General features: G+C 41.8%; 4 protein-coding genes and 2 long non-coding RNA genes across 13 annotated transcripts in view; 3 read left to right on the top strand and 3 right to left on the bottom strand.

Annotated features, from left to right (window-relative positions):
* Positions 1 to 2,260, bottom strand: part of cxcl12b (chemokine (C-X-C motif) ligand 12b (stromal cell-derived factor 1)) — a 15,569-nt gene extending 13,309 nt beyond the window's left edge. The window contains exon 1 of the mRNA XM_037115498.1: positions 2,093 to 2,260. Within this exon, the coding sequence (XP_036971393.1) occupies positions 2,093 to 2,159 (67 nt within the window). The 5' untranslated portion in view covers positions 2,160 to 2,260. The remainder of the gene's footprint in view (positions 1 to 2,092) is intronic.
* Positions 2,261 to 18,065: 15,805 nt separating this feature from the next.
* On the top strand, positions 18,066 to 19,384 carry LOC119025085. Its single transcript, XR_005076693.1, has 3 exons — positions 18,066 to 18,310; positions 18,560 to 18,690; positions 19,329 to 19,384. It is a non-coding gene; the product is annotated as an uncharacterized LOC119025085 (long non-coding RNA).
* A 47,085-nt stretch (positions 19,385 to 66,469) lies between these two features.
* On the top strand, positions 66,470 to 71,464 carry si:dkey-246e1.3. Of its 4 annotated transcripts, none has more exons than XM_037104630.1 (4): positions 66,470 to 66,667; positions 67,433 to 67,596; positions 67,726 to 67,822; positions 69,062 to 71,464. In XM_037104630.1, exons 2-4 carry the CDS (start codon positions 67,470 to 67,472, stop codon positions 69,399 to 69,401), a joined length of 564 nt encoding a protein of 187 aa, XP_036960525.1. In that variant the 5' UTR covers positions 66,470 to 66,667; positions 67,433 to 67,469; the 3' UTR covers positions 69,402 to 71,464. The 4 variants fall into 4 exon arrangements, with proteins under 4 accessions (XP_036960525.1, XP_036960504.1, XP_036960514.1 ...); XM_037104609.1 differs by having other exon boundaries at positions 67,380 to 67,596; XM_037104619.1 differs by having other exon boundaries at positions 66,535 to 66,546; positions 67,380 to 67,596.
* Positions 71,465 to 71,605: 141 nt separating this feature from the next.
* xpnpep1 (X-prolyl aminopeptidase (aminopeptidase P) 1, soluble) lies at positions 71,606 to 83,302 on the bottom strand. Of its 3 annotated transcripts, none has more exons than XM_037104571.1 (20): positions 83,146 to 83,302; positions 81,925 to 82,049; positions 81,550 to 81,613; positions 81,046 to 81,150; positions 80,591 to 80,683; positions 79,543 to 79,686; positions 79,162 to 79,257; positions 77,800 to 77,881; positions 77,218 to 77,428; positions 76,505 to 76,594; positions 76,329 to 76,379; positions 76,032 to 76,090; positions 75,587 to 75,664; positions 75,413 to 75,484; positions 74,933 to 74,993; positions 74,650 to 74,719; positions 73,600 to 73,773; positions 72,419 to 72,495; positions 72,205 to 72,303; positions 71,606 to 71,894 (listed from the first exon to the last, which is right to left on the bottom strand). In XM_037104571.1, the coding sequence occupies exons 2-20, from the start codon at positions 82,039 to 82,041 to the stop codon at positions 71,775 to 71,777; spliced, it is 1,863 nt and encodes a 620-aa protein (XP_036960466.1). In that variant the 5' UTR covers positions 82,042 to 82,049; positions 83,146 to 83,302; the 3' UTR covers positions 71,606 to 71,774. The 3 variants fall into 3 exon arrangements, with proteins under 3 accessions (XP_036960466.1, XP_036960483.1, XP_036960473.1); XM_037104588.1 differs by lacking the exon at positions 83,146 to 83,302 and adding an exon at positions 82,347 to 83,067; XM_037104578.1 differs by lacking the exon at positions 83,146 to 83,302 and adding an exon at positions 82,281 to 83,066.
* Positions 83,303 to 84,348: 1,046 nt separating this feature from the next.
* On the bottom strand, positions 84,349 to 102,520 carry cusr (Copper-only SOD repeat protein). The gene is made up of 12 exons (XM_037098080.1): positions 102,171 to 102,520; positions 97,254 to 97,383; positions 96,260 to 96,701; positions 93,018 to 95,100; positions 92,232 to 92,331; positions 90,697 to 90,774; positions 89,350 to 89,448; positions 88,975 to 89,107; positions 88,658 to 88,772; positions 87,326 to 87,450; positions 86,095 to 86,175; positions 84,349 to 85,209 (listed from the first exon to the last, which is right to left on the bottom strand). The coding sequence occupies exons 3-12, from the start codon at positions 96,297 to 96,299 to the stop codon at positions 85,103 to 85,105; spliced, it is 2,961 nt and encodes a 986-aa protein (XP_036953975.1). The 5' UTR covers positions 96,300 to 96,701; positions 97,254 to 97,383; positions 102,171 to 102,520; the 3' UTR covers positions 84,349 to 85,102.
* Positions 102,403 to 138,808, top strand: LOC119019484. Of its 3 annotated transcripts, XR_005075064.1 has the most exons (5): positions 102,462 to 102,539; positions 116,249 to 116,301; positions 116,685 to 116,775; positions 122,101 to 122,138; positions 138,410 to 138,808. It is a non-coding gene; the product is annotated as an uncharacterized LOC119019484 (long non-coding RNA). The 3 variants fall into 3 exon arrangements; XR_005075063.1 differs by lacking the exons at positions 116,249 to 116,301; positions 116,685 to 116,775 and having other exon boundaries at positions 102,403 to 102,539; positions 138,410 to 138,520; positions 138,633 to 138,808; XR_005075062.1 differs by lacking the exons at positions 116,249 to 116,301; positions 116,685 to 116,775 and having other exon boundaries at positions 102,403 to 102,539.
* The last annotated feature ends 5,371 nt before the right edge of the window (positions 138,809 to 144,179 follow it).

Raw genomic sequence — 144,179 nt, 5'->3', positions numbered from 1 at the left:
GAAGGAGCACTCAGCGGCTCAGACGGCCTCTGTGGAAATCACCTCAAGTACATTCTTAAAATGATTACAAATCACCCCTGTGCCTCCATGGAGGCCTGTTAGGGCCCAGAGAGGACCACAGATGTGCACTAATAACTCTGAGTACATGTAATTACAAACTGATCGTAGGTTTGGAAAATCTACAATTTACAATTTCTTGAAAGAATTGTTGTTGGCTGTAAAAATGTCAGTGAAACAATGAAGAGAAACACCCCGGCAATAAAACTTTAAATGACAAAATAAAAAAAATGAGGCTTCAGTGAGGCTACAGAGTGTCCTAATAAATCATGAAAGCTCACAGAGCAGAAGCTGATTTTCCAGATATTTCGCAAGTTGCAACAACTCCTCCATTGTATCAGCCACTTCCTGCCCAGATAAACACAGAAAATGACCTAAATCAAGTGCATCTCGTGTAGCTAACAGACCTTTTGTCCTGCACTTCAACATATTTCTATTGATATGCATGTTTGCCATGTAAGACCAAATGTCCTGCCACAAATGGCTAAATCCTCACTAATATCAGCCTAATGATTCACACCCATTCAGGCTCCTTTCTCATGCAAACTAAGGGATCATTATGCAGCACGCAGCACCGGGGCCAGAGGCGAGCATCCACTGCTATCACCACCGCATTGTTTATCCCTAATTAGAAACTAATTAAAAGAAAGCAAAGGGAAAGGACAAATACACACATTTAGACCAAACTCTTTAATATGCAACCCGGGGTCTCACTGGGGCCGAAACAACAAGCTTAGCATAACGCAGGCCAGGCGAGTCAACACCCTGGCATGTCTCCCTACCAAGGTTAACATGTGGCAGATAAATGTGGGGTCACAGCACGCTCTTTTAGTGAAACATTTTATCCCAAAACACTTCAACATTATAATTGCTGACATTTGCAACCTCATTTATTTCTCACTTAAAAAAAAAAAAGCTGCCCAAGATCATTATGTTCTGATTTAACCTGTAGGCAACCTAGGGCAGAAAAACAAAACAAAACTTTTTTATGACTGATTAAGCGGCTGATTATTTTCTCAACAGTTCATTTTTTGGATACAAAATTCACAATTCAGAATTTCCCAGAGGCCCAGCTAACATCCTCAAGCTGCTATGTTTTTGCAACCAAATCCAAGTATATTAAAGTTGCTGTCAGGGATGTAAGACTACCAGTAAAAAAATGATTTTTGAAAAGGCAGAACCAGTGAATTTCAGCACTCTTTATTACAAACATTGATACATATTTTAAAAAGTGGCAGCCTTAGTTTCTGTGGATCACCAGATCAGTTAATCAATTAATCACCTCAGCCTCAGCAGTCATGTAGTCACCACAGATCGATGGTGGATGAATCATAAACAAAAGTCAACTCTCTGCTAACTATTTTTCCGTGTCTGAAACACAGAGGAGCTAGCAAAAGAAAATCAAAAATCAAAATATGAAAAATAAATCCAAGTATTAAAGTGCTGGGCTAAACAGCCACAAGTGCAATAAGGGATTCGTGATAAAGGGATTTTTCTCTTTCTAGTTTAAGGGGGCACAATGTAGTTTTGGAAAACAAATATTGTAATTGTTACAATATTGGTGAGGTAATAAAACTTATTGTGTGTATTACATATGCATTTTTTCCATAACTGAATAAAGAAGCTGCTCTCCTAGAACACTGTTTGAAGCTAGAAAGGTGGCAGGGTCCGCCACATATCAATCAGCCAATGAAGATCTTTCATATCTGATTAAAATGTATTCCTAAAAACTACATTGTGCACTTGCAAGCCTTAATCATGAAAAAGAGGTTAAAACATGAAGCCAAAAGGAATTTTCCTTCAGATACAAGCCTCTCGCCTAATTTACTTACAGAAATACAGTAATGTTAGTCTTTACAGAGCATGTACTGAAACAAAGTGATAGAAGCAACAGGATCGCTTCTCCATCTTTAAAACTACAAAGTCTCATGTAGCTAAAATTTCTTCAACCATAAATCCAACAACAAAAAAAAAACCCCTAAAAAACAGTCTCCATGAAACACTCAAACAAGTTCATCTCCTCTCCTGGACTCACCGGTGGAGGTTGGTACTTGTGTGGCCACGGCCAGCAGAGCCGTCAGCGCGAGCAGTTTGACATCCATGGCGGTGGGGCTGTAACAGGCTGCAGGAGGGCTGCTCTCTCTCTCTGTGTGAGTCTCTGCTACAATCCAAGGCTCGACTGTGACCGCCAGCTCTGCTCCGAGCTGTGTTAAATCTTCAGATGGGAGAGAGAGAGAGAGAGAGAGGGAGGGAGGAGGGAGGGAGTCCCACTTTCTCAGGAAGGAGGTGTGTGTGTGTGTGTGTGTGTGTGTGTGTGTGTATGGGGAGGGGGGGTCCCAGCATGAAGAGGAGAGGAGGTGAGAGGAGGAGGGAGCAGCAGCAGCAGCGGCGAGTCAGTGGAGACTTCCTCGATTGTAAATGTGTTGGCTGGGAATCAAGGAGAATGTCTGAGGGGAATTCTTTCACTTATTCACTGATTCTTCTCCATTTTCCACTTATTCTCATATCTCTTCCCCACTTTCTCTGTTGGTGCTGTCCTTTTGTTTCATTCATCTCGATGTCATCCTGTTAGTCCTTCTTTTTCATTCACTCCCCATTTCCTTTTTCTAAAAATTCCTCCACCTGCCACACACACATCCAACCAGTCACTCCCGGGCTGTTTTCAGAGGCAGAACTCCCTGCTGTTGGACTAATATTGTTGTGTTATTGTTTACAGGGACACCGACTGCTCTCTCCCCCCCCCGCCCCGTCTCTCTCATCATCTGGCCCTGGTCCCATCCACAAGGCCTGCTCCATGTCTTTATTTTGGGCTCCCTCTGGATTTCACCTCAGTTTCGCTGTCTGCTCTCTGATGAAACTATTACCAGGCTGTTTAAATCCAGAGCAATTATAGTGATTGAGAGGAAAAGACGTGTTGAATACAAATGAGTATAATTGTGAATTTATTACATGGTTTAATTGTGAACAAACGGCTCAGATGCCCCAGCCCCTTCTGTCGGACAAACATGATTAAGCTTAAGCAGATTTTTTTGGGAGAGCAAGCCTCTGAGATAGGATGCTGCCGTTTGCCAAACGACGAATAAAAATGAGGACCGAACACTATTAAGTTTCTCCTCAGCTTCAAATGACACATTGCAAATGAAATTCAAAAAGACAATTCAAAAAATGCTCATATTCCTTATATACCTGATGTTGGATAGTTTTCACGCCATCTTCATTTAGATTTATGAGTTGTCAAACCAGATTACTCATTACTAATTGCTGATTTTTAATTTTTAAGTAAAACCATCACCTTTTCTGCCAGTTTTACCTTCACACTTCCACAGAGGACATGGCTTGTTTAATTACAGAAGTATCATAAAGTGATTTTCAGTGATGGAGCTGGTTAAACCTTTACACGCAGCTCATGTTCAAAACTACGGACAGCGTTGGTGGCTATTTAATCCCTCTGTGTTACATCGACACCGATGATATTTCTGTGCATGAATATCTGATTGTGGACGATTTATTTTGGAGATGTGACAAACACACAAAAAAGAAAAGAAAAGAGGAAAAGAGAGCGGCTACATCAGTTGGGCAGTAACTCGAGGCCTTCAGGGACAGATGTAAGTTCTCACATGTGTCTCATCACTGATGATCTGATGGAGAACATCCAACTACATCTGGAGGAAAACGGACTGAAACAGTGAGCAACAGTGTAACTGGACACAGATGTGTTTGAGTATAGATGTTGCTGTGCGGTTAGTTTAGTTTATGCATGTGTGTACATGTCTTCGCTTGTTTGTGTGTGTGTGTTCGAACATGCATACAATTATGCATGTCTGTTTTCGCTCCGTTCTGCTGCTGTGACTCCGGCAGCTGGTAAACTGAAACTGATCTTCATGCCAGAACTTGACGCCTGTTCTGTCGGAACTGTTGGGGGGGGATTCAACCTCGCCCCCCCCCTCCACCCCAGTCCTCATCTGCAGCCCTCTACCACCACCAACACCAGTAATAAAACCATACACTGCTAAAGAGCCTGTCAGTTCATACACTGAAACTCCTCCCCTGCAGTTTACAGGTCCATACCATGGCAGCATGCTGAGAGAGCACTCGCAGGCCTGTAAACTGTAAACCTGAGAGGGTGTTTACTATTAGCCAGAGAGTCATCCAGTATAACAGCCATTAACAGAAGGGGATGAAACTGAGCCGTGAAGAGACAAACACTACATTACCTTGGAGGAGTCGTAGTGCGACATAAATCACGCAAATGATAAAATCTGTACTTTAACTCAAGAGGTGACCAGCCATGTTGATTCTGTTTGCCAAGATTTCGAGCTGACTGCTTCAGAGATTTCTGCTACCACCCAAAAATACAACACAGTCAGTCAAAAAGTAAATTTCATCAAAAATCAGTGTTAAGTAAAACCTGTTAAAGCTCTTCTTATGTCAAAACTTTGCTTTTCTTTAGGTTCAATTTAAACATTTTCTCTTGTCACATTACTGTGCTTATGCCCATGCTAAGTTTGGGCACAAAAATCACTTAGTTAGGGTGAGGGAAATGTTTTTGTTTTGGCCTAAAATACAGGTTTCCGTCACCAAAAACACAGCCTAAAATTGTCCCGAGGTCTCCTTATAAACACCAAGTGGTGTCAGGCTGACTGATGTTGAATATCCACTGGTTTCACACTTAAAACGCAGACTCGACACTGCTGGTGTGTGTTCAGAATTGTGAAAGAGTCTATTAAATGAGATTTAAATTGATTAAATGAAATGAGCATGTATCATCCAGAGTAACTTGTACATTATTTGCATTGTATTTGATTTGCACTTAATTATTTTACCGCAGCAAGTCCTATTAAACACATTCCATTTACCCTTAAGTTGTGATGGAGACAGAAATCTCAAAACCTTGACAAATCAAACCAAAACTGTCTGCCTGCCTCGATTCACTAAGTTTTAATAAGTGTTTGGATGAGCCGACCCTCTCATGTAATTGTTTGATTATAATCTTCAAACCTGACCTCTGTATTGTTTCTTTTTAAGCAGGGCTGGGAAACAGATGTGGGTTTATAACTTTATGCTCCACACCTTCAGCATCCTACAATCCTTGGATGTCCTCCATGAATGTAATGTTCCTATGATGGGGTGTTTGGCAGCGTAAAACGGGTCTGTATTATATTAACAGTTAGTTAAACCCCAAACTCCCAAACTACCTAAAGCTGTGTCAATCTTATCATCACGTTGCTGGGAGTTGTATTTACCGAGACACAAAAACAAATGTCACAAGCGTTTTAGCCGCTGCGGCTCTAACACGCCACAGGGCCGCGGCTGCTGCGGAGGCCCGGAATGTGTTTGGCACGTTTTACCGCTGACCTGTGGGACAACACTGCCACTTGTATCACACGTGGGGTCGAAGGTCAGCGTTTCATGTCCCTGTATAGGGTTACAGGCAATGGGGCTGCCAGGTCTTTGTTCTGGACCAGTCCTGATAGACGAGCCTGCACAAATGGCTGCCATGATGAGGGACGTGATGGAGAGCAGACGGGTGTTCTGGTCCGGCTGGATGGTCCGCACATGCAGCACCGTCCTTTTTTTATTTTTTTTTAGGTAATTGCACAGTAAAGATTATTAGGTGCAATAAACTTTTTCTTTTTCCCTGTAAATGCGATTGTCTCCTGTAAAGCAGAACCTTGATCACAACAGGATGTATGAGGATGTGGTTAAATGGGAACTAATGGGGTTCTTAATGAGAGGAGAAAAACATTCAAATGTCTTTTTCCTTTTGACAAAATCTGCTGCCGTCCAGCTGTGATTTCGGCTCACGGCTTGGAGTGAATTTGCACAGGAAAATAGTCTGAGGTGAAGTAGCACGCAAGTTAAAATCTCTCTGTAATAAACTGAAAGTAATACACATAAACACTCAATAATCATTTCATCAGCATGGTGTGTCACGGCACTCAAGCCAGCACAAAAACACATTATTATCGTCTTTTGTGGCCTTCCATGTAAAAATGAACCCAAATAAACACAGGCTAATCTTGTCAGTAATCTCCCACTTGACGGCAGATCCCGACTTTCCTGTGCGGAGATCGCTTTGTGATCCTGAGTTTATTGTGTTTGTCCAGCAGTTCGAGTCTGGTACTGGGTTGTATTTTATGGTGGCAGGGCAGATGAAAGGTTTCCCCCCTCGCTGGGCTTGAATAAACAGTAGTTCACCATCACAGCCGAGGCTGCATGAGAGGCTCAAAATGTGACGTGTAAACACACATTAATCAACATGTGGAAAAATTCTCAAGAGCACCAAACTGTATCGGCCGCTAGATCATAAAAAGGGAAAGTGTTGAGTTAAAACTATGCCTGTCACATCTACTTTGCAGTATATACAAGATTTACAGTTGAATGAGTGCAGCGGATTTGGATTTTATGTTGAGTGAGTTTAAAATTGACTGGAGATGTGTGTGTGTGTGTGTGTGTGTGTGTGTGTGTGTGCGTGTGTGTGTGTGTGAGCGTGTGTGTGTGTGTGTGTTTATGGTGGTGATTTGAAGTTGGGCTCTGTAAACAGGATAAACAGGAGGTTCTGGGGGGTTGGTTTAAGGTGTGTGTGTCGGGGGGACGGGTGTGTGATGTGTGTGTGATGTGTTTTTTTTTGGGGGGGGGTCCCTGTTATTAGTTTTTTTTTCTTTTTTCCCTAAGCATCAACAGCTGGCTTCTCACACACACACACACACACACACACACACACACACACACACACACACACACACACACGTACACACGCACAGACACACACACACACACACACACACACACACACGCACAGACACACACACACACACACACACACACACACACACACACACACACACACACACACACACACGCACACACTATAGAACACGTAATATTACATGTAACATTCTGTGTAATGCTGCATTGTTGTCATGGTCAGTCTTTGTTGTGCGTGTGTGTCTCTGATCTTTGCCCCGGGATCAAAGACACACTTAACATTCCATGTTAACATTCTAGTCAGAAAGTTTATAGGTGATACACACAGACACCACAGCATCAGAATCAGGTACACTGTGTTACAGCATACACCTATTTCTTCTATCAGTATCACCATTTACTGACACTGATTACTTTACTTGACGCAGTGACTGCAGTCGAATACGGGTACAATCGAAACTGAGTCTCACTTTTCAAAAATGAGTTCAAATTCTGAAAAGTACCAGTGCTGGAAGCGAAGCCAAGCAGTGGAACAACATAAGAAAGACAGAGAGGAGTGGTTAGAATCTTGTGTTCGTAGCAACCTGCAAATACAGAATCTGAAAGAGCAGGTCTCCACACTGCAGCTTCAGCTGAAAACCCCAACGAAGAGAGAGAAAGAGCTAGAGGAGGAATTAAGGTCCACTAAGAAAGAGGCTGACAATGGCAAACTGTTAAAAAGCATCTATAGCAGAGATATCTCTGTACTCAAAGAGGAGCTGGAGAGATGTCACGAAGGTCACAAGAAAACATTGATGGAAATGAAAAAGCAGCTTGAAGACCTTAAAGCAGAAAAAGTCTGCATGGAGGCAGACCTTCGTGGCAGGCTGGAGCAGCAATGCAAAGCACTGAAAGAGCAGGAACACCAACATCAGTGCCAGGTTGGATTAAAGGATAGACAGTATCATGAGTTGGAGCAGGAGAAGAAGAAGGCCTTAGAGGAAGTCATTGCAGAAAGAGACGAAGCAAAACAGATGATAGAAACACTGCAGGCACAAGAAATACAAACAAAAGAGGCCACTGTCTTTGACAAAGGCATTGCCCGCCAGAATTTCATACATAGGACAGAGAAATTGCGTGAGGAGATTACAGAGCTTGAGAATGACGCCAAAAAAGCTCAGAAAAAGATTTCTTGTCTAGAGGAAGCTATCACAGACAAACACAAAGCAATAGCAAACGAACATAAGGAGTATGCAATTGTAGCGAGGGAAAAGTCTGATGTGAGGAAGCTTTTGTCTAGAGAACAGGAATGCAATGCCCTGCTGAGGATTCAATTAGGTCGGATGACCAACAGCAATAAGCTTCTAAATGACAAATTTCTACAGGCAAATTCTGAATGCATGCATGCACTGCACCTGCTGCAGGAGGCTGAAATGAAAGAAGAGAAACAAGAGAAAACAATAACTACCCTTAAAAATAAAATTGAGGGTATGGGGCCAGGATTAAAGGAACTGCAGGACAGAGTCCATTATTTGGAAACCTTTCAGAAAAGATTTCTCGAGGACCTTCAGACATGCATGCCTCTGATCTCCGACCACAAGGAATTAAAAAGCAGAATCATTGCACTCAAAGAACTTTACATAGACAAGAAGCATCTCAATCTGATGAATGACACCACTGAGAGGGGGTATAAGCACAAAATTGCCAACCTCAGGAGAAGGCTGAGTCATAGTGTAAGGACAGTACAGGATCAATCCAGAACAGTGAAGCATACGAAGCTGAAGCATGAGGAAACTGTTCGTGGATTTTGTAAAGACAAAAACTTCTACATCGACGCTTTGAATGCTAAGATAAAAGAGGTGGCACAGTTAAAAGAGGAGCACAAAGAAACCAAAGTACAGCCACAATGTCAGAGGTCCAGCTATCGGCTGAAGAACAAAGTCGTCCCAGTTTCCCCCGATGTCGCTGCAGTGCCAGATAACAGTCAGTCACCCAGTCTCCCAGAAGACGATATCCTATCGTCACCATCACCATCACCATCATCATCATCCAGCGAGCCACATCCTTGTCTGGATGATGACACGATCATACTTGTGAGGCCTTATGCTGCTGATTGTATCCCACAGGCTGAAGTCTAAAGCTTCACTTCCTTTGCAAACCACCTTCACTCAACACACTTGTCACTCCTCCACCACAGGACAGCATCATCATGCCACGGCTCAGTGTAGTAATGCTTGAGCCAAGTCGGAGTGGTACTATGTTGACTTTATGCATCTTAATTACATATAAATTTTCCATCTAATTTTATTACATAAGTTTAGTGTTGCGTTAAATGCAAGTTTTTTTTTTTTATCACATTGAGTTAATGAATGAATTGAATTAAATCAATATAAATGTACAGATAAACCTTATGTGTTTATTCAGTTAATGTAAAGGGGAACTTCTGCATAAAAGTAATGTATTCCAAATCAGTTATTCTAAACACACAATAAAAGTAGTAAGGCTTTCCACAATACAGTAACTTAAAATGGATTTGTATTGTTATCTGAGAAATATTTTAACAATGAAAAATGCAAATCTATAACATAAAAAACACCCTACAATTTTTAGGAACATTAATAATAAATAAACTATTGGGAAATGTTCAAAAGGGTTTCCAGTACAACTTACCTGATCATACCTAAAAAGGCACAAGTCTCAGTTGTGTACTCTAGCATCATACATAATGACAAGGCTTCCCAGGGTATCAATACCACAGATGAGAATGTGTGGAGCGTGTGGTTTTCTCCGAGTGCTTTGGTTCCCTCTCCAAATAGTACCTTTAAAAAAAACTTTAAAAAAGGAAAAAAATTCCAAAAGGAATTGATACTAATTACGATACAGTAATAGTAAATAATAATGAGTAACAATACATTGAAAATAAAAATTGATGGATTAGAATAAAACAAAAATGAATGAGCTTCAACTTGAATTTATTAAGTTTTTACATATACTTGTTTGTGTACAATTCAAAGAGATGCACACACCTCCTGAAGACCCAGCACCAAACCTTCGGCTGACGCAGGTAGAGAGAAGCGTGTGTTTTAAATTCATGGGTGTGATGAGGCTTGATGAATAACACATGGCTCTGCACCGCTAGCAGAGTATGGACCACTTTGTGACAAAATATTGCTTATCTTCAGCTTCATAGTTTTATTTTGGGTTATTACTAAAACTCTATTCCTCTTTTTATATATAATACTTGAAAAATACCATTAACTTAATTTCAGCAAACCAAGTTACTTCATTTATTCACATCAACCCAATGTGATGGAAATACTTTACATTAAATTATATATTTTATGCAGAATTTGTGTAATTGATTTCACATTACATGGAAATCCGATATGTAATTTACATAATTGAACTATATGAAGTCAGTGTTCCAGGGAATGTTAGAAATTAAAACAACTAAAACTTTGATCAATTCTCATTTGAATCATGTTGGTCAATTCATTTCTTTGGTACAAACGAGAAAAAGACTCTTGGCTGAGATTTGAATGTAATTATGACTTTCAAGCATTACACTGAGTTCATACATTGATAGTGTACATAATAAAACAAAGAAACAAACTGGTTGTACAATTGAAGCTGAAAGTCAGACACTCGATAAAACACCACCATGACAAGAAATGTCGCGGGCACACACCACACAACAGTTTAAATGAGCTAAACACAAATAGCAGCTGGTTATATGAGCACTCAGAGGCAGCAGGCTAAAGGAAACGATGATTAAACACCAAAGAGGTCTTGGCTCAACAAAACCGGGAGAGAGCTCCTCACTGAGTCCGCCTCTTGACCATTATAATCCCGCATTCCCCATTCACATGTACAGCACATACAGTCAGAAAGCTCAGAGTGATGATAAAGGCTTTTCCATGTGAATGAGCGTCTGGTCTTTAGGTAGAAACGTCCTGAATGTGTTTGAAGTCTTCAGCTCTCCTTGGCTGTCAGTTAGAGGAGAAAGGCCTCTCGGTGACTAATCCAGTTTACTTTGTGGCCGTCTGTGGAGGAGAGAATCTGGCATGACACCAAATGCCACTCAATAGATGCTTTTTTGCAAACAAAGGCGAAAAAAAAAGAAAAAAAAGAAAAGAAAATGGCCGCCTCCTACTCTACTCTTCTCCTCCTCGCTCCTCATTTCCTGCTTGACAAGCACATTGAGTCTGTCTCGTCTTTCATACGTTTGTCAAGAGCATGGTTTGCATCTGACCCTGTCGCCATGGTTTCAGCTCCTGCATGGAGCTGGACATGTGTTTACTGTATATATTATGGGATGCTGAGAAAAGAGAGAGCGGACTTGAGTGCTGGTGCCCTTTGGGTGCCACATTCAAGTGTGTGAGACGTTGTGTGTGTTTTTTTTTTATGCAAGGCAATTGTCTGCTCTTCTCAGAGAAATGCTGAGAGCAGGAGGCCATATGAAGGGACGGTCATCACAACTCCAACTCTAATTGGATGGGATGTACCGCGAGTGCACAGTGAGCGCAGGCGTGTGGTCAAATCACACGAGCGTGTCTGTTGTATGTTATACCCATGAAGATGTGATTATGGAGGTGGAACATTAACCATGATCAGTTGGGAATTCATCGTATTCATATTCCTGTAATCAAGTTTATCACATGGTCCAGTAGACAGAGGTTTGTGCTCAGGAAACATTTGAGTAAACAGCAGGAAAAGTCGAAGAAAAGTTTGGCCAGTAGTCTGAGAAAATATTGACCCCAGACAATATCTGCATCGATGGAAAATAACACAATCAACAACTAAAAAAAACGACTGAAGATTTGGATGCTGGGGAACAGAAAATTGTGAAACAGTTTCCAGGAAATTTAAAGAAGCATGAAAGGTGCTTGTCAGGACAATCGTAGACAAAGAAAGATTCTGATTCAATTACCTGTTTTCTAGATCCTATCTTTGAGTTGTTGGTTAACTCTTAAACTGATCACAGATATGTGTTTCAGCTCCTATGATCCCAGACGGCTGGCAGAAATTACATACTGTGTTTCAGTCATTTTCAGTAATGTTAGTTGCATCAATGGAATAATACGCTGCTGGTTTGCGTTGCATTTGCATTCCACGGATCAATAAGTAAATTGTCTGCAGATGTCCGAGCATGCACTGAGCAGGGTGACACATTGCAAAGTTTTGGGTGTTCTCATTTCGCGCCACTGACAGCACACACCGACTTCATCTGGATGTGACAGTTTTCATGATGTCACCTCGGAGATTCTTGGTAGGAGAGGCTCACTAACGGCGGCCGCAGTTTGCCCCTCCTCCTCCAGCGGTCCCATGGCGATGGCGTGATTGAGGGGTCCATTTCAAATCGACAAGCTTAATTTCACTGAGTTTGTCTTCAGCCAAAGCCGACGGAGGCCAAGAGGATTCAGAGAGAGTAGGAGATAAATTGAAAACACCAGGTTGCATGGCAGAGACTTAAAGAACATATTCTTCTGTTGAGCTTTTCAGCCTTGGCAGATAAAAGTCGATTTGGCTCACACACATCCTCCAGCTAGTGCTTTGATAGTAACAACTCTGCAAACAGCAGCATTTTGCTGAGCTCACTCTTTGTTAAAAATGTAGTTTGTTCTGCTCGGAGGCAATTCACCGTGTAAAAACCTGTGCAGTCAAATGAGAAAGGATGCTGTCTTTGTGATGTTAATTTCTTATGGGCTCTGAAGGCTTAATGGGATGTGTGTCTGGCACATCAGGAACAAATCTGTTGGCTTTGGCGCCCACACACATTACTTTTATTTAAACGCCACACACAGACGCCGCACACACCCGTGATTTTTCCAGCGCTGGCTTCTTGCGATCGACTCACAAACAGCGGTGTGGAACGAGGCCAGAGCTGAGGCAGGGCTGGGATGAGATCCTCTGAGTACTGGGACAGAGCTGAGGTCATGACCCCGGGCAGACTGCGCAGCCTGAATCAGCATGAGTCCTCCTCGCTGATCCCAGTCTGGCCAGAACTCACACCCTTGCAGGTGGCAGCACTTTCTCTTTAGTGTTTGGGTTTCGACAGCCAACATAATCCTGTGTTAAACAGAGATCGGCTGTTTCTGGATAGGTGTTTCAGTCCAATCCTCCCGCCAAACAGGACTTGGTGGTTACGCTGCTCTGGCGTCACACTGTTGCCATGGTTAAACAAAACAAAAGGCAACAGTGACTCTGTTGTTGAAGCCGAGGATGCTTTCCTATCCTCCACATGCTAATTTTAACCATGCTATATAAACATCTCATAGTTCTCACTTGGCACCAGACACTTGGCGCAGGATGTACCTGTTCATGGACAGATAGTCCGACGTGACCACATTTCTCCAGTTCCGACAGGACCATTCGTTCCATCTGCACTTTTAAACTGAGATGGAACATTTGAATAATAAACAAAAACAATCTCTTAATCAGTGTTGTGTTACTTGCAAAAGTAAATTAATCAGTCCTCACATCTGTCGAGAAAGGACATTGATCACATTACTTTAATTCCTTAACATCAAAGGTAATTTGTTTCGTGGCTAGTAACATGCTAACTTGTTTCTCAGCACAGTTCAAAAAGCCAAAACATTCTCCAAAGCCTCAACTACCACACTTGCATGTTTGGTATATGGTGGTTGGATTGCTGATCAGGATAGAGATGGATAACTTCCTTTAGCAGCACTTTGCTGTTCTCCATACTCCACACACAATCAGCGTCACAACAGCAACACATACTCGACTGACTCATGTGTGACTGAACTAACCAATCAGGAGCTAGAAGGACTGTAAACATCTGTTTGCAGTAGGCCTCCATGATTTTGTGAACAAACGCACTGGGACGAATTTAAACTAGAAATTGGGAATACCGACCCTATAGTATCAACTTCCTACTTTTTAACTGATTTGACTGATTATAGTAACAGTTTGACTATAGAAACTGTTTGAAATTAACTTCTGTACCTTGCAACAATAAAAAAATCCATTGTATTTTAATAAGCAGCCAGCCCATAAACGTTAAACTACATGATTTCTGAATGGTGGCTTACCTGTTGTTAATATTAGCAAGCCAGCCCCGAACACACAACATATAGATAAGGCAGAGGGCATGGGCTACTCCTCCTGTTTTGGTGTAAGCTAAGCGCTAGCTCCTAGATCTCCACCACCTCCCTGTGGCAAACCAACAAGTCCTGTCTACACTGATCACATTGCTTTCATAGGATTGGTGCGACAATTTTTTCACATGAGAGTACATAAATATATCAAGATCCACTGTGAGTACATTTGTGTTTAATGTCTCACTCACACAGATGTCAGCTGGATGAGACCGATTATCACATGGTGCACTCCGGACATTGTGAACGATCTCGTCTTATCGTTGCCGTTTCATGACAAGCTGTTTCACCTCTCACTTTCCCTCAATTCAGTCATTTTCCTTGTCTTCGCTCTCACTCCTCATCTTGCCGAATGTTTTTATTTTCTCCTCTACACAGCTCCTTGCCTCTTCTAATGTTACCAGTCATTTACTCTGTCCATCTACAGACCACAGCAGGCTTGTTTTCAGAGCATTACAGCCTGTTCCTCCTGTCAGCCGAGAAACCCCAGCAGGGAGAGTCGATAGGATCTATGGTAACTCAGCAGCCGTCCTGCCAACATATTCTGAAGTGCACCCAGTCAGCGCACAGACAAACACACACACACACACACACACACACACATACATACAGATACAGAAACAGCGCAGATGTTAGGGTTACAAATCCCGCAGCTCCCTCCACCTCTGAAATGACGCTCCGATATTTATCCTTCTTTTCTCTCTGGCTCGGTCCAATTCTTTGTTTTTACACTGCTATTCTTCGTCAGTCTTCTTATTTCTTCTCTTTGACGTGGGCAATGGTGGGGCATTTTTCTGCTCTGTTTTTGTCGTCCGTTCTCCGTCAGTGTTTAGAGTTTTGACTTGAATGTATCTGACCAGGTAAGAGCAGGCACAGCAGGGGAGGGGCACTGCATAGTATGCTGTGTGAGGTAGGAGGGCTGCCAGCAGCATATGCATGAGAATGATTGACACTTCTCAGACACTCCCATTGACTCTGATTGGTTGTATTCTACCAGGAGAGGTGGATTCTTGCAAATCAAATTACAGCCACAGGGTGGAGCCACTGACAGTACACAGCTGACATGTATCTCATTCTACTGTCAGATCATGATGACAATTTTAGCAAATACAGTTACAGACTATAGCTTTAAATCATAAAAACAAACAAAAATAATGCAAAATGCATAAAAACAAGTTGATCGAATGCACCGTTCACACTCATTTATTAGCTCACATAGATCTCCTCCTCTTTTAATTAAGGGATATTTAATGTTTGTATATTTGAGGGGGGCTACATGTAGTTCTCCCAGCAAAATCCGTGCTGATGCTTGGATTCTTTGAGAGCTCCCTCAGAGAGCAGTACAGTTTTAACCAAATCTAATTGTATGACCATTTGCAATAAATTCCTTAATAATGGTGTCTCAAAGTGAATTAAAGACCATGTGAAAACCCATGACTTCTCTTTTGGAACACAGCGGCCATTGTTTTCACAACAATTAGAACTTTTGGCATGTCCTGGAGGAGTAGAGATATTTGAAAATGATTGTTCAATACAGGGATAATGGGACTTAATGAAGTGTGGTTGCTGCTTGCTTGTTTCACCTGAATGCCAAACAGATCTCCAGGTGTAAACCCAAGAATTATAGGCTTCAGTGTCCCTTTAGAAACCAGACACACAATGAGATTGCTTGTTCATTCCTGACCTTGGAAACAGTTGATAATCTCACTACAAGGTTCATTTAGTCGTGTTCTGGAGCTTTCACACAATGTTCCTCGGCAGACAAGAGTTTGGAGTTGGGTTTAAGTTCATGAAGGTTCTTTAAAGGTCATACAAATAAGACCCCTACAGAGCTTGTAGAAAAGTTGTAGAATGAAATTATCTTTTTGTTTAAAAATATTATTTTGATGATTGTCATGTCATGTCATTGTCCATAACCACTTATCCCTGGCATATATCTGGTAGCCACTTTAGGGGGCTGATGATTGGAACAACAGTGATGTTGTGAAGTGAACGCACTGGGGGGAAAATAGAGTACCCGATTTAGGGGCTGAATGTTGTCAGTCACACCTTTAAGAACAAACACTGTCCATCCCTTGCACTCTTGCTCTTATGTTTTTGGTTCTGAAAAGGCAAAAAATGACTTCATCTTTCACACCCTTTCCTCCAGGCCTCTCATTTTTCATTAACAGCATCTGCATTACGTGACTAACTGAATACAATGTTGTATGCCTTCACATGTTTAGAATGAACAAATGTCCACCTCCCGAGGAGAAATGAGGAGCAAACAACAGATGTTGCTCCATTTATTGCTCAATTTCGGACTCTGACTGCTGACATTTCATCTGAAACAAGCAGTGCTTCTCCTCCGGGATGCTCTGTTACATGATGGGCTCTTTCTTTATTAACTGCTGTAAAAAGAATACAGACATAATAGAATTTAATATTTTTGCAATGACCAACCATTAATCAGCAGATGTTTTGAATGTAGGCCATGTATATTTAGACTGTAGAAACCAGGAAGAATAATGTGACGAAAGCAGTTCCATTAAAGCTGAGAGGTCCTGAACTTCAAAAATAAGCCTTGAAGACTTCATCGCCTGCGTTTTTGATATAAACATCCCCCTTTTAATCCTACTCTTTATCTCACTCACATGATCTACTACAATAAATATTTTCATGGTGCTCATTGAGTTGGGTTTCGTTTTGAAACTAAAGTGTGGCTGCTCCTCAAACATTTTTTCAGCCACTCAGCTTTTTACTGGGGATCCATTAAATGGTATTATGAGTCCCCTCCTCTCAGTATTGCCAATTTATGACCCGTCTGCGAAAACATGACAGGACTCTCTCCTCCTCCTCCTCCTCCTCCTCCTCCTCGTCCCTAGACAGAGGGATAACTAGAAGAGAACTCTACCCGCCCATTGAAGTTTCCGTAAGATGGTTCCCAGATGGAGGAGAGTTGTAAATCCTCACGCTAAATGTGACGTGACGGATCAAAGTCCACAAGTCGCTTTCCTCTGAAACAGTGGCACAGGTTGGTTTCTTCTTTTTTTGCGCTGAATGAAAACAATTCTCTTATACCCTCAGGAAGTGAAATAAAGGGTTCTTACAGCGGTTATTGTCATAGATGTGGATAAGGTGGATCTGACGCCTGGGAGCACGAGTCCAAACAGGCTCTATGTGTTCACTTTTAACACAAACTGACAACTCCCATCAGGTAATGTACATCACAAACATAATTTCTTTTCTTTTCTTTTCATTTTTTTAAATTACATTTGATCATATCTGTTTTTTAAATTCGACACTAAATTCAGCATTTCCCCTAAGAATGACACATCTTCCAGGAGTAAATGTTGTAAACTTATATGGTTCACGTAACAAGATACCTTCAGATTTTAGTATTGACAGTTTGAATCTTTTATTGCTCATCTTCATATCATATGGATGCTAACTCATATAGGGTGCATGGAATGAAACATGACCAAAGCTTGTGTTTCGGCCCTTCAAAGCTTTATCTCCGGCAACGCTAGATTGCTCCACTATTGAGCCATGACGGGAAAAGTGTTTTACAGCTCAGCCACCCATAATGATCCTTCCTTGAGAAATCAATGAGAGTAGAGGCTAGAATTACTCTCAGGAGACGAGCAGACGTTAACACTTCTGGACTGTTTGTATCGATCAGTCTGTGTTGCTTTCAAGGACCTGATGCTCCTGTGTATGAAAAAAATAAGGGCTATGTGGATGTGAGTGGACAAAGCTCACAGAGACACACACACACTCTTAACATACACTCAAACACACATAAATTCCATCCCCCTCTCACCTCTGCGTGCACCTAACACCCATCTTGAAAGATGCCGACGGACTGGTCGCGGTATAAGGTCTCAGTGAGATGTGTTTGAAGTGTGTGTTGGGGGGTTGTACAGCTGGGTCATTGTCCACTCTCACACACACACACACACACACACACACACACACACACACACACATTTATATACTCTCTGACCTCCGGTGCCAGGCCCGGGGCCGAAGATGTTGCTGAATAGAGGAGCAGATGGTTGAGAGGTGGCTTCAATGGAAACTGAGAAAGAAAAGAAAAACAAAGTGCAAAGGAAGAGGAGAAAAGATTAAAGATGCCTAAAGAGACGGGCAGGTGTGTGTGTGTGTGTGTGCTTGTGTGTTTGTTTGTTCCAAGTTTGCGTGTTTCGTATGTGTCTGCTTTCACCCGTGCCTCTCTGCCTCATAGTCTACTCAGTATCACTGCATCTGAGTGTTTCTGCATCTTCATGTCCAGCAATAAAAGCTGAGCAAATGAAACTTAATACAACAGTTTTTTTTATGCAGCAGGCATGAATTCCCAGAGATGCTCCTGCTGCAGGCCACACACAAGCCTCAACCAGATCTGGTTGTGTGTGTGCCACTGAACTCCCTGCAGGGGAATACTGTGGAAGACATCTGCCGCTATGGTTAGCATTACTAGTGAATTCTGGGCATAAGACTTGACTCAGTATCTACACTCAGAGCAGACGCACATTTTTATTATAATCCACTGATCATCTGCAGCTGTTTCAACCTCTAAAATGTGTGTTTTTTCTTGTGCATGATTATGTTTAGCATCAGATTCTGCCCACAGATTTAGTAGCTGGCATGCTGATTAAAATCGGTGCTGTGCCCCTTTTGTAAGAAAAATGTAACTTTGACACTGTGCTTTTTAGAAATTGATCAGAGTCGGCTATGTGTAAACATACAAGGAATTTGACCTCTTCTACTCAGGAGTGCACATGTGGCCACGAACGAGGACGACGAAAGCTGAACTAATAAAGTTAAAGAACTTTCATGCACACAGGTATGTGAAAAAATAGGTGTATATATAATTATACAGCAGATTCTGTGTTATTATGTATAAATTAAGCACTAATAAGCAAAAACGTACCGTACATTAAATGTTTGTTTACAAGTCAAGCCTTGTTTCCCTGTAATGACGGTCAATTGATGGCAACTTAACAGAAAAATGTAAGCCAACGGGGAGGTATTTTCAAACTTTCGGAGTGGTTTCCGTAATAATGTTGCATGTCAGAAGGGACGTGATGACCATTCCCTTGTCCCATCTTTATTCCTGAACTCAGCGGCTTCTATAAACAGATCCCAAACTCAGTTTCCATTAGATTTGGAAATTTTAAGCCCCAGAGTGCAGAGCTGTGCCTCGGATGATAAAATGAGCCTAAAATAGTGGCCACCGCTGACCTTGGATCTGCCTGTTGGTACAAATTTTCCATTGCTTGGGCAATACTCAGAGGGAGTCTTAGTTCCCAGATGATTAAGTTAAAAAGCACAAGTATAGCAAGTTTGTGAGATAATGATGTACTTGAATAATGAGATATTGGGCTTATTATTACTTAGTGATGAAATAAATAAAGACACAATTTCCCCCACAGGGATCATTAATGTTTTGTCTGATTCTGATTAAGATTCTGTAACCAACAGAGATTAGAAAGAGAAGAGAAGAGAAGAGAAGAGAAGAGAAGAGAAGAGAAGAGAGGAAGAGGAGAGGTAGACACCTGGTTTGTTTTCACTTCTTTGAGTAAATCAACACTCACCGTGTGGGATCGGCCTTCTGTTGACAGCTCAAGTCACCATGATGGAGGCTGAGGTTACTGGGGTGGGAGGGGGAGGACGGGTAAAGCGGCTGATGTGGAATTGGTCACCTATAGGTGCATGCGTGAGCATGTGCAATGTAAATCTGTGTGTTTGATGTGGTAGAATCGATACATGCTTGGCATTCGTACAAGACCTCATCCTCCATCAGGTCCTTTAATCACTGTAAAATAATTTAATTAAATGTCTAAATGAAGGAGAGCAGGACGTCACCAGAGACGTTTGCCAGGATACCAAGGCAAAGTGGAGTTTCAGGGCAGTAATGCAAGCACTTACCAAGAGTCCAGCTAATTTGGAGGGAGAGCTTTTTCTCCGCGTATCCTCCAACACAAACACACCAAAAAGCACTCGACGTGTTTCAACATCTTTTTGTCAACATGTCGGCCGCGCGTTGACGAGGCTTCCTCCGCCATCTGAAAACATTCGGAAGCATCAGTGAATCACTAAAGTGTTTACTGTTGGGATCGAGTGCTCTGTGTGCAGAGTTGTGTGTGTTTGCCGAAATGCGCGTACGTGCTGCTGCATGTACACAAAGTGTGTGTGACAGGGGGGAGAATCTGGTAGACATTATCACCACTCAGCTCTGTCCACAATCAGGAGGCACTTAACCGTGTGAGACAATCACTGCAGGGTTCGCGAGGTCACCACATCAACCGTGCAGCCGCAAACAAAGGGAGAACACGGCCGAGGTTCACACAGGAGCCGGTAGCAATGCAGACTCCACTTACACAGATGCCCCGTGAATTGAAAAGAAAATAGCTGCCTGGATTACACGGTCCGGCTGAGAGTTTGTTTGTATTGTGGGCCTCAGACTACTTTTCATTGTTTCAGGATCCATAAGTGCCTGTTGTTAAACGCACACCAGTCGACACTGACGGGGTGAGAATCAAACTTTTAAAACATACGAAAACATCTTCCATTGTTTGGAAGCCGTGAATTTATCAAAAACAGGTCATTGTTTTCCACTGAGAGGGCAGTTCAACAAACTTCCTGTTTGAACAGAATCATGCAGAGTACACTGACCAACAAGGGACGGTGGTTGCTTTGTTATGCCAAGACAACTGCAACTATCTGTCCAGAATGACATTCATGAACTACGTTGCTTTTCCTGTTAAGCTTTAAGGAAAAAGTGATTGCAGTCAGTATTATGTATGAAAGTGATACTCTTTTACTGCACTGAAGTTGTTGAGAGGTGGTTGCGATGGATGGTGAGAGTTCAAAGCACCAAACTGTGACACCTGAGAGCAGAGTTTAAACTCTTTCCATCATTCAGCCAAGACCACAATCTTTCCATGAGCTCAACCAAGTGCGATGACTTTCCTCAACAGAAAGCTTTAAAGGTGCAATATCTACAAAATCTGTCAAATTCATGGGCAAAATATATATGAGGCAGCATATCACCAGAGTAACCACTAACTGCTGTCAATGTTTGCTGCAATTAGCTAATTAGCTTAGTTAGCTGTGCAACTAGCAATACAGAATCAGAGTCTGGAGTAACAGGGAACTGTTTTGGAGTGGGACAAGCCAAGGATAGCTGGCTAGCATGCTTACTTCAGTAGATATATTAAATAGTAAATCACAATAAATAGACATAATCAATTCTTACAAGACAGGCTTTAATCACTCTGTATTAGATATTGTAGGAAAACAAATATGTTGAACATACTGAACATTTGGCAGAAACATTCAATATTTTATCGACTAGGCAGACTCTAGAGTCCACAGACATGCTAGCAGCTCTGTTGATTTTATTAGCTTAGTACTAACATTAGCCTGCTAGCTAGCTCACTAATGAGCATGCCAACATTTGGTACCTTCACCACAAAGATGGAGGCTGATAGTAATGTCATAGCTTTTACAGGTATTGGTTAAATGAGTATTGGATACATTGACCCGATGGTTCGCTCTAGGTGAAAGTCAGATGATCACCGAAGTGTGATCACCTAATTTTGTGTTAGTCGATCCAACAGTAGATATTTCAATCAAATCCACAAACCTCAAGGTGGCGCTAGAAGCACATACTGAGGATCACACATGCCTGTAGGATTTACCCTCTGGGGATTATTAATGTCTGTACCAAATGTCATGGCAACTCATCTGGTATTTGTTGGGATATGTCCAATGTACAAAGACCAACAGCGTCGGGTTAGACAGTAGCATAGTTAATATGAATCAAAGCACCATTATGTTTCCATTAACAACGTATTTCGTATTGTAATTAGGAGTCTATTAACATAACTGTTGTGAGACAGGGTTGTAGAAAGTAATGATCCATCTGCACTGCTGAAGTGTCCCTGAGCAGGACCCTGAACCCCCGTCCAGTTCCAGGATTGCTGCTCCTCAGCCGACCTTGTGGACCCTGTGGTCTGACCTCGCTGAACAGCAAGTGAAAAGAATATGCCTTCGGGGATCAATAAAGTAACACCACGATCTGAGCAGCAGGAGAACCATTGAATTCAGCAGATGGAAAGAACATAACAGTATCATGGTCTTTTTCAGCTAAAGCATACATTTATCTTCATGTTGCTCTTTTGTATTTAATTCAACTAGTGGTCTGCCCAGGGCTGACTCACTACGAGTAAAACTGTAAAAGTATTGTAAATTTCAAGTGAACCAAAACTAAGTAAAGTAGTCAGGGCCAGAAGACAACAACTGTAACAAAATATTCCTGTGACCTCCTGTGGGATCATGTAGAGAAATGCTTGGAAATGGAATCGGAGAAAGAAAGAAAGAACTGAAGGGAAAAGGTTGTTCTGTTAACACGAAGTGTATTAAAGCATGTGGAGGATGAAGATATGGGAGAATGAAGTGTGACTCAGGAGGGAAGGGGGGTATGAAGTGAAACATATCTTAACACCACAATGACTTAGCAAAGTTTATGTTGAATTCCAACACAGTGATCGTCATTATTGGTTCAGAAAATGCTTCATAAAAGTGCTAAACCTTTTCTCAGTTTAGTGGCCAAGATGATCATGACGAAGTTGGCGAATCTTGTGGTGACTTTGCTGTCAAGCAACATTTAGGGTTCCAGTTTTGGTCTCAGTAGTGAGATCATGGTCCACAGATCAACCTGGACTTAGATCTCCCCTCCAATTTCTCACTGTCACTCTACTGTATCTGTGCAGATGCTCCGTTTGATAAATGTGACTCTACACAGTGTGTCTGAGGGCACAATGTGTGGAGTCACAGTGTGTGTTTCTTGTCTGGGTTTCAAAAGCTTTCATAGTAAGCACAACAGTTAAATAGTTGATGGTCAGTGTGTTTGGTCAATGTTTCTCTTAAGAATAATAATCAAATCATACACACTTCTTATGAGCTCAATATATCTTTTCTGTGCAAAGTATCTAAATTAGTACCTACGGGCACCAACTGAAATATACATTTTTGAATGCCTGGAAAAAAAACTTTAACATTACTACAAAACAGTTTATTTGTGCAAGCCTTTACCACACACACACACACACACACACACACACACACACACACACACACACACACACACACACACACACACACACACACACTCACTCATTCTGTCCAACTGGTCTGCTTTATGACCAAACCATCCGTGCATCATAAACTTTGACTCCTTCCAAACGACAAACCCCATAAAAGAAATCACCTCTGAGAAAACAACACATCCACAGGATTTTTCTCGTTAGCCTCCAATGAGCTGTTTCACGAGTTTACACGCAAACACCAACCTTCAGCAAATTTACTGTTTTTCGTCTGGCTCAGCCGAGCTGAACAGGTTAGTTCTGAGGGACCTGTTGCCCAGGTGGAGGGCTGAGCACATCCGTCCACAGCGGGTGGAGTCCAGACTGAGTTATGGAGGGAGAGGGAGCTCGGCGGGGCGCCAGGACTCGCTTTACTGTTTATTTACACTCCTGTTTAACGAGCTTTATGATTCATAAGCCGCCGCTAACGGCCTTTATGGGACCAAATATTTATGTAAGTAAGACCTCTGGTCACTGGTGAGGAAAGTCACAAACACACACACACACACACACACACACACACACACACACACACACACACACACACAGATCTGTTTTTCACTCTGCCCAGGAGCTATTTCTCATTATGAGCACGTGGCCCCAAAACACCTCAAAGTAGACAACTGAGATTAGCCACTGATGAATGACTAAAACACAAGTCTGTGTGTGTGTCTGTGTGCGTGTGTGTGTGTGTGTGTGAGAGAGAGAGAGAGAGAGAGAGAGAGAGAGAGAGCTTAAAGTAGGACCAACCAATGAATAAAGGGGCACAACAAAGAGAAGGAGAGCGACACGACAGTGCTGTAAAGGCAAAAGAAGGATGAACAGTGAGCGCGGTGGGGGCCAGCTGGGACGAAACACAACACAAGGAGAGGAAAGAGAGAGAGTGATGGAGTGATGCAGTGACAGAGCGATGGCTCTGCTGTCTTCACTGGTGGCTGCGTATGATTAGCCGAGGAAGCTCTGGTGCTCTGGTTCCCATTACCACCCAGCTCATTCCTCTGGTCCTGTCTGGTGCATGATAGGATGACGTGGGCAGGGGCAGGTTTAGGGAGGTGGGGCACACAGGCGAGCCCAGACTCGGAGCTTCCTCTCATGCCTCACTGTCAGACTTTCTCTAATGGAGAATAACGATGTCGGCAGTCGTTAAAGGTGCATTCAGATCTCTTATTTGAAGCTTCTGTAATCAATATTTTTATGATAACAATGTATGAAAAGACAATGTGACATTTTCCGCTAAATGGCTTGAGCTGACCAGACAGTGGCTGACAACTATACTCCTTTAAGGAATTTCACCAATTTTCCCTCTGAGTCACAAAAGGAAAGAAACCTTGAATTTGATAAGACAGAATCTGTGACTTCTCTAACCTAAACATATCTATCTGTGGCAGGAAAAGAAAGGATATATCAAGTGTTACTGTATCTGTCATCAGGCTATGGACCAAGACACATGTCAAAATCATATTAAATCTGAATATAATGGAAAACCATAATCCAATGAGTGATGATGGCTTCATGGCACAAGAACAATAGAAATCTAATAAAATGATGTGCAAAATGAAACGTTCTCCTGAATAGGCTAATTTCTTTACTCATATCTCAGACATTACTGAAAAAAACAAGGCAGCGTTAGGAAGTTATCTGCAAGTCAGGTAAACAGACTGCACATCTGCCTGCGAGGAAACTTGTGGTGAGGAATGTGGACCGGTGTTGATTTGAGCGGTGGTGGTGTTTAATCTTCTCCAGACCCGTCTGTTATAACCCTTCAGAGCCCTTCATAATCCTTTAATAACCTCAGACCAGAGCCTTCTCAATAGCCTTAATCATGATGGCAGGGGTCAATCCACTTAGCACCGCTCTCTCCTCCATCACTTCCTCTACATTTCCTCTTTCATCTGACCATCATAAAAGTCTCGCTTGGCTCCACTTATCAGGGATGTGATCACATTGTAAAGGCTTTACAGGCTGAGGACCTGTGATGATTACAATTGTTTAGCTTTTACAATTGAACAGTGGTATTTAAAGCTACTACCTGGCTGGTGAGAAATCTGAAATGATATTGAATTTGACCATAAACACCCAAGAGCACCCCGAAATGTCAAAATAGCCAAAGTTCCCCTGTTTTTCAAACAGTCTCACACTTTTATGTGGCCGGACGTCTGTTTAATATACCGACTCGGCTCAAGACGAATACGACCATTCCTACAGTGTAAACAGCAGATTTCTCGCTCTCCTCAGTGTTTGCTTTAATCAGCAGAGCGCTTCACTGATTAGCATCCAAACGCTGCTTTGGGATTATTACATTTACGCCGCAGCTGCACTGGACATGGATGCAGTAAATTACAAAGGAAACGCACAGTCAGTGTGGATTTTCATGTGTCCAAAGTGATTAATTTAATCCTCCAGCTGTGCCAAAATGATCTGTCTGTGATTAGCTTTCACCGAAAACACTCAGCTGCGTCTTGACCTGGTCCAAGTTAGTTTAAGGATCATTTGAAACATCAGCAAAAGAAGTTTCGCACCGTGCTAAGCATGAGACCACGCACGTCAAAAACAAGATGAAATAACAGATACCAAATGTTACGAGATAACATGTCAACATTTCAAAGATGAACATATCCTTGGTGGACAAATGGTAGCAGGTCGGACAGTCAAAGAAACAGCAAGCTCCAAAAAAGGAATTGAACTCTCTGAATACCTTCAGTCATAGAAAACACATGCACTTCCCACTTAAACACAGCATTTACACCCCAAACAGCTAATGCTCACCAGCCTGGAGCAAAAAACGTGCACCCAAACAAAAAACCCCTGAATCTAAATGTCTCAATCACCGTGTCAATCTGTTTGAGTTTAGACTCAGAGTGTTGGGAGTCTCCTCATGCCTCCATGTCTGAGGATTAAGGGGTTTGTTGGCATACAGACTCTGAACTCCTATAGTCGTCTATACGCTCCTTTTTTTACACCTAAATAAAGGCGGACTTGCTTGGAGCTGAAATCCCCCATCATGAGCCTCCTCGAACTTGCTCTCCAATATCCACGATGACCATTTTGCTGCCAGTGTACCTCTCTGATAACTCAATTGGCTCACCTGCCAGGAAAAACTGTAAGCGTGCTTCGGGCTAAAGTTCTGGAATTTTTTTTTTGGAATAGAAAGCATATCAGATATGTTGATCTGTGTTTAGAAAGGCGGTATGAAGCTGCTGCAGAGAAAGAAGGAAGCAGATTGATGTAGTGTGGCCAAGGCAAATGACAGAGGCGCTCCAGACAACTCACATCTTGTGAAATGAACTCAGTGGAAATTGGATTCTCCATTGAAGAGACATTAAGGAGAAATGTGTTTCCCCATCACAGATCACGAGTCGTGGAGTCACACATTTTAGGAGGCTAGACTGACCGCTACGATCAGAAATGCAGTACGAGAAGGGTGGAGACACAGCGGGTTGTTGTCATTGTTCAACAAATGAAACCAGGATTTGCAAGGCCTCATTTTCATATTTGTTTGTTTTTGCCAGACCAAGGTCACAGTAGGGAGTGAGATCGCCCACACATAGGGCTAGTCTGTCCATGTTTGTATCTGGCAAGCTAATAGCTGACATGCTAGCCAGCTAACATTTTGTGAGTTGCAAGATTTACTGTGGTAAAGTTTCGGTTTGGATATTCATTTGATATGTAGCTAACCATCCTGTTAAACACCCATTTGAGCTTACAATTTAATGTAATGTAATGAAAACAACCTTGTCCAACTGCCGGAGGGCTGCGTAGAACTCCGTGACAAACATAAGTCAGTCACATATCAACAGACTGTCTAGCTAATTTACCTGCCAATATCAGCCTAATACCAAAAATGTTGCACAGACGACAACCCCTTCAATAATTAGGCTTTGAATAAGAGAACTGATTTGCATGAAAGTTCAGAATCTTATTTGCTAACAGTAGCTTGGTTGCTAGAGGACAAAGCTGACATACTTTTTTAAAAAGATGTGTTTCTAAAGTTGTTTCATGTCTCTGCAATCAGTTTCAAGCCAGCACTAAAATAAAAGTAGGCCAATGTAGCATCACAGCTAATAAGCTACTGTATGGTAGCTCCACCATTTTCCTGAGTCTCTCAGCTCTCCATGCCATATCAGTATCAGCACTGTGGAGGCACGCACACACACACACACACACACACACACACACACGCTAATCAATTGATTGCGCTGATTCCACTGAAATCAATTAAAGTCAAATGCTGGTGTGACCAGGTTTAATTGGAAACTTTCTGGTTTCTTTTCTTAAGTTTCTGGTCAGGATATTGTCACACAGTTATTTCAGGCTGAAAGATTTAATATTCACTCACCATACCAACGTTTCGCTGTTGGTTGTTACTATTAAGGATCATGTTTCCTAATTCTTGCACAAATACAATTGAATACACATGTTGATTGACTGTCAAGACATCTAAACCAGCATGAGCCCACTAGGAAAATGCTTAAACACACACACACACACACACACACACACACACACACACACACACACACACACACACATACAGACACACAGAGTCAACAAGGACCACTTCACCACATAGAACAGCCAACTGGAACCAGGTTCTTCCAGAATAGCATTAACCCCACGACTTCCACAGACAAAAACATTGGCTTCTATAGAAACCACTCTATAGGATGTTAGTTTTGTGAAGTCTCCAGGAAAATCGCAAACAGAGTCCTCTTTTGCCCTCCTTTTCACTCCACATTTTTACTTCACACAAACGGACAGCCATCATTCAAAACCCATCTCGTTCCAGTGGCCGACCCACAAAGGCTGAGAAGCTGCCATTCAGCGAGAAAAAAACTGCAAAGAGGAGAGTTTTCATGTGTCTAAGTCCATGGTCAACCTTTGAGCACCGGACTGTGAATGAGCCTTTGGTGACGCTTGGGCTTTTAATGAATGGCATTAAGAACGTCTTGAGCTACACTGAGGTCCAAAGGCCAACGCAGGCCACCTCTATTCACTCTTTAATGATAAATCTTTATGCTTCACCTCTCATGTTTCTAAATCACCATCCTCTCTGTTTTGCACCCGAGAAATGCCAAAGGGAATCAAAGTAACTCATCCACACAGTCTGTCCAGCTGCAGCACATGCCTTGGCTTTGGAGAGTAACACTCGAACAACTGTGTCCTCGATGCACAGATGTCATTTTGTGACCTCTTTCCCGTAAAATGGCAAACATGAAAGATGGCGGTGAGCTTTGCACTCCAGTAAAAATCCACCAAGTGTGGATTCTGTTAAGGAAATGAGCTCTGTAACACATCTGCCGCAGTGTTTTAGGACAGCGTCGCCCTCGTAGCTTTGGAGCTGAGCAACTAAGAGGCACGGGGCATCTCAGTAAAACACCTTTAAGAGGTATGAAGCCCTGCTGTTTTTGCAAAGCGGTGGGATTTCACTGGGAGTGTTTCTCCTTCTAGTCTTTCGTTTACCTAGCGAGTGTGGAAACTGTTGTTTGGCTGGATTCACACAGAATCAAGAGAGGTGATGTTTTTACGCTCCAGGCACCTAACATCTATCCACCAGGATATTGCATTCCCCCAGTTTCAAAAGGACAAAACTTTATGCTTGCTTTCCAATGAAATAAAAGCAGATTCAGGTCCTTGTGAAAGAGGAAAATGAAGTGCTTGTGTCTGAACACCTTGTAAAGCCAAATTTACACTTTGGGTTTTGTACAGATTAAACAAACAAGATATATTGTGTTGATTTGTGAGCTTCAGAGGGTGAACTAGGCTCAACTAACCAGCTGCTGTTGTAACTTAATATTCACGGCACAGACATTATACTGCATTCAAATGGATCAGACAGACTGACAACACCTTCTGGGTGGAACAGTAAGAATTAGACTGGCACTCAGTAGAGTGCATACCTCCACCAAGGCCCAACAGTCTCCTTTTAAAGTCACTTATAGATAATAAGCACCTAAATACGCCTGATTAAAACGTTTACAATGTTAAAGAAAGTGATCAAAAGATTCCTGCATCCGTCCATTTATCTGGATCAGCAACACAACTTAATGGGGTCCATCCTCCATCCAAGTTTAGTGAAGATCCGAGTCTCAGAGTTTGCTGTAATGACACTTAACACTACTGACAGCTTCTATTGTTATGTCACATAATAAAATGTGAAAAATCTTTTCAGCTTGTGTTAACCACAGACCTTGTTTCAGACATTTAATCAAAATGAAGCTAAATAAATAAATAAATATGAAATGATAAAAAAAAAACAACCCACTGACTTTGAGATTAGGAAGCCGGAAACTTTCCATCAGCCTGAGTCCAAGTGAATGCAGCATCAGAGTGGCATCAATGTTTCTAATCTAACTCTCATCAAGAATGTTGCTCAGTCCAGCAAAAAAACACCTCCAGCGCTTAAACACACAGCAGAGTGTACTTTTGTTAGGCCTTTATCATCCAGTGTTGAAAGCCTGTGACTACATGTCTTCACCTTGGTATCGCCGAATTGACCACGTTAAATCTGTTTAGAGCTGCAGCATTCAACTCCAACTTCGCTGTAAAGTTTCCTCTTTGTGTTAACCTTGACAGTGCTTTCTGCAAATACTTAACCCGACTCAGACTGTGTGTTATCTTTGATAGCTGTAAAAAGTATTGAGATTATAAGACTAGATTGTCTATTTTGATATCGAATTGGACTTGGTTGTTCTGCTCTCAGTCTTAACTTGGTTCTCAACTTCCCTCCATCTGCTCTGGACTTAAACTCATCGATGTAATTCAAGTCTTTCTTGAGGGAAACATTTATAGACAGTTTAAACAAACCATGAGCTCCACTCGTCACCTCATGCTCCAAACACTCTGCTCAGGTTCTCGAACAGCTTTTCTCTCATTTTCTCAAGGTTGTCTATTTCGCTCCCTTTCCCCTGATCTATCTTTCAATTCCTTTTGATTCTCTCTCTCTAGAACCTTATTATCTCTCTCCATCAGCTCTCCACCCTGCACATGGATCAGTCCGTCTCTCAGGTCAACAGCTCCGTCTTATCCTATCGGCGAGTCCATCTGAGTGCCGTCTCAGATCGCTGTTACATCGCTGACAGGCTATGATCCCAGCGATCAGGAAAGGTAACACCTGCCTGGATCTGCTTTCATGTCTCCAGAAAGAAAAATGCTTCCTGAAGTTGAAGCCATGCCAGAAAACACACTGGACAGATTTGAAACATCTTCACCAATTACAGTTGTTCAACGCATGCCTTTTCACTCTGTGACCCCTCTCATCTGGCCACTAATCTGCGTAACTGATAAGTGTTACAGAGCAGCTCTGATTGGTGCAGATAGTGATCGAGTTAACGGTGCTCCATCTTCTGACCCCCTACAGCCTGTAAAGCAGACCAGATGACTTTTAGATGAGAGTTATGGTCCACTTAGGGGGAGCAAAGGGTCAGGCTCCGGGACACACACAAGCATTTAGAGAAAGTGTTAGTACGGGCTTGGCATGTGTTTATCATGGATTTACTTAATGGATGACTGGATTACGTTCTGACAGCCGAGGTGCTGTGGTACCAGAGGCAGCTGCGTTCCACATGCACGCTACAAATGTAGTTATTTCATCAGCAGCCCGGCATGTACAATTTTTAAAAATACCTATTGTGTTGAAAAGTAAAATAAAATGTCCTGAAGCAGACACACGGCGGTGTTGAAAACGACATGTCGTGTTGAAGACGGATGTCCTTTTCAAGTATGTAGCTCTGACTGCTGAGGTGCTGTGGTCACCACAGGCAGATGGTTTTCCAATTCTCCACTTCTGATGTACACATTTACAAGAGCTGGGTTATTTTACAAGCTTTTGTCAAGTGTGTGGCGTTGATTCGCATATTTGATGTGTAAAACATTTAGGGAGATTTCACATTTTTAGAGGACTGTTGATGTTTGCCTTTTAGGGTTAAAGCAACATGATGTAAACTTTTCCCTTAAAATAACAGCATCAGATCATTCTGATGGCACACTGGCTATTCATATTCAATACGCAGGCTGTGGACGCCTCAGACTCTGGTTAATAAGGTTTTATTTAAATATTGATTATGGCCTCGCTTACAGTAGTTGGCTCTAACCTCAGCCACCTGAACTGAAAGACTCTCTCCTTACTGTTTTGGTTTGAAACAGCTTCTTGATGTGTCTCTCACCTATTTAGTGTGCTTTATTCTACTTTTTTCAGTACACAGATGTGTTGTAAAGATGTTAACATAAAGACATCTGGAGGCTCGTCTGCTTCACAAATGTGCACATAAATTCAGCGTAATCACCAACTGCGAGGAGGAGCAGTCCCCTGACATCTGTCAGAGAGACAGTTAGAGATGAATCAGCGGGAGGATACGGGCCTGGAAACAGCATGATGCTGGTACTTTGATACTGAATTTACTTTGGACTTGGCTGCGCATGTGAATCCATCACTGTGTGTCACACATAGACGATAAAGATGCATGAATGTATGCATGCCTCATGTCAGCAGACATCTCATATCCAGGACAGATCTCACCTCTGTTTCTTGGGGAGAGCGAATATCATCTGAAACAAGTAGTGTGGAGATGTATTTATACAGCTGCACAGAGAGTGAAGGGAACATGTGTGAGTAAAACAATTTCACCGAAACGTTAAATCACTGCTCTGCTAAAAGCCCCCCAAAAAACAAGGTCTTGCGCTGTGAAGAATGAGGAGAATTGAGTTGTTCTGTAATCCAAAGAAAACGGGTGGAGTGACTTCCGATTTTAACAGCAGCTGGAGATCGTTCAGTCATCTCAGGCCCTCACACAGAGCCAGTGTACATCCACATACACTTACATACATTGACTCTGCACATTGACTATTTTATCAAAATTAGTGAGCAGCCCGTTATCGTGTCATTTTTAAACCATTCAAGATTCAAGTGTTTATCATCATTGTGCAAACAGCAGAAACAGTGAAGCAGCACCCTGAGCTTTGTATAAGAAGAGAAGAGATGAAATAGATCAGTGTTCTTCACTCCTGTTCCTGTGGCTCCACCTGCCCTCATGTTTCTCCAACACACCTGATTCAAAAGAATGCCTTGTTTAACACGTAAAACATGCAGGGCAGGGGGCCCACAGGAACAGGACTGAAAAACACTCAAAAAAAAAAAAAAAAAAAACCAGGAGAAAAAAATGCTCAATTAAACTGACATGAGGAGGAGGTGCACATGATGAGAGGAGGCTCAGTACAGATGAGGGGAATGATATGAAGAAACAAGAGAGCAGGAAAGGAGCCGATGGCCTGGAGAAACCACAGGGCCCAGGACAGGGCTTATGAAGGTAATGCAGATCAGGTGTGGAGGGAGAAGCAGGCCAGAGGTACACAGGAACACAAGAAAAGTAAATTGTGCTTCAGACCCAGGTATTCTTTTTCAATAATGATGCTTCAGTATGAAATCACTTGAGAATACAACTCTCTCATTAGATCATCAGAGTAGTTTCCCCAAACTTGTTTAGAGTTGACGACATGCTGCTAACCGTCAGTTAACTTAATCAACCTGAAATTATTCACGGTTGATGAAGTGGCTGTGTTAACAGGAAGTTATCATACATCATTTGTAAATAAAACATTGAGTTAAATAAGTTAAATATCATCTCAAAATGCAACAATAGAACATAACAAATCATATAATGGCTATTATAGAAGTAAAGTTAAACCATTACTAAACCTGCAACAAAAACATTGTTAAGTTCAATAGTCTACCTAACTTGGTAATTCTGAGATAATTAGTTTCCTGATAGAAGTAAAGTCTTTTAAAATGTAATGTATAATATATATATATATATATGTATATATATAATTTCACATCTATTTTCAGTGATGCTGAATAGCATCATGAATGCCCTTGAATCGAGGGTCTAGGGAACGATAGTGTTGTAGAGATTCTGAAGCCCTAATGTGAGTTGTGATTTTGAGCTATATAAAAAAATGTCCTGAACTTGCTAACATAATCACCACAATTCTTATAAATGCACGGTACAGTGTTTCTTAGGTGTATTTAAACTCGCTTGAATCAAAATGCTAGAATAAACGTTGAAGACGCTACTTTAAAAATACAATGTAAATGATATCTTGAATTGGAGTAAATGAGAATGTAAGTAAATCACACAACTGTGTTTCCAGATATCCAAACATACAAAGATAGGGACATACAGCATCTCCAAAGAGCAGGACAGATATGTCTGAGAGGACGGCTCCTCCCTGCCACGGTGTGTGTGTGTGTGTGTGAGACATGTTGATTTAGCCGTAACTGCACCATCTGTCATGTAAACCATAACCAGAGAACATCATGTAAACCTGCAGCACTGACCCCAGTCGCCCTGACCGCATTTAGCTGTCCCACCTAAAACTGTCACCTCCAATTTGTTGGTACGCAGGTAAGAAAACAGCGGAGGGTGTTTTCCTTGGCGGACATTATGAGCAAAGAAAGGTCAGCCGCCATAAAGTCTGACCATCGAAAGACGTAAAATGGAACATGAAAATGCATGAAATACCGTGTCGCCCTGTGGGAAGACGTTGGCGAGGGAAAAAAAAAAGACAAAAAGCCAGAGACAGAAGTCCAGTTAAATCCCTGAATCCTAAGCTCATATGCTAGATGTATATATTAGACTCTTTAACAAGCTGGACAGCCTTCTCCATTTGTCTCAGACTGAACAAACTGCACTCGAGTGCAACAACACACACCATCTTCACTCTCCGTGATAGATGTTCACTTGACATCGAGTCATTAATTAAAAACATGGCTGTGCATTTTTTTCCCAGCTGTTTCTCCGAGCACTACAGACCGGACATTGTTTAGATGTTATGCGACTTGTTCTCTCTGTGAATGTTTGGAGCTTCTGAATCTCTGTCATCGGCCAGGTCAACCATCTGATAAAACAGATGCTCAACTGTTAAATTTAACCTCTGGGAAATGTCTCAGTTTTCTATAGTCTTTTATTTGTGTGTTATATTTGGACTCCTGGATATTATGTCTACCATCAGTTAGAATTCTGTGAGAAAAACATACAGAGGGGAATAGAAACGGAGTTAAAGAAATACAACATTTATTCAGTAAAAAGAGCCATAAAAGGTCCTTTAAAAGACGTGTTTGACATTCTGAGAAATCCTCAGGCTCGCTCTTCAGCCAAGTAAAATGACTGTAAAGTCATCACGGGATTGAATGGAATCGACTACCTGTTTTTTTTTAAATTCACATCATGTAAATATACAAGTTTTATTTATCTTAAGTTCAATAAACTTAAAACCTCTTATTCTTTATTTTCAAACCACCTCAGAACTGTTAAACATGAGTTCTTCTGACTTGATGTCTTTTGCCTTGAAATGATGAGCTGGCTGAATGCACTGTTCTTCAGGATCAGAGTCAGAATCCTGTGAAAGCTGCTCAGTGGCTCTTTGAAAGCAAAAAGCTCGACTTCCCAGGTATGAAAACACCTGGATCTTGTTGAACGGCCCTTAGGGTGTGCGCACCGACCGATCCACTGGCCCAACCGGCTAACTTCCGGTTTTGCACTCGGATAACTTGAATGTGGATAAGATGATTTGTTCATGCTGTTCTTATAGACTTTCCAAATTATATTGGACTGAATGACTCAAATACATACAGATACAAATATTCATTTTGCAGGGTTGCGATGCTTAAAAAAATGTATCTATCATTTTACAGCCTCTCCTTTCACAATGAAAACTTACTAACCACTACAAACACTGGCTTCACGGCCTGACAGTCTTCCTGGGGGCTTGCTTCAAACTGTCACAATGTCAAAGGAGACATCAAATATTGTAAAAAGCTGGAATTAAGTCAGAACATTAACAGATTAAGACTTAACTGACAGTTTCTACTGTGGAAGTTTTGTGATGACAAAAACCAGAGTGACCACACTGTAAACTCTTACCTGGTATCAGATCATCAGGGGGGATGAATGCAGGAGACAAACGGAGGAGTTGTGGGGAAAAGGTGGTGACTTTATTGGGGTCCCTTCTAATCTTTGAAGACAGGAAGACGTGAACTGGGGGGTTGGGTTTGAGGATGAGTTAGGGAGCTTCCGAACCATGGCAGCGTTTTTATTGGTCACCCGTAAACCTCTGATGATCCCGGGGCTGACAGGTTACCCATAAACCGCCATTTAAGAGTGTCCCGGAATGCTCCGAGCGGAGACCGAGGCTGGGTAGGTAAAAGGACACCGTCGGGCCCGACAGCTTTACGAGACCCCCACCCCTCTTTAAGACAGACAGGCTTTTAGCTGTCTCGGAGGACAGAGAGGATACTTTTCCTGTTGATCCGAACAGGGAATTCCAGGCCTTAGTGAACCAGAACAAGTGGGATCAGCGCTTCTCTGGTGTCGACCCAGTGAGCTGGAGAGGATGGAGGCGAGGCCGGTGTATCTGCGTGTTTACCTCCACACATGGCTGCACGACATTGTCGGCTTGTCAGCTGGCTGAGAGCGGATGAGACGTCCTGCCAATTAGACACATCACAGTGTTCCCATAGCGCGCTGTTTGTTTGTGTACATAAACAAGTCTCGAGAGATTTATTCCCTGCAATCCAGCAAGATGATCCTTTTTTAATTGCTGTTAGAAATTGCAAATAAATGTAATCAGCCTGACTGGGTTCAGGGCAAATACGTGTAAAAATCCTGACTTCCTCTGTTATTTTATTGGCTTCTCACTGAATATTCAAACATCTCACGGGAAAAGAAGCCAAATCCATCCTCTGTGTTTACATTCGCAGGCCGTCAGCCCCGTCACCTCTCAGCGCCCAGATGTTGTCTGTTTTCCCTCTGTTGCACTCTGTTGTAAGCTCCTCTCTTTACCACAAATGAAAAGAGGAAATAATGTAATATCAAAGTGGTCTTAATGGATCTGTTATCTGGATGTTATCTGTTATCTGGATGATCCACGTGTGTGAAGGCAAGCGGCCATGACGAAGGTTTTTTTTAAAAAAAACGTTCGACTCAGAGTCATTTGGCGGACTAATCTACACAGCACTCATTCATCACAATCTCTTGCTCAGGCTAATGACAAACAGAGAAATCACATCTGTGGCTCAGACAGTGAACCTAATGGACAGCAGACATTTAAAGGTGCACTAGTAGTTTTGGGGAAGACATTCTGTTTTACTTTGTTAATATGTGGTGGACCCTCTAGCTCTGTTCTGGGACCTTATTTTCCTCTGAGAACAGCTTGTTTGTTCACTTATGGAAAAAAAAAAAATCTGAGTTTGTAGTATTACCTCATTTAAATGGAAAATATTACATAGTGCCCCTTTAAAGACGCACACTCTGAAAAATGATTATTTGCATGATTGAAACATGAGATATAAACATGAGTTATAAAAGTTGCAATTTTGAAATACTATATTTCAGATCATTCTCAAAGCGCAAATTTTCATTTGAGTGCAGCCAATGAGGACTAAAGTTGACTGAATCATAACAGAAAAGCAGCGTTTGCTTCTTTGCAAAAATGATTTATTTACCCCCTGCAAGACACCAAGTGTGGAAATTTGATACACAGAGTGAAAGGTGCACTTTGGCCACAAGGTCTTCTGTTATTCAAAAAAAGCACTTATACCATAACATTCCTGTTTCATTGATAGGAATCAGAAGTCACTCCTCAAACTGGCTGAGTGCAGGTCATTATAGGAGAAATGAGGATAAAGAAACAAAAACTGGAGGATTTCTGGATTTTGACTTCTGGACAACTTCCACACTCGTCTTCATTGAGTCTCAGTTTAGCCCTCAGGGTTCAGAAGTTGTTTAAGTACAAGCTAAATGAAGACATTATTAAAAATGATCCCAGAGCTAAAGAAGAAGAAGAAAAAAAAAACAACTCCAGAGAGAAAACGTCTCTGTCTGCACGCCCCCATTTTTATGTTACCAAAGTCACGCTTAAGTTGTTCATATGATGTGGTGAGTGATGGAGGTTGACCAGGGAGGCAGAAGTGTGTGTCAGGCACATGTGCTCATATCAGCAAATGAGTGTGTGTGTATGTATGTATGTGTGTTTGCACCCAGATGTTTAAGTTTGAGGAGTAACAGATAAGATAATAGATAATAAACAGTTCTGTGATAACAAAGAATGGCAGCTGTTATCTGCTGGGGTTACTGTAAAAAAACCCAAAAACAAGTCATTGTGACTGATAACTGTGAAAACACAGAACTTTGTTTCAGTGAAAAAGTAATTTACATCATGACTATATTTATATATGTGTATATAAATAAATATATACATATATACATATGCATATTCTACACGTTTTGTGTTGTGTGTTGTGTGTTTTTTAAGATTAGCTTCAGAGTCAGTGTTTAAAATAGAAAGTAATGATCAAAATAATTAACTGGACACAGCATGGAAACTCTCATCTCTCACATACAAAGTTGGAAGGGACTCAGAGCAGAGCGGCTCCTGAAGCTTCAAACTTCTGGCTGAGGGACAGTGTCTATAACCACTAAGTCTCTCCTAATACGTTACAGTCAGTGCAACAGACGGATGTTTTACCAGCTCTCATGTGGAGTTGATATGAGATGACGAAGTGGAGGTAGAGCCACAGGCTGTTTATTGTCCCGTTAAATCCACATGAACAAGTCAGCAGACAGCAGCGGGAACCAGATGGGCTGCTGTGAGAACACACATCACTGCCCGCTCAAGGTGACCTGATCTGATTCAAGCTGATCCTGGAAGATCAGACTGTTGCCCATGAAGAAACTTTTCAGAATTATAGAACTGTTTGATTTGTAACCTCAATACTATGTCACGTGACATTTGCTGAGTGCAACACCACTGGCGTAAATATAAATCCCAGTGCCCCACGCACTCCCATTGAAAATGGGTTTGAGCCGAAAATGAAAATACGGTAAATCTTAAAAGTGCCTCTTTTGTCGTAATTGTGCTTTTAGAGGAAGGTTTGACAAATATACATTCACAAAAAAAGCCTAGGTTGCATTTTGGCGAGAGTTTCACTTTAAGGTAAAAAGTTAAAGTTACATACTGTTAATAATGTCACATGTGAACTGGACATTTTCACATAAATTGACTCATGTAAATTATATACATTTACATGTGACTGGTTTTTCTTCATGTGTGGATCTGAATCTCCAGATGTGGTAGTGATGATGAAAGTCACGGAATTGGTCAGTTACACAACATGTAGAGGAAACACCATGTATGGCCCTGTAGGTCTCGGTCAATACCTCATTTCCTCCTACCTCTGACCTCTGACCCCCACAGTGTGGTCATTACTGACCGAGCTTTTAGCCCCATGGATAGTCAGAGCCAACAGGGATATTTGCAGTTCCTATGAGATCAGAGGTCAAGTTTGGCCTCCTTAATGGAAATTTTTTCTCCAAGCTGCCGATCAAAACTCTGTGGGCCTGAACCAATCACGATGTCTCGTTCCCCCCACTGGAACTCAAATTAATTTCAACTTAAAATGCGTTTGGGAGCAGCGAATGGAGCGAAGCTGCACTGGATGATGATGTCATGACTGAAGTGGAGAGAAGAGGTGCTCATGGGAACGTGTAGGATGTACGAGTGAGTTATTGTTGTAATGAAGACACACCAGACGAAGCACTTTAAGGTACATTTTTGGTTAACTAGCTCATATGAAGCAATCATAAAGTGTTTAGCTGCGAAATAACCTGCATGTCTTTATTGTGTTTTCATCCCACGTATTAACTATATGTTGCTTTAATGCTGCACTATGAGCTGCACGTCCAGTCTGTCCCTGTGTTGCCTACACTTAAGCCTCTTATACTGAGAACAATAAACATCTTATTGAAGCAATATTAAGTCCTTGTGGAAACTCCAGGGGGGTCTTCCTAAAAAAAGATTAGCCAGCTATGCATTCAGCGGCAGCCTAAAGCATGGGATTAAGTTTCGATATAGGCAAAAACAAGCGAATATCAGCCAAATACCTGACACACCAGCATGTGAATGTGTGTATGTGCATTTCATAATACAACAAATCTATCAGCTCACATTAAATCTATGATTCTCTGAGGAGAACAGATAAGAATACATTAATTTCTTAGTTGATCAAGAAGCCTGCCAGAACATGATTTAATAAAATTCATAGCCAAGATTCTTCCCCCCCGAGCTACGAGCTGCAATGTGGACTTAAAGCTGAATATAATTTAAACGAAGCAGAGACACATGCCAAAACCGTCTATATTTTGAGAGCTTGTGAGAGTTACTGCATTCAAAACAGCATCTTGGACAGATCGCTCTCTCTTTTTAGATGAAATGAGGCACACAGTGACAGGTTTGACTAAGACAGATGTCAGATGAACAGATGTCAGATTCCAACTCAGTGTGCTGCAAGCTGATGAATGGACGATGACTAAAAAGCAGCTCTATTCGACTCGAACAGAGACGTGGACATTTTGAAGAAGCATGTTTCGAATCCAGTGATGAACGATCCATCATCTGACAAAATCAAACGCCGCAGTCTGAACACCAGCCAGGTCTGAGCACACGCCACCCAGCATGCCATGTGTGTGTACCGGTGAGGCGGTGGTTTCGTTTTGAACCGAAGTGGATGTGTAGTACTCACTGTGCACCTATTCATGCATACACTTTGTGTGTGTGTGTGTGTGTGTGTGTGTGTGTGTGTGTGTGTGTGTGTGTGTGTGTGTGTGTGTGTGTATGTGTGAATTGCAGCCTGTATCTCATATGGAAACGATTGAGCCACAAGAACCTGTTTCTCTTTAGGAGCAACGGTTCTATTTATCGTGATTTATAGCCTCTGATGGATGTCAGATAAACCTTTCTGGGGTCTTTTCAAACAGACCTGGACAAAAAAAAAAAGAGTACAGGGATTTGTTGTGGATTTAAAGGGTATAGATGAGATTAAAGTCTAGTTGTGGTTGCTAAGTGAGCATAATGCTACCATTAAGTGATTAAGAGCCATGATTATCCTGCAGGTTTTGTTGGCTGAGAAATGTATAGAATTGAAAAACATTAAAGGAAATTTAGATTGAAATATCTTTGGTTATTGACCTTGACACATGAGATATAATCAAGAGATTACATTGTAAAACGCCAAGTAAAGAAAAAAATACAGATATTTGTCTGGATATCTTTGTAAAAATATCCCCTTCTTGAGAAAAAAATAAATAAAATCCTGTCCGTTATATCTCCCTGCACAGGAGAACGCAAAAATAATTGCCAAAGTCGACATCACCATCAGTTACCAGAGAAGACATTCAACAGGGCTCAGCTGTCAATCGTGTTTTATTCCAACTGCCTTTGTTACAAGACACACCCTACTGCCTGTGATTGGTTTCCTTTGTTGGTTGTTGGTGTATTATTCTTGTTATGACAACCAGCCAGCAGGAAACACACTGACCTCTTCAGCTGCTGCTGTAAAATCCCAGTGAACTTTTTCCCCTGTGGTGATAGGGAAATAAAAACACAAGAAGTAGTAACTAATTATTGATTTATTCACAGTCGTTTAACTCATATGAATTTTCCTTGCTTTGGGTGGATGATGAGAACTGATGTTTAAAATTGTCGTTTCCCCAAACGCTTCATTTTACATGTACAAATGGATACACAGACACCAAAGTTTACAAAAACACACTTTGGATAAAACATCTGTTTTTCATTGATTCATTCTTAAAACGCTGTTTGCATGTGGACTAGAGGCCAAAGTGTAAAGGAAACTGTCCATATTAGTGTAGAGAAGGCCTCATCTTAAGGAAAGTGACTCAAAATGTTTTACCTCCAAATGTACAGATGTTCCACCAAAGTAAAAAAAAAAAGTAATGAAAATGAGCAAAAATCTATTCCAGATCATCATATTAATCATATTTGGATCACTAGGGAAGTGAGATGCTGGTTAATATTTATTTGCTCAGGCTATTATAACTCCTAACACCCAGTCATGTCATCATCACCTCCAGCACAAAAATGCACTTCCTGAAGTGCAGTGCACTTACAATATAGTCCCTGCTCTTTGATAGAGCTGAAACCGATGAATGATCTGCGGGTCAGGTCCACATTAACCATACACCAACACAAGATCACAATCTGTGAGTTTTACATTAGCTGGAGTGGTGAATGTAAACCAAATAATTGAGAGCATTAAAAACCCACAGTGAAGTTCAGATTTGTCTATTTACTCTGGATAGATGGAGGCCTCCGCCTCAGCTGGATGTCGTCTGTTTTGTCTGATTTATGCTTTAGATCGGATCTTGTCTGCCACAGAGCGCTGTGTTGTGGTGAAGGCTACTCCCCTCTGTAATGCTTGCGGTTGAGTGTTTATGGGTTTTGGCACTCAGCTCTCTCACTCAACTGCAGATCTGATTCTTTTTAGTTTGTCGCAGCCTGGCTGCTTTTTTTTTCCCGCTGCAAAACAGGTGCGGAGGTTTTTCTGTAGCGCTGAATCAAATGTTAATGTTTTAACACGGTGCTGCTTGTTGTTATGACGACTTACCAAACCTCAAGTTACAATTTGGCAAATTAAACATGTGGTTGGATATTGTAGAAGTATAAGATCCTTATCCACATAATGGCATTATGTAAGCAAGTAAAAAAGAAACAAGTTGTTCCATCATTTTGTTTTGGATACAGTTTTGATTTATGGTCAAAAACATGTGGAGTTCAGGACAAACAAACATGAGCAGACATTTTCCAGAGTAGTCACACGTGGCTCAACATCGAATGGAATGAAACAGTTTGTAGCTGTTTAAGTATGAACACAAATCATCATCAGCTCGAGTGCCAGTTATAGTCTCTGAGGGTCAGTGTCACTTTTTACAAGGGGAGCAGCACGGAGCGGGATGACTCTAGTGATACTGTATCTTAAGACCACAAACACAGTGTCGACGGGGGTGAACTATATGAAGATGGATGATGTGTCTCCTCGTCCCCCACTATGTGATGTTGAGGCCAAAATATCTCGGATACAAGTGCTGGCATCTAGCACCTGTGATGTTATTTGGTGTCTGAGCAGTAGTGATTGTAACTGGGCCAAATTCCCTCTGAGCTCGGTTATCAAAAATGTTGTTATTGTGGGTCCCGCTGCTTTTATTGCATTATCCGCCCTGCTCTGCCTCTGATTGGTAGCCTTTGTCAGCTGTGTTCGTTGGGCATGTAGCTCTGGTTGTGTATTATTCTTGCAAATGTTTTTTTTTTTTGCGACAACCAGCCAGCAGCGGTGCTGATACAGGGGATTTTGGGAGCTGTAGTTTTCCTGGTAAACACACTGACCTCTTTAGGTGTCACATCCCTCCATAGGCCTGCTGCTGCTCCTCTCAGGCTCTCTGCTCCCCACCCTGTGTCTGGTGCCGGGAGGGCCACAACAGCTGATGAGGTCGGTCTGTTTATTGGGGAAACAGTTCACAATCTGCCATATTAGAACTGCAGTTGGCATATAATACAGCTTTTATGTTTGTCTACTGTTAACCTTTAGTCTTTAGTCTGAGAATATTAGCGTAAGCCAATGGCAGAGTAAGGCCTGTCTCATCAAGACAAAGCATCGGCATCCACAATCACATAGCAATCACGTCCCCTTTAAATAATCAAGGACAGAAACTATATGGGAAAGATACATTTGACGTGCAGTTTGAGTTCTTAGCTTGGCTGATGTCCTATGTGTTAGCATGGAAGGGTCAGAACTGCAACCAATCCACCTGTGCTTGGAAGGAGAAGAAAAGGGGAAAATTGGCAGAATAATTTTGGAAAAGAAACACTGTGGTATGTTTGAACACGAAGGGGATCAAGATTTGAGGACAAAGGGTCGAAATGGAATGCAATGAATGCAGGGCACAGAAAGTTGAGGGCGTACAAAAAACTGGTATGGCATCTAATCAGCCTGTAATATTGGCAGAGATGTGACAGTGAAGGCCAGTTCTAAGAGCTGTGCTGTAGGCAGCTGGACTTATTTCAGTTTCTTGAAGACTTTTTACCTCCCATCTCATCCCTCATTTCATTTCAAATATCTCTCGGCTGATATGGTGACATGTGGATATTATCAAGCATACCTATTATTAAAAGTTTTGTCTAAATGTTTTAAAACAGTCATCCAAACAAAGATGGTAGTTTTGCCTCTTGCCTTTCCTTTTTTCCTTAACAGAGACCAAAATGGGCTGGGGGCAGTGTTCCCTTACAGGGATCCAAATGATCAGACTCAGCAGAATGTTCTGGTGTCCTGTTCAATGAGACTGGTTCTTGTCTCGATGTTAATTGAGACGTTATTTGCGCACAAATATTTCTGCCAAGCCTCCCAGTAGGAGTGAGGATTGGCCAAACTGTTGAGATGAAAGTTTTTCATCATACTTTGGCAATAATTAACCACAGAGGAATTACATGAGCAGGATTTCTGTAAACCAGGACTGTTAACAGCCAGCTGCTGAGCATTTGGGCGGCAATCAAGAGGACAGACTGCAGAGAGGGAACCTGCTCCAGACACTCATTTATCAAAAGGGCTGAGACATCATGACATCGTATCCCGAGGTTGAAGAGGAGGTCTCTGGGTTTCGTTGCGCTTACAGAAGGACTGGTATTTGAAAGGAGCAACAAAAGAAAAGCAAGCAACCTCCACATCGAATCTTCGCTCACTAGGAGTTGGAACACAGCTAAATGTTCAATGCATCCGGAAAAAGAGTGAGATGGAAACCAACTGGCTCTCAAGTGCAGCGGTCCTCCAGAGAGGGGTCCGCTGGGTCCTCATTCACAACATAAAGCTGTTTATCAACTCAGTCAAATTAATACCTCTGGACCGCTGTGATCCGCTGATGTTTTATTTCTTTGCAGCAGTCACGCAGGCTCTTCTGGGTGTGTTTGCATTTGAATTAATGAGGGTCATGGTTTATATGTGCGTGCATGCGTTGATGTAAGTGACTCTATATGTGTCTGCATGTTAACATGACTGGATTTGCGTGTGTGTGTGTGTGCCTGGTGTGTGTGGCCTGTATTCAGTGGAGTGAGGTAGGTAGGACAAACACTGGGGCAAGTTTATCTAGTGTAGTTAACACTGCAGAAAATATAACCGTGGCAATAAGAGACGCCCAGTGGCTTGTTTCAATGTCTCAAACAATTTCTCTCCCTTTCATCTCAGCGTATTTTGATAATGTGTAAGTCTGTGATGCAAATTAAAAATGTCACTGCAACTTTATATACAGACCTCACATCTAAAGCTCCACCCTGACCCCTCTAACGGCAATCTGAGAGGACACCTACACATCCCATGGAGCCCTCCCTCTATAAATGCATCCATTGTCTGTCTGCACTGGTGTGACTGTTTTGCTTTGCTAATGATCTGCAGGCTGATATTAGGTAAATGGAAACTAATCTTCCCTCACACCCCCCATACTCCTGTCCCACAGCCTGCACGTATGACCAACCTGCATCACACTGCTTGGACTTTAACTGTCTGCACACCTCCATCACCTTAGATCAAGGTCACTTTATGACTAAATGTGTTATGGTGGTTATATAGGGGCAATGCCTTGGGTTTACACTTTGGGTCAAACAGTTGTGTTTGGCTATATATATATATATATATATATATATATATATATATATATATATATATATATATATATATATATATATATATATATATATATATATATTACAAGTTGGTATACCAAGTTAGTAACAGGTGATTGAAAGCTAAATGAATTAAATAATTACAGGCTCATCAGCAAACAGCTTTGAGTGAGCTATTAGATTAACAGTTTAAATAAGTTGGCATAAAAGTCATAGTTAATGATTCAAATATGCTAGTTAGTTTTAAGTAATGGGTGAATATTTGCTTTATAACTATTGGATAGGGGTCCACAATCAGTGACATCCATCTTCTGTCACTCCAAATGGTCACAGTAGCCTACAATGCAAAGTCAAATGAACCTGAATTAACAATCATGTTGAATATTTAAAAATCCATGTTAGTATGATAGTATTAATAAGGTAGGCTAGGCATAATATACATTTTTAAATGTAATGAAACTATCACATTCGTAAATTATGGGAAGGTGAGGGCTAGTCTACTTGAACTCTGTGACTGGGCCGTGGGTGTTCATCAGACAAACAGGCTGGTATAAACCATGATGTTTATGTTTATTCCTCATTCAGGTCTTTCCACTTTTCGATGCCCTTTCAAAGAAAGACTGTGTCCTTATTAAAGTGAATTTTAATACTCTTGACCTTAACCCAAGTTTCCAAGGTTCCAAAGTTTTCCAGCAGCCTTCAGGATGAGTTGCACTTCAATTAGCCCAAGTATTTATTCAGAGGCTGAAAAATCCCTTGTGGTTTCTTCAGTGTAATTAAAGCTTAATTTTAAGCTTTTATCGAGACTACAGCTCCAGTAATTGTTTTCCTTGAGGACCCTTGGATCACAATTACACATTGACAACAATCACTGCATCTCAATTTATGAGCGGCACCAAAATCTTTATGTGAGCTTTAAAAATGCCAACTGTGCAGGGAGCTCAGCTGGTTTCCATTTTTCTGTCATCATGGTTTTGTGTTTAAACACAAAAGACCGCAGAGCACGGCGAAATCAATACCTTACGGCCGAATACAGCGATAGTTAATGATCGTGTTGCTCTCTTCCAGCAACGAACACAAGATGTAAAAGGCCTGATGGGAAGTGGGGATGTTCAGGAGGGCTTCAAGATGTTCTCCACTTCCCCAACAGTTACGAGATTATTTTTGATGTTGTGATTCACTGATGTGCCTGTTGCTATGGAGACAGCATGCCTCTGCATCGACACACCTACTGGATGTATATTTAAATACTATTCTAATGCCATACCTAATTACTGTGATAATAATCGATGATTCGCTCTGCCCTCCACTGACTTCAGCACGTTTTTGTATTTAGGTGAGGAGCTAACAACCGGCCCTTCAGAGTATCAGATGGAGCTCTAATTGAGTAAAAATAATAAACTCTCCCCTGGTTCACAACATTGGCTGAGGGGGAGGTGTGGTTAAGCTAACACAGCGCCTGGTCTCCACGTTGACGAGCTGACGATGGCGCTCAGCGTGGCACTGAAAAAGTGTTTGGGGGTAACACTTCCCTCTTCTGAAGGTGTAGCGTGACCGGACTCTCTGAGAGCCTGTTACGAGAGTCCTCCTTCTCCCAGCGCGAGTGTGCTTCGAGCAGCGCGTTTGTGGCTGGAAGATGTGGTGGGAGTGGGGCCCTTAGAGGCAGAGGGTCACTTCTGTTTTATGTTCGCCCGAACCAGCCTGTGTAGGCCTCATTGTATTCAGGAGAGGTGAGGATCCGCGTGATCGCTCACTTGTCCAGAATTAATCATGTTTCGTCATCCCTTCCCTCTCATCCCGAGCCATTTGTAAACGGCGCAGACACATTTTGCAGACGCTCTACTCGTCTCCTTTGACAATATAGCGACACGGATTCATGCCCGATCTTTATTCTCTAATGTGACGTCTGGCCAGTGAAGAATGAACTCATGGAGGAATTTAGCCTTTACAACCCCGTGTCTGACCTTAGCTTTTTAAAACAAACCCCGTACGTGGAGTTAGTCATCATTCGGGCCTGGAGCAGCTCTGCACTTGTTGTTTCAGTGAAGTGTGAGAGGAGAGTAGTTATGACCAAACCAAACCCGCCGCAAATTTATGATCACATCGCCCACAGTAAATCTGTTTAATGTGCAGAAACCATTTAGTAATAACAAAAGCCAAGTGGTCCAACATACTGTACACTTAGTATTTCTCCCACCTAAACAATTACAGTCATAAAGCATTTCTGTAGCCACATTAAGCTTGTTGTTTAACATCTTGGCAACGTAAACTGGTTTTAGTATTTGACCTCCAGCAGTTTCCTCTCTGTGCTGGAGTACACACTGTTTACTCTCAACAATTATGTTCACAATATTAAAGTGGCTTTGGGCCAGATGGCAGAAGTGCTCAACTTATAACATGATACAGTAGGAACTGACACACTTTTGCCCCAGGTAAGAAGATGTTTTGTGAATCCAGTGTTTGCGTCTGGTTCCCAGTGGTGGAACGCAGCCAAGTGCATCTTCTTAAGTACTGTCCCTCAGTTTACTTTTGGTGCTGCAAGAGTGTTTTCATATAATGTTATATATCTACTTTATATGAAAGCCCAGAGAGGCATGAAAGAAGAACAGAAGTCTGGTAATGCTTTTTTTGCCTGTGAAAGTTTTGACGGGGGAAAAAGAAATGAGGTGAAATGAAGTGAGGTTACTTTGTAGATTCAGACTTAACACAAAAAAAACCCCTCTGACTAATTTATAGATTTACTTCTAGACTTTTACTTGTATTGGCATAATTTTCTTTTGAGGTAATTGTACTTTTACGTCAGTGTTGGATGTGAAAGCTTCTTTTGTTTTTAACACTACGTAAATGGTTTAGCAGCAGCACTCCAGCAACTTTTTAACCAAACGCTCAAACACAGGTGATGATGGAACGTGAACATGTTTATACTACTGTATAAAAAGAAATTGTAACACCAGCGTTCTGCAAACACTGGTTCATATAGCTGCTGCAGCCGTATACGATTCAGATTGGCGCTAAATCCTCCATGAAGACAAACGTTCTCAGGCAGCAGTAATTCATCATCGCTGATTGTGATCAGATGAAGCACTCAGAAAGCTGTATGATAACAATGACACTGATGTAGAAGTGGGGATTTAAAGGGCTTATCATGAGTGCCTTGTTGAAGCTCTGCGACGATTATAAACCTTCAATGCATGTTGATAAAAAAAAAAAAGCCACTACAGGAGTCACACTGTTAAAGCCCCTTATGATAAGAATACTGAATAATAACTGTGTTGATTTTAACTTTAATGATCCCCTGAAGTTATTTATTTTTCCAACTGCGAACAACATCCATAAATCATCAGGAGATAAAATGACATCTTCACCTACAACAGCTGACAGAATAATTTATCATTGCTGCCCAAATGTCACACTGTGACAATCTGCACCTGGGCCAGTAGGAACAGTAATATAATTGTACATTGTAACAAATCAACCATCAAGTTGCATGTGAGCATTCCCATGTCGAATCCCGTATCAGTGGGCTTGAACTACGGCCTCGGCCACTGTTAATATTGGAAACAACAATCCTATAAGCCTGAGAATGCAAATACAGTGTTTGTTTATGCAACATATTATTTACATCCAAGTCAACATTGCCACCAAAGGCATGGTTGCAGCCTCCATATAGGACATTTGTTGGGTGCATTTCAACCATCGGTTTCACACTATTTCAAATATATATTTTAAATGCACATCTGAATCTGAAAACTTAATCCATAAAAAGCCAGCAAAAATGTTTCACATGCAAGGAAATAGGCCTTATTCATATGACGGATATTTTCCACCAACGCTCAGTGTAGCAATTCGGTTAAACAAAGTCAATCTGAGGAATTGTTGTCATTTTACTGCTTCTGATGCTTCTGATCAGCAACTGAGGAGGTGATGCCAAGTGAAAATCTGGAGACATGTTTGGTCACATTTCAAGGTAGAAATAACTTAATTGATGTCACATTAGCTCTTCTTCGCATTAGACAATCTTTTAGCTAACATTAATTGTTTGGGTATATCATGTATGATTCACTTCCAGGTTTATACAAATGTCTCCAAAATGGATACTGATATTTCTGAATTAATTTATGCCTTTCCTAATCGGATAGCTTCAAAACAGTTTAGTATCAACAGCAGCGTTAGCTAGAATGCTAATGTTAGCTGTTGTCTAATGGGAGCTAATTAGTAATGAAACCTGTGGTTTTACCTTGAAAGATGATCCGGTGTCCTTCCTGATTTAACTGTATGTTGTCTATACATTTTCTAATCAATCAGGAGGCAGAGAAATGTAGGGAATTCGTCAGATTCCTTACGTTTATATGCCTTCACCCTAGAACACCGCAGTACGTTTGAGCTCCCCACCCTGAGCGGGAGGTCAGAGGAAAATGTCCACCTTGAGAAAAAATGGTCAACTGAGTCTGTAGAAATGGCTTTTGGCGACCAACATTACTACAGTTAAATGTAACATTTAAGACTTCTGAATGAAATAATAAAGGCTTACCTCATGCCTGACTCATCAAGTGCATTTATCTACAGAAAAACACTCATAAAAAATGTCTGTTTCAATACAACAACGAAAAATCCAGATGTGTGGACTGTGACATGGGAGGGGAGCGGCACAGACACGTGGTTATTTATTAAATTACTGTACATCTGGAGTTATATGGTGAATGACACATATAGAGATGCATTAGGACGTAGTAATTCATAACAGAATTACACAAGAAGTAGCAGCATATTGTTGCACCTTGTCTGAACTCTGTACTCAGCAAATAAGTGAGTACAGTGGACATTTAATTTTGGAATTGGATTAATTAAATTACACAGCGAACATAAGTGATCCTCTCTGCGCGAGCTGATTAGAATGAGCCGCCCCCCTCAGTGTTTCAGTTGTCAGCAGCAGTGGAGGAGCTCCGTTGCACCAGGCCTGTACAGCTGCTGGAGGCCTTACAAGCGCAGCGCCTCTGGTGTGTCTGATCTCTGGGGAAGTGAACCTAATACCTCCTTCCCTCCCCTCTCTCCACGCTTGGATGGGTGCGCTCACTGTACCATGAGCCGCAGAGTATGTGATTTCACTGTTTGGGTTGGCAGCCGGGACCGAAACTGTCTGTGACTTAGAGAGCGGCCTGCAGGACTGCGAGGGAAAAGGCCGGCTTCGCAGAGGAACTGTGTCCTGTGCATTGTGTGTTCGAGTACAATAGAGGCATAATTCATGACAATCGCTGTTGTGCTGAAGCATTTCAGTAATGTTGTGTCATGTTTTTGATGTTCACAGCTGAATTCAGTGAATGCAGCGCTGAGGTCATATCTGTAAATGGGGTTTTATACAATCTATGTTTGAGGTGTTGAGGCCAAACTCTTAAAACTCTGCGTGTTTGTGCATGTTTTAGCCTGCTTGCTACAAATTGTGTATACTTTACAATTCTGTTGACCATTTTTTCAAGGCAGACTGCTTTTTATGCTCATTGACCCAAATGACAGTTATGAGGCAGAATCAGTGCCATTTAAGTTTGAAAATCCTTAACTTAACAGTGTATTTAGTTTATTTAATGTTTATTTGTATAGGGACAAGCATGTAGTATTACAACTTAAATGGCAAAAACTGACTTCATGTATTTGAATTACAGGATTTCTACACAAGTTCTCAATAAAGCATATAATGTTAAGTTGATATAACTATATGTTTAAATTAAGTTAGTGCAAATAATCAAGTATTATGCTTAAACATAACGAAATACATATGAATTACAATAATGTAATATATAGTATACATGATGATATCCTAAAATGTCCTAAATGTAATACACTTAATAGAAATACGTAAAGTCAGTTATGTTTTAGGGATTTTTTTTTAAAGTATGCCTTTAAAATACATACAAGTGAACAATTCAACGATAATAGAAACAGTACAAACATGAAATCAGCAAATAATGTGTACGAGCAAACACAGAACAGTATAAAACACCAACTGTAATACAATAAGACACAGTCAAACAAGAAGCACAAGATCATTCATAACTCCATGACTGATCCCTCTTAACAAACTGTTTCCGTTTGAGTTTAAAATGATTCCAGTCAGGATCCAGTTTGAGTTCAGCAGGTGAGGCAGTGCACATGTTGACCCCCTGGACAGAAAACGCTGTTTGTCCAAATGAGGATTTACGTGAAGGCACCTTACGTGTCCTGTCGGATGCCTCACGCGTTACTGAGCCAGACACTCTGAGTGGAACCACAGTTGCACTCTCAACATGCAGCTCTACATTCTTCTCTTCATTTTGACATTTGGTTCAACTTTTCAGCATAAAGCCTGTTTGCTCATATCATTGTCTTTTTTGATTGATAAATGTATTTTGGGAAACAAAGCGTTTCAGTTTGATTGCTTGTGGCCAGAGGCGGAGAGTCTCTGACTCTCAGGGGGAATGAGGCTTGAAGAAAAAATTCCCAAATTTACCAAACTTAATATGAGTGATGAGGCTGAATGTGGTTTGTGCTCCGGCAGGATCCTTGCCTCTTTCCCGTGTCCTTCCTGTGAACACAAGTTGACGAGGGGGGGTCGGTTGCATTCCTCTGACTGTCTCCGTACAAGAGGTCTGGAGCTAAATTTGGGCACTGCTCCTGCATCCCACACATGCATGATTCCCCTGGAGTGTCTGGTGACATCTTTTTCCCAGAGATCTATGTATACATGCGTCCTGGGTCGTCTTTATTTGTCATGTAGGCACTCCCAGATCGTGTGCGTGGTTCCCAGAGATGAGATTGGCCTTGTGGAAGTGGGCAACACGGTGAGAAAACCGACAGGCACACAAAACTGCTTTCCAACGGCGTCATGAATCAGTGGGATTTAGCCTCGGGTATCAAGAATCAGTCAGCCTTACTAATAGATCAGAAGTCTATGGCAAATTGAGATTTTTACAAAGCATATCAAGGTTTACTGTGTTACACATTAAATCAGAATGAACTGTGGAAAAAGCACTAAAAAGATAACACAAAGTCTTGGCTCGTATTAGAGTTACACTGCAGTTCAAAATGTTGTATTGAATCATTTAGACTTGATATTCATCAGATGGTCGCTCACTGTGTCTCCTCTCCAGAGGATGTTGGTGGAAAGTCTCCCAGAGAGCAACAGAGAGGTCTGGATCTTCTCTCACATTCATGTTTTGTTGTTTTCCAAACACACTGACAAATTGTGGCAGATGCAGTAGCTCCGTTTTCTCTGCTGCAAATCAAAACGGGTCGCTGATGTCTGCAGTTTAGCATCTCTGTCTCAGCCAACTCAATAAAATGAAGGTGGATGAACGGCCCACAAGAAGAATCCTGGTTACTTTGATGAGACCCCAACTTTCTCTCCAGCTCCACAATGAGGTTAATGTTTGTGGTTTGTGGTAAAAATGTGTCTATTTTAACGAGCTGTATTGATGGTGTGGTGGAAGTGATATCACGTTTTGGTGTTGTTCCTAGAACATCATGATTATTGCTCTTCTAGGGCCATCGTTTCAACTTCAAATTCAGATTCAGTGAAAAGGGAAGGAAAACTGTATCTCAAACAAACCGCTGTGGTTGAGTGGACTCTTATATCCTGTCCACTTATTATTTTTACACTAAGTTCACTTATTCTTTTCTGTGTGTTTACAGTTTTTTCTCACTGTTTTGGTTTAGGGAAGTAAAATAGTTGGCTAGGTTTAGGAAAACACAAATTTTGATTGGTCATTTCAGTGCATTGGAGCAAGAGCAAATGCGGTTTGCCAGAATCACCACCAACACAATGATATTAGATCGGGCTTTATATCACCCTCAGGAGGAGCTATAGTAGCTGTGGTGATCCTAAACTTGAGGGAAAACATGGGTGTCAATCAAATCAATTCATACCTGCTTGATAAACATTAACATTCTAACACTGTGAGCACGTTAGCATTAACTCAAAGCAGCACTTTGCCAAAGTACAGCTTCACAGAGCCAGCATGGCTGTAGACTGTTGCTCTTGTTAAAAATTGAGAGGTCAATCTGACATGATGTTTCTGAAGAATTGCATTCTGGTACAGATATAAAATCTGATAAAACTTGCATTGCTTACATTTGTTTGGCTTAGATCCACCATCATACTTCAAATACAAGATGAGGTGAAGATCCCGGCAGTGCTGAGAAAAGCCATCTGACTTTCTCCATGACGGATCAGGGATCCATCTTTTTTTGGTACTGCTGCCAAAATCCATTTTCTTGGCTGGAAAAGGACATGACTCCATTTTAAGAGCACTTAAAATAGACACGCACTCCTTTTTACAGATTTACAGATAACCGAACCACTGAACTGAACAAGTGACCGACACACATAATCAACATGAGACTGACCAAAGAGACCGTCCACTTGCTTGCATAAAATACAAGGTTTCAGGTTAATGTCAATAGAGTTTCTAAATTTTTTCTCCATTGCTTGGTTGACAATTTGATGCATCATTTCCAACTTGGATGTTTCGGAGCCTGTCAGCAAGTCAGCAATCATTTATCCTAGCTGTACTGAAGCTCTTGGATATTGAATGTAGTCTTGATGCCAAGTTACAGTAAGAAAATCCTTCGCACAAAACTAAAAAAAAGGCAACTGACATGTAGTTGGCAAATGACTAAAAAAGTCTGGACATCAGTATCCTTCAGAGAGTCGTGTACACTTTCATGGATTTCATGCTCAATGGAAAAGGCCCAATTTAAAACAAAAGTCATGAAAAAGTTTTTTCAGGCGACGGTCGTGGATGACTTTATTAGTTAAAATTACAATATAGACCTACCTAAGCGATAAGAAACTTAGCTTAATTAACTTAAGTTAGTGAGAGTTTGTCGAGTGGCATTAGCATTAAACGCTAATCTGCTGGGAGTTGTTGTCAGTTGATGGCAGGTTTTCTCAGGAGGTGATGACTGAACAGATGCATAGTGATAGTTTTCAGATGATATCAGTATAAGATATTGCACAGTATAGAATGACTGAATAGTTCGCAAAGAGTAGAAAATGTTTTTTTCTGCTTGCCTTCTCATTTTTTCAGCCCAGTCATTTATCAAAAGCAGGGCAGCGGTCAGGTTAGCCAAATTACATTTAGATAAAAAGAAAAAAAACAATCAATCACTAAACTATTCACTGTAACGTTTTGATCAATTGCATGTGTATTTAAATTGCAAAAACTCCAATTGCAAGATTTCTGGCCAAAGTGGCCGATAGAGAAGACAAATCACTTTCTTCCTCACCGTGAAGCTTTTTTTTTGTCTGTGTGTGTGTGTGTGTGTGTGTGTGTGTGTGTGTAAAGGGTATCTGCGTGTCCTCCCGTCTATGATACAGTACATTCCTCCTTAACTCTCACAAACCTTTTAATTCCTCTGTACCATTAAATCTGATTATAATAGCTTCTTCAGACAGTTTAAGCCCTCAGGCCTGACCAGCCTGGAGGTCCTGATCTTAAATCTGTGCACAGCACTGTACAGGTCAACATGGAAACAATTTGATTTGATTAAATGATCCTAATATATACATACATAATTTTACAGAAGTTTGTAGTGGTTTGACTGCGCCGGGGTGCCAGTCAGAGAATAAATCTGACAAGAAAATATTTAGTTTAGTCTATAGGTCAGCCCTTATGGGGACCTGTGTATTTCAGTGCGTGGCCCCTGAATCACTGCGGTCTTTGCTGGCACTGAACCTGGTGTGCCTGGCCTCCTGTTTGCACTGTAACGTAAGAGGGAGGGAAAGGGGATGTTATCAACTCTTCCTGCAGCCATCAGAAAATCTAAGATGGCCTCAAGCTGGCACACTCTTTTCTTCCCACACGATGCACTTTAGCACAAGAGCTCCGCTGCCCATCATCTGCTTTCTTATAATCAATTTCTGCTGGTGTCACTTGCTGCTCAGTGAAGTGTTGTGTGTGACTCATGTAGTTGTTCAGGGGTGTTTTTACCAGTATAACCAGAGACAAACAGACAGTCTGCACCCTATCAAGAGCAGCCACAACTGAGTTTCTGTCTCAGTCTTGCAGAATCTGAAGCTTCCTTTTAAAGAGCTTCCCGGCACACACTGATTTACTGTGCAATGTTTTTAAGTTGGTACTGTCTTTGTCAGACACTTGAGCCGCAAAATCCACAATTGGTCGACAAGTCAGAACCTGAATGGAGCTTAGGTGGTTCAAGTGGCATTGACCTTTCCTGAGAGTTGCAGATGGACAGACCTGTCAGTCCAGGTAAACCCTGCACAGTGATGACTGTACTCTCACATAGAAGTCATGGAGTTCCACTGGCCTCTCTTTGAGTTTAATTTTGAAACCAGAATCTATCAGGTATCTGGTGAACTTTATCCACTGTGATGACTGAGTGTTGTTGCATTTTGAGAATGACGTGTCAGCTGTATTGAAGTCTATGAGAGATGCATGGGGAAACACACTAAAACCTTCCTTAGGCTCCCTAGCAGTGTAACTGAACTGTTATCACCTGCCCTCTGAAGTGTGCTCTTTCATTCTCTGGAGGCATTTCGTCATCAGAAGTCAGACGACAAAGATGTGTTGGGTTTTAGCGTGTTTCTCCGTGTTTATCCTATAGATTTCACTACAGTTGTCGCCACGGCCTGGCACTAAAGAAATAGTCAGTGACACAGCGACCCTTCGTTCTAATAGGTTCCTTGTGATGCATTCAAAATGACTGACAAAGTGACACAAGTCCTGCCACAGTGTCGCCAGACACAGCTTGCCATCAGGTTGATCCACCACAGTGAGGTGAGAGGCCGATTATAAGTGTCCTTAATGCACTGATAACCCTGAACATGGCACATACTGACCACATATTATCCTTAACATTAATGATCTGCCATGTGAAAAATACAATAACTCAACACACACCATGACAGAACTGTATTTTCACAGTAAGTGAAATCTATTACATCAATCTCTTTGAGTTTTATGTCCTGTAAACTCAGCACAAAACTAAACTCCAATATTTTGTTTGGACAGAGGTCAAATGTGACTTCACAATTTAATCTTCTGTATTTTGTTTTAATAAATTTGTTGAAGCACTGAAGCAACATTACACGTTAATGGTGATTGTGAAGAGCAACACTTACATACACAAGATAAGGAAGATTGTGTATCCAGCGTACAGCCCGGACACACTCTTCTTCTCTCAGGTTGGGGAACTTATCTTCATTTGTCTCCATCTACGAGGCCACATTTTATTTAACTTAACAAGGCCAATTTTTTCTCTCTCAGACATTAAACAGGTTGCTGAGAGGTCAACAGTGAAACTCGGCTAACAACGTATTACCTCACAAAGTGCACCACCCATTTATCTTTCTTCAGACTCGTGATAAACGGCTCGTTAATCTAAATACAAATCTGCACTAATGTTATTTAGATTGTTACTTCATCGGGCGACTCCATCACTGTACATTTTCCAGCAGTGCTTTTCCAAAAAAGTTCCTTATCTCATCTGGGAGCCGTTCAAAAACGAATAGCCTAGTTTGACTTGACGGATTGCAGACAGTAGCAGCGTTATCACGTCCAGAGGTTAATACAGCAGATATTGGAGGTAGATGATCAAGACGGAGGCCGACCCTGCCTGGAGCCTTGATAAATCTGCTGCTGTCAGATGTAATAAATGTAGACATGTTAGAGCAGAGATATGTGGAGGTAAAAGCCACAAAAGTAAGAAAGCTTACAAACAGCAGCTGTGCCACATGTGCCAAATCTCCAGTTTGCTTTAACGTAAAATTCAACAAACTCCATCTAGCTTTTCAGTAGTTTTTATGTTTCTCCAGTGTTGTCCCTTCACTCATCGCCTCTCCAGAGATCGTCTCTTTGGCCTCACTTCCCCTCTGCAGCCACTCCAGTTCAGACTTCCTCCGGCCAACAGCAGCTTTGGCAGAAGGAGTTTGTTTTGAAGAGGCTGTTTAGCTAAGACTCCCAGTCTGCTTTGTCACACATACCAAGATAAATAGATGTCTGATGGGCTTTGTTCAGATAACAGAGTCGACCTACTGGGAGGCTGCGGGGTCGACACACACGGACGCAAGTGTGAGTGTGCGCTCTGCTCAGTGCTGGATGTGCACAAGTGCAAACACATATTACATGCACATATTTTCAATATGTGAGTGGAGGTTTTACTTAATTAAATTAAGGTTTAACTAGATCTTACTGGAAACCTTCTTCCTCTCTGAGTGTTTGCATGAGGGCTCTGCGGAAAACCACATAAGCACTTTGTTGTGTTTGGAAATATAATGAGTAAGACATTTTTTTCCTCCAATTTGAAACCCTCTAACATTACAACAACATTCATATAAGATTACATGTAATAAACGCTTGAGCAGTGAATGATAGTAATAATAATACAATTAAAAAGGTTTCTTATACTGTTTACAGGCAAGCTTTTACCTTTTATAGAATCTTTACACTGGTCTTTCATCACTTGATTTAAAAAAAAAAAAGACAATTTAGCAAATGATCAAAACATCCAAACAGTTCTGACCATCAATCACTTCATCACCTTTGACCTCAGTCTGTTAAGCTGACAGGACATTTATATTGTAATGTTGTTTTTGAGGCTGAAGTGAAGCGATGTTGCAATTCTTTTTTTTTTTTTTTCTCACTGTGTAGCAGTGAGGCAGACAGGGACGTTAGGTGGTCTGGTTCATGGGAACCTTTTCTGGTTTTGAACATTATAAATTGGCACCATGGAGTTTTGGGAAAGAAATTCAGAAATTCCAAAGGGTAATATTTAAATATTGATAAGGTAATGATACGAATCCAGCAATATTTATCAGTTCTAGAAAATAAATTACAACAAAAGATTAAGGCTTCCTTAGAGGAAAATAGTCCCCAGAGCACAAAGTTCTTGGGGACTTTGTAGAGGCCATTGCGCTTGCATGTATAATCAGCAAAGCTATAGCTGGGGTCCATGGGTGTTTACAAAATGTAAAAAATGTAACGACTGTATGGTACACTGTAACTCAGCCAAGACTGCGCACAATTCCTCCTTACCCTGGCTCTCAGCAACAGCTCTTTTCAAACATTAGCTCACTTTTCCCTCCTCCTTAGTGAAGAATACTGAAATTCATTCACTCATTCACTCCAGAAATACCTAATTGGGACAAATCTCCCGTCATGTTTACAGGCTGAACTTCCTCATTGTGGACATCCAGCCTCTTCCAACAATCCCCCGCAGACGACCGTTCCAGCCTCATATAAACCCCAGACACACAATCTGTCCAGAGATGTAGAAAACCCACAGCAAGTGCAATGAATCCGCTCCGGCGTGCAGTTCCCACACACAGCCGTAAGGTCCATTTGCCAAACTGTATTTACTACTGGCAAGTAGACAATTAGGCCTGGACATCCTCAGGGAAGCAGCAGGCTGTTGGTGCTGGGCCAACAGTGCACAGAGCTGGGACTGAAACCCAACGCAGAGGTGCGGGGGATGAACTACAGCTCAGTTGTACTGAGTTATGAAAGGTCGATGCAGTGATAGTCCATCATGTGAGTGATAGATGTGAAATGCAGGTGGTGATTTAATTTATTAGGACACACTGGAATTATAAAGATATTTCAGAGAGTATAGTTCCCATGAAGGCAGTCTTCAAACGAGAATCACAATGTGAAATTACCACAAACAGGTTTCCTGCAGACATACAGGACAAAGTGATGTCTTTGAAACATATGCTGGTATAGTTTTGTCTCAGAAGATGCTTAAACGAAAATTGCACCTCTGACACCACTCAATGGACTGTCATCTGACCTTATTTTAGACCAAATATATATGGCAGCGAATGGAGAAAGGAATACATTTTTGATCCCACTCTGTGCCATGGAGTACACATATGATGTTTGTCAGTGTCAACGATTAATCATGAAAAAGTCACAGTTTGTCAAAAGACTGCAAGAACAGACAAACTAACTGCAGTTGTCAATATGGCCACTTGTATCGTGATGTTAATTGTGATTAATTGTGATGGTTATTGACTTAAAAAAATATCTAAAAAAATATATTAAACTGACAAACATCACATGTGTACTTCATGGTGCAATCCAAACGGTATCAAAAATGCATCTGTCGCTCCTCAGTGACTGCTGTACAATTCTTTTTCCAAAATAAGGTGCCACGAGGTCGGCAGGAAGGGGCGAGACTTTGGCTTTCTATTAATCCCCTTGGGGGAAATTCAATTCATGATATGTGTTTTCTTTTTAACTTTGGCTCATTGTTTCCCTCTCCTTAAACTGATATCAATCTGTCCTGTCTTTGTACTGAATATGGCAAGTTCCTTAATCATGAAATCCTACTTGGCAATAAACCTGGATCTGATTGAAATGTTCCTCAAAATGATGTGTGATCATCAATCGATACTGACTCTCTTCACCAGCTATTTGCTAACTTTGTCTGATGTCTCTCCATCTCCATCTCCATCACTCTATTGGGAGCGTTGAGTCTGGCTTTACAGTAATATCAAGAGCATTGAAACCAGTAAAAAGCCTCTTGTACAACAGGATACCAGCATCCTTTTCAGAATGGTTTAGATCAGGTCTGCCCCAAAGAGCCACAGGGTTCAGTTTGACCCGCCAGATGTTTGTAGCATAACTTTCAATTTAAAAGGATCCCTAAGGAAAAAAGTTTGGGCACCTCTGGCTTAGATATAGCACAGAAACATACTATTTAATATGTGACCGCAGACTGCTATAAGTTAAAGCCGAGCCTGAGGAGTCACTGTCTCTGGTCAGCCTTTGACTGCACCAGAGGCCCTACAGGCTCGGGAGCAGTGATCCCTGAAGTGAAGCAGAGATTTTCACAACCCCTTAAATGATATTGTAAGATATTAAAAGCTTACAAATGAGCTATATTCTATATGATAAAAGCTTCTTTTTTTAGAAAACTGAAAATAAATAATGTGGAGTAAATCTGTGCAGTAAATCTTTTGGCCGATGCTGGGAGAACATGAAGCTTAAACAGACCATATTAATGTTCTATACAAGAAGGCACACAGGACATACACACACACACACACACACAGACACACACACACACACACACACACAGTTAGGTGTTTCTTCATTCGTATGGGCCTCAGAAGACACAATTGTAAATAACTGGACTGAGCGCTCAGTACAGTATGTGCAGGATCAGACAGGGCGGAGGAAGTGGAGCATTAGCACGTTTTATGGGTCGTGCACCATGTACAGGCCTCTTTTCTGCACAATTTGGTGAAGTTTGACGACCGTCCACTGAGGGCCACAACGTCCCGTGTTTGATTCCGATTGGTCTTAACAGCGCTGAGAGCAGGAGTCATTTAATCACATGAATAAACGCAGCGTCTGACTTTTCACGGCTCCTCGACGTCTCCTGTCTCTGAAACTGTAAATCCAACACGGTTCATTCTCTGCTCTCCTCGCTGCCAAAATAGGTTTTAATCTTGACGCTGCCAAGAAAACAGATCACTTCAACACCCGTCACGACAAGTCAGTTAGTCTCAAGTTCACTCTTTCAGACTTTTCCCAGAAATAGAAAAGAGTTGTGCCAGTATAAGTGCAATTTTCTCTGTTTCGGGAATTACCAGGAAATGAGTTTGAGCCTCTTGATGCCAGACTGTCACTACTGTTTGATATGTTTTGATTATTTTTGTTTGTTTTTAAGTTCAACTCTGGTGCCAACAATACTGATTCTGGTGAATTACTGTACATGTATTTGAATTGTAACAGCAGGCACTTTAATCAACAAATGAGGAGAGTCATGCTTGATTCATGTTACTAATATATCTCCAACTCACAACTTTTGATTTTCAATTGATTCCTTTCACAATTATGTTCATAATTAGTTTTAAGAAATATTGATTCGTTAATCTATTTATGCAATTTTGTTTTCATTCATGACAAAAAGGCACTACAACTGTCATTTAGTTGTACAACTTTGTGTTGTATAAAGACAAGTTATCTTGAATTTTGAATCCTGAAAACGTTTGAAAATAGAGAAAAATGCTTGTCACAATTTGTACTTTTTTTTTTTTTTTGAAGATAGCTCGTTTTTTCCTGAAGCCCAAAATATTTATGCGTTTACAATTAAAATCCTTACATTTGGGAAGGTAAAGCCAATGAATGTTTGGCATTTTTGCACCAAAGTGACTTGAATTGTTGGTAAAACGACGATCGGATCTCTTGACCAATGCGTGATGTTCAAAGACTCCCCATCATAGGAATTCCCATGTTGCTCCTAAGTAGATGCAGTATATTTTATTAATGAATATTTTATGAAGATGCTGTTTGCATTAGCTTTTTGCTAATTTACACTTATTTTCATATCCATAAGTTCCCCTTTAACGTCCTCTTAACCTAACTACATGGCATGATGGTGCTGATTGGCAAAAAAAAAAACTTGCCGAGCTAAACAATATGAGCCCTTGTGATAATAATGTTTCATTTTCCTCTAGTGTTTGTCTTTCTCATTGCTTCTGCAGGATACAATCAACAGCCTGTCTTTCGCCACGCACGGGCGTCACTCAGTGGCACGATCACTGACACATAAACTGATCAAAATCAGGGAATCGAAAACACAGCAGCATACGGTGCCCAGCCTTTGTTTATTAACGTACCTCCAGAACTATAACTGACATGTGTAATAAATCAAGGCGGGACCTTTCCCGCTGAACCACGTCAGAACAAATGGATCACGCCAAAATGCTAATTCCCCACCAGCCTCTGTATAAACACGGGGAGGGTGAGGAGGGGTGAGGCAGGGCGATGAGGGATGGTCAGGAATTCACCGGCCAGTCAGAAAGAGCGGGGAGGGTTCAGGGAAGATTATGGCCGAGGTGATTGATAGAGTTTACTGCTTTTTATAACTTAAAGAAAATATGAAATTAAAGATTCTGTTGCCAAATGTTTCCCTCAGTGGATCCACTCTGTCAACGCAGACATGGGCGACCAAGGCCGCTATATGAGGCCAAGGCTTGATTTCATTTTGTAGGAGCAGATTCCAACATTTTTCAGAAGAAAAGGAGGACTCATATTCTGGAGCGCACAGAAGATAACGCAGAAGCAGAGAGAGAAAGGGGGGAGAGGGTGAGGAAACGAGTGAGGGACATAGTGACTGATCACGATGATGCTGTGCCTACTCACCATGAGTCGCTCAGCCAGACATTCAAATCTCACCTGCTTTGTCACAGTGGATGAAAACACCGTTAAAGACACTAAAATCTGAATGTAAAACACTGAATGCTGATGCTGCCCGATAAAGGACCTTTCGGTGTGTATGGGACAGCGTGTCACGCTGATGAGTGAGGTGCTGGTTGTGGATAAGCTGTGAAAATGAGAGCACGCATTAACACTGACATTGAATATTTTATTCAGTGTGTTTCCTGAGGCTGACTTCCTCACAGACACACTTCTTATTTGAGCTGGCAGTGCATCAAGAAGGTACATGTTGTATAAACACTATAAACACTTTCCTTCCTTAAGACTTAATTTATCCCCCCGCTAAACGCAGCCGGCATTAGCAGCTGCCAGATGTGGTGACTACATGTACTGCGAAACTCATATCTCTCTCAGTATATTTGTCTAATGTCTTGGCAAAATATCTCATTACATTTAAAGGTCCAGACTGTAAGAAAGTTGACTTTTGAGTCTCATTCCCAATTTGGCAGAAAGTAACAATTTGGTGAGGTTGGTTGTTCCTTTGGCATATAAAAGTAAAAAGCACTTTATATTCATAGTTCATAGTTGTTAGTTGTTTTTACATTCTTTCCAGTGAAAGTCCGACTCAACAGGACAGAAAACGTCCTTTCTTGAGTATGAAAACCATTCACACTGAACTGCAGGTCAGCTGATGTAGCTGTCAGGGCTTCTGAGTCTTCCACTCATTGGAATCATTAGTGTTATGTTTATATTTATAGCTTTATTTCAGTGATTCCCACAGCGCGGGCAGCTTTAGTCACAACACTGCAGGTGAGCCACGAGAGATCACTTACAATAGATACATAATAAAAAGTTTTTAATTGTCGATTTTGTTAATATGTTTATTACATTTATTATTTTTTTAAGTACAAATTCAATCAGAAATGCTATTTAGTTATTTTGATCAAAAACACTATTGTAAAACTTGTTAGCTAATTTAAACTGAACATTGTAAAGGTGACAGACTGACATTTTACAAAGATGAACATTGTTGGATGTATTTTTTTCCACACGATTCTACAAAAGAAAGAGTTCAAACTAAGTGCGAGATGTTTTTCAGAATGTTTTTGACATATTTTGCTTTTAAAAAGTGACAAATGGACAAAATCTGTCATTTCAAATAGTGGTGGTACTTGTTCCAAAGGAATTCAACATAGTACCCATAACTAAACCAGACATATCTTTTCTCTGTTGCTTCAGTTTATGACTAAAGATGAGTTTTCCAACATCAGTTCTCCGTTCATTTTTTTTTCACAAGTCCACTCAAACACAAGCAGGAGTTCTCAGGAACCAGATAATCCAGATTTTCCCACTTTATTTCTCTCTTAAGATCGACTCATGTGTCTGAAAGTTAACGTTTATTACTTAAGTATCTCTGGATAATAGTGTCAAACCTCAGTTAGTGCGGCGGTATGATTAGAAGGTAAATGTTATATAACCATCAACAGAGAAAACTATAAAATACTACAATGATGATTCTTGTAAAGAACCTACGCGTTCAATAAAACCCTATTAGAAAGAAAATGAAACAACAACACAAGGAGTCAGTGTTATGACTGATGTCACAGTCGCAGCAACTGAATATCCATCATGATAAATATCTCAATTTCCTCCTTTGTGTTAATATTTGAGTTCTGGGTGAAACTGAGAAACACTGACTGGGAATATTCCCGCTCTCGTTCCCATGCCGGCTGCCACAGACAGAGTTGGTTTATGCATACCGGTCTGCTTAAATAAACCATACCAGCTTAATGCCACCCACATGCCCCTTAAATCAAAACAGCCTCACTCTGCAGAGAAGCAGGATGGATGTGAAAATTAAACAGGCTTTAACGACGTTTAGGGGGCTAATAAACAGATATTCAGCCTCTGTGTCACAGCCTATTTCCTAATCAGTCGATCACTCTCTGTCTTTGTTTTTTCTTTTCTGTAGGCCAGCAAGGAATATGATAGAGGCCGCCACTGTCGGACTGCAGACTACAGAGCAGTCCTGCATGGTGTGATGTTGGTTTCAGACAGACAGGCGAGGTCTGACACCTAGTGGAGAATTCATTAAACATGAGAGACCAGACAGAGAGCCACAGGAAGTAAAGGAGTGTTTTAAGATAAGTTTTAAAACAAGATATAAGGTTGGAGCACACCTAATATGCCCCAGCGTAGGGATGGGAAGTTAGTAAAGAACACTAAATCGAGTAACACATAATTTGCTGGTCAATCGTTATCTCATAATGCAGATTATGTATCATCATATGAAGCGATGATTGATTGATTGATGATTGATCAGCACAACTGGAGGTAATTTCAGTCAAAAGGGCGTCTTTTACGTAGATTCCGCTCAACTCGCTGTACGTGGGATTTAATTATAAAATGTTTAAAGACTGAAACAGATGAACAAACTATGTAAATACGGTAAAAACAACAAGAGACAAACCATTTCAATAAACAGAGCTGGTTTACCTTCATACTCATTTACATCCATGTATTTACAGCAGAGCCGGCCCGAGGCTTTATGGGGCCCTAAGCAGAATTTGATTTGGGGCCCCCAGCTAAAGGCACCATCCACCTCAGCACCGCTAATATTAACTGTATATTGTCCATGCTCTGTCGTTTGTCCATTGTACATATCATGCAACCATTATCATGGCTTATACTGGCTATATTGGCTACTCCACTCAACTCTTCCTCCACTTTCTCTGCGTATCAATCCGACAGCTCTAGCACAGCTAGCTGTGTGGGAGAGGCTACATGAAGATGAGGAGAAAGCAGACTGTGGTTTTGCTTCACTGAAGAACAAGACAACAGAGTCTCAGCAAACCTGTGGTAACAGATTACAGCTCCAGGAAAAGAAAAGGGAAATTCTGGACCTCACAAATTTCTAAACCCTGGCTACGGACCCTGCTTTCATCATCATAGACAGGACGACAAAACAAGAAATGAACCTCATTGTTGATTTCACCTTGCTCACCCAACAAACAAAGTCTGTGTGGCTCTGGTGTGGCACAGAACCTGCCGGTCTCCAAGGCTAATGGTAATGTTCCTGAGCGTAACTGTGCACATAGGGACCCTTGCCTTTTGTTTTAATTATACTTCACGTAAGCTTCTACAGTATAACTGTAGTAACTCCATGCAGACTGATGCTTTGTAGACTTGCAATGAGGTTAAATTCTCTCTGAGTTCTCTTTATATAGCAGCTCGTCTCGTCAAACAGGGAAACAAAAACACTGCTTTAATTAGAAGCACAGCTAATTGCATAATATCTGCAGCGCTGCTGCAGGGGGAAGTGAAGCATAAGGAGAAAGGAGAATGCCGTCTTTGTTGTCTTTTCGCTGCTTTGGCTCTCACAGCCATTTGGAACCATTGGTCTGCGGATGTGGGCTTGGTTTCGGTGCACCGTACTCCTGTCCTCGAAACTCAGAACAGACAGGGCCGAGTGTCAAGACTGCAGAAGTACAGCAGTCGCGGACAGCAAACTTCAGACTTGAATTTTAGTTTATACTTGTAATTCTGCAGCAGAAGGCACTCATCACACTGATTTATTGATGTCTTATACAATTTGATACAGCGCTGAAGTTGTTGATCAAAAGAAACTAAATAACTGATTAAATGCTGAAGTCCAGTGGAGGAATGAGTACATTTACTGAAGTAAGCACAAATTTGAGCTGCTTGTGCTTCTAATCCACTACATCTCATAGGGATCTATTGTACTTTTAACTCCACTAAATGTATTTCCCAGCTTTAGTTACATATCATTTTTGCATCAAAAACATATCAAGAGCTTATGAAATATGTTTTGTTATAAATGAACGTAGCCAACAGTTTACACAAGTAGAGCTGAACTGATTTGTCGATTGACAAAAAACTAATTGGAAAACTAATTGGTAACTATCTTGCTAATTTTTTTGTATTTCTTTTTCATGCTCAAACATTTCACAGTTCCATATTTATTTATTTATTTTTTTTCAATTTTGAGGTTTTGGACTGTTGGTCGAACAGAGCAAGCATTGTGGCGGAGTCTCTGATCCTTACAATCAATTAATTAAAGGAGAAAATCAAAGAGAGTTAAACTAGCATCTGTTCCTCCGCGAACAACTAAACAGTAAAACAACCTGCTTTTGCCTTAAAGCTACAATCCTGGAGAGCTGGCAAGATTTGAAAGTGGCACCTCCTCTAAGTTCCACCCCCCCACCATCCCGTCAGTGCTCCGTCCAAAGCCACGCCCCCACAAACTTGAACGGGCATCTGGCAGTGGAACACAGCAGGGAGAAGGAGATGCAGCACTCCAGATGAATTTAGCACGAAGCAGACAGGAAGTAAAGTGCCGAAATAACAAACAACATCCGGTTACTTTTCAAAATAAAACACTCCGTGGTGACACCAGCACACGTCGTGAGTTCAGCTGTCTACCATACTGCGCCATGGCGGACTCAATCCGCAACTGGTGGGGACTGCCGGAAGGTGGAGCAAAACCGGATTGGAGCCGCAACGTAGTGGACCATATCCAGTGGAAACTGGGCCAACTCATTAGCCATTCTCATGGCTAAAAACAACACACAAAGAAGCTAAGGTTAGCATTGGGCTAATACGAGCTACAAGTTGGCAGACTTAACATTTTTCATGAAAATAACAAATCTCCCAAAACAAAACAAATCATTACCTGTCAAACAGAAAGACAGCAACCTCTGCATCACTTTTCAGGTCCTTCACATGCCCCAGTTGTCTCCACCACTCAAACGCAGCACCGATGTTGACTCGGGTCTGACTTCTTTCTTGATCCAGAGCCTATTTCGTCGCAGCCATTTCTGCCTCAGGCTTTCTTTTCCTTGCCTTTTTAGCGGGGTGAGCTGTTACAAATAACACTGACTGCATTTTCTCTGCCATTGTAATCAAATGACCATCTTCTCCTGAGCTCCATATTTCTGCAGAAGAGTGTGCTGAATATTTCCGGCATCAGTGAAAGGTAATGTGTGCACGCACAGAGGAGGGAGGGACAGAGGGGGGCGCAGGCAGAGCGAGACATGAAGGCATCCGACCAATCTGTGCTATTCGGGAGGAAAAGCACGGATTGGTCAGTTTTTTATCAGTCCTGAAGCTGCCACAGAGGTCTAATTATGTTTGTTCCTTTTTCTGAATTCATAATGTATGGACTACTCTCAGGATAGCAGGACCATTTCACCCAGTATAACAAAATGTATTTCTGAACAACATTACAGACCCTAACTTTAATGAATGAGTAAAAATAAATAATCAGTACTATGATATTCTCGGTTATACTTACATATACATGCAGGGTTACACTGAATTCTGGGAACATGTGATGCCTTTTTCTGACATGTTATAGATCAAAAAATACTTTTCAGATGTACTGATAATGTAAGCAGTCACTAGTTGAAGCCCTTGCGGGCTCATTAGAACACTATATTTGAAGTTAGCTGTAATTACGTGCCTCTTTGTTTCCTCACACATATTTTCAGCAGACAAACTCTGTGGTTTTGGGTCAGCACCCAGAGCTTATTACAAAAAAGGCCCCCCCCCCCCCGCCCCCGTGTACCCCCAAAAAGCGCCGCACAGAATAATGAGCAGTAAACAAGGGGAGGAGAGGAGAGGAGGGAGAAGAGGGGGGTGTTCAACTTGAACTGAGGGGGTGACAAAAGAGGGGGGTGTCTCCACAGCGACCGAGTCGAGCTGTTTGGGTCACATGGCCTGGGTTTCTATTGAATCCCAGTGAGAAGAGGCTTGAAGCTCAGCCTTTAGTGCATGTTATGGAAGCCCATGGCAGCAACATGAGTGGAGCCCAGCAGGACCGAGCAATGACAGCGGACAGCCTCCACCCGAACGGGACGGCAGCGTTGGGTCTATATGACCAGGAGATGAACTCAGCTCAGTTGGGTGTGTTGGACTCTTTCCTATCAGATTCATTGCTTTAATGTCACTGGGCTGTCATTGTGAAGTCTAACCGCATGAATTGCAGTGTTTGTTCTGAGTGACCCTCGTTTTTTTTTTTCTTCTTCTACCCAGAATTCAAAGTGTTTAACATTGTTATCATCGTCCTGGCCTTCTGTATTCTCACCATCACTGGCCTGTACTGCATCATTGTCTGCTACAACCGCAGCAGGTGAGGACCACATATCAGATGTGACATTTAAAGCCCCCCTCCAGTCAAAAGTGTGTTTGTCCTCCTGTTCCTACACTTGACTGTTTGAGCTCCACTGTGCAGAGTGACGTATGTGCAGAGTTTGACATTGCCTGCTGAAAGCGTGCATGTTCTCTGTGCTCACTGAAAAACTGATTTTAAGAGGCGGGCCTACAAGTGTGATTTGTGACATCACAACAATTTGGAAGCCAATCCTGGTCCAATAATTTGCAAACACAGTGTGTGCTAAGGAAAGGTTCCAGTGCACATACACTGATGTGGACAATGCTGTGAAGTAGCAGACATCTCATGTTCAGACGTTCAGCGTCTGGAATGAAATATATATAAATATTTATATATTGTTGAAGGAGACGCGAATTGTGAGGATTTTAATGTGGTAATTATATCTGTGAAAAACATTTTAAGCATTTTTTATGGAAGGCTCTTTAAAAGTTGTGATATGGTAGAATTGGCCACCTGTCAAACAAAAAAAACAAAAGGGGGCAGCATATCACCAGAGAAACTGCTAATTGCTGCTAACTGTGGTTTAGACTGTGAGCTCAGAGCACTGCTAGCAGAGGAGCTTTGGACCTGGACTGGCCAGGGCCACCTTGTTAGCATGCTAACTGTGCAGGGCTGTTATTTCTTCACATTCTGTTGGTAATTTTAGTCAAGTTTTAAATGTTTTAAACTAAGTTATATTGCACTGTTAAAAACAAGTGCATTTATCCCTCTGCGGAGTGTTAGTTTTTAATAGTGTTGTTGATAACATTCAGCCACTAAATGTGGCATTCATCTTCCCTCCTCAAGTAGCCAGTTGGTTACACTACCTTTACATTGTTAACGCTAGCTATCTAACGATAATGTCGCTGAAGGTAGCTAACATCAGTTTAACTACTGGTGGCTAGCTGACATCAGCAAGCTAACATTGGGGCAATACAGTATGCTGGGCGTGTACTGTTAAACTCAGTCATTATTACATTTATTTTGCTACAAACGGGCAACTACCAAGACTGTTGGTGCTGACTGTTGGTGATAGGACAACAATTCTTACATATTACACCTTTAATTCACAAGCATAATAATGTTTTTGAGGCAAAGAGATACTTTTATTCTGCACCTTTTAGATGTATTGACTACATGAAAATGTTATCAATGTGACCTTTAAAGCCACCGAAAATCCAGTGTCATTAATGCCATTCCTGTCATCCTCTTCACCAGGCAGTCAAAGAGAGCCCATGTGTATGAGAGTGCAGTGACCCAAGGCGAGTCACTGGACCCTGTGGCGGTCAGAGCGGTGAAGAGGTCGACCAGCTTCATCAACCCTCTGGCCTTCTTCAGGAAACCGGAGGCAGCAAAGGACAACTCCAGGATCTATTACATCTACAGTAACCCTCTGCCTGTGGGTCTGAAAGAGGAAGAGGAGGAGTGGAGGACCAAAGCCCTGCAGGGACCAGAGAAGCAAACTGCACCGTCGCTGCCACTGTCGTTTCAGGAGTACGCCAGTGACCCTACAAGTGGCGTCGTCCTGGACCCTCCCATCTTTTACATGCAGCTCTGAAGCCGGGGAGGAAGGGAGAAGTTGTCTGAATGCCACAAGAGCCTGATGATTCTGAAAGGTCTGAGGTTTGACACATGCTGCTGTGTCTATCAAAAGTTATGTCACCATGTACCATGTAGGGGCTTTGTTGAACCTCCACAAGTTATGCTGTCTAAAGGTAGTTACTTACTTATTTACTTAACACTCACAATCAGTGTAATCAGTCTGTCGGAGGAAGTAGATCATCAGAGCGATCGCAGTTTTCAGGAATTCAACATGCAAACAGGCAGGTCCATTGTTAACTGAGTTACTCACGTGTGGGTGGTATTAATCAGAGGTTCCATAAAGACAAACATGCTGTCAGTCATTCCACTGACTGACACAAAGATGCATGGATAAGAACAGAGGTTCACTGTGTTTCTCTGGCACTATAAATCAAGTCAATCTAAAAGGGCGTGCAGATTAATTACAGGCTGTGATGTCTTCTCACATCGTGCTGAGTCATGGAAGTATGAGGAAATGTGTCAAAGATATCAAAGGTGTTGGCCAGTGATGCTGACAAAATGGAAATATGACGGAAACAAAAACAGTCAGAAGAAGAGCAACTTTATTAGTTACAAATGAGGAAATGTTTTTCTTGGCTCATATTATGGACTAAAAGCTTTACTTCAGTGAAACTGAATGTGATAACAGAATGAAAAGAAGAAGAACAGCAACGTAAATAGTTCATGAAGCGAAAACATTTCTCTGCCAGGGTGACCGCAAGCACGCCACACTTACTGTAAGTCTGTGAAGTCCTTCCTTTAACATTGTGAAGGAGAAACAATGTTTGATTTAGCAGAACAGATCGTCAAACACTGATGCTTTTGGATGGCGGTCAGTTCGACCTACCAACCACAAGCTTTGATATTTGAGGAGATGGGACGGTGACTCTACAAACTCAACTATCTTACCAATTCAAACCTCTAAAAGGATATCTGCAGAACTTCTGTGTTGTGATAGAAGCCAGTTGTCTATGTTAGCTGTCTCCATTTCTAAACTAGTGCAAAATCTGACCCGAGTTCAGAAAGAAATCTACAGCGCAGAAGCATTAAACTACTTTAAGAGATCATCCACAGGCTTGTTGAGGCAACCGAGAGAGACAGGGGGAAGGTATCATTTCGTCATTCTACATAGAGCCCCTTTATAGGGGCAGTTCAATTCAGTTTAGTTAGAATCAGCCTGTAGAAGCTGGTTTTTACCATCCTCTGAAAAAGTTAACCAGATGATGTCACAAGGTTTATCTCAGCAAAGGCTTGAAGAATACAAATGTAGAGCAGAAAGCCTACATTAACGACCGGTGTGATAAGTTTGAAAGAGGTGCACATTTTGAAGGAGATAGGCTATCAAGTTGCATTTTATGAAATGTTAGATTTAGTTCTTCAGAGGTTGAAAATCAGATATTTTGTTCAATGCTATTTCAATCTTGACCAGTATTTGTGTTAATCTGTCTCTTGTGAGTCCCTGTTGTAGCTTAAAACCCTAACATACAACTCTTCAAGCTTAGTTTTTTAAGCAGATTTTTTTGACTTGCTGCCTAATTTGTTATCAGAGAGAACAACAAAGTATCTTATATTGGACCATTCAGATTCATTAGATTCTACTTTATTAAAGTGCCTAAGTAACAGTTTCAGCCAAAAGAAAGCATATGTCTCTGTCCCTAAATCACAAATACAGGACTATAAGGTACCTTTTGGGGCTCTTGGTCGTTAGCAGGGCTATGGAGCATTTTTTTCACACTAACATGATCCATGGTGCTGCAATGTTTGACAGACGGCGGAGTAACATGCTTTTTAGCACAGCGACATGCCAGCAAAAGCAGGCACAAAGATGAATTCAAGCTACCAAACGTGGACATAAACAATACAGTATATGTTTCTAAATGGCTTTGCTAATGTGCTATAAGACACAAAATGCATTAAACATGTGTTTGAGACCTTAAAGACACCCATAATGCATTTTAGTAAGGAACACTAAATATAAACAGTGATTTTTATTAAGATAGAGTTTAAATACTGTACATACTTGATTTATTTTTCCCACACTTTCTACAGTGCTTTGTCTAAATGTAAAAGGAATTTCTTCCGCATTCTGATTTACAAAATGCTGGTTTGACAGGCTGCACATCATTCGTCATCATTTGGGAAAGGTGACACCAGCTAATAAACACAGGGAAGTCCAGATGTTTTTTTTTAAATGATCTTTAATAAAACTGCAGGTACGATGTGATTTACAAAAGAAGCAGAGCGTGAGACACAGAGAAAGATGAGAAAAATACAAACGATTAACACTGCAGAGCAATCGATCGTTCAGTACTTCTGGGAAAAACGGGTCGGACTGCACAGGAGTCGGTCCTCAGGCGATCGGCTGGGTCTCTCTGATCAGCCACTCCAGCGCGTCCTTCCTGCCCTGCCTCTCCAGCTCTGCTCCGACCACCTCCCGGCACTTCCTGTGGTACTCGTTCACCCAGTCCCGCTACAGGACAGAAATGATAGGCCGTCAAAACATGAAGAGACTGTGTTCAAGTAGCGTATGAAACAGAAAAGTCAATTTAAATAGTTTGGGACTTTAATATAGGTCATGTAAAGATTAATTTTCCTATTTTCTCACATTTATTCTACAACTCTTGTTAAGTAGGCTTCATTTAATGTCTTGTTGTATTTCGAGTGTTCTTTACGTTTACAATAAAAAAAAATGAAAAAAAAAACTCTTGAGTTTCGATTTTTAAATTGAATAGTTGGATTTATTTCGAACATTTAACATAACCACGCTGGATATCCCTCACCTCCTTCTGAGTGAGCAGCTCAGTGCTCATCATCTTGACTTGGATAGGAACCAGAGTGAGCGGCTCAAATGTCAGACTGCCTCGGTTTCTGTAGTTGTACTGAACACAAATGGGTGAGAGAACATAAACATTACTGATAAGGCAGCAGAACAACTGTTTCCTCTGGTGTTAAACATCTGAGTGTGAACAGCACTCCACTATGTTTGGGACCTACTTTGGGCTTAGTTGGTACAACAAGGACCACGTTTTCAATACGAATACCAAAAGATCCGTCTTCATAGTACCCAGGTTCTGGAAAAAAGGAAGAGAATGAGATGAGCATTTGACAAGCAGACAAAACAATCCATTTTATGGAAACAGTGCGTTTGTGTCGAGGTGTTTTAAACTTGTGCAAACATTTCCACTTGACGAGAATAAAAAACTGCCATTAGAATCACATTAAATGATTGCATGACGTGACAAAGAGAACTCAGTCAGTGTTTCCTCTACAATCAGTGGTGGGACATTAAATACTGTTAGCACGGGAGTAAACCTTTATTCATGATCCAATAACTAAACTACAAACAACATAGCAGCAATCACTTTTGGCACTAGAACCAAAAGTAAGACCAACAAAGATAGACACACAACATTTATTTCTGGAGGTGTTCCCTTATCTGCTGATCACACAGACGATTTGCAAGAAAGGTGGCTGCAGTGCAACTGTTGTTTACTTATGGTACCAGCACCTGGCATGTGAAACTGTTTTGTGCTGCACAATATGTTTGCATAACAGCATGTAGACGCAGATACGAGTTTCAATCAAGGACGCAAATTTTAAGCAATTTCTTTTCTCAATGTTTGGCTTCCTTAACACTTGATTATCATTATTTATTATTATTTCTAATTTATTAAATATGTTGGATAATTGTTCAATTAGAAAATTGTTTTTAACTACAGACTCCATCTGTGTTTGATGCAGAATCAGAGTAGGCTACAACCACCAGCTTACTTGAATGATGAACTAAATGACACAAAATAAAACTTTATTTTAATTGTGCTAGTCCCGTCTGTCGCTAAGCAACAAGTGGCCCCACATAATACAGACCATACTGAGGCTACAAAATGGATAAAACAAATAATATCAGTTTGTATAGAATATATTTTTGTATTCTAATTAATAACATTTCTCATACCAGTATTTTGTGTTTTACTTTGACATATTTGACAAGCAAGTATTTTTAACTTTAAAACAACATATATTTTGAATATCTGGGCCCATTTCTGATAGCTGGTTACCACGTTTTTAAACTGGTATTCAAATTATAAAAAGGTATTTAAAATTTCTCAACGACAATTTATTAATAACATTCATGGCTAAAGTACAACTCCAGCCCGCCCTGCCCTCTGCCATACCATCACTGACGATCATGCCGGCCTCCAGAGGTTCATCAGCGAAGGTTTTGTAGCTGATGCCGCAGGGCCCCTCATGGACGTTGAGGAAGCAGCCCACGCCGTGGCCCGTACCGTGAAGATAGTCCAGCCCTGAATCCCACAGAGCTGCGCGGGCAAACGAATCCAACAGGTGGCCTGAGGAGGGAACACAGGGTGAGAGCTTGAGATCAAACTCTGTCGGAAGAAATACACTCAAGACTCATCAGTTTCTTTGTTTGTTCGTTTGTTTTTCTTCAAATTTTTGATGGCACAAATACTTTATCCTTATACAAATGCGATACTGAATATGTTTCTCCATGTATAAGCACTGTTAACCAGGCTGCTGTGCTGCCTTCCCTTCAGTGCATGCTGGGAAATGAGCACGCAGATGCATGAATAATTGAACTTTTGCTCCTTGTATGATGAAGCAAGTCATGGTGATGATTTACTTTGATTATCTTTATCAGATGTGATATCTTAGAAACCACTCCTCAGATTTTATGACAGATGTAACTTTGTGACATGCTGTATCATGTTTGTAATGTTTTATAAAAATGTCTAGGAAACACTAAAATAAAGGTTGAGTTATGTAATCATGTTAGCTTGAAGTTAATTGGAGCACAGTGTGTCTCTCCTCTCAACATTTGCGCTTGAGTTCTTATGGTTCTGTATTTTTCATGTGTCTTTACTGTTCATTTTAGTTTTTTTTAATGTTCTTGTTTTAGTTAACTTACTTAACTCTCATAACTATGGCCTTTCCTTGAGCTTGAAAAAACTGAATTTTCTGATTAAACAGGATTAGTTTTCGATTCACTAAAAGGATGCCTGCATCATTCTTGAGTGACTACATGTTCCCTGTTGAACACATTTTTGACTGAGAGGGAAAAAAGTAGAAATATTGTGCATCTGAAAGAGTCACTGGAGCCTCACTTTTGTTTGTGAACATGTTTGAATTTAAAAATGCATTGTTTAATACTTGAAAACACTATATACAATGACAGACAAGTGTCATGTTGGAGTAGACGACAGCACCTTTCGTTCCATTGGGGAAAACAGCAGCACTGACAGCTATGTGTCCTTTGAGCACATAGGTAAAGCATTCCTAGAGAGAGCACATGATACAAAGTGAAATAAATGATATTCAAATAAAAATCACTGTGGGGATGAAGTCAGTCAATGTTTGACGACAGGTAAATGATTCTTAGTTTAGTTCTGACAAGTTGAAAATAAAAATGATCCAAACCAGTTAAATCCTACCTGGATATCAGACATTTAGACAAATGAAAACAGAGCACTAGTCAATGTACAAATGTACCTTCTCGAAAGCAGACGGTGTCCCAAAGTGCATGGTGCGTGTGACGTCTGTGGTTCCATCACTGCCAAAGACACAATATGGATGCAGATGTTTAATGTGTAACGCACAAAAAAAAAAAAAAAATCCTATTAGGTCTACTGGTTTCATGGTATTGTACCATGGTGTGAAACTTGATGGTTTTCATGTACATTTACTCATCTTTGGGATTGAATATAGGCCATATTCTTTTTTGAAATTGCAATAAATAATAATTTGTTCAACCAAAAGAAACTCTTCTGCTTAATGTAATGATATTGGTGCAACACCATATACTGTAACACTGTGATATGACAGTACTCATACCATGTCAAACTTAGCTCCTATGGTGTCTGTGCTCTTAGTATTAACAGGCACGTGGGTGAAATGTTTAAGTCATACCAATACAACACATTACAAGTTAGCCTAAATGCAACTGGTGTGTGTGATAAGTATCTTGTTTACATGTATTGAGCTCCTGAGTCAATTAGGTAAACTTCATTCAAGGAGAGGGTTCTGTTGGTTTCAGGCAATGGTCTAAAGGAAAAAGGGAACAAAAGTCAGGATTAAAAGACTCAACTTAACTAATACAGTTACACAGATGTAACACTCCTGAATCTGTTTCATTAACCAACTGACCTGTAATGTATGATCGCCCCGTTAGGACCAACGCTGGAAATCGTGGGGAAACTAAGACCAACAAAATCTTTCTGTTGACTGAATGAGACACAGGGAACAATCATACACAAGAATGCACACTTTTGCCTTAAATGTTAACCTGTTACATGGGAAAATACTCTTGTGAGAAAAATTAAAAAGGCTGTGCACTGAGAGCATAAAACATCTTGAAATGGAACAAAGAATTATCGTTGGAATCTTCAATGCTACACTTCCATGTCCAGGAGAGGGGGGTATAACTCCAGAGTACTCGCTGACGTCACACCTCAGAGAGCTTTTTTTTTTTCAAACAGTCTTTAAGGCATTAGTAGTTACTTGGAGTTGAACTTGATGTGCTCATCAACACAACAAATGAAAACAAATGTGTTTGTTTTTTCTTTTAAGCCTTTGGGAAGAAAAAACCCACCTGCGTAATTCTTCTGCCTTATCAGCAGCAGAGATCTCTGTCACGTTGCCTTTTGGAATCTACAAAGCAATCATAAAGCACCTAGTCATGCAGGAAGAGTTGAAACAACACTGACATATTCTCCAGCTCAAGCAGATCAGCAATGTCAGAGTCACCATTTGAGACTAGCTAGGTTTTGGTGCATTAGTCTAAACAACAGCCTTGTTTAATTCTAATGTGAGAAACCTGTGAATACAGCCTTGAGGAATCTGTTCTTTTTTTACCATGGGATGACCTTAAAAAAAATATTTAGAATACCTCCTTTTCCAACCAGGCAAAGAGTTCACAGAGGGCAACTGCATCCTTGATCTGTTGGGGAAAAGTTCAGAAGATGTAAATCATTTTCTGTGACGGAAAAAAACGGTTTATGAAGATGCCATAAAGTCAGTAATTAGGACATGCTAGAGATTTTGAAGTGGTCCAAAGGTTCTTACATGGGCCATTTTCATGCCTTGAATCTCAGTGGCGTTCTTCACTGCCTTGGCTAGGCAGAGTGGAGTGTAGGGAATTGCACTCCTGTGGGCCTGAGATGGATAAAAATAAAACAGAATTTAAAAAAAAAAGAATTGAGTTTTGCACCTCGAGTTCTACTGATGCATATACGCTGAATTACTGTGTTGTTGTGCTGTCATCAACAACACATCAAGGTAGACAACCGGCAGCTGATTTGCATTGCAGAAATGCGCAAAATCGAACTTGTATGTTTCTGTTGTCATTGCCAGTTGAATCTATTGTATTTAAAGAGATGTTTTGCTAGCATCGTTGACATCTACCCAAAGCAACATCTGACCATTGGTCAGACTAACTGCTCGTTTGGGGTAAATCCAAGATGTTTTCTTTAGTGTGTGTGGCCTAACAAGTAAATTAGGACCCTCATTACATTCAACATAACTGAAAGTGGAAAAACTGGATTTAAAAACAAAAGCAGCAAAACTGCAATGTAGATCAGTTGGAGAAATGCCAAAGTTAAACCAAGCACACGAAGAAAATCTTTCAGCAAGAGCCATTTTGTAGTATGAGGATGTAGATGATGAGATCTGATCATAGCTCAAGTTATGCTACCAGGAAAAATGCAATCAAGATACTCTAGAGACAATGAAATGACCTACATAAAAACGCTAATCTAGGTGTGACGGTGCCCTCTCACCTTGGGGATGACCTGTGTGAGAGCACAACTGGCCTTGTCACAGATCCACACTTTGTCCTTGGGGCCCTGTGTGGCGCAGATGGCCTGCAGCTCGGTGTAGACCGACTCGTACGGGAACGTCTGGATGCTGAGCTCGGGCTTGCTGGGGGAGTCGAGCTGCAGATGGTCTCTCAAGGCGGGGTCAGAGAGACGCTTCAGGTCCACAAAAAGCCTGCAGAGAGGAAGGGGAAGTTCAGAGAAGAATGTAAAAGACTTTTCAAATATATCCTTCTCAATTCTCAACTTTTTGCAGTCCTTCTCAAATGACTGTAACAACTTATTGATTCTAACACAATTGGGAACTGTCTGTATGTTGCAGCTCCAGTAATCAATCAAGTCACATTTCCAATTGCCTCAGATGGCTTCACAATCTGTATAGTGTGCAACACCCACTGTCCCTAAACCCCCAATTTGAGTAGGGAACGCTCCTCCCAAGCAACTTTTTAGCAGGAATACAAATAAAAGAAACACAAGAGTCCTGATTTGGACAATTAACAGAGGATGAATCAAGCCAACATGTTGCTGCATTGTGTTATGTCTTACCTTATCGTGTTCATTCCCACGATGGCATAGGCGAAAAAAACTGGGTTGTACTCAATGTCTGCACCACGGAGGTTAAAAAGCCCTAAGAAAAGAAAAACAACAGAACATCACATTTGATTAACATTTAATCAATTTAAAGAAAGTAGGCACTTGAGGGGGCTCTGTGGAATTTGTGCTGTGCTGGAAGTTGAAGCACTAAAGAATGAGCTCAAAGTCACATCCTTTGTTCTGTCATGGACAGTCCGACCCGAGTCCTTCAAAAAGACATCCACATCCACGTCAAGCAGCATTAAACAACTTAAACTAATCCTCCACAGGCTTGCAGAGACAACCAAGAGAGACGGGAGAGGTCTTACATTTCATGTCATATGACAGTCTGCTTAGATATGGCTACTAAAAAAAACGATTACTGCATGTAAATGACCACAAATTGTATAGAACCCCTTTGGACAGAGTATCTTTAGATAGAGTATCTTTACCTTTTTGAGGTGTCTATGCCAACAAGAAAACAGTGTAAAGACTGTCTACGCTAAAACCTCAAGTACAATGCAAAGTACAATATGTTTGGTGTTAAATATCAGTGTTATTGGACTGCCAATTATTCTTCGCGGATGCCTGAGCAAATCCCCTTCAGTTGAACACCCATCGAAACCCTCTAATCTGAATTCTACCTGATGACAATCAAAATCAGCATTACTCTAATTAACACAAACTCTCAGACAAAACAATCAGAGTTGAGAGCTCATTAGGCACACTGAATGAGGTGCTCCAACAGGCATGTAGAGGGACACCGTGCATCCCCGGGTCCTTGGATCGTGATCATGTATCAAAACGGACTCGTGTCACAGGACTCATGTTGCATATGGCGGCAGCATTAACGAAAAAAACTGTACTCCATACATCAACAAATGAGGCTTTTTCACCCATTGTTTGTCTGGGCTGACATGTTAAGCCCCAGGATTTTAACATGTTTCAGACTGCAGGATAGCTCCATCCATAGCCTAGGGCTTAATAAACCATACTCTGGTTAACCTGGCAAACACAGGATTAAGATTTCTTGTAAGCTGGGAACAAAAAGGTCCAGTCAAATGAGAAGTTCTTATGAGTCTTCTCAAGATTTATAACTGTGAAAATCCATTGGTGCAACTACTTACAAACGAGTACAGTGTAATTTACTTGCTATGTACTTACTCATGTACATTAGTTTTGCTAAAACACCTCCTCTTTTTCATACTGCGTTTACTGTCTGCCACATATGTCGCTGGTTACAGTAAAGCATCTCAACACTCCCATTACTGTGTTCTAGTTCCTGCATTGAAGTACTAATTGCCCCAATGTGAATGTCTGTGAAATGAACCATACACGCAATCTCGTCCAACGCTGTGGCAACAAACCAGGTGATTTTCCTCTCAGTCATCTTGGCTCGCAGCGCTGTGATCTTGTCTTGCCAGGTCATACCTGAAAAAAAAAACAAAAAAACGCAATGCTCATCAGCTTGGCATGAGATTCCTGTTCCCCCAAAAAAGCCTGTATATCTAGTTACACAGAACTGAAGCCTTTATTTTGTTTAGCTTGGAAGCTAAAGATAAGACAGGTAAACTGAAGAAACTAAATGTAATCCAAAATAAAGTCAACATTCTGTTTCATTTTGTAAAGTTCTGGACAGGTCTCTAAAGATAACAAAAAAAAAAACAAAAACATGTACTTGTAGTAATAATGATGCCAAACCAGCTTTGCTCTTACCGGTGTAGTCTTGTCCTAGGGCGCGGAGTTGTGTGCTGGGTCTTTCTGGGCGGTCCGTCCACACCGCATCGATAAGGTTATCCTGCACTGCCACCAGAGAGTGGCCGGCACCGGACAGCGCCTTGGACATGTTCTTCCACTGATCTGAAACAGGACAAAAATGATACAGCATTTTATAAACAACATGATGACAAGGCTCAGCAGGAAGTAAAAATAGTCTGCATTATCACAGCATGGGGGACCTGCCTAGAAACCTTATACATTTTCCAGTTAATGTGCAACACACACATATTATTCTGTTTATTCCATTATTGTCACGCAAAAAAAAAAAGATCATCCCCACTATTCCTGAATCATATCGCAGTCTTAATATCTGTCAAAATAATGATAATATGATATTCTGACCATATTGTGCAGCTCTAGATACTGTTACAATATGTTGCGCAAGATAAAGATGACATCATGATGCTGCCATTCTGTGATATTTGACACATTTCAGATCAGTCAACGATCACACATGACAATGTCTGTGTAACTGAAGAAAAAATATCCCTACACTGGCAAAAGAGCAGGATTAATGTACTTATTTACTTCATTGTGAGGTCTGTTTCTCATGATTTTATAAAGTGACAGTGACCGACAGTCCACGTTTGCCATCATTCTGATCTAAATTGGCCATTATCTAACAAGGCTGTACTTTCAGAAAGCAGAACAGTGAGGGAAGGATGTCACACTACAAACACTTTTTACACAGTCATGAAGTTGTGACTCCTCAAAGTCAAATTATCAGGGGAGTCTGTTAAGATTGCCTTTTTGATGTGCCAGTGTGTCGGTGACGTCTAGCAGGTAGAAGCAATACCTTTTATTCCTTTGTCGATATTTCGTCCAACCACTAATGTTTCATGCTGTACAATTTTGTACATTGTAATTTAAAATTCAAAATGTAAGACTTCTTTGCTATTTTCCGGGGGATTGCGGTGCTCATATTGCTGTCACTCTAATTGTGTAACCTGCCCTCCCACTAATATTGATCCCAAGTATAACCTACCGGCAGCGATGATCCAAGGATCGACCCCCACTTTGGAGTTCTCTGGCAGGACGCTGATCAGCCAGTCCTCCTGAGAGGGTGTCTCCTTCAGCCCTAGATGTGAGACGGAGAGGCAAAATATGCCTCATCAGTCCTACCATACAGCATGTTTGAGGATTTATTTTCACTGCAAAACACAAGTGGAACAATCTCTGCTGTTGATCCCCAAATTAGGTGAGAACATTCGGACTTAAGCAGTGACACATGTCTTATCGTCAGTGCTGTGAAACAGTTATTGTGATGTGTATAGAGACTACTCAAGTACTCAAAACTAACCACAACATTAAATATGAGAAAAAACTACGGCTTAATGGTCAGTATTTTTTTAATAACTTATAAAATAACTAACTAATAAAATTTCAAAGAGGCTGATTTCATTTTCATCATGTACAAAGAAATCACCACTGCGGCATTACCCATCTTCATGAGGGTCCAGTTGTTGTCCATCTGCTGACTGGCCTGGAGGAAATATCGCCCATCAGTCCACATGGCAGCGTGCTTCTCTGTGACGATGGCTGTGCCTACAAGTCACAACACACAAGGAAGATTTTTATGCAGGAAAATTGATACTGGAAAGGTGATACACTAGTCCACAAGTGTCTGTTTGATACTGTGCAGTAAAAAACTGGGTACAAAGCTGTTCGATAAGTTCTAAGAAGTTAAAGGTGTGTGCCACTGAAATTACAGCTATGAAACTGGAGGATTTACGACAAGCGTGGGTCACCTCGCTTGGAAAAACATGTCTAAGCTTCCATTGTACTGTGCTAACTAAAGTGGACCATGAACCAAGTCCTATCAGGATCTCAGTGGTTTACCCGGAACAGTTTATTTATCACACTGTTTTAGATTTTTTCACAGGAGAAAAGAGATCTATCAATGAACTGCAAGCACCTTGCCCCTGTCACACAAGCAAATCCTACCTGCAGAGCCATTAAATCCGCATATGAATTCACGCCTGCAGTCACACGGTGCGATGTACTCACTCTGAAAGATACAGGGACAGAGAGGGGGAGTGAGATCAGCTTCATTAACAATCAACGTGAAGTGGCCATCCACCAGTCAGACATTTTAAGTGCCACCTTCGCTGCTCCTCTCACATCACATCATGTGTATGGAGAGGGAAAAGGGAGGACCAGTGGGCAGAGGGCTACAATTAATTGCGAAGGTCAGACGAGACGATCAGAAGTCAATCAGGACCAGAATCACGTAAAATAAGCAGGAGTAGCTGCTGCTCTGCTGTGACCTTGTAGCAAACAAATGCAGTATATGTACGTTATGTTTGTGATCGCACTTACCTGGTGTGCATCTCCAGAAGGGACGATGTATGCCTGTATGGGCTCAGAGAAATATTTACAATTCCTCATGGCCTGGCGAAGCTGCCTGAGCAGCTCTCCTGTGATCTTTGGGGACATAGCTGTGCCTGAAATACAAAAATGTAATCCATGAACTTGAAGGCACAAATATTCAAAAGAGTGCTACAGTGCACGTAAAGTGGATGTCAGAATCAAGATGAAGGCTGCTGGTAGTCACTAGAGTAAATGTGGTGAGCATCACACCTAGAATCAAGCAACTGCCCTTCCAAACAAAAAGACGTTTGAGACGTTTCCTCATCTATAATGATTCACATCCACCCTGATTATTTGTAGGTTACCTGACTCTTGGGAAGGCATGTTGACTTCAGGTAAGTGGAGCTGCAGGGTGGCTGACTGTAGCTTACCTCACTATGAACGTGGAGCTCAAAGTCACAGTCCACACCTGGATCTTTAACCAGGTGTAACATGCTGATTAAGCAACAGGAGTTAAATATTAAAAGAACAGACTGGGTGGCTGTAGATTAGTGACCTAGACTAATTCCGCTGCTATAATCTCGTAAAACAAAGGCCAGATGATACTGCACAGCGAGGACTCCACTATCACTATCGCCGCATAACGCGGCGCGAAAAACTTCACGCGTCGACGAATCACGTTGCAGCCTTCTTCACCGAGGAGCTCTGCCATTGGCTGAACGCTCCGCATGCGATTGTTGTTTACAAGTTGGCATTACGTGAATCAGTCGCATCCAATATGTTACACAAGCTAGCTAACTAGCAATAAAACACTTATCTATGATATTCTGTTAACAACTATAAAACCAGAGGGTTTGGTTGGGTGAACTGGCATTTTCTTTTATTCACACGTCACTAAACCTTAACATACAATAACTAATTCATTCAGTTCGCGCTGTTGGCTTTAGTAGAGGGTGTGGTAGTCACATGCCGGTAGCACATTGGTAAAGTTGCTTATTTTTCCAGATTTCGCAGCGCTAGATAAACGCTGTACTCTGAGCACTGAGACCAGACAATAGGGCTACAGACACAGGCGTGGGATGACTGACCGTATCCGTCATTTGAAAACAAGTCAACATCCCTCCGTGCTCGCTCCCTACCACAAGGAAACGGCACGTTAGCTCCCCCACACCGCCGCTAGCTAACGTCGGAGTCCCCCCACATGCAGCCGGTGAACCGCCGAATACACACCCGGTGGTCTCGTCTGGGAAAATGCGGCTCTCGGGTTGTGAAACGAAGCGCTTCTTTGCCAGCCTGGACCTTGTGTTACTTTAGCAGACAGGGGGCTGCCATTTACTTGTTGACGTTTGTTGTCACGTGACTGCAGTGTCCTCCAGTAGACGCAGAGGGATCCAGACTCGCCTCTTTTCCTCTCGGTAACACACACAATGAAGAGCTCAGGGGCCCGAAACAACAACAACAACACGGTTACAGTCCGTGTGCTGCACAGGTAGTCTGAAATTACACGGCTTTCCATAGACTCAGCCATATCAAAAGTAATGTAATTTGGACTCTTAACTACGGAAGTCCAGAACGCCATGGATTTTTCTTTTATTTCTTTTTTTTTTGTTATCTCGGGATAATGACTTATTATCTCGTTATCTCCATATAACAAAGGTTGTTTTCTCGTGATAACGAATTAATTTATTTTGTTATCTCCATATAACAAAAAATGTTTTTTCATGATAACTAACTAATTTGTTATCACAAGAAAACAGTCTTTTTTATATCTACATAATGACATAATAAGTCCTTATCACGAGATAACAGTGCATAAAAAAGAAGAAAAGTCCATGGCCGTTCTCAGCTTCCGTACTTAACATCAAGAGTCCTAGGCCTTTTTTTTTATTTTACTAAGAGTGAAAGGGTTAATACATTGTAATTAATGGCAATGAAGTAATACACTAATATTTTATAACTCATATTTATCGCCTTCAGGAGATCTGCATGCTTTGCAGAAATAGGAGAAGGTCAAACGTCTTTCTGTAATTGTGTAATGTGTGTATGATGTGAGTAAATAACATTTAAGAGTGCTCTAATTGTTGTATGCTCTGTATATGGAAAAGACAAACAAATAAACAACACACACTGTCAGTTGGGGCAGTGCAGCAGCGGTGAACACATTTTTCACAACCCGGCAACCCAACAATTGTTCCCAATGTAATCAAAAAGCAGTAGTTTGCTACTTATCATTGTTAAAGAAGTTAGTCTCAAATGGCTCATTTAATGTTGATTGGCAAGTGCAACCAAAACATTTATATAAGAATTCTCATTTCATGAAATGCATTGCCGGATTACTGTCCTGTATACTGGGTTCTCAAGCACTTAATGTTGTGCTGCGATGTGTTCAGGGGTTTACACCGAGGGGAAAAAATGACAGATTACTGGCGTACAAACATTATTGTATTTTATTCACAATTTTCAAGATATTTACACACGATTTGACATGGATAAATGGATAGTGCATAAACAGAAAATAAAGTCTCAGTATTGGAAAACGTACAGCATTAACTTCACCCACCCTCTTACAGTAATAGTCCAAGTGAATACAAATGAACAATAATTGTTACAGAAACCTGTCACTTCTATAAAGGCTTAACTTAACAATCAATGGATAGTTTGTTGAAGAGGATGATTACTGTTAAATGTGATGGCTTTCCATCTGTCTATCAAAATAAGCCACACGTGAGTGGGCACAGCAGCTTCAGTTTGGTGTAAATTACATTTAGTCACAAAGTAGAAAAAAACATTGTGCTCCTGCTGTCTGCTTGACTCTAACAACCTGACTTCACTGACTAAATTAAAGGGACCCACGATGATCAACATCCAATATACACCTGTGTCTGTACATTTTATACATCACCTGTGCCTTTTATTATGACAAGAATGTATGAACTATGAATTTTGCACTGTATTTGAATTCACTGATATTATCATGTTGTGCCTCTTACCCAAAGAGTTAACTTTAAAAATACAAGATCACTATTTGTTGAGAAAAAAAAAAAAGAAAAAGAAAAAAGAAAGTAATTATTGGCCTGATGATTAATTAGATGACCACCGTATCACTCGTCGGACCACATTTCATGAACATATTCACAGTTTTACAACGAGAGGATCCATGTGTCCGCACTTGTGATGCACGGTGAGGCTATAAATAAGCTGTAGATGGCAGCAGGCGGGCGACAGCAAACATCAAGCCAAGAAGAAGAGTTCCTGGTAGCAGCTGCAGACCTGCATTTCCTGCAGTTCCTACACCTGAGGACATCGCATCACATGAAAGTTAAGTGTGACTCATTGTGTTCAATTTCTGTACACAGGGATCGTTTTCATAGAATTTATGACCAGTTTACAAGACTTTGTTGTTGTAAAGTGCCTATCAAATAACATGAACTGGCTAAGACAAGAGGAAGTAATGCGTCAGTGTAAGAAGTGAGATTGCATTGTGCAAGTGATGTTGAATTCAACAGCCTCCAGAGTCTAATGTCATTCAAATTACATCATTGTCTTGTCCTGAGTCATTCTTCTAATCAAGTGAAGAGGCCGGGGACTTGTTTGAAAATGTAAAAAGTAACCGAAAAAAAACTAAATAGTCAAACATAAAATGGTTCCGTACAGCTCGACCAGCATGATTTAAGTCTCCAGAAGTCCTGACATCCTGCATTGATTTGGAAAGACAATATTTACACCCTTGGCACACAGCCAAGCTCATACAGGGCTTGTTAACAGTGTTAGCTTAGCAGCTACTTAGTGAATAATTTGGCTTTGAAAGGGTGTATACACTGTGTTTTCAAATAAATCTCAGGGCTCCTGGAGACTTGGATGTATTGAGTCATTATTACATTTTAAAACAAGTCCTCCTCTAGGAAAATGCTGCAATGCTGGTTTGCTGTGAAGCTCCAGAAATGACTTGACTACGTAACTTGCCCTGACTTTCCATCGGCATGGGGGAGAGTTGATAATGACTGAATTTTCATTTTTGGGTGAACTTATCCTTTAATATCTGCCAGGCGTTCAAGATAATTCTTAAAAAATACATATAAAACCTACAGTCTTGTTGATTTTCACAATCTCTCTCTCTGTCAAAATCAATATTTATTGTACAAGAGAAGAGAACTCACACACGATCCGGAGTGTACTTACTTCTGCATGTGTCAGACTCTCTAAACACTCCCATCTGCGCGCTGGTTTTGACCGACATCAGAAGCGCTGCGCTGACATTCCCTTTAAGACACAGACAACAAGGCAAAGCTTAATTACACATAAGCAGTAATTACTCATTTGTTACACTTGATGATTCCTAGTCTAAAGCCAGCTACGGACTTCTCCGTGAGGTAGTCCGATGCTGATATATCAGAACTGCTGCAGTGTAGTCGCAGATTTTGAGGTGCGATTGCTTTAACAGGTACTTTTGCATCAGACAGAGATCCATGTCAATAACTCACAATCATTTTCAACTCTCTCAGGCACAGAAAACGTCATCACCATCGCCGGAATCACACTAAAAGAGGGCTTCTGAGGAATCACTGCAAAAGTAAACTCTCCCTCACCCTGTGGGAGACTTCTGAGAGCATAAATGCCCGTCCTGTGCTATACTGTGTGAAACCTCTGCACAGACAGTCCTCTGTTCCCCCCGGGGACAGAAAGTAAGACACAAAGACAGTCAACTCCAGCATCGGGTTTCTGAGCAATTTTTTCAGGTCTTCTAAAGATTTTCAATGCCCGTAATTGTTCATTGTCCTGATGAACACAGCCCGGACACACACAGCTGCGCCAGATAGGTTCTGGAAAACCTGTAGTAGCTGAAGTGTTTATGGACTTACATGCTGTACATCGGTCCAATTATATGAGATTATATCAAACATGAACCTTTGGGCGTATTTGTAAAAACAGAACCGATGTCGTCCTGCTCTTAGTGAAGGCACGCAGCACTCCCTCTGCTAAATCAGCTTTGAAGAATGATTGATGTTTGTTTTATTTTCGTTGCCATTCCCATTTCCTTCTTCACATACCACTGAGGTTTTTGCCTTGGATGACACCTGGAGATACAAACCGCCGGCCGGCAAGTTTAACTTAACAATAAGGGCGTGTGTCCCTGAACACATTCTTTTGAAGGAGCTTTGGCGTGTTACATCAGTTTTGACTGTCACAAACACTCATTGTGGCGTCTGTTAACAATGTCAACCACATGGTTGATTGGAGATGACTGAATGAACTTTCCATAAATGATTTCCAGTATGAGTAGTGGAATTATACTCACTCACCTCCTCAGATCATCGGCAAGTGCTGTTGAAATCTAACACAATTTCGGGCAATTTTGGGCAATTTAGACGCTCAACTGTGTAGATAGGGGAAGATCATGTTGTTGCCTTACCAGAGACCATGTAGCTGACTGTCTGGCACTGTCCATTAGCTGCAGAGCGGGGAGAGTCAGGCAGGATGGTGACACTTCCCCTGACTGTCCCCAGGACATTTGCGACCCTCGTACGGAAGTCCGTTCTGGGGCAAAAAGAAATGAAACATCAATGTAAATACTCTTAAATGCACATCATCAACCACTGTGTATTCATCATCATAGCAACATCAAAACAACACATACTTTATTATCCTGTATTGTTTCATTTTTTATGAGTTGTTCTTGTCAGGTTTATTTTTATGATACATTATTTATTAATCTGTTTGTATACATATATACATATATGTTTTGCTTTGTGGGTCGCATAAAGGGACAACTTGAATTTCTGTGTTTTAGAACGATGAATAAATTGACAACCACAGACACTTCATATCAAACATTACTGTGATTTGGGCATCGAAGAGTGAAGACAGGGCAAAGAGGGCATTATTTAGCTTGTTATTGTATGTGATTATGTTTCTACAAACTGGATCATTTCTTTGGGCAGGATCAGCAAACGGAATTTTGAACCTAGTACAGTAGGCTATTGTGTGTTTGCCAGTTGTGGTAAGAAGGTGTTTGGTTTCCTCAACGGCTGGATATTTTATGGAGATTAACCGGCTTTACAAATTACATTTTGAGTGACAAGGCTCAAAACAATGGAGGGCGTGCAACCTTTTTTCAATCTCTTTTTGTTTCTGTCTTTCTCTTTTACTAGCAATGAAAATGAAAAGACTGAATATAAATGAAGAAGCCCTATCACGAAACACTCAGAGACTGTCTTTGCAATAGTTTGACGATGACCTCGTAATTGGTATAGTTACATAGCGCTACATGGAGAAACATTTTGTTTTGTAAAATTTAAAAGAAAATACTATCCTAATTACATTGTAGTGCAGTGCACAGAGCATGTCATATTTAGAGTGATTAGAGGGCATTTAAGCATGTTGGGTCATGGAGGCACCAGGGCGATGTGATTGAGTCCTCCAGTGTCACCTAATATGAAAAACATCCTTGATTCATGCCAGATAGTTAAACAAATCTATCATCTCTATAATCCATACCAAACTGGAGCTCAGCCTTAAAGAGTCCCAGAGTCTGATTCTACCAGTGACCTAACAAAAATGCTGCCCATGTCTGCAAACCACCACATTTATGCCATCAGAAAGGTCATCCAGTATTTACAGAAGCAACACCTCTGTAGCATTTGATTTCAAGTGACCCTTTAGGGCAAAGCACTCCTTGAAAGTCTGCCAAGAGATTTAAGATACACCAGTGAGGACACGCAGTCTGAGTTTTTATTACACTCACCTGCTGAAGTTAGCCACATTGGGAAAGGTCTGCTCTGCTGAAGGGGATTCTGGGAGGATTTCTGCACATGCGATGATGCTGTCGCCGCTCATCAGCACCAGAGATCTGCCGACCACTGCGAACACAGACAAACATGAGCGACGTCTGTTCTTCTCACATCATTACATACAGCACATCATGAAATATCTTCATTCATGTCTTTGGATGCGCAAGTCCTAGAATTACTAGTAAAGGATCAACAATGCGTTTTCCTAAACACTTGAATTGTTGCCACTGCTGCACACAAACACACACCCATTCTGACGCGTGTGTTGTACCTGTCTCGTCTCCAGTGAGCTGGATGATGCTGTCCGTAAAGACCTGTCCCTGAGTCAGGCTGACATTTCCTTGCCTTGCCGACACCTCTCCCATCACACAGCTCAGAGGGTTTTCCAGTGAACAGCTGGAGCTCTGAACAGGGAATAGAAAAAAGGAAGTGGATTACATGTCACACAACAAAAGGGCAATTTGAGCACCATGGCTCTGAATGGGGTTGCGTCCCTTTCTATACACTGCACATATCAAATATGTCATTAGATTATCTGAGCAAGGTCATTCATTTTGAAATCGTAAATCCAAGTGAGAGAGCCCAAATCACACAGAGCACTGGGCTTATGAATGTAAATGGACCAATGTGACACAACTGGGCTCACCACTGATGTCATGTTGAAGGGATTGAATGTGTTGCCCGCTCTGCTGCACTGGCTGTTGGTGGCACCCATTTGGTTGATGAACAATGCTGCTTCAGTTGCCTGCAGTGACAGGTTAAAAAAAACAACTGTGAGGGTGAAGGTATTGTTTGTCTGTGTACTTATGTGACTGTGCCCTCAGTTTGTCTCATGGATACAGAGAGAAACACACACACACACACACACACACACACACACACACACACACACATTAACAATGAACACAGGCTTCATAAACACATGTATAGTTTCCTAATCCTGCTGCATTCAAAGGCAAGGAAATTAAGTCACTGGCCTCAAACCAGCCCTCCATCCTTACTGTCCCTACAGCACAACCTCATGCCCTCACATTCCAGGAAGCTGGATACATGCATTACCCTGAGAATCAAGCAGCAAAACGTTTTCTTGAAGACTGTCTCATGTCTCTGGATTAATGTCCTTGGGACTTTTTCTAAGTATATCTGTAAATTGAAACTTAAAACATTTCCTTTGATGCTGTCATTCAAACAGCTCTTGCACTATTGCTGTGACTTCGTGCTTGACATGAGGGCTTCCTCATTCTCAGACACCTGCACACCAGCCACATTTACATGGCAGTGGTTTGAGAGCTACTTGAATCTGTGATACAGTGGTTTTACCGGGTGCTGGATGTGAGAGCTCTCTTATTGCTGGGTCATTTTATTTTCCGTTTGTCCACTTTCACCTTCAGCTTCTCAGGTATTTCCCCTATCACATAACTTTTCCTTGAAGGTTTCTTTAAAAAGTGCCTCTGTGTATACTCAATCCAGTTCTCTGAAAAGCCCTGAGAGCCCAGATTGATTTCATGAGACGTTGTTTTTCACCCTCTCCTCTAAGGAAAAATCATAGCCTACACCCTGTCTGAAGTGGGTGCATGAGCCAGCCAATCCCAAATCAGATTTGGATTTTACACTAGATAGCTGTATGGAGACATTTTGTTTTTTTTCTTTTTCATTGTTATCATTTTTTATTTTTTTTTTACATTTTAAAACAAGTTCAGAATGCTACATCACTGTTTTGCTGTGAAGCTTCAAAACTTCACCCGACTGTCAACCAACAGTAGTGTGAGAAGCTAAATAACTGAAAATTCATTGTGAGGTGAGCTGCTCCTTTGAAAGGCTTGAGGAAGTTCATGCCACAGCTAGAATTCATTTAATATTGTGGCTGATTGTTGATAATTGATATCTCATTTGTTCCTCTTCTAATTTTTCATGTTACAGCTCTAGCCGGAGACTTCCCTGTGAAAATAACAGCACTTGTGTATCTGTGTGCAGTATATCACTCTGTCCTTACATTTTGTCTCGCTGATGACTGAAGTCTCACCACCAGTGTGAGATCGCTGAAGCTCCCGTCAGGAAACACCTGCTGGCGCTGAGAAGAGAAAGGAGTCATTGTGTAGAGACAACCACAACTGGATGCTTGCTTTGCTGAACTATAAAAGGCAGTTAACATGGACACCACTGGAGTGTGTAGCTTTTGCGTAAAATTATGATAGTTTCTAAATGTTATGTGTTATGTCATGTGGCATTCTTACACTCACTGTGATTCCCTGTTCATTTAGCCTGAACCAAACTAGCAGAGGGAACACATCTCTTTCTCAGACGACTGTTTTCTGTGGCCGCTTGGGCGATATTACAAGCGCTCGTCCATAGATGCAGAGCAGAGCTCAGTATGGGGCCTCTGGAGGGCAGCTGACAGATGCAGCTGTTCCCTCGGTGAGCTTCCTGGTTCAGGGGGCCTGTAGGTCTCACTGGCCATAGCAGACGGATGTAAAGCTAAGCTAACAGCCTCGCCCCTGCTCCTCGTTGCAGCTTGCTGCAGCCCACCGCAGGCATAATGAATTCAGTGTGTGTCCAGCGCAGCAGAACTACGTGTGTCATGTTTTTGTGGCAGCTTGGCTCCTGATAAGTTAGCCAGAAAGAAAACCGTGTCTGTGGTCTGTGGCTATCAAAGAAAACCATCTGACCCGAAAACCATCCTAATTCTTGCAATTTGCTGCTGTCATGTTGTAACTTAGGTTCCAGTGAAGGGCTGGGTGCTTCTCATTGGAATGACTGACACATGGTTTCTAGGAGATCACTGCACTTCTAGATTGAGGAAACATACATTATTAGATATTTTACATGACTGAAGACAATCTACAGTGTATCTCTGCCTCAGTTCAGCCACAGATTTACACACAGTCATGGCCTTTGAATGCTGACCACCTGTTCACAAACCCAGTGAAGAAGCAGGGGAAACCAGGCCTTGTAAGCACAGGTAGAAACATATGTTGAAAATGACAGCCTTGTTTATGTCAGTCACATGTCAGTTGATGTGTTTTGACATTTTGCACTGTGGCAAAGCTCTGCAATGTGTCCTTGAGCAACAAAAATTGGGCAGCAGGATTGAGACTATAATTGCTGCTGTGAGCCACACACAGATTATTTATGCAATATCTGAACGGTGGTGTGTCAGACAGGAATACCTGCTGTCTTTCTTGAAGGAGTATCCACCGAGATCACACATGACATGATGACCTCAGCAGACATGTGAAGCATGTGCTTCACCTCTCCTAAAGCTCGGGGCTAAATTAGCTGCTATGAGCTACACCTGAACGCACACACCTGTTCGTGTTTAACTGTTGCCTGTTGAGTTGCACTGCATGTCAAGTAGGCAACAGTGTTGACCACTGCATGTGTGTGGCTATACTGAAAATGTAGTCACAGAAAGGTAATAAAAAATCAATTGTGTGATAAAAATCTTGGTGCAGAACATATTGTCCTGTACAAATATGTACAATAAACCGGCAGTTGTGGGAAAGACTTTGGCTGTTGTTGGTTTCTTACCATTATGACTGTCCCAGTCACTGTACCGTTGAATTCAGCCCTGGCGAGGGTCCATTGTCCGTCTGTGTCTCTGTCAGCTGAGACGTCAGCACAACGCAGTCTGTCGACAAACAAACATGCACAGAAAGACACAAAAACACAAACAAGATGAGCGAAACTTCTCCAAATCCTGTTGGGTTAACCCTGAGAACGTTCTCCTTTACAATACTATGTTTAGTCATTCTCTGTCCCTGAGGTAGATTATCTGTTTGTTATAATACAAAACATGACTCCACGTCTATGACACCCTACACCTGCAACTGCCCTCAATAGATGGGCCAAGTCTGGCAGAGGGACCCTCGGGGTGCTGAAAATAATGTCTGCTCGTGCTGAAAAGGCATCAATGAGCAAACTTTCTAGCTTCTAGAATTAAAGCAGGTGATATTATGATACTTCCTTATCAAACAGTTTAAGATTTCTTATTGTTTGGTCAGTAAACTTAATTTCACTTCACTTTTATTTTACTTAGCAACTTAAATGCAATTTTGTTTAAATTTTATTTATGTTATGATTTAAAAATAAATAATACTTCTTTTTTACAACAAACACCTAAGTTTTCTTCTTCTAGGAAGAGTCCTCTGCTGCAGTATACTAGTGTAAGTGCTCACTGTTTCTTCTTCATATATATATATATATATATATATATATATATATATATATATAGGTGGTGACCCTATATGACATATTTCCTCTTATCTCAGTCTACTGCCACTTAGCACAAACACATAAATGCATACAGGTTCTCACCTTGATCCGTTCACGTAGTGAATAACAATTGATCTCCCCACGACACTGAAGGGTCCCGTTAATGGCATGTCAGGATCCATGTACGCAGCCTGAAACTCAGTGAGGCCATTCAGTGTCCCAAACTTTCCGCTGATGTCTCCTATCTCATACTGGTCAACTGTGCCAGTTCCAGATGCGGGGCTGTTTGATATGTTGATGGCTAAAGGGTTGAAGTGGCCTAGGATGTTTGCATTGGAGCAGGGCTCTACGCTGCCTGGTATGAGGGGCAGAATGTGTACGTGGTAACCGCCGGCTAAGGAGTCCAGATTCCTCAGAGACACGTTTATATGTGTGGGGCCTTGTGGGACAGCCTGGGAGAACTGTATCTGGCCACTGGACATCCCAGGGCCAAACCAGCTGTCAGTGCTAGCTTTAGGGACCCGCACCATTGTGATGTTGGCACAAGCGATCCTTGGACCTCCTCTGTCTGCTTGATGGATGACCACAGAACGACCGATGATGCCAGACTCGGACAACCATGAAGTGACATCAGTAAAGAAGTATTTTGCTTCCACACTGCCAACGCTGATGCCGAGGTTGATGGTGCTGAGTTTGCTGGAGAGGTCTCCCACCTCGCAGGATAAGGGACTGGATGGGCGACAGTGGAGGGCATAGCTGCTGTCTGACGTGTTAACATTAAAGGGGTTCCAGTGTCCTCCTGTTGTGCTGCAGCGCCGTTCATCATCGTCCCGCTCTGAGCTGATTGGGTATGTGTGAACATGCCAGTTGTGGTTTCTGGTTGGCGTCATTGTGGGATTTCCATAAGACAAATCCGAGAAGACGGACACATCTGACAGGGGGTTGTTTTTCAGCTGGGTGAACAAGATCTCACCAACCACAAGCCTCTGGAATCTGGCTCTGGCTACGATCACTTCACCTGGATAGCTGATGCTGGCACAAACATACCTAGAGCCATCTGCTTGGTGGATCACAACTGAGCGGCCTACGATGCTGTTCTTTCCAAACAGAGGGAGGTTGAAGTCCTTGAACATCACGTCCACCGTGTTTCTGCCTGTGAGTAACATGTGCTTGGCGCTGAGGTCACCGACCTCATACATGTCGTGTGTTGATCCGGGCCCATTTGGATATGTCGGGGCGCTTGTGTTGAGTCCGAATGGATTCCAGTGGCCGCCCACATTATCATTTGAACACATGCTTGATCGAGGCAACCTGATTGAGGGGACGGGAAAATTATGGACATGGTAAGTGCCGACTCTGTTCTGTAAGTTAGTCAGGTTCACCCTCACCTCTGTCACATCAAACGGGGAAGCCTGGCGGAAGCTGAAGTATCCTCTGATCCCTCTCATATTCATAACAGCGCTCACCTGTTTCTGTGGCACAGTGTAAATCTGAGCACACTTGAAAGTTGACCCCATGCGAATGAGAAGAAAGGTTGTGTTGACGTGGAAGCTGGTCAGCTCCAGACGGGACTTCTCAGGCTGTAAAGGGGTTCCGACTTTCACCACACCCAGCCCTGTCAAAGCTGAGGGATCTAAGCTCCCTAGAAGAACACTGCAGTTTGCAGCGGAGCTCGTAGATCCATAGAGGGTGGTATTGGTTTGTGAGGCATTGACCTGACCGATGGTAACCAGGTCTGCGAGCAGCCTGGTGTCAGTCTGTCCTGTGTTGATGCGGATGTAAACATTACCTGCAACGGGGCCGTAGAACCTGGCCTGATAAGTCATGAGCGTTTGACCTCGACTCACAACAGTGCACACTTTATTGCCACTACACGTCTGCAGAGTCAGCGAGAAGTCATCCAGGTTTGAGGTTTGCTCAAAGAGGCGTGACACGTTGACAGTGGGGTTTGAGGCCGGATCAGCGGTGAAGGTGAAGACGCTGGAGCCGATATTCGCTTCAGTACAGGGCTGAGCGTCATGACCGTACTTGACAGGGAACTGGCTGAGGGAAAAGTTAAGCGAACCACAGGTTCCGGCACCCATCACGTTTACGGTGGCTGTCTGGGAGGTGGAGTTAAACTGCACCTGTCCCATGACGCCACCCATGTTCAGAGGTGCCAGAAACTGAACACAGGAGGAGGCATCTGAAAAGGACAACAAGGAGCAGGCGATCATTAGTGCTCAAATGAAACCTTCTTAATCATCTCTTCATGCTGAAATTTGGCCAGTGAAACTTGTTTATTTATGCATGCTGGTTTGTAACATTAGTTTATAAAACTACTAACTAACTTCTACTAACTTTTAAAAAATATTTTTAATTTATGTGATTCCACTTTTATGTGTAAAATGCATACATGAGGGTCAACTGAGGACATATTCATATGAGAGAGTTGTGACTGGTCAACACTATTTAGAGACTCGCTGCCAGTAAACGTCAGACTAATTACACCTAATCACTATACTAAGTCACAAAGTTACTAGGTTAAGTTTTGAACAACCTACAATCACTTTAAACAATTCTTTTGTGAGGCCACACGCTGTATGCAGTCGTATTTTAAATTAGGGTGTGTGCGTTTTTCAGTTTTGATGATATATATAGTGGTCACTTTCAATTCTTTTTTAGTTTTATGGCCTCTATGGTATTTGAAATGAGAGTTAATTGTGGAAATGGGACTTTCACAATGTGACTACACTCCTGGTCTAAAATCATTGTCACTAGCTCTATTTGGATTTGAACTCTAGTTAAAAAGATTAACAGGACAATAACATGTGTGTTTTAAAAGCAAACCATTTGATTTCTCATTGATGGGAAGTAGTTTTAAGTTGCGCATGTCACAAACCTTGTTTATATGCTTATATTAACTTCAAATAACCCAACAAAATGTATTCATGAGCACTGATTTATGGCCGTATAATATAATGATCAACTTAATATAGGCAGAGGTCTGAAGAAAACCCTCTGGAAGATCATTATCATGTGATAAATCCACCCGGTGAAATATCTGATTGTTTGTACGAGCTGAAACATATGCCAAGGATTTTTGTATTCTGTTTATTCCAGGAGACTACACACGTTTAACGTCAGAACGGCATACAAGCAAGATGGTTGATACGTGTCAATTTCCACGTTAAATCACAGAATCACATTCAATTTCTTTTTTAGTTTCAAGCCTTTTTAAGCCTTTTTTAAGATCTGCAGACTTTCTGTCCTCCATGGATGAACACCCCTGACACAAACAGTAGAAAGCTGAGTATGTTAATCATTACATGAAACCATCTAGTCAGAGAAAACAAAATACTCACCAAGTAAAGAAAACAGCAGGGCTGCTGTCAGAAGGCACATGTTGGCAGATGTGTATAAAACACACAGCAAAGAGAAAATGCAGTCAGAATTAGAGGGAAAATCAGAACTTCACTAAAGTCTTGTAAATCCTCTCTGGAGTTATAGTTAAGAAAACCAGCTCAGCACAAAAATCCGTGAGCAGCAGAAAAATTGATGGAGAGCAGCATGAGTGTGTCGTGTGTGACTGGTTTTCAAAAATGCGTGCAGCCTCCTGTGTGCTTCTGTTTTTCTTCAGCAATCTGTCTGTGTCAGCCTGTGATTGGTCAACAGGGCGACAGTGCCTCATGTAAGGAGGCATGGGCGGGAGGATGAATATTTGGCAGCCCGGATGGTGGGTGGAGGCGGCCTGTCCCTGTCGTGGCCACGCACAGCTCAAAGAAGAATATAGGCGGAGGGAAGCACCTGTTGAACATAGTGTTTAAGTGTTTCCTGGGTCGGCTCAGTTCAAAATGTGAAGGAAATGTTGACTTGACTTCACAGAGCTCACTTATATATAGCATATATATATATATATTATAGTATATTAATATTTTGATGGGGTTTTGTTGATATATTTTAAAGGGTTTTAGTAGGTTTTATGTTTTTTTAAAGATTACACTTCATTACTTTGCACTACAATTTACTGTAATAGCAGGGCTTAAAATGACATCTTATACAATTCACAACATCAGCATATAAGGGTGTGCTTGCTGGCTCTATAGACAAAGAAGATGCCCAGAATGGAGCTTGCTGCCTCACAGTTTCATGGTTTTCAGCTTGTTCTAATTTTACCAGACTATTTCTGCCTCTTCCTATTCTTCCACACACAATATGACTCAGCTGCCCTTGTGACAGGGCTGGGGGTGAAAAAAAGGTGGAAAGCAAATAGTAACTTGTTCTAAGAATAGCAGCCCAGTAGACGGCCCATCATTGTGGGGCTGTTTTGGGGTAGGCCACGCGGCTATTTACACATACTGGAGGGCCTGTGAAGAGGCGCAGGTCCTTCATCCAGCTTGTTTAGATCCCTGATTGCAGCAGGAGTTGGAATCGTGACGTGATCAGGTCTCTGGCCCTGCACGTACACACAGGTTTAACTTCTGCATACCTGGTGACATATGGAGAAAACAGGCACAGACAGCAAAAGACTGTGGTAAATAATATTACAGTAGAGCAGAGATGTTACAGTGGCAGTAGAGGGGGATGCCCTCCACATCAGCTTTAATTTCTCAAAATGATTGGGATATTGATCAATAGTTTTATGAAAGGACTTTGAGAGTAAAATGATATAGAATTGGAAAAAAGACATACCTTTAAAGACCTAAACCTTTTATATCCTGTTTATGGACACCAACTAATTATATTATGTTTTGAAGAACATGTCATATATGAACTATCTTGAAAAAGAACAGTACATCGTTGATGCACTTTTAACACAAATAAGGTAGACAAGCATTCATGTTAGCACATACACAGCAATATAACTAAAATGTACAAAATGTAAAGTGGTTCCCCTTTAGCACATTAAAATACTATACTTAAAATCAATTTAAATTTTACAAAATTAGTAGTTCCAAAATAACAGACTATAAGTCAATTTATATTTAACATACTTTTTGTCTAATGATTGGTCTGCAACAAGTATGCACTGACTGACACAAAGATACACAGATAGAACAGAGGTTTATTGTGTTTCTCTGGTATTATAAATCAAATCAATCTAAAAAGACACACAGAGTTACTAAAGACCATGATGACTTTTCACATAGAACTGACAAGTCATGGAAGTATGAGGAAACATGTCAAAGATATCAAGGATGTTGGCCAGTGGTGCTGACAGAATGAAACATGATAACATCTCATCTTGTATTACACAACTGTATTACACAAATTGAAAAGATTTTGCTGTGATAGAAAAAACTACAGAATAATAGAGCCCCTTTAAAAGTCCAATTCCCAGAATTCCGAACTTGTCATAAATGGCCGCCAGTTTTGGGCTGGTGGCCGGCCCGATCCACCAACTGAAAGCATCTGTTCATGATGTGGCTCAACAATCAACTAACTTACAAATTGGACCTTTAAAAGGGGCTCTACGGAGCTTCCGTCTTCTGCCTGAAGCCAGAGTGGTGCGTTTATGTTAGCGGACTCCATTTCTGAACTAACGTTAGCTACTGTTGCTCCCTGTTGCAGAAAACCTGGCCCGAGTCCTTCACAAAGGAATCCACAGTCCATCAAGAATTTAACAACTTAAACAGGTCATCCACAGACGGGGAAGGTCTCATTTTTCATGTCATGTTACAGTCCTCTCATGTATGGCCAATAAATAGAACGATTAATACATGTAAATTGCTACAAATAGTTGCATAGAGCTACTTTTAGTATTTTGAGTGAACATATATTACCCACACACACATAGATGCTGTCTGTAGATAGTTTCCATACATCCTGCACTTCATCTAATTTGCACTTTTTGAAGAGTCACGGGAAAGGGGATCAGCTAACCAACCTAATTATTTCAGTCCTAGCTCATTCAGTTTGTCACAAGACCTTCATGCAGTGAGCATCAGCCTTGAACCCTTCTTCTTCCTGTTTCCTTTTTGGCAATAAATCATATTTCTAAGAGGTTCACATGAATTCATGAATATCAAACTGGAACAAAAAGAGAGATGCTTTTTAATAGACCTGTGCCAAGTCAGACCATGGTGAAATCTTTTCTTGGCACGATGTTTTGTTTGGCTTAACCAGCTGGGCGGGCTTGGGTTTCAAATCGTGCTCATCTCATGTTTATCTTTTGAATCTAGCCCCGAAAAACCACATGTCTGTCTGCATTATATTTCTTTGAGTAGAACGGGTTCTCAAGGATCTCACCTGATCATGTCTGTTGATCACACACATGCGTCACACAGCCAGATTACTAGGAAAACTGCTTCATCCATTTTTTTTCTCCATCTCCCAATTACAACTTTATGTTACATGTACAAGTGTTGTATTTTCATTTTGTTTTGATGACACAAGACTGTAAAACATATGAGAACTTGAAATGAGTCAATGTGATGCCTTTAACATTATGATACACAATAGTAGGACCTACCTACATTAGATACATTTCAGTGTAATACTCTAACAACTGCTCAGGAGTTTCGATTTATGCCAAAGTCAAACACATACAAGAGTTGGAATGTGAAATTGGCTGGCTTGGCCTGGGATTTACTCGAACATGAATTGTTTTACTCTCAGCCGTAAGAACAAACCGGCCTTACAAGAAAGTCAAATTCCACATGATTACGAACACATGCTCAGCCTTTCTGACAAACTATCAGCTCCCCAGGATCTCCTCTGTCCCCTGCTTGTCTCACAGACCTCCTTCAATCTCCTTCTCCTTCAGCTACAGATTAGAAAAGAGTGTATTTGAGAGCCATAAATCAAATTCAGGAAACTTGTTACACAGGTGGAGAGAAGAGAAACTAAAAGCCTCTTCACCTTGCTTGGTATTGTTCCAAGGAAACAACACCAAGCAAAACCTGTCCGAGAATGTTGTGGATGCGTCGTTACGTACAAGTAAATCAGAGATGTATTTAGGCTCGAAACCACTTTGCACTTTATACACCAGTAATAATAATAATAATAATAGTAATAGGATTTTTAAATGTATCCATTGACACACAAGAAGCTCAGTGCAGTGCTTCAAGGGCCGGTGTAATGAGCTCCACTTTCTTGGTGTTAGTGAAGATTCTGGATAAATTTGTAACGTCCTGTAGAAAGGTGGCTGACTGTCGAGTCTCATCTCCAGGCCGTCATGTACTGACGCTGTGGGCTGTCAGCTCAGGTCAAATGCCAGCCAAAGCATCTACTGTGACGTCCTGGGGATGAAACTCAAAAAACACTTATTGTGATACTCAGGAAAATGCTGAACATCAGATCTGATAATGTCAACTTCAAGTCAACGGCAACTATACAGTTTATACATACATGATAACATATGTTTCATTTGCTTTAATCATTTATAATGCAAACAGTGTAAGTGCTGTATTTTTATCTTATCTATCTCATCTTATCTTGTTGATCTGAACATCCAGGGAACAGACATTGAGATGGTGACACCTTAAGAGCACCTGGGTGTTCACATGAACAATAAACTGGACTAGACTGATCACACTGCAGCTACATCTATGAAAGGTCAGAGCAGTATCCATCTGCAGAGGAAGCTCAGGTCCTTTGGCGTCCAAGGGCCACTCCCGACCTCTTTCTATGACTCAGTGCAAGTGGTGGGAGCGTTGCAACACCAAGAGCAGGCAGGATGATGGACTAACTGTCATCGCTGCTGGTGATGGAGTCCCACCCCCTGCAGCACTGGGCAGCTCCTTCAGCAACAGGCTGATACAACTGTGTGTGAAGGAGAGGTAGCACAGGTCTTTCCTTCCTGCTGCTGTTAGACTGCACAACCAGCACTGCTCCCTGTAATCCTCATTCTGCACTGTGCATTTAAACCGACAAAAAAAAAAAAAAAAAAAAATCCTTTCTGTTTTTGCAATATCTGGTAATTTAATATCCACCCATATTTATTATTTGTGTTTGTGGAAAAAAATTCACTGCTGTTGATTTTGCACTATATCGTGTTTATATGTATATACATCTATTCTATTTTTATTTTTATTTATTTTTATTTTTTTACCTTTTTAAGTATATTGTCTATTTTTGCTATTGTTTTTTGTCGTTTGTAATATTCTGTCGTTTGGCTGCTGGGACAAACAAATTTCCCCATTTTACGGGACATTAAAGGATTTATGATTCTGATTCTGATCTTATTCTTTGTTTCCTATTCTATCTTACTGAGCACTCTATTTGCATAGTTGACTGGAGAGCAACTAGGCATATGAAGGTATATGACCAGTAAAATTTCTCTCCCGTGTCTCCTCACTTGTCAACTCAGATTCTGTGATCACTTCATTATATTTGGAATCCTTGTCTGGTCCTGGTCATTTGGACACCCACAGGCTCACAACAATAAGGCACTGAGATCCATTCATCAGCTGGTCTCCCTTATCTTACATCACATCCGGTTTGTATTTATAGATGTGGAAACGAAATTCTGTGACAAAAACGAATCTAGCAGTCACTGTAGTGTTGTGAATATATGTTTGTCTAAACTCTTGATTTCTACATCATTTCTCTATACATTGGTTATACTGGGGTCTGCAACATGCAACTTTGGCTTTTATCTTTCTTGTTCGGGGTCGGGGTTGTTTCTGTCTTGAGTCATAGAAATCTCTGACACACACACACACACACACACACACACACACACACACACACACACACACACACACACACACACACACACACACACACACACTTTTTATCTGATCGATGCAGCCATTTAGAAAAAAAGAGACTGTACTCCCGTAGTGACGTTTGGTAAAGCAAGCTGGATTGTGGCCACTAGATGGAGGCAGTGTTGCATATTTATGAGCACATGCATGAGTCACATTTACTGTTAACTGGGATACAACCAGATGCTGCCAGAGCCACAAATGATTCAGTCTACGTGACAACATGAGTAAAAGCTTGAGACACAACTATTGAGGTATCATTTTAGTTTAGTATCATTTTCAGATTAGTTTATACAGGGGGCACACTTCATACGAGGCTGTAGCCTGGCAGAGAGCGCGTTTGACGGTCACTCCAACAAGGTAAGCTTTATTTTCTGATGTACTTTCACAAAGAATACGGCGAAAAATGTGCTAAATATCAAAAGGAACCCACGTGTTCTTGTCCAACGTGTACTTTAATATAGTTTTTATACGTTTAAAGCCTTTAACATGAAATATATCCATCACTGTGTCTGGTGAACGAGCTGGGCACGTCTGAACTGGGCCAAACATAAATAATACACACCGACAGCAGCCCGCCTCGGTCACGTGCGCTCCGTCTTCAAGCAAGGGATTTGCCAAAAAGTGCGTCACACGCCTCTGTGAATGAAACGCCACTTCCTGCCACATTGTGAGCCGGCGTTTCCGCCTTAGCCGGCTTACTAGATCTACACAACATACGTGCCGCCCGCTCCGGCCGCAGGGGGGCCGGTCAACACCATCGTGTTGGTCGCACGTCAGTGACAGTCCTCCGACTCGTCGTGCCTGAGCGGAACCATTGAATTCAAACAGTGAATCCGAGGGAGAAAAGGTCCGGGGACGCTTGTGTTTGTGCGGCTCGACAGGCTGTCAGGCTGCTAACCTGAACCTGGGAGCCGGTGATCCTCACAAGGAGGTATTTGGATGACTGGGTTCACGTGTCGTCACGTTCAAGTCAACACTGCGTGGATGTATGTTGTTTTGCGTTCTGCCTGTTCACTGTCTACATGTTTATGGGCCACACGCGGACTCTGTGACCATAACAGCTTGGTAACCCTCTACTGAGGTATTATAACCAATGTTTAAGAACATTTTGTCCAGCAGCAGTTATCTGGGGCGTTCAAACAGCTGCACCATTGTTTACTTTCAGTATAAATAGCTGTTTGTTGTCATTGATATCCTGGGAGACTCTCTCTTTGCTCTCACCAGCACTGATTTAGTCACACAGTAACATTTCATTACAGTAGCAGATCTGCAGAGTGTTTTCATGCATTCATTCTGTATTAATAGCTGACATGTTTTCTCACTGATGAATGTTTAATGTTGGAGGGAAAACATAGCTCTTTAAGTTACAGCCAGGCTTTGCAGTGCACCTTTTGTATTCAGAGGTCAGGGTCAGCGCCTCCTGCAGCTGATACAGATTCACTCGAATACTCACACCCCACTTTCAAGAACAAACTGGAAAAAGAACACTGTCTCAGAGCATTTACGAGTTTAAGTTGCTTGCTTTCTTGTTGGTGGTATTCAAGTCACAATATGAGAGATACGCTTGTAATTATTCCCAGAAGGGGGATTCAAGTGTTTCAGCAGCACAAGGACAGAAGTAAGTACTGATGCATAGAGAAACCTAAAATAGTTTAATAATTACAATGAATTACAATCAAAGTACAAGTAAAAACTAAAATACCGAATTGCAAATCACAAGTCAAGAGTAACAGCAAAGCCCCTATGTGCAGTTTTACAAAATGTATATGGTGTCTGTCTGATTCATATTGGATGGTGTAAAGTTTTGCCTTTTGAAAAATTAGACACTTCTGGGGTAATTGTTGTCTTTGTTGTTGCTTTTAGCCAGTTCATTTTTATTTTCAGTGTCAGTGACAGTGTGTTCTTTGTGACTACTAGAGATATTATCTGCTAATATTGACCTATCAAAGACATATTGGTGTTCGTATATGTTTATATACATAATGTGAAAATAAGCGCTTTCTCCCACAATGATATGCAGTGAAACAGTACATGTCACTGGGAATATATTGTTAAACTCTAAAATATCCACTATTACATATCTTTGTCACAAGTGAAAACAGCATGGGGGGCCACTGCAAAAACTGTACAGTATATGCTGTATATATGGAATATCGGCTGATAGTAGCAGTATTGGAATTTTTCGACTCCCCAGCACCAGTATTGGGCCCAAAAGTTCTGTATGAGTCAGGCTCCAGTACTACCACTGAGTCACAGTAAAGTAAGACAACATGAAGTCTCACACACATGTTGAAACTGTTATTTGAAAAAGTCTTTTACCCAAAGTAAAACATTACGAGATGCATAATCTAGTAAGTTTTACTCTTCATTTAGGTTCAGTTACATTATCTTCAGTTTGATACACAGTTCAGTTTATTCAAGTTTAAAACTGCCCATGAGACTGCTGACATGTCTGCTGACATGTCATTTTTATTTTTTCTGTTGCTAAGTCAGTGGGTGGAGAGTTACCTTAATTCGTATTCCTATACAGTCACCAATTACCTGTTAAAAAATGTAGTCAGTAACATCATCCCAGTATCATCATATTACAGTAAAGTAGCTTGATTACTTTCCTTTACTTTTGGATCACCTCAATACCAAAAATATGAAAATAAAAACTAGTGAGAAAAGAGGAGAGAGAGAGAGAGAGAGAGAGAGAGAGAGAGAGAGAGAAAAAAGAAATGTCATTAAAATGACTTTCCTGTAACTTTGACAGGATACAATTGCCATATGTTTGTATCCTAATTATGTAATCCTGTTACATCTATTCTGTTGCTTCCCAAGCCTGGTTATTGGTAATGATTAATGAATCAGTGAGTAGTCCCAGGCTTTACAGGGAAATCTTTCACTTCTAGTTTAGGTCATTGGTACGTGCTGTGCCTGGTTACACATTGATGTCAACAAACAACAGTGGAGCAAGTATTTCTGTGATCATCTGCTAGTTTGAAGAGGCTAGCTGGTGGGAGTGTTTTGTAACGGTTAAATGGCCAAAAGCTGCCTTACTGTTTCCTAGCATGCAGCTCCTTCTTTTTCTGGCTTCCTCTTTCCCGGCTTTTCATCTCTTGTCGCATTTTTTTTCTTCCACGACTCTCCTCGTCTTGTCAGACCCCCAGGTTCTGCAGATCAAAAGTCTGTACAACACTCCCCAACTCTCTCCCCCTCAAAAAAACCCGCGAGCACCCCCTCAACACCTCTGGCTCTGTTTTCAACCTGTAATCACTCTCTGAGGAGGATATCCATTTCCACACCAAAGCTTGGCCATTGGAACTTAGCTCAGACAAATATGATAATTGTCTCCAAAAGGCCCATAGTCTGACATAATTGATTTTTCAATTCTTGTGCCTTTCCCCCCCCATCCCATATTTTTGTTCCCCTGAGCTTTCTGAAAAGCTTTGAATGTTCACCATATGGATGTGAAATCTAAAACGGTATTCCCCTCATTCTCTGATTCATTCAGATAGGAGGGGGGCCTTATTCAGAATCCTTCAGGGACTTTCTATAAGTGAGCTATTTAACCCGGAGCCAATGACGGCACAGATAAAAAATGCAAACATTCTCCATATTTGTTTTCCCTCCACCTCCGCATGTCCTCTTTGATGTGAACTCCATTTTCTCTCTTGGATGGCTGTGAGTGTTTCACAAGGTCCTCATTAATATTGCAGTCACCTGGGACGCGAAGGAGACGAGATGGGGGTGGGGGGTGAGTAACTCAGAGGGATTTCACCTAGTCTTTACCAAATGGTTGATGATGATGTCCTCTTTACACAGCCGTACGCAAGCTCAAACTCCATTCTCTCCATAGATTATATCCTGCAAAGCACAGTATTCAAACACTTGCCTTCCTTTAAAGTCATGATATTTTTTTTTTAAAATGTTGTAGTTAGTTTTTTGTTCTATAGGTTCTTGTGCACATAAAAGTAGTCCAAAGTCTATGGCAAGGGGAACTCTTTTCTCCCATAGAAAGCACTGCTCCTGAAATGCCTCGTCAGTAGCCCTGCCTTTAATTCTGCGTCTTCTTGACATCACTATGTCACCATCTCACATGCTTGCATGATTTATGCCTTTATACATAACTGGAAACTGAAGACATGGCAGAGACCGGACCTAATACAGAGTGTCTCAGACAGAGGGCGAATACAGTGCTGCATCACTTTCCTTTAAAGCCAACCTACATAGTCATACCCAGATATCTGGATGCTGCGCAGTTTAGTTGCTCTTCCCATGTGAGCTTGCAAGACGTTGCAAAACTACAAAACTGTGAGATAAACATATATTGTGTTTGAATGTGTGTGCGTTTTTAGACCATCAGTGCCATGCGTCTCTGTCAGCCAATCAGGATTTAGTATGCTCTATGGCCACATCGTATATAGCGTTGACCTTTTCTGTGCTCGCAGAATAACATTTAGATAGCACTGAGCTGTCTCATCACATCTGCAGCCTCCCCGTCTGAGATCTTCCCTGTTGTTTATTTTCTCTGCTCTAATGAATAGTTTCATTATAACCGGAGGCACAATCAAGCTCAGCTCATCTTTAAGATTCATGCCGAGACACAGGAAATACAGCGTCCACTGTGGCGGGGGGATGGAGTCATGGCTAGATTAATAACAGAGCGGCAGTGACCGGTTGAGTGGGCGCAGACTGCAGGGACTGTTAATGAGGCGTGTCTATAGTGAGACTTGATTGCTTGGGAATCTTTTGGTGAAACAGGAACTGAAGAACGAGGAGTAACAGGTGTTTAGAAGAAGATGAAGCGTGCACATGTTGCAGCTCCTTTGGTTATTGTCAGGTCTTGATACCAACTGCAAAATGAAGTAAATCGTTTTTCACTGCGTAGCACTCTACAAAGAAAAAAAGTGTGTGTGTGTGAGTGTGTTGGTGAGCCTGAGGCCATTAAAAAACACACTCGGCCCAGTGAATTTGAACCTGTCCAGAGGACAGAGATGACTTCATCATTACCTCACCCCGCTCTGCTAGAGGACTTATCAAAAACATGTGGCTCCGCTCTCCCAGCACACTGCAAATTGACTTGAGTCTTGGACTCCAATGTTTTTCCTTTGTTAGAGGATGTGTGTGTGTGTTTGCGCGCAAACGGGCTTCATTTTATTATCTTGGATTTTCTTGTCTCTCTCTGGGTTTTGACTTCATCTGTCATTCATTTGGCTTGTTTCAGCTTGTAGCTCTGGGTTTGGTCGGACTGGGTCGAGGCCTGCTGAGTTGGACTCGATTATAAATCGTGTCTGAGCACTTGAGCTTTTGTGTACGTGTCTGTTACGCCCAATGAAATCAGATGATAGTCATCACAGTGATAACCTTTAATTTACCATATTATTACACAGCCGTACAATGCAGTGCTAGTGTTTTTATTTTGGCAACTTTGGACAGAGCCGAGCTAGCTGCACAAACATGAGAGTGGTATAAATCTTCTCATCTAACTCTTGATGAGAGAGCGAATGAGCTTGTTTCCAAAATATCCAGCTGTGCAAAGGTGCAATATGTAAGAAATTCAAAAATGTCATTATTAACAGAATATGAAGAAGTATTGTGATGCAGAGATAGCCATATACGTTAGCATGCTAATCAGCTAGCTCCTAGCCACTTTTTACTACAAGTGTTCTGTCTGATAGAAAAACAACACCAACACTCCCAGTCTGGGCAGAGTCAGCTAATATGACCGCTTCATGGCTAACCAAGATTACTAGCTAAAGGTAGCAGCAGTTGGCAGCAGTTATTTTACTTATTTAGTATGCAGCCCTCGATGTGTTACAGAGTATTGATATGACAGGTGGCCAATTTTTACATATTGCACCTTTTAAACCTATTGCACTGCTGTAGCTGGTGAGCTGACATGCAAGCCAGCCTAGAGAATGCTAATGTTAGTCACTCGGTTGCTCTCTTCATGTTTTCTCTCTCTTGTCTTGTTTACTCCCCCTGGTATATTGTTTTGAAAATTAGGGCTTAGGCATTGTGTTCTTGGTGAATCCCATATTCATGGTGATTTCAGAGGAAATCATTAATTATGCTTTTAAATGTTGCTGTTCTGCCTGCTGGCTTTACCATATTTTAAGTCTAGGAACCTGAGTAAAAGAGCTCTAGAGGCTGGAAAAAAGCTCCTTACTAAGAATGTTTGGTTGTGACATGGTTACTATTTACCCTTTTGAATGCTTGTTTGTTTAGTTGTGGGCTACAGACACGAATGTCATGTTGGCTATTTTGATAAAGTTGCATTGAGCTGCAGTGTTGATCTGCAGCTTCAGTGATTTATTTTTTATGCTCCGCACTGTCTTGACTGAAGGAGCCAGGCGAATCTGAACAGTCTCTTGTTTCATTCCCTTGTGCGTCCACAGTCAGGGTGCTGTTTGATGTGATACATGTGTGGGCTGGGTGTTTAGATTGTAGAGTTGTTTGGTTGCCAGAGCCAGACGTCCCAGCGGGGTGGGGTTAAAATAACCTTATTATACACTTGTGGGTGGATGAATTACTGAAAGCATCCGGCCTGATGTCGAGTACAGCGGACTTCTGTCCAACTTGGGGAACTGTGTACGTCCATATGTGCATCCATCTGCCATCACTTTGCATGTGTGTTGATATGAACATGTGTGTCTATTTTACATTGGGTTCATAATATGTTTGTGTTGTGTTTGTGTGTGAGGGGGCAGTTGCTTGCAGAGCTCAGCCCCGGCCAGCAGTGGGTCTTCCCGGGCAGCGGGAAGGCGATTGCATAGATATTAGAGTGGAGTAACCATGGCAACGAGGTCAGCCTCTGACCATGGGAGAAGAAGAGGTGCCAAGTTTTGGGCTAAATGAGCTTTCGAGACAGACAGCGGCTCTTTTGATCCGCGCGGCCATCACCCCATTAAAGTGTCTCTGTGAAGGTCAAACATTTGAGATCAGGAAGGGGTGACGTGAGAATGTCGACTCTGGTGGACATTCATCTGAGGTGTTCATGAATGATGACACTGAATAATCTTTTTTGGAATCACTCTTTTACTATCCAGCCAATGGGTTTATGAACTTGCAGATGTGAGCTGAATATCAACAATCCAGTCATGTGGAAATACCAGTCATGTGGTCTTTTAACATCAGATGGTTATGATTATATAACCAGAGCAGTCTATTAATTCTCTCTCTGCAAAGTTAGATCCCTGAAGGCTTGACTCTGTGTAATCATTCATCTAAAATGTTGATTTTACTGTTAACGACCAATGAAATGCTGCCATTGTGAGCAGAGAGTGGCACTGACTCGGTAGGCTGTTTATCCTGGGCTGCTAGCCAGTCATGAGGGAGAGAGTGTGCCGCCACTGTTTGTGTGTCGGGGGGGTCGCATCCCCACTACTGTGCCCCGAGGGTCTGCATTAATATGGAGATTAGATTAGAATTCTTCCAGGTCACCTACTCAGTTAACTGTCATTTTGCATATTTACAGGCAAAGGAAAAATACTGTATGTACAGCGTCAGTACTCATTAGCCAGTTTGAATCCATTTCTTACAGTGTGTTCACGTGAGGTTCATTTATAGCTCTGTGTGTGTGTGTGTGTGTGTGTGTGTGTGTGTGTGTGTGTGTGTGGCCATGTGAAGAGCTTCTGTGGATGCCTCCATTATGGGTGTTGATCCCTTTGCTGTGGGGAGACCTGGAAGGGATGCCCTGTCACTATTTCTGAGCGTGATGGAAAGACCACGTGCGTTTCTGTGCACCAAATCTAAATCTAATGATACTGCTTGGTCTTTTCTTTTCTTTTCTTTTCTATTCTTTTCTTTTCTTTTCTTTTCCCTATTTATCTGATGTTTTATTACCCTGCTGTAAAAGTCCTGCAGTGCAACATAACTCTTCTATACATACACGCACACACAGAAACACACACAGCTTCAGCCCGGAATCCTGCCGTGACATTCAGCTCAGACGGTGTGCTTTGTTCTTTCTGCGTGACTTTCTCTGAGAGCGCCCTTTATTTTTCCCTCATTGTATAGAAGGATATATCACTCTGTAACTGACCTTTGTGTAATGATCGTTCTGGTTTTCAATGAGCATTTCGAAAAAAGGCACTCACTGGAGTTTCTATTAACCATGGATACAATATGTTGATGCCAGTTCTGTGCAGGTGATACTATAATATTTGGGGTAGCACTTGTTGTACCAGTTACCTTCCCTGCTGGTTGACCACCAGACATTCAAATTACACCAGCACATCAGATAAAAAAAGAGAATTTTTGTTTCTGAAATTACTTTCTTACAAGCATGTGCTTAGATTGAAATGAAGAAAAACATTAATCAGCACCCTTATCCCTGTTAACAACCATTCACATAAAGAAATTAAATTAATATTTTGTTATTGGGTGCACATACAATATTTCCTAATACACCTTAATGAAAAAGTAGTTGCTGATTAGTTCCCTTTTAATAAATTTAGTTTAATCATATTCAACTTTTGGAGTGTACTTATCCAGTTGAAATGTCAATTGAATCCAGTAAATGAAAATATGCATGTGTGTGTGTGTGTGTGTGTGTGGGTCTGTGTGTGTGTGCATTTATGAACTTCTCTTGGCCTCCAGGAAACATGCTTTATTGCCTCACTGACCAAACATCTACATTTACCACATCATCTGCCACTGTTTTAGCAGGCACACCCATGCCTCGGTTCCTGTTTGTGGACTAACATGCACACACACACACACACACACACACACACACACACACACACACACACACACACACACACCCCATGGTATTGTCACATCACACCCCCAGTAACAAATCTCTGTTGGCAGCACTGAGTGTATCTGGCTGCTGAGTCCCAGTGTTGTTGTGGGTATGTACTGTGCTGTCCTCCTCTCCCTGTTGTCTCGTCTCTATCTGGGTCAGCTTGTGTCCTATACAATGATTCCCGGCCTCGCTGCCGCTGAGCTAAAAACACTGTGTCAGCACTTCTTCGGTGCTGTCTTAATGTTGTGTTGTGGCAGTTATTTGTTGGCCTTAGTCATGGTTTTTAATTGATTTAGTGGGCTTTGTTCAGAGGCGCGTGGTGGTTGGGCATCTCGAGACCTGACACGAGGCCAAATGTCATCTTACAAAAGAGTGTTGTTGCTTTCATGGAAGACAAGAGTGGTTACTCCTGTTTTGATCTTGATGCCATCTGAGATACCACAAACTCAGTACTGTGGTGGCACACGTGCACTTTTAGCACGTTGACTGAGCTGGCCATAGTGATAGGCTGTATTTAAAGTCACAGTGCATCATAAGAGCAGAGGAGCGTGAGCCATGTGTGTGGTGACACTGGATCTGCAGGACCACCGTGGTGCTAATCCACGGTATGTTTATTTCTTCTCCTGCTGGATCACAAATAGGCATTCTACCCTCGCATGTGTTTATTCAGTAACATTTGCTAATGTGACTCCTCATCCCCGCACACATGGTCGTGAATACCACTCAGGACGCCATGCATCCAAGTACACCAGTGCTGATACTTTGTTTGATTTGAATAATGTTGGAATAAATATACTGTATCGATGCATTAATAAAAAATTACCTAGATATTCCATTTCATCGTCCCAGGTGTGAATCATATTTTGTTGAAATTGAATTGTGTGTTGAATCAAATTACTGTGGTGGGAGTTTATAGTGACACTGACAGCAGCAGACGCTGTTTAGTAGTGGGCCTCAGTGGCGACTGATGAACGTATGTTATTGTATGCAAGGCAATCTCAATGTTTTTAAGATTTTACATATACGATATCAGTTACAACAATTGGCAGAACACATAATGAAGTAATTGGTGCCATACGGGGCCATATCCTTACATTACTGTACAAGCCAGCTAGCATTATCTATCAAGAGGGGCATTTATTTATGACAGACCACTAACAGAACTCCAGATGAAAATCTTGTCTATTCATACGCAGTCGCAGCTGAAACAAAAACTAGTGTTCATGGGTCAGGGCCAGCTGATATATCCTGGTGACTTGATGTGATAAAAATGACAAGGACGGAACATCATAAGCTCATAAACCTTGAATCTATCTGCAGGCTGACAGGTAGCTGTCAGCGTGTGAGGCTCTGGCAACTGAAGACACAAATGAAACCATTAACAAAACGGCAGACTATGAAAATGCTAATTTCATGACATGTTAATTCTATACACCCCTGTTAAAATGGTCACAGTGTCAGATTACGATATTCTAGAGCCATAGATATTTGCTGTGACTTGGCAGAGACACATTATGATACAGAGTGCATGTTGGCCTCGACCAATTGTAGCTTTTTGCTTTCATGACCTGTGAGATGTAATCGGGATGGAGTTGTTAGAGACCAACTTTCAGAAGAAGTGTAAACAAACTCTGTTTGTCGCCCTTTGTTTGTCCTGTCAAGCTGTTATCAGGCTGAAATTGTGTAGTCTGTTCCTGATGCAACACAGCGAGTGTACGGGACTCCCTCCACGCCTGGGCTACCCTGAATCATTATCACCTGCTCCACGCCCATAGCACCCATTAGCACATGTTACTGCACCGCAAGAAGTTTTGTTCGTTATCAGTCAGATCTGTATTGAGTATGTATTCAACCTCAGATCTGTTATTTCTGGGCCCTGTTCTGTTCTTTGAGGTGACAACGACAAGCTGTCTTCTCACCTCAGATCTGTATTCAGGTCAATGTTTCTGCAAGACAGCTCTCAGTACTGTACACACAGGAACAGTTTGTCTTCACGCTGCACTGCTGTTGACGTTGCTGCGTGTCTCTGCCGGAGGGCCGATGCGTGTCATTAGTGACGCGTGTAGCATTCTGCTCGGCAGCCCCCCTGGGCATCTCCCAGCAATCTGTGAGTTTGTGTGTGCTTGTAGCGTGCATTTGTTTGTGTGCATAGTACACAAATTGGCCTGTTTCTGTATTTAGAGTGTTAACAGTCTGATCTGCAACCAAGCGAGCTCCCTTTGGATTTGTTTGATTTCACTGCCCAGTTTCTGTTGTTGTACACTGTAAATGTTTATCTTATTACAGTTGGGAAATCTCTTTGTGCTTTTTATTATTGTATTGAAACTAAGGGTTATATAAGTTTGTAGTCCCTAATATTAAACTTAAGATACATGTTTTTCTCCAGAGTATTTTGCCCAAATTATTAAATTAAAAGCTCTGAGTCTCAAGTAAGTCATATGTCTGTGTGCTGTGCATCAGGCCTCTCCATCTGTTTCTGCTCCCACCGGCTGTCACTCATCCTCTCCAGCTCAGTGGTTGTATTATTTTCACAGTCGTCACCAAGGAGAACCTGCCGAGGCTGAGCAGAAATAAACAAGCTCATCATCTGATAGCAGATTGCACACCCAGTGATCCCTCCCTGCGACCAGTTTCAGTTACTCAAGTTACTACATCCTGTGCATTCAGTGGCAACACAGCCCTTCCTTTTGAAGGAAAGATCCACCCTAACACAACTGGATAGTGAGAAAAACTTCGCTTTCGTCAGACAGACTGTGTCATGTAAACTAGTAGACAGAACAAATTGGTAGTACAGTTTTAATAACACTGAAATAAAAATAAATTCTCAAATCCTCATTCATTTTCTATTATTAATGGAAGGATTAATCATCAGACATTGAACAGCTTTACAACAAATTTGCATGTATTTGGCCTTTATTTATTTTTTAACATGTCTTAACTCCCTTAAAATAGGCAATCGACTCCATTCATTTTACAAGTCGGTGAGCTGGCCTTTCTGTTGTTTTTTTCTGGTGTGACATCATGAATGTGCTGGAAAACAGGCAACAATACAAGCAGCATGGAGGCGAGTGACAATGTTACAGTGGTTAGTTGTTATAGCTTTACCTTTAGTCTCTTGTTCAGTCTTGACCCCAACTGAATGATGCTGGACGCTGCTTGAAAAGAGCAGGATGGAAAACTTGGAAGTTTTGTAGTTCGCAAAACATTATGACGTAGGTGAGGACTTGTTTCAAGACCTAAAAAACGCCTAGAAAAAAACACATAATGTAATATAATGGCTCCATTTGCCCCAATAATGCATTATCTGTCCCTCTGTGAATAATAGTTCAACCACAACTGTAAGGATTAATTTGAATTAAAACCCCAATAGTAATGTGTCATTGGCTTCTTCTTTGTTTCCTTAAGTTTATATTATATCTGTTTTTCCTTTGAGCGTTTAAAAAACAGATTCTCATGACCAATAGACTTTCCTCTTTATCATTGCCCACACGCTCATACAGACTCCCAGAGTTTCCACAAAGGATGTGTCTGGTCGGAGTCAGGGGGTGATACCCTTCCCGATTTGTGTGGTGTCCTGTCACATTGTCTCGGACTCTTGTCGCAGGATGGGATGTCTGTATTTCCTTTACCTCAGCAGAGGAAATCAGTGGATAGGACCCATCTTTTGTTCTGTCCTTCCAGGATGGTCACCGATAGCTTCGGGTGGGAAGTCAGACAAACACAACATGCGGCACAAGGCCATGTGATATCCCCTCGTACCATGTTCCTGTGCCCTTTACAGGCCAATTACACAATGTGGCATTTCAAGAGCAATTGTTATGGATAACTAAGACAAGTGATGTCATCTGTCTTGTTGTCAAAGGGAGTGCGGTGTTGTGTGCCGAAGATGATGTCATCAATTTGAGCCTCGTTCTGGTGTTCCGGAAAAATGTGTTTCATGGCCTCTGGGACACGACAAGAAGTGGAAAAAAATGACAAATAGGCTGGTGGGTGTGTGTGTGTGTGTGTGTATTAATGTTTGTGTGTTTGGGTGTGTGTGTGTTAGAGTCCAAAATGTTCGCAAGATGATTTAAAGAGAGGGATCTTTCTTTGGAAATTGGGTTCTTGATTGTGATGACTCAGTTAAGTCTTTCTTCTGTTATTTGGGAATGTAATTACTGGGAATATAACTATGTTTTTAACTCATACGTCATTGTGCCGGTGAAAAGTGGAACATTCTGGGTTAGTATTATTTTAATTGGCAAAGATAGAGATGTACCGTAACTGCAGTGGGAGTCGGAGCTGGGCTAGACTAATAGATACAGATGCTGATTCACAGTCAGCCACAGAGGGAAATTACAGCTACATCTGAACTACACACACCTGTGCATGTGTTTGTGTAATGAACCTCTGATAGTTCATACAAAAACCATCATGTAAAACAACAAGTTATGGTTTTACAAGAGGTTTTGTACACAAGTATTTCTCGACCGTGTTTTTGTTACCTTTGGACAAAATCAGACAAGCTGTTTCCCCCTTGGTGCAGTATTTGTGCTGAGCTAACTTTCTCCAGGCTGTATAACTTCATACGTGCTGTAATGATGTGAGCATTGTCTCATAATCTCATCTAACTGTCAGGAAAAAAGTGAATAAGCATATTTCACAGATTGTATAACCGTTCCTTTTGGTAAGGTCATAATAGATCCTATTGTTGACAAGGTTAAATCTAGGCTAGAGGGAGAGTTTAGTGCTAGAGTTACAATCGTGATAGCGATTATAGGGTTTAAACTTGTTTTTTGTTTGAATGAACTTTTAGAGATGATGTCTCTAGAGATTAGGGAAAGCTTTGTCTTTAACTGGTATGTGTGTGTCTGGTTTTTCCATGATTCCTGGGTCTGGTAGTAAGTTTCATCTAAGACTCCAGTTCAAGTTCACTGGCACTAAAATCTGCTTAAACCTGCCAGTTTGTGTGATGGATACCAGTGGTCTATGTATTAAACAAACACAAGTTTAACTAAAACTAACACTGGACTTATTTGGTTGCTTGGATTCTCCATAAGTCATACAGTAGGACTGGTTGCATTATGACCTTACTGTCTGAAGCAGTTTCCTCATCTATGGTAACTATTCTTTCAAATCTGATGGTAACATTTTCTGAAACACTTTTACTTGAGTGATTCTACAACAATCAGTTATCACAGTTACAATTACATTACTTGTGTCTGAGTACTTTCCACCATTTATTTTTAGTGCTTCAGAGGTTCTGGTGCTGTATGACTGAACACGACCCTTGACCTCCCTGAAGAGGTGTGTTTGTCCCCTTGGACTAATAGCGTTTCACATTTCTGAGTTGTTATTATGAAAAGAAACAACAAATGAAAACAATGTTTAATGTCATGTACTCTGCTTGAACTCAACGGGGCTCTCTTCCTGTTAATACAGCTGTCTGGATGATCTATTCAGAATGGGTTTATAGCGTGATGGGTGGGCAAGAAATGGAGAAGTTAGAAATTATTTAATCTTGCAGGAGGTTTTCTGATGCTGTTCAGTCCTTCAGTTTAAATCTTGACCCCTTGGCTTAAGTATCATCTTGCTACCCACAATTCTGCATGACCCCAGCCTGTGTGTGGTGTTGTTTGTCCTCCAAACAAGTTGTTTCTTGGGTAATTATCCAAATTAGATTATCATGTGTTTGGTCTAGGATGGAGAGGTTCCTGCTGTGTGAGTAAGTGAGTACTGAGACGTGCGTGTCACTGCAAATGCCATACTAACATTACTTGTACACTATCCCTAAAAAATCGATTCAGTTTGATCATATTTCAAACAAATAAGCTCGGGAAACTGTATGTTCTTTTTGTTTTTTGTAAAGGTTTTCATGTTTGCAGTATTTACAGTCAATCTTTACTTTTGTTTCCATCCATTAGACAAACTCTTCAAGCCTGAGTATACCCAACTGTTGCAGTGGAAAAATATCTGAGTAGGGGATGCACATTGACTTTGTTTATGGGTGGGGTTACCCTTGTGAAACGTGTTGTTGGCAGTAAAAATTAAACACTGTTCTTTTTTGTGTGTGTGTGTGTTAGGGGTTGGAGATGATGTGGGGATGTTAATGACACAACACTGCTATCGGCTCACAAATTACCTCAGTGTTGTCTCGCAAAGATACAGTTGTTCACTGCAGAACTGGATCATAGAGCTTGATTTGAATTACACCCCCACTTTTTGGGCATCTGCGTGTTTGCACATGCATACTGTGTGCACGTGTGTGTGCTTGTGTGCAGGGCTCCAGACCTGAGCAGCTGTGTTTATTCTTCTTTAGTATTAGTGACCTGCCTGTCTGTGTACTTCTGTTCCCTCTAGTGAAATCAGCGCAAGGGAAGGTCCCTTTTATTCAACTCACACCTGCGGCTTCCCTCAGCTGGGCGGTCATTTGGCAGATTTCGGCAGGCAGGTACACAATAGCCCAGTTTCTGTAGCCACTCAAGCACAGTTGAAATGGGTGGATAACACACGTGAAAAGCAACCATGGAGCCATTATATCTTAAAGATATGTTATATAAAGTTTCTGCATAAAATTGTTTGAAAATGATTACACCGTTTGTCCTATATTTGGTTGAATTGTATAATTCTGTACACTAAAACAGTATTGAAACCTCTTGATTTCATTTCAGGTAACAGTACATTTCATTTGGCCTCCTGTTGCTCTAACTTCCAGATAAACCCCTGAAACCTCAGAGAATGAAGAAGAAAGGCAGAGATTGTGATTTGATATGATTACCTCATACATCAGCATTTCATCCTGTGTCACGTTAGATAGATGTTAATCATTAAAGGTGGTTGTTTGAAAATGAAGTCAGCAGCTCCCGTGATGCTGTACTACTTCATGACAACATCCATTTGCGCGTTTTGTTTTCATTATTTTGATCGAGAGACATTTTCTGGCAAAAATAAGTTGCGATTATGTATATTAGACAGCCTTAGGTTGGAAGTGTAACAAGTGATGTGCTAATTTTCCTAATATAACCTTGTGTAATAGACACTAGTAGCACGGTGGTGGAAACACACACACACACACACACACACACACACACACACACACACACACACACACACACACACGTCCCAATAAAGCAGAGTCAGACAATAGTCAGATTAAGGGGCTTTTAGAGCCGAGGGCAGCACAAACAGAATCACACCATTGGAAAAAATTGCCGCCACCAGGTGCAAATTCTGCTTCTCAGTCATGCAACAAGGTTGCACATTACTCATTTTGAAATTATACAATAAAAGTATTAGCTTTGAAAGAGACATTGTGACTGAATGCTAAGTAAAGGTGTGGTGTTTTTAATGTTAGATATCTTTAGTATCTGCTCAAATTTGAACTGATTTACTGATTTCCTTTGAAAATGGCTTTACTAGCATTGGGGTCAAGCAGTGTCTGCTGAATTGTCATATGACATCAGGAGCAAAACATTGTGCTTTAGCTCACCACTGTAGTCATCAGTGCTGATGGACACACTACTTTATTGTTCTCTCTGTTGGGGTGCCTTTGATATTAAGAAGTTCAGATAGCCACGACTCAGTCGTCGATGACTGTCAGTCTGTGGCGATGTACGATGGCATCGTCCATTAGCCCAATCCTAACTCCCGTCCTACTGGCTGGTATGATCCACCTCAGTTCAGTTTCACTTCGACATGATGTAATTGCACCAAACTGAAGCTGAGGGTATTTGGGGAAATGGTGAAAGTAGGCTTACACCTTTGTGCAGTGATTGCCTTATCAACCTGTCATTGGGGAATTTTGTGATGTTCACGTGGTATTAATTAAATAGGTTGATTATCACACCTGAACAGCATTTCATAGAATATCATCTGCTGATGTTTTCTGCTGAATGAACACAGTCCTGACGGTCTTATCTGTCATCTGTTCTGTGACTGATGTGAAGACAAACCAATTCCGACAGACACGTCTGCTTTTGCTTCAGGCTCAGCTGAACTGTTTTGCCTCTGTGTTCAGAATTTGACCCCGCTCTACCTCTGATGTAAGCTCAGCCCAGCTTTGCCTTTCGTCCGCCTGTGTTCTCATCTCACTCACTTCTCCTCATTCAATTTCAAAGTCACAAGTTTCACAAATCAACTCAATAGCAGAAAAAAGGATCACCTGTCACCCCCCTCATACCTCTGAATAAGTTTCCGACCACCATGCTATCATAGAGTGACGGGGCTGAACAGACAGGACACTGCAACTCTCTAAATCCGTCTGACAGAATCAGATTAATGAGGTGTTGGGATTGTTGTGTAACTGTGGCAAAACTAACAAGATGGAAATAAAAGGTCCACTTTCATCTCATCCCTTGACTTTTTTAAATCAAGTGGTGTCTCCTTAGGTCAAAACCTCAAGCCCCAAGGCCTGGAGGACTGTTTTGTGTATTACAAGTGACCTGAACTTCCCTAAACTAGCTAAAGCAAAAGTTAGTCACAAATAGAATAACATCATTTGTCTGGGCTTTATGTAATGAGACCGAAGGGGTGCCATGCTGTCACATCCAAACCACCACTGAGGCCACCACAGTGGTCAGCAGAAAAGGTTCTTATGTAACCGTGCTGGTTTTCCTTGTCTCACTGCATCCCGCCCAAAGAAAAATTAATTAGTATGTCTAGCGCAGTGCCTGGCCAAGCTAATGACACAAAGTGGAATCCATCCTGGTTGTTCCACTTGTTCCGCTACAGGTTATTACTGCTGCTGACACTACTCATTTTCTCTGGCTTATAGTTGATAAACATGCCCTCGCTGTGGTTCCTGATAGTGTTGTTACCTTGTGAAACAAAGATTTTTACAGGTGAGATAACTCGTGTAGTGATGCAGCAGTTAACTGATTTCACTATTAACCATGATTTAAAACGTCACTGCACTGCACTCTGTAAAGATAAACTTTATGGCATATGATTTATTTAAGTAGCAGTGAGTCGAGAGTTGGACTTTCAGTGCAATCTTAACCAACAGCAACCAAGCAAGAAAAGGAACAATGCACTGTTTATGTCAACATTTTTATCAATATTACTGAATATATTTCTGTTTCGATGAGCAGCAACTGTTGAAACAAAGCCCAAACAGAAATATTCTGGCACAAAATAGCATAAAACCTCTGAAGAGAAATTTGCATTTTCATAACTCATCTTTCATGCAAGATCTTTATTGTTTGCAATCTGCTTTGCCTCCTGAGCCATAGCCACCCCACAAGTGGTTAATCGAGACACACTTGAAACTGAGACACTGATGCTGATGCCAGTTGTGAACTGATCTCGGCACAGTCTTGATGTATCTGGTTACAAGAAACTAGGTTTGAATAGGCTGTGGGTGCATAGATAGAAGTAGAGTCTGTAGTCTACTGAAGGTGTGTTGACACTGAAATTCATCCCTGGATTTGTCTGTCAAGCATTCACCAATGAACTGAGCGATCTGCTGACCTCTTTATGCTTTTTATGCTGGCTAGAACGATCCAAGCTATGGAAGAATGCACGCTCCCTGTCAACAAGCCTCATTCTTCTCACATTTCTCGTGGTCATTCTGCACCTGAGAGCTGAGGGGAAATTCATTTTTCCACCTGCATTACCATGAAAAACATCCCCACCAGATTCAGCAGGTGGTTTCAATTCCCGTCCACCCAGCCAACCTGGCCTGTATTTCCACAACTGCTCTGGCTTTTCACATTTCAGGTGTTCTACAGCCTCTCGCGCAACTCACAGAAGCACCTCCAGGCATTTTGCCTCGCAGTTGCATAATTCTGACTGCACAAACTTGCGCAAGATTCATTTTTCAGCTGTTCTGCTAAATACAAACTAATTTGAGTCCCATGAATCCAAGTTACTTTATTCGTCATGTATGTGGAATAAAGTGGCAGAGCTTGGTGCAGAGAACTTCTAAGGATGTCACCTTTGTCCTGTTGCTAAGCGAAGCAGTTTCCTTTGTAATGCATATCTTGCCATTTCTTTGTGGTGGTGTTGGTGAACTAGGTGTAAATGCAAAGGAACTTGAAATTTCTTACTCTCTCCCCTGTAGTTACACTGATATTGATGGGGCATGTCTATCTCCCCGTCCACTTCCTGTTGCCCAGGTCTCATAGCTTGATGACGAATTTGAAGGGTACTGGAAGGTACTGAATGCTGAACTTCAGTGAATAAATAACATTCACATGTGTTTCACTGGTCCAGGTTGGAGAGGGCAGTGCCTTGCATGGATCAAGACAGAAGTCACATGTGTGTGCAAAGGGGCAAAAAAACTAATTGGCATCCGATGGTGAAGCAAATCTGCCTCTTGGCTTTGCATAGAGTCCAACTTTGGTGAATAATGACTGGCAAAGTTGCAGACCCAACAAACAGCAGAGACATATGTGGGCTTCACCCCAGATGGACTCCAAACCAGCAAACTGAGTTCCATGTGCATCACACCCTACGCTGCCCACATTTAGCACCGGCAGGCGATTTTCATTTGTCAGTATTTTCGGATGTGTGACAGCGACCTAATACTTTCGGGGGATCTGCATACATCTGTGTTTGGACACTACTAATGGTCGGTGTCCCGGGCCTTCCGTGCCCCCTCAGCCTGGAAGTTCTCAAAATGTGCACAGAAAGTATTGGAGCGATGCAGGCCTTTGTATTTTCTCTCAGCGAATAAAACTAATGCAAGTCTAATCACTTTATCATTCGTGATTGTGCAGTTGGTGCTATTAACTCATTTTTTCCGTAATGATCTTATAAATAGATTTAGAATATTTTAAGTATTATTTTGGGCCAATCCCAAAATTCCCAGTAGCCAATTATCATTATAATGGAATGCAGGCGCAGCACCCTCGGCAATAACATATCTCACCTGCTATCAATAGCTCCCATGTTCTCCTACGGTGGTCCGTGCTCCCTGGTGTTGACACAGTTGGTGTTTGTGCAGATGACATTGATGACTATCAAGGTCAGACCGGATCCCTCTGTGAAGCCGCCGGTACAGTACGGAGGCACAGCCCGCTCTGCGTAGTGGAAACTGCTGACCGCTGTGAGCGAGAACACACACATCGTAGGCCTGTACACAAACACATGTATGTGGGCAGTAAATGAGCCACATTCTCAGATGGTAGGGGTTCCTGGAGTGAAGAGACTGCAGGGAGAGCATAATGAACACTTGGAAGACATGTCCAGTAGTTTCCTCCTGGAAATGATTCATACTGTAAGAGAGGAAGAAGGGCATTAACATTTCCTTTGGGAAGAAGTTGTTTACAAGATCATCTGTATCTCAAATGAGGGAGGATGGACTGTAAATTGGCATGTGTGGACAAAAAGACACCTAAGGCAGTGGGTGTAAGTAGCATAATGTTTATCCCTTGATGGAAAAGAAAGATTACAGGTGTCTGTTAACACTGAGTATCTTCTCTTTGATTGGATCTTTTGAGTGTGTCAAATCAGCTGAATTACAGAGAGTTTTCAAGGGTGATGGAAACATTTCAAGAGCTCATTGTGGGAGCTGTACTCCTTTAATTTCAGGTTTTTATTTCACTCACTCCTATATTATTTGTCTTATTGCGCCCTGGCATTACAGACTTCAAAAAACACACACTGAGAAAATGATATTTAAAAACGAATGAATGAATGTGTCTGCCTCTGACTGTGACAGGTTTCTTCACCTCAGACACATAATATGTCTCAGAGATTTAGTGGATGTCTTCAGCTGTCGCACACGACTTGGATGCCGAAAGTAATAATGTGTTTGTGTCTGTTTTTGTCCTAGTTGGCGAGACGTCGTTAAGTCAAGCAGTCCCCTGAGAGGTAAGGATTTCATCACGCGCCATTTCAGCTCCTGCTCAAGCTTCTTAAGACACCTGTTGATCGCATCAGCAGCGCAGCTCTGTTTTGGGGATTTTTTACGCCATAGCACAGTTGATGGGAAATAAAATGAAAAGAAGTCAGAAATCCAGTGTGGAGTAGAGTTTTGGTCTGCCGCCTAAACGCCTCCGCCCTATACTTTGGCTTTCTCAAGGACACAGAAGGTAAGTGGAAAGTAATAGTGGGCTCTTTTTCAGGAGCCTTGCAAAAAAAAAAAAAAAGACACGGCTTTGGTCAGTGGTAAGCTTACAAACTGCCTCTGGCCAGACTTTTTTACTGTGTAAAGGAAATAGTGACAGGCCTCTCTCTCTCTCTCTTTATACATCCCTCCCTTACTTTGCTCACTTGTCGTTAGGAAAACTAACCTGGGTCTTTATGACTTTTAACAAACATTAATCCCTTGCACATCTTAGCTTGCTCATTCAGTTAAAGAATGTATTTTTTCCCAATCTGCATGGGTGAAAATGTGGGTATTCGAGTATTTTTTTTCCAGGATTGTAAAAACTTTCTGGCTCTCATTTATTTTCACTTTTTCTTTTAAATGTCTCTGCTGTCTCTTCAGACCGTTCTCTTGTAGGACTCTACTGAGACAGCTATCACGATTTATTCCTTCAGTAACATCTCATTCTTTTTCCTACCTTACAGAGGTAAATTAGTACAGATACATTTTGTCCAAGGCACATTTGAATCCTTGTATTGTATTTTAATTGATTGGATGTGGATTAACATAAAATTAAGCTAATAATATTAATGTCTCTTATATAAAAGTGCCTGCCCTCAAGTATATGTTATTGTGATACTGGATGGATGTAGCATCTTTTCTACTACTGTGCAGATTCTCAAATTCAACCTACTGTATTTAAGGGTAAAGGTGAAAAAGTTGATGAACATCATCTGAGACATTCTTTGTGTCTTCGTTCATGAAATGTTAACTTGCGCAGCTACTTTGGAGTCTGCGATGTGCTCTTTGGACCTGCTGTGTTCTTGTTGCACTGTATCTTCCAGCCAAAGTCCGAGTCAAGTAAGGGGATCCTTTTGTATGTTCGGTGCACTTTTCCATGGAACTTTAATTTGGATCATTAGATATTACTGTGTCACGTGTATTATAAGGCACATGAGAATCCTTACTGTGGAAGGCCCCCTCCCTCTGCCCCTCCTCTTTCACTCTATCTTTGTGTCGCTCTACCGTCTTGTCTCTCAGCCTCAGTGTCTCAGTCTTATCTTACCCTCTTTCTCTGTCAGATACTTTCAGAGCATCTCTCTTGTCCTCACGGTCCGAGGTTGGCAGATCTCCCAGGTCTAGGGCTTGCGAGGTCAGTGGAAAAAAAAAAAAACCCAATGCAGCTCTGCTTGCTGACTGTCTGATGTGTCAAATACCTCTAGGAAGACTGCTGCAGACTGAGCTCGGCGACAGGTTTTCTCATATCTGGCCACTTTATCCCTGCGTGGGACCATTTGACCCCTCACCAGGTTTAGCTGCTGACAGCTTTAGTTGTGCTCAAGTCGTGTCTCTGATCACTGCTGCGGCTCGTGCTAGCTGATGATACTGTGCTTTATATTTAGATTGGTATGTTGATTGAAAATGTTCTACTTTATATGTCTTACTGATACGCATGCATGTGTACGTTTCATCAGGACACAGAAGCTGTTAGCGGCAGCAGCCTTGAAGAGGCTGAAATAAGGCTATAGTGAAGCTAAAGAATAACATTTCCTTTTCAAAATTATGGTAGATATTCAATTAAATACAATACAGACCACAGTGAAAACACCATGTTATATATGTCTGTTTTTCTCAAATGTTGGGTAAAAGAGACGTACCGTTCATTGCAGGGTTGACAGAGGGTTTTAAGATCTCTGAACACTTTCTAAGTATCTGATATTGTTGGCATTGGTAACACATCTCAAAATGATTCAATGAGCGTGTTCAGAAATGTCACCATTCCCTGTAATATGTTGATTCGGTGTAACTATTAACATGGACTCTGCCACAGGATTCCCACCGGAGCTGACAGCTTTGTGATTCGGACATGTTTGCCATTTCGAGTGCAAACGACAGCTTAGCCATCTGGCTGAGCTCCTAATGCTCCATTTATAAATTACAACACAATAGAAAGTGGATTAACAGCTGCTGATGTAATCCCTTAATGAGTTTCATAGTGCTCTCTGTGATTTAGTTTATCCTGCACTGATAGCAGAGTTCAGAGTTAATACACACCACTGAACTTAATTAAGCCGTTTGGCCTTTTGACTTGTTTCATATTCTTGTACTAAAGTCAATCCCTCCTACTCCTCTCTGTCCTAAAAGCTGCGAAGATTGATATGTTGGCAGCACAACAAGCAGTAAACACTACCTTATAATTTTGGAGCGTTATGTTATAAAGTTTATGTCAATGTATTACTCAAACTACCTGTCCCGTTAGCTGCTTAATGCTTCATTATGTTCACTAGCTAATTGCTATTTTTTTTGTTTTTGTTTTGTTTTTTACCTCTTCAAGGAGGTTATATTTTCACCAGTGTCCATTTGTTATTTTTTTGGTTTGCTGGTTTGTCAGCAAGACGATACAAGAACTGCAGAATGGATTTCAGCGAAACTTGGAGGATGTGTCTCGTCCCAGAATAGACCTTGTTAACTTTTGGTGTGAATACAGATAAAGAGGCAGGACAAAATTGTTACATATATATTGACCTGAATAAGATGGAATCCAACACGCTGACGGGAATTAAGATTCATTGCAAAAAACATATAGAATTAGACAATCTATATAGAGGCATAAGTATTAAACTGAAAGTTAGATAACCAGTTCAGATTTTCTTGTAGTACATTTAATATAAAATATTGCCATTAGCAGCATGAAGTCAAACATCCTTTTTTTCTCCAGCTAACCATTTCTCATGTGGCCAATCTCTATGAGAGAGGTTGAAAGTGAAAGAGCACTTGTTATCACTTAAAGAAAGTCCAGGTGACATAAGACATACTGCAAGAGGGAGTGAGAAACAAAGAAAAAAACAGGCGTTCCTGAGAGCTTAGAGGGTGTCTGCAGAGAAAAGAAGGCTGCAAAGACAATTTGAGGACCCGGGCAGAAAATACAAAGGAAGAGAAAAGAGATATAAAACCACGTAACTGCTAAACCGCTCAGTGGAGGAGGGACGCGAAGGTCAAAACTTTTCCATCGGTCATTTTATTTCTCTGTAAGGTTTATTTGTACTCTTTCTTTTTCTCTCTTACTTTTTATTCTTCTGCTTCCAGTATAAGCTCCTCTCAGTTTTGGTCTCTCTGCGGCTGTCATCTTTTATCTCTCTGCCCAGCCCCCCCGTCCCTTTTTACATTTCCTCCAGTAAGACAAGCTGTCTTCTACTCAGCAGGGCAGTAAAGAGACGTCAGCGTCTCCCTTTACCCTCGTTTAAAGTCTCGTCATCTTCTAACTTTGTTAAATGCCTCAGCATGCAGCCCGGTGCTGGCTGCCTCGCCATGCTGATGTCATGCACCTGATTGTAATGTCATTCATAGCAAGGTTTCATAGTAGGAATATGAAGTCATTGGCTTGTTAGGATCTGCCTGCTCTTATTTTGCTCAGCAAAACTTATAATACATTGCCTTTTGTTGTGGCCCTTTCAGGCCCTATTGACGGCAGCAAGAAAATAAGGGCGGCATAAGAGAAAACACAAAAACTTTATTAATTACAAAACAAAGCAAGCTTATACTGTACATAGAAGAAAAGATTGTTATAAAAGCTGAACATGTTGTCAAAATAAAGCCATTCGGGGCCATACGTGCATCTTCTAATCAGCTGTGTCCTTCACCTGAGAGCTCAAACCTCCAGGCTTCCCATTCCCCACACACCCTCATCCCCCACCTTCTCATCTCGAATGCTTGGGGAAGTTCATCAGCTCTGTGACCCGAGATGCTGCTCTGACTTCCTGGCTCCTCTCCAGTCGTCTGGATGGCATCACAGCTGCGCTTATCTCTCGTCTGGTTCCGACCACGCAGACATGTCCGCCCACATAACTGTGTGTGTGTGTGTGTGTGTAGACACATACACAGTGGAGTTTGCCAAATTCATCAGGGATCAGTGATTGTGGAAATTCCTTTGCCAGATTTTCATTCAGGGGGGCGCGTTTGTGTGATATGTTTCCACACATCGACTAAAAGTTCTTGAACTAAAAGATCACAACTATTTTTTTAGAGAAAGTATGCTAATACATTTTTAGTTATCTAATTTGCAGCCTAGTACAGTCATTCTCAAGGACTGGGTCACGACCCACACATAGTAGACTTGCTTTGGATATAAAATCAATGTCACCTTTTATTTCAAATATTATATCTGCAGTACATCTTTGAGCCACACGAGGAGAGCTTGTTGGTATTATCCGGTGCTTAATTTTTAAGCACAGACAGGGTCCGGCGGGTCAGAGGGCGAGAAAAAGTCACAGAACGCATCAAAGATTTGCAGTGCCTGGAGCAGATCTTTTAAAAATCAGATATATTTGTTTCCAAAATTGGAAAGCGTGCATTTTATGAGTCCCCTCACTGGGAAGTTAAAGAAAGAAGAAGAAGATAAACTGGCTGGTTGACCTATTCAAGATGATATATGGTGATGTGGAAATGGCATGAAATTAGTCAGGAATGTTAATTTATACATACATTTGCTTCCTCTAGTGATTTTAAGGCCCATTGTGAATTGGGTTGCAATGGTTTGTCATTTTGAAAAAGTTGGTCAGCTTGTTGGTAAGTTTGAGAAACACTGGCTTAGTCCATGACAATTACAAGTCTGATGTGTTTGTTGATTGTGCTTTGAAACTGTGATTTAAAATGCAGAAATGATGCTTACTGGTGCATTTAAAGGGTACAGACTCAAGCGAAACTACATTGGTAATGTGAAAGATGGTTGCAGCTGAGGATCTGTGCACACACAGTGTGTGTATCTGCTTTCTCTCCTCCAGATGAATCCTAGACAGACATGTCTTTGCCTCTCAATTGCTTAATCCATCAGCAGACAAATCAACACCCATGCTAGACTGGCTTCAGTTTAGAGACTACTGCGCGAATCAGCAGGACCAAGCAGGTTTTGAATTATACACATTTTTACTGCAGAGACGGGCAGCTGTTAGTGGGTACGGGCCTCGGTACAAAAACATTAAAAAGACTGCAGGCTTCCAGCCAAAGTGATGGATTTTATAGAGGGTGGAAACAATAAAAGGCGAGCAGTTCTGGGAGACTCTTTGGTGTAAATCATAAAAGGCCGGGCACATCTGACATGGATAATCATATAATGATGTTCAGCCCAGCCCTCCAGCATGAGATGGGTCGGGTTTATAACAAGTTTATTCCTGTTAATCTTGTGCGAAGTGTCAGATTTACTGACTCTGAGATGATCGAATTCAGATGAGTAAAACAGAAAAAGAATGTAGCCATTTTACATTGTGTTTCTGTTCTGTGAAGTTTGGTTCAGTCACCATGAGATGTATCTGGAGAAGGTCACACACACACACACACACACACACACACACACACACACACACACACACACACACACACACACACACACACACACACGGATTTGTGATGCCCATATGCATTAATTTTAATCAGATACGGACTGACACACACGGATGTGTAGTAACAAACTGTTTCATAATCAGAATGGGTGTTTCCCTGATAAATCACAGCTGCTCAATGACTCATCAGTCTCATTAACAGCCAGTGGAGGCATTTGGTTTGTGTGCGTTTGTGTCTGTGCCAGATTGTCCATGTAGTGTATTTGGTTTGTGTTTCACAGCCATATTTGATATGATTTGTTGGCCTCACTTTGCAGTTGTGTCGAGATCTAAGACGGAGCTCTGATCTCGCTGCAGCGGCCGTATATCTTTAGCTTTATGGCCGTCTGTCTGTGTGCCATAGTTTGGTGGTTGAGCTTGTGTTGTGGGCCACGTGACGTGTCTTGTAATCATTAAGGCGCATCCCAGTGAAATGCAGACTGGGTGTATGTGGCCACATCTTGACCACACGCACACACACGCATGCACACACACACACACACACACACACACACACACACACACACACACACACACACACACACACACAAAAAGCATGTGTAGGAAAAAAAGCTGCAGCTGATTTCTGTGCTCATAAACATACACATGCAAGTTTTTAATCATACACATATATATGTTCAGCCATATAGAACTACAGTGCACATACACGCGCACGCACACACACACACACACACACACACACACACACACACACACACACACACACATTCACTCTCAGCTCTGGTGGCCTGTGGGGCTTTTGTAGTGCTGAGAGGCCACAAACGACAGCTTTGTGTTCTGGGAGGCTGGGAAAGTTGGACTGCAACACACACTCACACACACGCACGCTTTGGCAGTGTCGAAGCCGGTGCACAGTTCTGCCCGGCTCAATAGGCGGATTCATTAGAGCCTCCTCATGACACTAGAGGAGAAAATGGACTTGCAGTTAAGGGAGGACGAGGAGACGGGAGTGTTACGGCTCAGCACTCTGCTTCTGAAGTCTGACGTGACCTGACAGTGTTCAGGGCAGCCTTGAAGGAAAAATACACCCTCAAATACTTATTAATAATACAATAATGTTATATTGGGTCCTGCTCTACATTCCAGGTTTAGCACTGGTTGCATTAATTCAATCAGTGTAGTCTGTGTAATATTTATTTGTGCTGTGGGTATGATGTGTTTCCTCTTCCATTGACCTTACCTGACTAGGTTTTTGGCAAAACGTGTAAAGAGACCCTTTTACCTGTACTGCCACTTATCCATCTAGAGATTTTTTGGTGTGTGTTGCCGAGTGTTGGAGATATCAGACAGAGAAATGGCTGCCTTCTTTTGAATATAATGGAATTAGATGGCACACCAAAAGTATACATTTAAAACAACTCAACAGCGATGTCCCTTTATACAAATCATGACCTTCTTACTCAAGATAACCCACTGACTTTGTTGTGAGAAGTTTCACACCTGCAGAGATGTGTGCATGGACTCATGGACTCATGCCATCTAGTCCCATTATGTCCGAGAGATGGCAGCGCCGATAACTCCAAAACTCGGCAACATCCACCACAATGACCTTGATGGATAAATAGCGCTACAGGTAATTGGAAAAATATGTATTTCTCATTTTGGAGTGAACTGTCCCTTGAACTTGTAAGAGGCAAACACAGCCTCAGGATCTCTCTCTCTAGATGTATTATAGTGAATTTCACGACTAGCCTCATTACAGCTGTCATAAAATTGCACCATGAAAACATCATTCTGCTTCATTTTACTAGCTGCACATCCAAAAAACCCTCCAAATTTAGAGGTTACTGACAGCCACCATTACACATCATTATTCACAATGGAGCCATACAATGATTCACAAATATTTACACTCTTCAGTCATTCTGTCCCGATGCATAAAAAACACTCTTCTTTCCAATAGCTCATCTCCAATTAATTTCATTTGCTCAGCGGGAGAGACTTTATTTTTTGTTTAATTTTTTTTAGCATTCTCTGAAGGAGGTTGTTTTTATCTAATATTATCATTACTGAGTCTGGCAACCGGCTATGGAAATGTGCTGCGGAGTGGAGTGTCGTAAGTAACGATGCTTGGCAGTGAGCTGTGTTTGTCTGGATCTTTTCCTTGCAGTCTCCAGTGGAGCCAGGCAGACTTAAAACCCCGGCCTCCTGTCGACGAGGGACTCTCACAGCCCGAACCCCCTCTCAGATACTTGTGAGATTTACTTCTTGTCTTAACAGCCCCCTCCGGGCCACGCTGGGAGATAAGGTTGAATTTTTAAATGTTTACGACCTGTTGTATGTAGATGACTTTGCTAATCCTGACATCATTATTATGAAGCTACTGACAGGAGTGCTTCTACTCTGCAAAGGAAAGAAAAGTAATGTGTTCAACCGATATGGGGTCAGTTTTAAGCAGCAGGACCTCATTTTTATATTAAGAATTGTATTGTATGATTGCTGAATTGTTAAATTACCTCTGCAAACATGTTCTAAATTTAAGTCCCGGTCCCAGTGTGCATTTTTGGCCATAATGAGCACCTCCTGACCCTGTGGCAGACATGGACTCATTAGCTGAAACACCATGTTTACCTCTGTCACATGGTGTTACAGTCAGCACGGGGAATTAAAAAGAAACCCCCACCTCCCCAATTCAAATAGGCCAAGAGTCTCCACACCCCACGCTGTGAGAGGAGGCCGCCTCAGGACTCGAGTCGACCGAATTCTGTGAATAAACAAGGACAAATACATCTGGATGATTAACAAAGCCGATGGGCCTGGGGCCGTTTTGTCAAGTTTAGTTATTGTAAAATATGACATGTCCATGAATTATTTCTTAAATGTTGTGTTTTGTCAACATCTAGAGCCGACTGAGTTAAATCAATAATAATGCATGAATAATAGATACGTACAGTTCCAGGCTATTGTCAGCCCGTGCTCCGTGTTTCTATACAGGTCTTTTATTACCCTCTGGGTTAACTGAACATGTTGACGTCATGTGGCTCGTACTCCTTTACATCAAAGACAGTCAGTTGCTGTGCTAGTCCCTCCTGCACCAGCTTCACTGTTGCTGGATGCGGGCCAACAGGCTGCTGCAGGTGAGTCCTGGCTCTTCCTCTGAATTTTCTCAGAGGATTTGAGGTCATGTCTGCAGTTGCGTTGCTTCTCTATCCTCTTGTGTTTGCAGGCGATAGAAAGGGTTTGTTCTCTCTGCACAGAGGTGGAATCTGGGCAGAGACTACAATTTTTCTTTAACCACTCGATCGATTTCTGGGTACATTTTGTTCTTTTCCAAACGAATATTTTCAGACACATGAAAAAGCAGCTTTTGTATGGTTGTATCATTCTTGTTTATGCAGCAGTTCTGTGGGTATGGCTTTTGTTCTACCACCCCAGGCTGTGTATTTAGATGTTTTATCTTAGGGAAAGCTACATATTTGTCACATGTAATAGTGGAAAGAATAAGATGCATGTTTTGTGGCTCTAGATTTAGCAAAAGCCAAATAAAAAAGTGTGCGCTAACACAGAGATACAGCTGAAACAATGACTCTCCACTAGGGCTGCAACTAAAGATGATTTTTTTTCATTGTTACCGTCCTTATCAATTCTTCAAGTAGTTGTTTAGGCTCGAAAATGTCGATCAGTGTTTCCGATGTCCTCAAATTTCTCATTTTGCCCTCAACCTGAGGATACTTAGTTTACTGTCACAGAGGAACAACCTTTTAGAAACTGGGATTAGAGAATTTTGACTTTTTCTTTAGGAAATTACTCACACCAACTGATCGAAATCAAAGTAGTTGGCCTGTAGTTTAATAGTTATCAACTACTTGAACATCCATCAATCCTTGCGGCTCTACTCCCCACGCCAACTTTGTATTTTTACTCTGAACCATAATGCTGCCCCACGGTGTCATCTTAGATAGCATGATGGTGTTACAGAAGCGGGATGGGCATGACGTGGAACACTACAGCTTATGTTCTATCCTCCCATCTTAAACAGCGCCCCTCATTCCATGTTCCGATCTTTAAATAAGAATGGTGGGGTTGAATATCAATGCCCCATGTGTAAAAGTCACGAGTTGCAAACAGCAGCACGATGATACACTGTACACGTGAACACGCAGTTGTTGAGTCTTCAGTGCTGACTGAATATTATGTGAGGATCCATTAATTGTTTGTATGCTGACAGACAAGCACTTCACAAATTGATGATTTATAGTGTATGACTGTTACTATGGTATGCCTGGGTCACTTGTACACACACAGGTGGAGATTTACAACTTTAAACTGACTTCAGAGCTCATCCTGCTCTACTTAAACCCTATAATTACCTACATATGAGTGCTTATTAGCGTAGAGTGTGCACGTACCGTCTGCCTTTTGCAAAGTGCACTACTCCATTTTTCTCATTTTTTCCTTAAAGGAAGTATTGTAGAAAGTTACAACTAGCAATCCCACTCATAAATAATCTAGACGTGCATCCCTTTTTATCCCATGGAGACTGCAGGGCCCCTGAACATTTCACTCAAATATGTGCTAATGTTAGACCAGGCATCCAGCGCTAGCTCTGCTGCGGGAGGCCAGAGGGCGAGGTTTATTCTGGGACAGGTATGCACCATCTGAGAGAGCAGGAGGGGACACCGTGAGAGAGGATGTGGTGCTGGTCCTTGGGTTTGATGTGAGACAATATGGCACTATGCAGGTTTGAGGGGTTTTTTTTTCTTTCTGCAAACAGGAGCCGTTCGCTGTCAACTACAACACGCAGGGTGCCGTTTATTCCAGTACAGCCTTAACACACCGCAACTGAATAGTTTCCAGTGTGGGAGATTCACTGCTCGCAGCCCTGACGAGGGATTGATCCTCTTGTCATAGGCAGAGTTTGACAAACATAAAACCACACTCACCGCACAGACAAGGAGAGTAAGCAGGGAATCCCTGCCACTTAGAGATTGACAGCTGGGTCTACAGTAGCTCAGCCAGAGTGTGTCTCCCCATAATCCCCCCGCTCTTAGCTTGAATAATTGATTCTGCATTGATTTCGGCTCAGCTGGCTCACTTGCCTCTTCTGCTGGCCTTGGACAGTAGCATGTATTTTTACTTCCTATAATTATTGTCTGCCTTGTTTCTGTGCTAGTCAGCAGTAAAGCCAGGCTTTTACCCTCTAAATGGAAGCGCCTTGGAGGAAGCACCAATTAAAAATTCATTTGAGAATTGTTTGTTGCTCCTACTCACCATAAATAACACACACCATCAATTTGCCCTCACATGAGGAACATTAAATGTCTTCTGATGCCCATTTTAATTGTTTTAAATAGCCTTTGGAAAATAACTTTCCTCAACAACACTCTCCTCACAATCAGTTGAAAACCCACTAATGAAACAGTGTCGTTGAAAGCCTGTAATGTGGTGGGGGGGTTTTGTTTTTTCTCTGCTGAGAGCGTACTTGCGTTACGCAGGAATGTTTGTTAGGGATCATGGAGTGAAGAAATGTGAAGATGCCTCCACAGCTGACCTTTGCATGGACAGCTGAGTCAGTGTGAAGTCAGTGAGTGAGCCTTTCACATGCTAATTTAATGTCATTCCCCTGGCCTCTTTTATGTCGCCCCGGTTAGCAAATTGACAAAGTGTGACAACACTAAAACAAATGATCTCAATCTGCTCAACGTTACTGGAGGGAATATAGTCCCCACAATGTCCACCATTGGACTGATTTATAGTTGCACGTAGGATGAACGCAGAATTGACACTGGAATCTGCAAAACTGACCTATGCCATAGTTAGCGTTTACAGAAGTGGGTTGCTGGCAGTGGTGGATTGCCAGTAGCATTTTTCCCTTTAAACACACTGACCCACTCTGCTTGCAGTTGATTCTCTGTGCTAGGCAGTGTCTGCATGGAGAGCTACCGCTCTATACACACCAAGCTGGAATCACTTTGTTTTGGTAAGCTGGCGTTTGCCACCGGGCAGCTTATGGAGGGACAGTTTGGCTGTACAGCATCTAGCCTGTCCACTGTCTCTTCCTCAAAGACACTTCAGCAGAGAATAGCTGCTCCGGAGGAGTAGTATTATCAAGAAGAGCAGCAGCCGGCCAGTCAGGAAGGACTGCAACAGCCAATGATGATGGTGTGTTTACTGGGAAAACTACATGTAACAATCCCTCATATAGGCACTGCAAATAAGCACCGGAGCCACAGCGCAGACGACGGGGTGTAGGGCATGCACCTATGCATGCCGTAGATTCACTGCAGAACCATAATCAAGCTGTATAGATGTCCCCTTGTGATTGGCTCACAGAGGATGGACGTTGATACCAGATCTGAACAGCCTCTCTATTTCTACAGGCTAAACTAAGCTAACTGCTTGCCGACTCTCCCTTTATATTTAACACGAGGGCATGACAGTGTAATACATTTTCTCATCTCACTGTCGGCCAAATAGTGAATAAGCAGATTTCCCAGAATGTAGAACTATTCCTTTTAAAGGTGGGAGTGAGGTTTGGCTAACTGATATATTCCTTGGAAAAAGCTAACAATATATTCAGTGATTTAATGTGTGATGCAAAATGCCCACATTCTAAATACCAGCACCTCCCTCCGGTCTTTGTTTTGGTCAAATTCTCCTCCAAACTCTTTTGTGTGGAGGCAGATTCCTCACATGAGGAGGTTGTTAAGCTGCTATCAGGGAAAGTGCTGGATGTCTTTTGGAGGAGTAATGGGGAGGGAGGGACCCTTTAGTGGAGGGAAAGTAGGGGAAGGTTCTCTTGTCAAACCTTGCTGAAAGAAACTGTGGGGCTTTTTTGTGCCTCATCGAGCACTTTGGAAAATTTCGCAGCAGTGGATGTTTAAATGAAAAGTTTGGTCCCAAAGGAAAGGAGGGGGTGGATGAGAAGGTTCAAGAAGGGGAGGAAAGGCCTGAAAGAATGGAGACGGAGAGAGTACATCCAATAATCCTATTTATTTCAGAAGATTTTCACTTTTTGTTTCACTCTGATCCCTTCATTTTCACTTTAGTTATGAGCCAATGAATAAAACCTTCCCAGATCAGTGACGCACCCCGAGGGGGAAAGCACCCTGTCATCTCACTCCTGTGTGTGTGTGTGTGTGTGTGTGAATTTAAATCAGGTCTGACCCTCCCCCTCCCCCTTTTCAACCTCCACCACCATCACTACCCTCTGGATCCACAATTCCACCCCCCCCCTCCTCCTCTCTGCAGGCTGGCTAGTCCTCTGCAGCTCCTGCTGCAGATAAGTTGTGTTTGTCTCTGCACAGAATCAGACACAGCAGAGCGGCTCCTACCTCAGTCGGGAAGGAGGAAAAAAAAAGAAATACTGTTGGAGGGGCGTGGAGGAAAGAGGGCAGCCGGCGCAACAGTTTTACACTGTGTTCTGTTACAATGGGAGAGGCGTTTTAGAGAGAGAGAGAGAGAGAGAGAGAGAGAGAGAGAGAGAGAGAGAGAGAGAGAGAGAGAGAGAGAGAGAGAGAGAGAGAGAGAGAGAGAGAGAGAGAGAGAGAGAGAGAGAGAGAGAGAGAGAGAGAGAGAGAGAGAGAGAGAGAGCAGTAGAGGCGGAGGACTCGCTGCAGTGCAGGTGGATCGCAGCGAAGAGGAAGGTTCGGAGGCAGCACTCTAATTGGCTGTCAAGCAGGTTCGTAGTGCGGTTTCTTTACACTGCTAGCTGATTGCTTGTGCCTGTTAGAGTGTGTGTGTGTGTGTGTTCTGTGACTAATATAATGGATGCTGTGTCCTCCCGCATCAGGGCTGCTATCTCACTCCCAGAGATAACAGTACCAAGGGGGGTAAAAAAAAAAAGACACAAATATGTGTTGAAGTCGAGCTTGAGGGCATGCATTTCTTCTTGGTTTTATCCGTGTCTCATCATCTCATCAGTTTAGGCATAGTGAGAAACTTTAAGCTGTGAGGAGAACAGAAGTCTTTCTGCTTCATGCTAAATGAAATAGCTGAGGACCTCTTCCCTTCCCTCCTTTCAGATGGGCTCTTTTTACTTTGGAGAAGAATAGAGCCGAAAGCTGTGAATGGGCCCGAGACGGCTTTTCTGAGGAGAGGTGCCGCCCTCTCAAGTGTCAGCAGTGCTCAGTGGGTTGGCAGCGGGTGGGGGTGGGGGTGGCGGGGGGGTTAGGTGCATGTGCTTGTAGTTTATAGAAGGGGCTGGGGGTTATGCATCGATGACTGATGAGATCTCACCTGTGTTCCTCTACTTGTTTTAAATATTTTAAAAGTTTAGTATTCCCAATGTTTCTTCATGTCTTGTGGCTCTTTACCCCCCGAGGGAAAGGCAGAGTGAGACAGTCAAGTGCCTCAGTCGGTTCGTCTTTTCAGAGGTATCTGTTTACAGTGACTGAGCAGCGATAACGAGCTGTCAGGAGCTGCTTGTTTCTATTTCTGACTCTTGTTTTCTGGGTGTTCCTATGAAAGGCCCCCTTTCATGCTTGGATAACAGACTGAGTGATGGGAAAGTCCGTGGTTTGGTTGCTCTATGCTCATGTTGTTATTTGTGTCCCCAGCCCTGAATTTGTTCTTGCTGGAGGTGTCCTGCATGATCCAGGCCTCAAGGTTATGGAGCATTTTGTACTTCTTCTGTGCACCATTTCAACTCCGTCAGATTTAGACTTCTGCTCTGTCGTGCTTTGTATCTGTCAGCGAGCTGTAATCGTCTCTTGGATTAGGCAGCGAAGTGTCAAGATCTAGGGTCAAGTTGAATCGTGTTTGTGCTTGTTTTGAGGTTCAACCTGCAGTCTTTCTGCTTAAAGACCACCCTGCTATACAGTGAAATGAACCTGTGCACTGAGTTGTAATAAGCTCCAAAATGTCAGTGTCTCCATATAGAATCAACACTCTGGGTCTTTCTCGTGAGAAACAGTGTTTTTTGCGTTGTCTCGCTCCCTGTCATCTGTTCCCTCTGACAAGCACGGCTGAAATATTTCCCCAGCTGCCGGCAAATTAAATCTGACTCGCTGTCAAGTTTGTCTCCTCGGTGCCGAAATAATGAAGTCTGATGGATTCACACCAGTGACACCTGCGTCCACCACGCTGCCTCCTGAAGGCAGTGAGCTCCTCACACGTTGTGCACACATTTCGCTCCTGGGTTTCTTCATCCCTCTTTCTGTTTTTGTCACCAAGTTGAACGTTACATACAATCAGAAGTCCTTTTGAGAATGTTGCATATGAGAGCAGTCTAAGATTAGGATGACACAACACTAACAGAATGTACTTACCCACAACTTTTGGTTGTATGAGGATGACAGGTCTTGTCGGATTCGACTCTGCAGAGGACACGTATAATCTGCATTCACATCCTGCTTCCATGGCACTCGCTGCCATGGCGATGGCCTCGGTCCTCTAATGAATCCTGAAACGTTTGATCAAATATTTGTTGAGTGTTCTTTTGCCGAGAAGTAGTGGAATAGGAACCTTGCATCAGGCTTCGTTTGGTCTTCATCTTTTGGCTATTCTCCGAGGCTTTCTCATTGTTTCAGGAATGACTTTGTGTGCCAGGCCCTTCAAGAAGATATTGCTGCTTCAGACAGAATGATTTGGAGTCACTCTGGCCTTGATTTCCTCTCCCGAGGCATTCCTGTATCCATCTGAATTCAACACCACACGCCTGCTCTCGGGTCAAGGCTTTGAGATATATCTTTGTGGTAAAAGACAGATTTCTCACTGTTACATGTGACTTATTGCACTTCAACCTGGGACATGTGGTTCAATAATGTTGTAAAAGTAGCCAGAAGGGATAACTTCTTCCCTCATGCTGAGTCTGCGATGGTGAAGTATTGTCCTGTTGTCTCAATCAACCCCGTTGACCTGAGTTCCTCTCCAGTCCCTCTCCTTATGTTTCCACTTTAAGAGGAATGATAGACCATTTTTGTGTATGTGTGTGTGTGTGTGTGTGTGTGTGTGTGTGTGTGTGTGTGCGTGCGCACATGTGTGTGATTGAATGACGTGTGTTTTACAAAGAGACAGGAAGGGGTTGTCTTATCGTTAAAGAAATGGGTGTTACTCTTCTTTCTAACTTGTGTTGTAAATCACTGGTTTATGTAATGGGGCTGTGTGTGTGTGTGTGTGTGTTAAATAGCTTGGCTAGCCTGCCTGCGATTATGTCATACAGCATGGTTTCCAGCTGTCCGAGTCTGCCGCTTTTAATTTAGTGTTCACTAAATTCGTCCCCGACCACAACGTGTGTGTCTTTGTAAACTGTATATATTTGGTAGTTTTGAATGTTTGTATAAAAAGTGCACCCTCGATAAACTCTGTGGAGTGTCACCTGTTGGCCCCGCAGAGCGAAGAAATCATTGCTGTCAGATTCTGTCCTTCTTTTTTTCTGGTTCTTTTTGATGATTGTGATTTGGGTCTGATTGAACGCTGCAGTCCAGCTCTAAGTTAAACCAAATGTCTTTGGGCTGGGTCCCACTGACGGGCTTAGATGTGAGCTTTGACAAAAGACTGCACACATTTCAGCTTGAATGCAGGTGTACACGCAGGGGCCTTTTTTTTTTTTTTTTTAACCAGTGAGGGTCGTTTTATTTAGCAAACACTGAGGCCTTTTTAAGTTTCGATATTCCTGTGGATGAAGCTAACTGATCCTCAATTTCCTCCAGACTTAAATTCATATCTGGTGGTTTGTTGATGCAGGTCATTTGACTCATTGTTGTCCTCTCCCACAGACTCAGACTGACTCAGTGTAAACACGCACTGTGATGGTCCATCTCTGGAGGTTGTGTCTGACTGCCTCCGAGCAGGTTGCGATGGGCTTTGTCATCATTCAGGGACAAATGGTAGCCTCCCCTTCGTCTTTATCTTCTGGATCGATTCATGCCATTTTTCAACTACTACCTCTGGCCGTGCTGAGTCAAAATGCACCACGCTGATTTGCTTTTCCATCACCAGTTTTTCTGCGCCTAGTTGAGCGGAACTGTGCCCGAGATAGACCTGCTCCAGAGTAGGGCCAAGCCATGGCCGCCTTGCCTCCAAGCGGACCCAGGTGAAGATTTACTTAGTAAGGCCATGCTAGCTCAGTTATGGAAAGGAGCTTTTGGAAATGTCTCAAAAAAAGAGGAATTGTTGCCGAGTAGTTGAACTGTTGTTGCTGTACTCACAGTGTGTATTGTACTTCCTGTGGATGATAAAATCAGATCAGCGGCTTAATGTCTTGACTTGTTCTTGCTTGTCTCTTTACCCAGCAGTGGTTTGACCCTTCTGGCCCCGGCCTCCCAGTCGGCCTTGACCGCACTGAGTTAAAGGCTTGTGGGGTGAAACCAATAACACTCTGAACTCCACCTGACACTTTATATAGACTATCCTGGCCAGGTCGGAGTTCATGGGAAAGCTTTGCTGAACCTGTCTTCACCCAGTGGCAGGACCTGCTGACATGTTTCCCTCGTGACTTGCCTGTAAAACCAGAAGAAGAGAGAAAATAATAGCACCTGTTAAGCTTATTGTAGGTGCTCAGTGAACTATTAATGTGTTTTCTGATCTGGTTAATGTTATTGTGACCGAATGCTGCAGGGCACCATGAGTAAAAGTTTCCATCAAATGAAATATTGAAAAAATATCAGAAACAGAGATGACTCAGGCCTCTGGGACTCTATACAACAGGATGATCAAGATATCACCCCCGCAGTCATTACCCATCTTTACTTTCCATTATCAGTCAAATTCAAGTTCCTTTTGGACTCACTCTAGTTTATCCCCAACTGTAAATATCACTACATTAATTTAATGTGCCTGGTCATAAGATCTAAAGTTTTACTACTTTCATCTGAGCCGGATGAACATTTTTATCTGCCTGTTGTTTGCATCTGATAAGATTTCAGTTTCTGCTCAGTCTGGTGCTGAGTCACCAGGACCATCATGTGTCTTACACCAGTTCAGCAGTTTGAGGGGAGGATTTTCAGGGTTTTTGTTTAACATCAGCTTTTTATTAGTAGTAGTCAGGAATGCTGAGGCAAGCTAGTCCAGGAAGAAAACCACCACTTCGCATCAAACCAAAGCGTTTTTCTTGGTTTTTCGGTAGCTGTGGTTCGTGGGAAAACAGTTTGAAAGGTGTTTTATGAGTTTTTTATTGTAATGTTTAATGCCATGTTAACTTTAACTATAATTGCTAGCAAATGCAAGCTAATAGGTGCTAATTTCTCAATTCCCCAGGATGAGTCTTGAATGGGAGAGCCCTTCTGACACCCTGCATTCTACTGTCTACTTTCATTCTACTGCAAGTAGTAGTAAATAAAGGAAAGTGAGAATTTCAACGAAAATGAAGAACCTGTTTTGACAATTCGTTGGTTTGTTCCAGATGTGAGATTTGTCTGCAGAGATTTTCACCTCTGTGTAACGTGATGTGTGCCAGGTTGAGGGATAGTATGTGGAAGAGTGGAGCTCACTGGATGGAGGATTTACTCGTCCTGGCCTAGTTGCTTTCTGCGGAGCTTAGATTCATACCAAACCAACCAGCACAAACACATCTGAACAAACTTGCAGTACATCCCTGGGGATACACTGCGAAACCATACAGAACCTTGTTTATTAAAGTCCAAAAACAATGACTTCATCGTTCAGTGGGAAGCTTTTCTGTCCTTGGCAAATATTGACTCTAGGGGGTGAGGAGGCTGGGCACACAGCCGCCCAATTTCCCCTTAAATCTCTTTGTCTTCCCTTCTTTCTTTCTTTCTTTCTTTCTTTCTTTCTTTCTTTCATTTCTCTCTCTCTTCCCTCCCTCCGTCCTCCTTAACCAAAACCTGGAAATCATTTATGAAGTCAGGATGGGGTTTCTTTCATCCAGAAGTGGATATTTGAGTAGGGCCCAGTGAGGAGGGACTCCAGTTTGACGCCCCACACCTCCCATCAAGGGAATTGCGTCAGAGTGAATCTGAAGATCTCACTGCAGGAACCAGCTGTGGTTTGATGTTTAGCTTTAACCAAACCTCGTTACTAAAGCACAGACCACAGTCACAGACTTGCAAATCACCAAGTGCAAACAGGTGCTCAGCCGAACGTCAGGAGTATTGGCGTAGTGTTTGCTCATGATGTAATATTTAAAAGTTTTATACATGTTATGTTTAGTCAGGTTTGTGGACATCATTCTCCATTACCTTTACAGCGTTACAGATTTCTCTGGGTTTGAACATTGTTGGATGCATCTAACTATATATAATTCCAACAAAGCTGTAGTTTTCAGGCATTTTATTGCAGAAGTTTTACCTCTTGTACCTCTAAACTAGGAGAAGTTAAGTTTCTGCCTCACTTATCGGTATGTAGTAAATGCTGGTTGCACAATGTAATGGATGTAGAATCATGAAAACCATTTGCGTTTACGTGAGTTGCCTATAAACCTGGCTATCACTATACAATTTTGTCTACCACTGGGCACACAGTGACCCAGAAAAGGTGAAACAATCCAGTTGTCTTTGCAAAGGCAGTGCCAACAATAATACTACTTGGAAACTCAGAAAAGGATGTCTGTTGCCACGTTAAGTCATTCAAAGTACTCTCCAGAGGGAAAGAAAAGAGAACTTTGTTGCTTCAGTTCCAACCTCTACCCAGTTTCTGTTTGATGTGAATCCCTTTAATCCTGAACTTGTGCCTCAGCTGTAAGAATTAGCTTCCTTTCCTCTTGTCTCTTACATCTGTTACGAAAGCTGGACTGTAGGTTGAAGATGACTTATTTCTACTGTGATTTTTCTTTCTCCTATTCTGGTCTGTCTAATCAGATTTATCGTCAAATATACTATGTTAATTTACCTTTTTCTGTACTGTGATATGCACTTTGTCTACATCAGTAGATTAGGCTGGGGCTTTTATTAGATGTTGTTGATTTATCACGATATTTTCCGTCATATGCAGTGTTTCTCACAGTATTTAATACTGCAAGCTGGGCTGTCGCGGCGGTGGAGTCGATGGGTGTTGATATTTGCAGAGGTTGAAATAGGACCGAGCTGGAAGAGGTTACGACAGGCAGGTATCTTTGATGTAGCGGCAAGCATGCAGCTCTTTAACACACGGACATGGAGTACACCAGTATTGCCACTGTTTGAGGTTTACAGCGGGAGAAAGTGGTTAGCCAAGGAACATGAATGAAACTACATGTTGTCTTTGCCATGAGATGATATTATTGTCTGTTGTGATGTTTGGGCGGGGCAATATTGTGATGTAAAATTTGGGATATACATTATATACATATACATTTAGAGTGGGCTTTTAGAGCAGACAAATCACCTCATTATATTGAGACATAAAAGATTACAAGCATGGAGGAGTTCTGTTGGTTCACTGCCCACGACCTGCTAATCAGTGTGGGCTTGAAGTTGGAGAACACGGCCCGGATTCCTCATACATGAGAGAGGACAGGGTCTAAAGAGGGAAACGAGGGGAGAAACTAAATCTGCAAGTGCGTGAGCCTCCTGAGTTTATGCAAGGCAGGGAGACGTATCAATTTCATGGTTCAGGGGTTGCAACCCTGAGGATGAAACGAGTAGAGGAGCAGATTGAGAAGTTGGCTGGGAGGTCGAATGAGCCACACCGACAGAAAAAGACCAGTCTGGGATACATGGAGGTAGAAACGGGCGATCGAGTGGGGAGTAGGTGGGAGGAGATGTTATTAATCTCTGTTGTTTTCCCCCTCATATTGTCATTTCCTCTGCAGCTGGTCCCGGGTTGAGAGGGAAAGAAAAACACAACTGAGGAGATCAGAAATCTAAACAGTGGTCCTGCCAGTGGGCTGGGTGTTCCCCACCGCTGACACATCTGTAATAAAACACATTGTCTGATTTCGTAATGTGCTGCTAATGAAGGTGAAGAGAAGGCCAGGCGGGAGAAAAATGCACACATGTAATGCAGTCCTTATGTTGAACAAAATGTCTGTGGTGAGCCATGGATTCATAAAGGTACAAACTGATTTTAATGGACAAGATGTACAAACTATCTTTTGATACACGTTAATTACAAATCATGCTAAAAGTAGGTGGGTCATGAATTAGATCACCATAGCTCAGGACTATTAAATGCGAAACTATTTCAAACATAAACTGGTTCCTCTTTTTTTTCTCAGTGTGTCTCAACATTGAGTGTGACAAGAGTAATTCCACAGATTTATAGCCCCGGCTCTGCCCTCGACGGAGAACTCCATCAACCCCTCGCCTGCTCTGCTGTCAGGTCACAGGAGTTTGACCTGACAGTCTGTGGGTCATGGCCCCATTAACACAGGTTACATTCTCAACAAGGCTTTTCCCACCTGAGAGTGAGCCTCTTGTGGACCTCAATCCCTGCAGGCTGGAGTTCTCTCCCTCTCTTTCTCTCTGTCATACAAACATACACTCATGAACAATCATGGGTGCGCTCATATAGACCAGAGATAATCCAGCAGAGTCACAAGGGTTTTTTTTTATGGTTGTGATGCCTGCAGCATGTCAAAATGTGATCAGAGTGCCTGATGCTTCAGAATAGAAGCCTTTAGCTGATTTTTCAGTGTAAATCTTTTATCTATCTATCCACATCTATTGGGCCAAGACCCATCCACCATCCAAGTTTTGTGTTATTGTGTTATTCTGCCAACAAATCAACCAACCAACAAATGGACAAAGGTGAAAACTTAACCTGCTTGGTGGAAATAAAGATATAGGGGTATTTTATAATAATAGCTTTGGTTTTTCTGGCTCTTTGCAGGTCAGGGTTTGAATTCAGCAAGGACAAGGAATTCAACAAAACATACTACCCTTTCTGAGATTGTGAAAGTCAGAAAGTGAATCGGTGTTTGGGCCTCAAGTTATCGTTCTCCATTCCTCACATAAGTACCGTCATTTTTCATGTGTACACCTGAATTCCACACCGTCCAATCAGCTGTAAACACTTTTCCCTCAAGATGTGGTCATACATGCTTGTTACAATAAGATTGAACCCCGTATCAACATCTTTTTCAGCAATTACATCTATGATAGCAGCCTTGGTAAAGGAACTGAGAAAGTACTTGAAAGTAAGAGCACTGACTTGGGATTGAGGCAAGACCCCAAACCACAGATGCTTCCTTACACAGGACCTACAGATGTTGAGCATCTGGAGGGTTTTATAGATACCACTTTCTCTGTAGTTTCCTGCGTGGCCTCAAGTCTTGGGACTGTCACCCTACTGCAGTGCCACAGCTCAGCTGAGGACAGAGACAGTCGTGGTCTGGGCCAGCTTCCAGTCAGGATCACGATATCTTGGGTCAGTGCAGTTCTTCCATCTACAGGGCTGCGCTGGTCACTGTTCGACATCCCACTGTGTGTATCACACATTCTGTACCAAGCCATGGGGCGTTTAAGGTCCCGCTGTACGGCTGATAATCTAGATGCAGCTGTGTGTGTGTGTGTGTGTGTGTGTGTGTGAGAGAGAGAGAGACAGAGAGAGAGAGTAACTTAACTGTAACTTTTTTCATCAAGCCTTTGATATCCTTTATTTTTCCACTAT

This window comes from Acanthopagrus latus, chromosome 1 (assembly GCF_904848185.1).
Source record: "Acanthopagrus latus isolate v.2019 chromosome 1, fAcaLat1.1, whole genome shotgun sequence".
NCBI lineage: Eukaryota > Metazoa > Chordata > Actinopteri > Spariformes > Sparidae > Acanthopagrus > Acanthopagrus latus.
The sequence above is the reverse complement of the archived record's forward strand: the minus strand, read 5'-3'. Positions and strand labels throughout refer to the sequence as shown.

Excerpts from the sequence above, each read along its gene's own strand:
- si:dkey-246e1.3 (XM_037104630.1), top strand. The coding sequence starts at position 67,470 with ATGGAAGCCCATGGCAGCAACATGAGTGGAGCCCAGCAGGACCGAGCA. Across the intron at positions 67,597-67,725 it reads GATGAACTCAGCTCAGTTGG|AATTCAAAGTGTTTAACATT; the intron begins GTGTGTTGGACT and ends TCTTCTACCCAG. Across the intron at positions 67,823-69,061 it reads GTCTGCTACAACCGCAGCAG|GCAGTCAAAGAGAGCCCATG; the intron begins GTGAGGACCACA and ends CCTCTTCACCAG.
- xpnpep1 (XM_037104578.1), bottom strand. Across the intron at positions 79,258-79,542 it reads CCTAGGACAAGACTACACCG|GTATGACCTGGCAAGACAAG; the intron begins GTAAGAGCAAAG and ends TTTTTTTTTCAG. Across the intron at positions 76,380-76,504 it reads AAGGCATGAAAATGGCCCAT|ATCAAGGATGCAGTTGCCCT; the intron begins GTAAGAACCTTT and ends TTTCCCCAACAG.
- cusr (XM_037098080.1), bottom strand. The coding sequence starts at position 96,299 with ATGTGCCTTCTGACAGCAGCCCTGCTGTTTTCTTTACTTG. Across the intron at positions 90,775-92,231 it reads TGACTGGGACAGTCATAATG|CGCCAGCAGGTGTTTCCTGA; the intron begins GTAAGAAACCAA and ends TTCTCTTCTCAG. Across the intron at positions 89,108-89,349 it reads CCTTCAACATGACATCAGTG|AGCTCCAGCTGTTCACTGGA; the intron begins GTGAGCCCAGTT and ends TTCCCTGTTCAG.